Source organism: Amblyraja radiata, chromosome 20 (assembly GCF_010909765.2).
Source record: "Amblyraja radiata isolate CabotCenter1 chromosome 20, sAmbRad1.1.pri, whole genome shotgun sequence".
NCBI lineage: Eukaryota > Metazoa > Chordata > Chondrichthyes > Rajiformes > Rajidae > Amblyraja > Amblyraja radiata.
The window spans coordinates 40725181-40849352 of record NC_045975.1 but is presented as its reverse complement, the minus strand read 5'-3'; the positions used below and the strand labels follow the sequence as shown (position 1 = coordinate 40849352).

Below are 124172 nucleotides of genomic sequence, written 5' to 3'. Positions count from 1 at the left end.
CCTCTCTTCCCCCCCCCCTCTCTTCCCCCCCCCTCTCTTCCCTGATTTCTGATGAGGGTGAGGGCGTGAGAGTTTAATTGAGGGCGTGAGTCTCACTGTCAAAGCGTGAGAGTTGGCAGCCCTGGTACATGTGACAAAAAATCAACATTGAATTCCCCCAATTTGGCATCAACATTGAATTCCCCCAATTTGGCATCAACATTGAATTCCCCCAATTTGGCTAGCCTGTGCTGTCCCCTCCCCTTCCTTCACCCTCTAGCTGTCTCCTCCCACCCTCCCATCCGCCCGCCCTCGGGCTCCTCCTCCTCCCTTTTTCCTTCTTTCTTTCCCCACCCCCCATCAGTCTGAAGAAGGGTTTCGGCCCGAAACGTCGCCTATTTCCTTCGCTCCATAGATGCTGCTGCACCCGCTGAGTTCCTCCAGCAATTTTGTGTACCTTTAATATACCAGTCAGTCTACCCATGTCATTATGCACCACTTTACATGCAGTTCGGTTACAATAGATGGAGCAACCACTAGGTGGCAGCAATGGGCAGGGCCAATGCCATTCATTTATAAAGAATGATGTGCGAATACCGACACAAAGTGCTTGAGTGACTCAGTGGGTCCAATCACAGCATCTTGAGAGAAAAGGAGTAGATTACATTTTGGGTGGGAACCTTTCTTCGGACCAGCATCTGCAGTTCCTCCCTGCACAAGAATTATGTGTGTTACTTTCACTGTTTATAGGAACCTCTTTCCAAATACAGTGCAGTCCATGATGGACCAGGTGAAATACTGCAGGAAGCAGGCTTTATTATCCTGCTTTCAGTACCTATTTTATCTTTGATAAGTCATCGGAGCAGAATTAGGCCATTCGGCCCATCGAGTCTACTCCGCCATTCAATCATGGCTGATTTATCTCAACCCCATTCTCTCGCCTTCTCCCCATAACCCCTGACACCCGTACAAACTTGTCAATCTCTGCCTTTAAAAATAAACTCAATGACTTGGCCTCTACTGCTGTCTGTGCCAATGAATTCCACCGATTCACCACCCTCTGACTAGAAATTCCTCCTTATCTTTCTAAAATAACGTCCTTTTACTTAAGATATAACATTTAAAATATATGACCGAACATTCCCTGAGATAAACACAAAATGCTGGAGTAACTCAGCAGGTCAGGCGGATTCTCTGGAGAGAAGGAATGGGTGATGTTTCAAGTCAGACACATGCCCTTGCTGGGTTAGAGCAGATGTTAGGTACAAGCCAACACCAGTACTCCCCCCCCTCTCCTCCCATGGTCCGTTATAATGAGGGTTGTCTGTTTCAATCTGTGTACTGTACAGTTTCAGCTTTGGAATACATTGCTTCCTCTGTAAATCCAGGCGGGTGTGATGGGAGTTCTTGCATTCAGTACAGAGTAAGTTGACGTGATGTGTTTCCACCCCCCCCCCAAGGCCACCAGCGACCTGGAGAACTACGACAAGGAACGACATGAAGAATTTAAACAATACGAGATGCTGAAAGAACATGAGAGGAGGGAATACTTGAAGTCGCTGGATGAAGAAAAGAGAAAGGAAGAGGAGGCCAAGTTTGATGAATTGAGAAAGAAACACAAAGACCATCCAAAAATTAATCATCCGGTAAAAGCAAGGTCATTAATTCCCGCTGGTGGCAGGCAGGCAGGATCCAACGTATACCCCATGGTCATTGCACTGAACACTTGCCCTTGGTCCACCAAGACCTGCTGGATCTCCTTGTTACTAACCATTTTAACTCCCCTTCCCTTCCCCACACCGACCTTTCTGTCCTGGGCCTCCTCCCTTGCCAGACTGAGGCCGTTCGCAACCCGGAGGGACAGCATCCCATATTCCGCTTGGGTAGCTTACAACCTAACGGTATGAACATTGAATTCTCTGATATTTGGTTATTAACCAGACCTTTCTCCCCTGTGCCCTAACTGGACGGCCATCTATTTCTCCCCTTCCTCCAGCTTTACAATTCGCAGCTTTGAACAGCACTTGCTGATGGTTTGGGACAATGAACGTGGTTGCGCTTGGCGCAGTGTGCTGCAATGGGCAGCACGGTGGCGCAGTGGCAGAGTTGCTGCCTCACTGAGCCAAAGACGCGGGTTCAATCCTGACTGTGGGTGCTGTCTGTGCGGAGTTTGTACCTTCTCCCCATGACCTGCGTGGGTTTTCTCCGGTTTCCTCCCATGCTCCAAAGGTTAATTAGTAAATTGTCCCTAGTGTATATGGTTGTGTTAATATATGGGTGAGAAAGTGGGATAACATGGAACTAATGAGCCTAGAATGGGTGATTGATGGTCACCACAGTGTCGGTGAGCTAAAGGGCCTGTTCCATGCTGTACCTCTAAAGTTAAACCAAACTAATGTCAGCACCGAGTTTTAAACGTTTTGTTCCTAATCTCTCACAGGGCAGCAAGGATCAATTAAAAGAAGTTTGGGAGGAAACTGATGGGCTGGATCCTGAGGACTTTGATCCAAAGACGTTCTTTAAGCTACACGGTAAGACAGATCCAATCTAGCTAATTACATGGAGCATAACCCGCTGAGATACTCCTGCACATTGTGTCCAACATCTGCAGTTCCTCATTCCCACGTAGAACAGTGCAGCCCACAATGTTTGTGCCCAACATCATGCCCGGATAAACATAACTCCACATAACTCCGGCTAATCAATCTGAAGATGGACCCGACCCGATATGTTGTCTGTCCATTATCTCTGCAGATGTTGCCTGACCCGCTGAGTTCCTCCAGCACTTTGTGTTTTGCTTGAGATTGTGGCATCTGTAGTTCCTTGTGTCTCTGCCGAATGACTAAGTAATTTTCGATATTCTCCATCAACACACTTTCAGTGTGTAAGAAGGAACTGCAGATGCTGGTTTAAACTGAAGATAGACCCCCAAAAAGCTGGAATAACTCAGCGGGACAGGCAGCATCTCTGGAGAGAAGGAATGGGTAACCATAGATATTGTAACTGATAGGCCAATTGCCTGAATTTGTATTGTAAAATATCACTTGCACTGGGTTCAAGCTTTAAACTTTAATGTAGGAATATGTTATTGTAATGTAATTAATGTTTGATCTCATCAGCTACATTCCATTAGCTCTAAAGGAAGAGTGGATACAATACATTGCAGATGTTTTAATTGGATATACGTTAAGGAATTGATAAGATTTTACCCCCTCTCAGATACCAATGGTGATGGATTCTTGGATGAGCAAGAGATGGAAGCATTATTCACCAAAGAGGTATTAATCAATAATTTTTTTTGGAAAACATCAACAGTTTTTTGTACTTTAAACTTTGCGTCTCTCATCTTTAAGCGATGCCCTCTGGGCTTACCCTGGGCAAATGCTTCTGATGTTGACAAATCTGTGGCAATGCCATCTCTGATGTCAGTACTGAACTTTTCCATCTCGTGTTAAAGTTTAAACCTTCTCTGTATCTCTGGCCTTTGTTCCAACCATCTGCCTATCAAAACTCCGCTCTCCTGTGTTGCCATGCTTTGTCCTTTCATCTTTTGCTAGCTCCCTCCCCCCCCCCCCCCCCCCCCCCCCTCCCCCCCCACACACACAATCAGTCTGAAGAAGGGTCTCGACTGGAATCAAACCCTATCCGTGTTCACTATTGATGCTGCCTGACCCGCTGAGTTACTCCAGCACTTTGTGTCCTTCTATGTCCACCCTGAGCCAAAGGTTCTGATGTCTAAATACCTGAGGCAATGTACTCTCTGCTGTCAGTAGTGAACTTTTCTCACTTGTTATCCCATTTGTCGTAATGATTAGTCCATAGGACCCAGGAGCATAATTACACCGTTCGGCCCATCGAGCCTATTTCAGTTTACTTTACAGGCACAGCACGGAAACAGGCCCACAGTCAGCGCCGACCAGTACACGAGCTACGCACCGTTACACCCAGCTATTCCGCCATTTAATCTTGACATATATTTTTCCCCATTCTCTTGCCTTCTTACCTTTGATGTGACCTTACTAATCAAGAGCCTAACAATCTCTTCTGCCAAAGTACCCACTGACTTGGCCTCCACTGCCGTCTTTGGCAATGAATTCCACAGATTCACCACCCTCTGACTAAAGAAAATCCTCCTCATCTCCATTCTCCATAGTTTCATTAAGTTTGCCAGGTTCAAAACATTTGGCAATTGGGGAAATTCTCTTTGTTTTATGTGGTTTTAATGACTGAACGCTCTGCAACCAAAGGGCTAAACTTTCTCCACTGGCTTTCTAAATGATTCTGGAATGATAGTTCTGCTAAGAAATAAGGGGCATAATGAAATTGTCCATTCCTGCCAGGCACAAAGTGCTGAGGGAATTCAGTGGGTTGGGCAGCATCTGGGGAGGAAATGGACAGGCGACGTTTTGGGTCGGGAGCTTTGTTTTCCTCAATGTCCCAGCATTTACGGGTGTTGCCTGTACAGAGTTTGTACGTTCTCCCCGTAACCGTCAGGGTTTTCTGTGAGACATTTGGATTCCTCCCACACTCCAAAGACGTACAGGTTTGTAGGTTAATTGGCTTGGTATAAATGTAAAATTGTTCTGTAGAGTCGTGATAATGCATGGAGATTGCTGGTCGGTGCGGACTTGGTGGGCCGAAGGGCCAGTTTCCGTGCTCTATGTCTAAACTATAGCTAAACGTAACAAATTTACAATTTATTTTATCTCCATTTTAAGTTGCTGTTCTTTTTTTTTTTTCAAAACAAAATAAAGCTGGAGAAGATTTACGACCCAAACAATGCAGAAGATGATATGATGGAGATGGAGGAAGAACGACTGAGGATGAGAGAACATGTCATGAAAGAGGTAAAGCATGAAATGCTCAGCACATGAAAAGTGATGCGTGGTCCCTTTTAGAACTTAAAAGTAAAGAAACAATTCATTGTTCAGCATATCTAATTGTGAAACTTCATGAAGGTAAATGTGATTTATTTTCAAGATTATGAAATTGGTAAGTTGTGTTTGTCTTTGATCTTTGTCTTCACCCATATGGGGCAAAGATTTATGATGAATGAGTGTCATTTAAAGGCAAGTTGTTTTCATTGTTAAATGATATTGAAGACCGCTAATCAGTGTGGTTTTTTTATTGAGCAGTGTTGTTTCTTTTTATTGCTGTATGGAATATCTTGTGTGAGTTTGAATCTTTGTTTTCGACATAAGGGATGCAAGTTTAGACTTCCCTCGTATAGAATAATAATACTCTACACTATCCAGCTATCACTTTCCTTGATCCCGTGACCGTTTGTGAGTCCAGACAGATTTCTTTTTCGGTCCAAGGCCACAGCCCCCTGAAAGTGGCAACGCAAGTCAATAGAGTTAGTAAAGAAGGTCTGTGGTATGTTCGCTCTCATTGGTCTGGCATTGGGCAAAAGAGTCAAAGTCATGATGCAGCTCTTAGACTTTAGTTAGGCTACATTTGTGGTATTGTGTGCGTAGGAAGGAACAGCAGATGGTGGTTTAAACCAAAGATTTATTGTGGTATTGCATGCTGTTCTGGTCCCTCGTGTGTCGGGAGTAGATAAGAAACTGGGATAACTTAAAAACGAGTGTGAATGGGTGATCGATGATCAGCGTGGACTGGGCGGGCCAAAGGCCCTGTCTCCATGCTGTAACTTTCAATCAATCACTACAAAACTACACACAATCTTTTTCTCAGGGTGGAAATGTCAAAGATTAGCAGGTGTAGCTTTACGGTGAGAGGGGGCAAGTCTCAAGGAGAAATGCAGGGTGGTGGGTGCCTGGAACATGCTGCCAGGGGTGAGGTGGAGGCAGATACGAAAGTAACGTTTGAGAGGCTTTTGGAGAGGTACATGGATTTGCTGGGAATGGAGGGATATGGATCATGTGTAGTTTAACTTGACATTATGCTTAGAATGGAAATTGTGAGCTGAAGGGCCTATTCCTGAGCAGTACTGTTCTATGGAGAATGATAATGATCTAATCTGCCTGTTCTGCCAGTCCCCTTGACTTTGAGGCAGTGCATGTGCTAAAGGCGAAGTTAAACATGCCTCCAAATAGATATGCGGAAGAGGGACAATATCCGATGAAGGGTCCTGACCCAAAACGTCACCTATTCCTTTTCTCCAGAGATGCTGTCTACCCCGTTGAGTTCCTCCAGCTTTTTATATGTCTTCAGAGGGGAAATGTTGTTTTATCTTTGGTATAGACATTTAATTTTTCTATAACCAGATTTATTGATGCTTGTTTGACCCCAACTTGGGTACCATCTGCCTTTACCCAACATGTTTCAGTGTTTAGTTTAGAAATACAGCATGGAAACAGGACCTCTGACCCACCAAGTCCACACTGACCATTGATCATCCATTCACACTAGTTCTGTTTTCCCACTTTCTCACCCACTCCCTACACTCTGGGGGATATTCCAGAGAGCCAATTAACTTACAAACCCGTGCGTCTTTGGGATGTGTGAGGAAACCCATATGTTCACAGAGAGAACGTGCAAACTCCACGCAGACAGCGCCCAAGGTTAGGATGAAACCCGGATCTCTGTGCCTCTATGCCACGCGATGGCTCTATCTGTTTCATTATATATAAACCCATTCTCTGTACACATTGCAGTTTTCTAGTCCCAGGTGTTGCATTAAATGTGTTAAGCTCTACATTATGGTCACCAAACAATTTTATTTTTCAGGTTGATGTAAACAAGGACCGGTTGATTTCAGCAGAGGAGTTTCAAAGGGCTTCGGAAAAGAAGGAATTTGGAGAAACAGATCCTTGGGAGGTGAGTGGCTGTGTGCGGTAAATGCTAAAGATATCCTGTTGTAAAATCTGCCACTTGGTACCCCGAGCATCGTAGTTGTGACAACAACATGAAATACACCACAACTGTGGTGAGATCTGTTGTGTGGTGTGATTACAATATATTTGATCGTAGAACACAAAATAGTACAGCACAGGAACAGGCCCTTCAGCCCGCAATGTCTGTGCTAAATATGATGCCAAGTTAAACTCATCTCTGCTTGAACATGCTCCACATCCCTCTATTCCCTTCACGTCCATGTGCCTATCTAAAAGCCTCTTAAACGCCGCTATCATATCTATCTCTATTACCACCCCGTGCATCTCCTTTTAACTTTTCCCCTCACTTTAAATCTAGGCTCTCCAGTCTTTGACATTTGAGTCTGCTTTTAATTTTCTCCATGCGTTTTGCCAAAGAAGGGATATTGCTCTGATGGATAAGTTGAAGGTGTACAGCTTAATCTTCTGACTAAAAGTTTAGAGATGAATCGAGTCAGAATTAGGACTTTTTAAAAATTTAGTTCAGTGATACAGCGTGGAAACATGGAAACATAGAAAATAGGTGCAGGAGTAGGCCATTCGGCCCTTCGAGCCTGCACCGCCATTCAATATGATCATGGCTGATCATCCAACTCAGTATCCTGTACCTGCCTTCTCTCCATACCCCCTGATCCCTTTAGCCACAAGGGCCACATCTAACTCCCTCTTAAATATAGCCAATGAACTGGCCTCAACCACCTTCTGTGGCAGAGAATTCCACAGATTCACCGCTCTGTGTGAAAAATGTTTTCTCATCTCGGTCCTAAAAGACTTCCCCCTTATCCTTAAACTGTGACCCCTTGTTCTGGACTTCCCCAACATCGGGAACAATCTTCCTGCATCTAGCCTGTCCAACCCCTTAATAATTTTGTGAGTTTCTATAAGATCCCCCCTCAATCTTCTAAATTCTAGCGAGTACAAGCCGAGTCTATCCAGTCTTTCTTCATTTGAAAGTCCTGCCATCCCAGGAATCAGTCTGGTGAACCTTCTCTGTACTCCCTCTATGGCAAGAATGTCTTTCCTCAGATTAGGAGACCAAAACTGTACACAATACTCCAGGTGTGGTCTCACCAAGACCCTGTACAACTGCAGTCGAACCTCCCAGTAGAAACTGGCCCTTGAGCCCACTGAGTCCACACCAACCATCGATCACCCGTTCACACTAGTTCTACGTTATCCCACTTTCTCATCCACTCCCGAAACAACAGGAGCAATTTTACCGAGGCACAATTAACCCGCACATCTCTAGGATGTGGGAGAAAACCGGAGCACCCAGAGAAAATCCACGTGGGCACACGGAGTACAGGCAAACTCCATAGAGACAGCACCTGAGATTGGGATTGGACCTGGGTCTCGGGTAGTGTGAGGCAGCGGCTCTACCTGCTGCAACGCTGTGCCGCCCAGCCATCAACTGTGTTTACTGCCAATTATTAATCCATTCTTCCTTGTTGTGTTAAATTAACTCTACCAGTTATTAGGCATTATGTTTGGTTGTTGCTCTGTAATTCTGAACTACTAGTAAGTTAGGGATGTTTGCTGATTTGATTTCCTTGAGGTTTTTATTGCTTCTTGTACCGCAGACCCTGGATGAACAGGACCTTTATTCAGAAGGCGAGCTGCAGGATTTTGAGAAGCGACTGACAAACCAGGAGAATGAACTGAGGTTGAAATCGGATGATCTGCTGAAGCAGCGGGAAGAGCTGGAGCTTCAACAGGATCAGCTCCACGCTCAGAAGTTGGAATTCCACCAGGTACGAGCGTCTGACTGCACTTCCCTCCATTGCACACTTTCATTTAGTGACAGCTCCGAAAGTGACGTTAGCAGGGCCAATCCTGTCAGTGCCTTGACACGAGCACAAAGTGCTGGAGGAACTTAGTGGGTCAGGTAGCATCTGTGGAGGGAATGGACAGCAGATGCTTCAGGTCAGGACCCTTCCTCGGACTCCAAGGAACTGCAGATGCTTGAACATTGAGCAATGAGGAATTGCAGATGGTGGAACGTTGAGCAACAATCCGACGTCTCCAGTTCCTTGTGTCTCCCATCTGGGCTTTATTGGGAGCGGGAACGTTGGATACTGCATGACAAATGGATACATATTTCCCAAGAAAATGTCCACATTCATCTCTAGAACATAAAGTGCTTTGAGTAACCAGGCAGCTTCTCCAGAGGACATGGGCCGGCGACGTTTCACTTGCAGCCTGACTTTAGACTTCACTTGAGAGATAAAGCATCGGCCCACCAAGACCACACTGACCATTGATCCCCAGACACTAGTTCTGTTCTACTGACTAGGGACAGTTTATAGAAGCCAATTGACCTACAAACTTGCACGTCTTTGGGGTGTGGGAGGAAGCCAGAGCACCCAGAGAAAACTCACCCAGTCGCAAGGCGAACGCCCAAGTTCCACACACAAACAGCACCCGAGGTCAGAATTACACCAGGTTTCTGGTGCTGCAAGGCAGCAGATCAATAACACTGTGCCACACCCTTTTCTCTTGTTTTTAAAGTATTCTTATTCATCAGTAGTTTCTTTACCGTTTACAAAGGTGCCAACAAATCAAATTTTGTCATGAATCAAGCATTGATCCATTGCCTGACCTTTTGAGTTACTCCAGCTCTTTGTCGTCTACCCAAGGCTCTGGCATCTGCAGTTCCTTGTGGCTCCATGGTGCATTCATCTCTTCAATAAGCCAGAACAATTGACCTTGAATGAGTAACTGAGGGATGGTTTGCTAAGAGTTGATTGCGCTCACCATTACCTCAATGTACGGAAGTATCATAGTTTTCAGAATTCTATTTTCATTCTTCTCTTTTTAATCTCCAATTCCCAAGGCTGTGCAGCAACTGGAGCAGAAGAAGCAGGCACAACATGCCCCACTGCCGGAAGGACCAAATGGAGAACTTCGCTTTCAGCCTGGTTGGTGACTTGTGATTAACATTGTTGACTAATACCATGCATGATAACTCTGCTCAATTCATTTGCATAATTATTCGCACGTAGATCCTTCAGTTTCTCAGGTGGTGCATGATTTCCCTTTATCATATATGCAGAACAGCACGGCACAAGAACAGGCCCTGCGGCCCACAATGCCTGTGCCAAACATGATGTCAAGACCAAATCTTGCCTGTAGAAACAAGGAACTCTTAGTTTAGTTTAGAGTTGCAGCGTGGAAACGGGCCCTTTGGCCCACCGAGTCCGCACCGACCAGTGATCTCTCATATCCTACACTCAAGGGAAAATATACAGAAGCTAATTAACCTGCATGTCTTTGGCGTGTGGGGGGGTTACCAGACCATCTGTGTGGTCACAGAGAATGTGCAAACTCTGTACAGACAGCACCCATAGTTAGGATCAAACCTAGGTCTTTGGCGCTGTAAGGCAGCAACTCCACTGCTGTGCCCCCGGTTGCTTGCTTGTGTCGCCATTCTGCATCACTTCGATAAGACAGACCAATTGATTTCAAGTTAATAACTGAGAAAGTGGTTGCTAAAATTTAGTTACACTCTCTATTATCTTAATGTGCAAAAGGATCAATCTTCTATTTTTCTATTTCCTTTGTTAATATCAAATGTAAATGGCTATCCCTCCATATCCATGTGCCTATCCAAAAGCCCCTTGAACACTGCTGCGATATCTGCCTGCACCACCCCTGGCAGCGTGTTCCAGGCACCCACCAGGACTGAAGGTCATCAAATATCCTTTAGGAAGTTAGTTTTGATCCCCCCCCCCTTTCACATTAGTTCCATGTCATCCTACTTTCTCGTCCACTCCCGACAAGGCAGTGGCAATTTACGGAGGACCAATTAACCAACAAACTTGCACGTCTTTGGGATGTGGGAGGAAACCAGTGCACCTGGAGGAAACCCACGCAGTCACTGAATTTCACTGCAGTCACTCCCTCTTAGGCAAGAGGTACAGAAGTGTGAAAAAGGACACCTCCAGATTCAGGGATAGTTTCTTCCCAGCTGTTATAGGGCAACTGAACCGTCTATCACAACTAGAGTGCGGTCCTGACCTATCATCCACCTCATTGAAGACCATTGGACTATATTTAATCAGACTTTACTGGACTTTATCTTGCATTAAACGTTATTCCCTTTATACCGTAATGGCTTGATTGTAATCATGTCTAGTTTTTCTCCTGGCTGGTTAGCACACAACAAAAGCTTTTCACTACCTCAGTAGACGTGACAATAAACTAAACGTGAAACTCCACACAGACAGCACCCGCGGTCAGGATCAAACCTAGGTCTCTGGCACTGAGGCAGTAGTTTTACCTGCTGTGCCACTGTGCCACCCCTTAGAGCCTGTTGGCTTGCTGTTGTCTACCAAGTATAAACATGTTACAGAAAAGTTAGCTTGCTGTCTCGACTAAATCTGCGGACTCTTTTTCCCACAGGTATGAATCCAGCTGCTTCACCAGGTCACCACCAATCTCAAGAGCAGCCAGTTGCCGATGGACAGAGTCAACCTCCTCAGTAACCTCCTTGCTGCCAGTCTGTGTGCTAATACAGGTGTACCTTGGGATATATTACCTTGGGTCCAAACGATCACTAATCCAATCCAATATATCTTGCCACTCACGTTAACTGTTGAAAACCACTGTTTTGCAAACCTTTTCTTCAAGATTGTTGTTGAAAACAGTTGTGCAGATTTTTTTGGAGAAAGATGGTTTACTTCTGCAGGTGTTTATGCATCTCAAATGGAATTTCAGACAAACCCCTCTAACCAGCGATTCGGCAATTAATTGCATATTAAAATGGTAATTGAATTTCGCTCCCGTTAGCTGTGAGCAGCTGTAAGAGTGCTTTAATTGTGCTAACTTGTACTTATTTCTTTTGTTGGGGGAGTGGCAGAGAATTAAAGTTTATAGCATTTCTCTGGAGTTTAAGATGAGAAATTTGGGATATAGCAGAATTAGTCCATTCAGCCCATCGAGTCTGCTCTGCCATTCGATCATTGCTGATCTACTTTTCCCTCTCAACCCCATTCTCCTGCCTTCTCGTAACCTTTGACATGCTCACTAATCAAGAACCTGTCAATCTCCGCTTTAAAAATGCTCAATTTTAAAAACGTCCTCCACAACCCTGTGTGGCAATGAATTCTTCAGATTCTACATCCTCTGGCTAATTACATTTCTCCTTGTCCTTTTACATAAGCAATTGGATTGGAAATTTTGGAAAGCAATCACTTTGCCAAACCTTTCCTACTTTTTCAGCTGTGTGGCTGAAGTTGCCTCTCCCCAGTGCAATTCTTCCAACTGAGGGCCTTCAGTCCTGTACCTGTACAGGCCAAGGCTAGTGCATTAGTTATCACATTGGCTGCCACAACTGTTAACTATGAGAACTGTTGAATCCTAGCTCGTGGTTCATTAACATTTTGTGGCCAAAGTAGCAGCAAGTGCATGTCGTTTTCCACTTTATCATAAGTTGATTGTTTGTTAGTTTTTATTTAGTTCAGAGATACAGCATGGAAACAGGCCCTTTGGCCTACTGACTACACACCGACCAGCGATCACCCCTTCACACTATTTCTTTGTTGTCCCACATTCTCATCTATTCCCTACACACTTAGGGCAATTTACAGAGGGCCAATTAATGTACAAACCTGCACGTTTTTGGGTTGTGGGAGGAGACCAGAGCACCCGGGGGAAACTCAGAGGGAGAATATGCAAACTCAGTACAGACAGGACCCCTAGTCAGGATTGAATCTGGGTCTCTAGCACTGTGAGGCAGCAAATTTCCCACTGCGCCACTGTGCTACATTATGCATTACTGGGGAATAATGCATAAAATTGTGTTCCAGTAACTTAATATTTCAGCGTTTACTTTTCACCTTCAAGCTATAATTAAAGCCCATCAGTACCCTGCTAGTCGCTGAGACCTGCTTTAGGGATAGGATGCAAATTCATATTGTCACCAAGAATGACTTAATAATTCACCAACAATCCAACCATTTCAACAGACTGGAGACACAAGGGACTGCAGATGCTGGTTTGCCAAACAGGGGCACAATGCTGGAGTAACTCAGTGGTTCAGGCAGCATCTGTGGAGGACATCTCAGGTCAGGACCCCTCAAGTTCCCAAGTTCTAGGAGTAGAATTAGGCCATTTGGTCCATCAAGTCCACTCCGCCATTCAATCTTGGCTGATCTCTGCCACCTAATCCCATTTTCCTGCCTTCTCCCCATAACCCTTGACACCCGTTCTAATTAAGAATGTGTCTATCTCTGCCTTAAACATATCCACCAAAGGCTTCCACAGCCCTCTGTGGCAATGAATTCGACAGATTAACCACCCTTCCTCGGACTGATTGTAGTGGGAGGGGAAGGAAAGCTGGAAGAAAGGTGGGGGGAGGCGGGACAAGCCTGGCGAATGATAGGTGGATACAGGTGAGGGTGGGCTTGGTTTGTCGGACGGTTGGACAAAGGCCAGGGATGAAAGGACAGAGTGAGGTAAGGAGGTTTAGATGGAGGAGGCGCGAAATGTGAAGCCAAAGGAAAGTGTATCTGTGAAAGGGTGGAGGGGATGTGAGAGGAAGGAGCGAGCTGGTAGTGTACCCAAGAATAGGTAGTTCAATGACCGCCATGGAAATGTAACTTTCTAACAAACTAAATTTTAAAGTAATGATTTATCATTTTGTCACAAAGCATTTAATTATACTAAATGCTGAATGCAGATGTTTTAATGTTGGAATGCCTATACATATCAACTTGAAGCATTTTAAATTCTGGGCATTTCAGATCTGTCAAAGGTCACTAATATTTATTTGCCAATTGTGAGTTATCTTTGTTGATAACTGATTTAAATGTTTTAAAACTGACTTAAAACATTCAAATTGCTTTGAATGCTTTCACAAAGCTCTAAATATACGGTTATTTTTAAAAAGCTGCATTTGTAAGTGAAGCGCTAGTAAATATTTATCAAAACTAAATTGTTATGGTAATTATAATTTACTGTCATCTGTTTTTTCTCTTTCATTCCTCTTTTTTGGTTACAAATTTTTGCTTGTTTTTTCAAAAGTTTAAAAGCACTTTCAAGAATCACGACATGTATTGTATTAATGGTTTATCTGTAAGCTGGGCAAGGCCTGTGCTATTTGTCAGTTGGTGACAATTCTTACCCTTGAGTGTGTTTTCCTAAATACAGTGTACCCTCATTATAACGGACATGTTTATGCAGATTTTGGTTCTACCATATCTAGTGTCCCCACAGTATTCAGACACCACTGTCTCATTAAGAACACAGGCTGCTGGTTACAGTGTTGGAAGCCACTGACATTGACTAGTAATTGCTTTGGTCGACACTTGTGCAATGATACTCTAAACAATGTCACAAACAGACATCAGTATTAGTATCACAGTATTAAAAGTACATTTTTTGCTGTTGGAAAAGACCGTTGTTTCATTGAATGACCACTAGGTGGTTGGATTGAATCCCTTCCTCAGTTATAGCGGACAATGGGCAATAACGGACACCATTTCCCACCCCCCATGGTTCAATATAATGAGGGTTATCTGTACTTTTCTGCCGCTGAATGCACTCGTATACAAATATTAAGGGTAGTCACGGTGGGGCAGCGGTCGAGTTGCTGCCTCACAGCAAATGCAGCGCCGGAGACCCAGTTTCGATCCAGATTATGGGTGCTGTATGTACGGAGTTTGTACGTTCTCCCCGTGACCTGCGTGGGTTTTCCCCGAGATCATCGGTTTCATCCCACACAAGACGTACAGGTTTGTAGGTTAATTGGCTTGGTAAATGTCAAAATTGTCCCTAGTGGTTGTAGAATAGTGTTAATGTGCAGGGATCGCTGGTCGGCACGCACTCGGTGGGCCGAAGGGCCTGTTTCCATGCTGTATCTCTAAACTAAACTAAAATTAAGCACTCATTTTCTCATCTTTTGTTGCTTGTTCATAAGTTCTAGGAGCAGAATTAGGCCATTTCGTTCATCGAGTACACTCAATCATGGTGATCTATTTTTCCCTCTCAACCCCATTCTCCTGCCTTCTCCCCGTAACCCCTGAGACCCTTACCAATCAAGAATCTGTTAATCTCTGCCATAAAAATACCCAATTACTTGGCCTCCACTATGGCAATCAATTCCATAGATTCACCACCCTCTGACTGTAGAAATGCATCCTCATGTATTTTCTAAAGGTGCGTCCTTATATTCTGAGGTGGTGCCCTCTGGTCCTAAACTCTCCCACGAGTCGAAACATCCTTTCCGAACATTAAGCTCTGTTTCTTACCTTTTATTGCTTGTATACCATTGACTAGATGATGACAAAGGCATTAGAAACATAGAAACATAGAAAATAGGTGCAGGAGGAGGCCATTCGGCCCTTCGAGCCAACACCGCCATTCATTGTGATCATGGCTGATCGTCCCCAATCAATAACCCGCGCCTGCCTTCTCCCCATATCCTTTGATTCCACTAGCCCCTAGAGCTCTATATAACTCTCTTAAATCCATCCAGTGACTTGGCCTCCACTGCCCTCTGTGGCAGGGAATTCCACAAATTCACAACTCTCTGGGAGAAAAAGTTTTTTCTCACCTCAGTCTTAAATGGCTTCCCCTTTATTCTAAGACTGTGGCCCCTGATTCTGGACTCGCCCAACATTGGGACCATTTTTCCTGCATCTAGCTTGTCCAGTCCTTTTATAATTTTATATGTTACTATAAGAACATCCCCTCATCCTTCTAAACTCCAGTGAATACAAGCCTAGTCTTTTCAATCTTTCCTCATATGACAGTCCCGCCATCCCAGGGATCAATCTCGTGAACCTACGCTGTACTGCCTCAATCACAAGGATGTCCTTCCTCAAATTCGGAGACCAAAACTGGACACAATACTCCAGATGTGGTCTCACCAGAGCCCTGTATAACTGCAGAAGAACCTCTTTACTCCTATACTGAAATCCTCTTGTTATGAAAGCCAACATTCCATTAGCTTTCTTCACTCTCTGATTTACCTGCACACCAACTTTTAGTGACTGGTGTACAAGGACGCCCAGGTCTCGCTGCACCTCCCCCTTGCCTAACCTAACCCTATTGAGATGATTATCTGCCCACTTATTTTTGGCGCCAAAGTGGATAACCTCACATTTATCTATATTACACTGCATCTGCTACGCATCTGCCCACTCACTCAACCTGTCCAGGTCACCCTGCAACTTCCTAACATCCTCTTCACAGTTCACACTGCCACCCAGCTTTGTGTCATCCGCAAACTTGCTAGTGTTGCACCTAATTCCCTCTTCCAAATTATTAATATATATAGTAAACAGTTGCGACCCCAACACCGAGCCTTGCGGCACTCCACTCGCCACTGCCTGCCGTTCTGAAAAGGACCCGTTCACTCCTACTCTTTGCTTCCTGTCTGCCAACTAATTTTCTATCCATGTCAACACCTACCCCCAATACCATGTGCTCTAATTTTAGTCGCCAGTCTCCCGTACACTACATCCACTGGCTCCCCTTCATCCATTTTACTTGTCACATCCTCAAAAAATTCCAGATGATTAGTCAAGCATGATTTCCCTTTCATAAATCCATGTTGACTTGGACTAATCATTTTACTGCTATCCAAATGCCCCATTATTACCTCTTTAATAATTGACTCCAGCATCTTTCCCACCACTGAAGTCAGGCTAACTGGTCTGTAATTCCCCGTTTTCTCTCTCGCTCCTTCCTTGAAAAGTGGGATAACGTTAGCTATCCTCCAATCCACATGAACTGATCCTGAATCGATCGAACATTGGAAAATTATCACCAATGCGTCCACTATTTCTGGAGCCACCTCCCTGAGGACCCTGGGATGCAGACCATCAGGTCCAGGGGATTTATCATCCTTCAGTCCCATTAGCCTACCCAAACTATTTCTCGCCTAATGAAAATGTCTTTCAGTTCCTCTACCCCCTTAGATCCTCTGTCCTCCAGTAAATCTGGGAGATTGTTTATGTCTTCCTTAGTGAAGACAGATCCGAAGTACCTGTTTAACTCTTCTGTCATTTCCTTGTTACCCATAATAATTTCACCTGTGTCTGCCTTCAAGGGACCCACATTTGACTCTTTTTCCCTTAACATATCTAAAGAAGCTTTTCCTGTCCTTCTTTATATTCCTGGCCGGCTTCCCTTCGTACTTCATCTTTTCAGCCTGTATTGCCCATTTTGTTTCCTTCTGTTGTCCTATGAAAGTTTCCCAATCCTCTGGCTTCCGGCTACTCTTTGCTGTGTTATGCATCTTTTCTTTTAGTTTTATTCTATCCCTAACTTCTCTTGTCAGCCACGGTTGCCTCCTACTACCCTTAGAATCTTTCTTCTTTAGAAACTATTTTTTTACTGCAAAAATATTTGTAGCCTCCTCCAAACCAAGAAGGTGATGATGTTTGCATAGGCTGGTGCTGGTTGAGTCTATATTAGTTGTACAGTGAGGAGCTGAATTGCATTTGGATTTGCACTTCCACTTCATTCCTCTTGTCAATATGCTGGTTTAGCTGAGCTAATCTGAGGTGATATCAGATGGAGTACGGAAAGGAATTACAGTGACACTATCTTTCACTGGGCAAATTAGTTTAGGTTAGTTCCGAGTCCGCACCAACCAGCGATCCCCGCACGTTGTCACGACAGACAGACAGACCCAATTAACCTACAAACCTGTACGTCTTTGGAGAGTGGGAGGAAGCCGAAGATCTCGGAGAAAACACACACAGGTCATGGGGAGAATGTGCAAACACTATACAGAAAGCACCCATAGTCAGGATGGAACCCAGGTCTCTGGCGCTGTAAGGCAGCAACTCTACCGTTCCTCCACTGTGCCTCTCTTATGAAGTCGTTCACATATTAGTGGAAGCCTGGAATCCAAAATGCCTCAGCAGCATTACTACAAAGCCAAGAAAACTATTTTTATATTTCAAAATTACATACTATTTGTTATCAAACCATCTTGCATGGTTAGAACTAATTAGTGAAACGCCTGAAGTGCTGAGAACATTGTGGGGTGAGAATCTCCAAGTCTCCTTTTGACCAGATGCATCCATCAATGTTACCTGAAGGAATAATTAATTCTTGAGTAACTTCAATTGGATGCAATAACAAGGAACTGCAGATGCTGATTTATCAAAGAAAGTCACAAATGCTGGAGTAACTCAGCGCATCCGGCAGCATCCCTAGTGTAAGATGGATAGGTTATGTTATAGGAGCTGACCTGAAACATCATCTGTCCATGTCACTGCATAGATGCTGCCTGACGCACTGAGTTACTCTAGTAAGTTGTGTCTATCTTTACTTCTATTGAATAATTTTTGGCAGTGTTGTCTCTGGTACCAGAGCGATCCACTCCCCAATGTGTCCTTGGCTTAGAACGTAGAACAGCACAAGAACAGGCCCTTCAGCCCATGAGGTCAAGATAGACTAATGTCCTCGGCTTGTACATGATCCACATCGCTGCACGTGAAAGTGCCTGGAATGGAGGTGTGTTGATCCTGTGCAGCTTGGCCTTATTTCTTGCCAAACACTCATTGCCGTGAGAAATACAAAATGCCGTACCACTAGATCTATGAGTCGTCTTGGGTAACCATTGTGTTTAGGGGGTGGAAGGGGGTGGGTTCAGACGGGCTTTTCTGGTTTGCATCCTTGATTCAATGATGATTCAATGATGATTCAACGATACTTTAGATTCAACGATCGTCATGTGAAATGCTTTGTTTTGCATACAACTCGGTAAAATCATACAGCTGACCTCACCCCGGCAATACACAAGCGTTGCCATGTTTCTGGTGCTGACAAAGTTACAAAAGTTCACCAACAGTCCTATCTTCTGCCTGCCGCCGCACGTGGCAGCAGGCAGCCCCCCGCCGGCCCCCCCCACCCCCTCGTTCTCGGCAGCCATCCGCAACAAATCAGGAAAGCTTAAAGTAGAACATTGAACCTAGAGTGCATTAACTATCCTGGCATCCATATCTTTTGTCTTCATGAATGTCAATGGTTTCCTTTTATTGTAAGTCAATTGTGTGACCCAGGTTGGCAAGGAGGGCTGTGTATTGCTGATCTGTTGACTCTATTAGTGCAATGTTTTGTTGTTTGTGTCTTACCCCCGCTTGCCTTTCCCAACATCTACCACTGCCACATGGACAGGTATTCCACTGAATTCAAACCAACTTCATTGCCTTAGCCCTGATGAGAATAGTTCTGCGAATGGACTTAAAATATGCCATGGTTTTGTGTTTTTAGTTGATTATTGTACTGTTTTGCAATGTATTTTTTTGATGGAAAGAATTAGGTTCTCTGAATTTCTGAAATTTGGTTTATAAAAGAGATATGTTTCAACATAAAGTCAAATATTTAAATTATCGTTGTGCTTCCATTTTGTTTCTGAACCTACCCTATGAGGTAACGTCTTGAGTGTGTGGTCCCAGCATCACTTTCTTCAGGCTGTTAGATCGGCCAAGGTCTTGCCGGTGCAAAAACTAGAATCATCAGGCAAAGGTAAGTAGATCATGTGATAGGAGCAGAATTAGGCCATTTGCCCCGTCGAGTCTACTCTGCCATTCAATCATAGCTGATCTATCTTTCCCTCTCAACCCCATTCTCCTGCCTTCACCCCATAACCCCTGACACCCAAACTTATCAAGAATCTGTCAATCTCCACCTTAAAAATACCCAATGACTTGGCCTCCACAGTCGTCTTTGGCAATGAATTCCACAGATACACCACCCTCTGACTGAAGAAATTCCTCGTCATCTTCTTTCAAAAGGAACGTGCTTTTATTCTAAGGGTGTTCCCTCTGATTCTACACTCTCCCACTAGTGGAAACATCCCCTCCACATCGACTATCCAGGCATTCCACTGCAGTTTCAATAAGGTCACCCCCCTCATCCTCCTAAACTCCAGTGAGTAGAGGCGCTGTGCCATCAAACTCTAAGAACAATGGACAAGTGCTAGAGCATAACCACATCCAAATGACATTGATTAACTGGGAATCTGGGAGGAAACTCTCCTTAAAGACCTTTATCAACCATAGTAGACCTCAATACACAAGCTCTAGCATTGAGACTGAAGCTTTATCAAAAATTAGATGCAAGGAACTGCAGATATTGGTTTACAAAAAAAGACACCAAGTTCTGGAGTAACTCAGTGGGCCAGGCAGCATCTCTGGAGAACAAGGATAGGTGATGTTTCGGGGGTCGGGATCCTTCTTCAGACTGAAGAAGACTCCCGACCCAAAATGTGACCTAAGCCCGCCGAGTTATTCCAGAACTTGTTGTCATGGTTTGGTTTAGAGAAATAGCATGGAAGCAGCCCACTGTTTCCATGCCCATCATTGAGTGAGTGTGAATGGCTGGCATAGGCTCAGTGGGCTGCATCATAACTAAAACATTTAGATAGATACTAGACCAAGTGCAGACCCGTTGGGTCTGTTTCCCCAACGGCGTTTGGGGGGGGGGGGGGGGGGGGGGGGGCTGCGGCATCAAACTCACATTAACGACCCCCCAAACACACAGGTGGGGGGAGGGGGGATGTGAAGACGGGAGGGAGGGGAGAGGAGGTGGAGGAAACGGGACAGATTTGGGAGGGAAAGGAGAGCAGGGTAGGGGGTGAGAGAGGGGGATGGGGAGAGATATGTGGGGGAGGGGAAGGATGGGGAGGTAGGGGAGTAGGGGAGGAGGGAGGGAGGGGGAGAGGGGAAAGAGTGGGGAGGGAGAGTGGAAGGGGGAGAGGTGGAAGAGTGGGGAGGGAGGTGGAGAGGGGTAGGGGGAGTGATGGAAGAGGGGCAGAGGGGTAGGAGGAAGGGGGCGGGTGGAGAGAGGGAAGGGGGTGGCGTAGAGAGGGAAGGGGGGTGGGGGAGAGAGGGATGGGTGGGAGAGGGGTTGAGGAGAGGGAAACATAGAACCATTGGAATTAAGTGCAGGAGTAGGCCATTCGGCCCTTCGAGCCTGCACCACCATTCAATATGATGTGGCTGATCATCCAACTCGGTATCCTGTATCTGCCTTCTCTCCATACACCCTGATCCCTTTAGCCACAAGGGCCACATCTAACTCCCTCTTAAATACAGCCAATGAACAGGCCTTCAACTACCTTCTGTGCCAGTGAATTCCAGAGATTCACCACTCTCTGTGTGAAAAATGTTTTTCTCATCTCGGTCCTAAAAGATTTACCCCTTATCCTTAAACTGTGATTCCTTGTTCTGGACTTCCCCAACATCTGGAACAATTTTCCTGCATCTAGCCTGTCCAACCCCTTAAGAATTTTGTAAGTCTCTATAAGATCCCCCCTCAATCTTCTAAATTCTAGCGTGTACAAGTCGAGTCTATCCAGTCTTTCTTCATATGAAAGTCCTGACATCCCAGTAATCAGTCTGGTGAACCTTCTCTGTACTCCCTCTATGGCAACGATGTCTTTGAGCATTGGGCATTGTGACATCACACGATGGAACGTTCACCAAGTGCTTGTGCTCCTGCAAAGGCATATGTAAATGAATCCATTCCGATTGGACATCTGTGAGCATCGGGCATTGTGACATCACACGATGGAACATTCACCAGGGGCTGGGGCTGGTGCTGATTCTATGGGTGAGAAGCCAGTTTATTTATGAAATTTTCGGGGGGGGGGGGGGGGGGATGGATTTGATTAAAAACGTGCACTTAAAGACGACGAAATGTAATGAGGAGCGGATACCTAGAAAGAAAAGTGAAATCTCTACCGAAATGGAAAAGATATCGGCGATTCTGCTTTCCCCCTTATCCTTAAACTTTGACCCCTTGTTCTGGTCTTCCCCAACATCCGGAACAATCTTTCTGCATCTAGCCTGTCCAACCCCTTAAGAATTTTATACGTTTCTATAAGATACCCCCTTAATCTTCTAAAATCTAGCGAGTACAAGGCGAGTCTATCCAGTCTTTCTTCATATGAAAATCCTGACATCCCAGTAATCAGTCTGGTGAACCTTCTCTGTACTCCCTCTATGGCAACGATGTCTTTGAACATTGGGTATTGTGACATCACACAATGGAACGTTCACCATTGGCTGGGGCTCCTGCATAGGCATATGTAAATGTATCCATTCCGATTGGACATATGTGAACATTGGGCATTGTGACATCACACGATGGAACGTTCAGCAGGGGCTGGGGCTGGAGAAGCTTCTGTGGGTGAGAAGGGGGGGGGGGAAGGATTTGATTTAAAAACGTGTACTTAAACACGACGAAATGTAATGAGGAGCAGATACTTAGAAAGAAAAGTGAAATCTCTACCGAAATGGAAAAGATGTCGGCGAATCTGCGTCCGGTTTCGGAGTTGCAGGGAATCAAAGGAAGAAATGCGGCCGGAAGCCGTACATGTAAATGGATCCGTTCCGATTGGACGTCTGCGGGCGTCGGGCATCGCGATTGGACGTCTGCGAGCATCGGGCATTGTGACATAGCACGGCGGGAACGAATCGAAAGGCAGGAAGGGATCCGGACGCCAGCCGGACGGATGGGGCGAGAGTTTTATATAATAATTAGACCAAGTGCAGACCCGTTGGGTCTGTTTCCCCAACGGCTTTTGCAGGGGGGGGGGGGTGAGAAGAGGGGAGGGAGGGGAGAGGAGGAGGAGGAAACGGGATAGATTTGGGAGGGAAAGGAGAGCGGGGTAGGGGGTGAGAGATGGGGAGAGAGATGTGGGGGAGGGGGGATGGGGAGGGAGGGGAGGAGGGAGGGGTGGGGGGAGAGAGGGGAATGAGTGGAGAGTGAGAATGGAGGGGAAGGGGGAGAGAAGTGGCAGAGTGGGGAGGGAGGATAAGAGGGGTAGGGGGAGTGATCGAAGAGGGACAGAGGGATAAGGGGGTGGGGGGAGAGAGGGAAGGGGGTGGGTTAGAGAGGGAAGGGGGGTGGGGGAGAGAGGGATGGAAGAGGGGTGAGGAGAGGGGGAGGAGAGAGTGGGAGAGAAGTGGTAGAGTGGGGAGGGAGGGAGGGGTAGAGGGATAGCGGGAGTGGTAGAAGAGGGACGGGGGAGTGGTGGAAGAGGGACAGAGGGGAAGGGGTGGGGGAGCGAGGGGAAGGGAGGGGAAGAGAGAGGGGTGGGGGAGGGAGAGGGGTGGAGTAAGGGGATAGAAGTGGAAGAGTGGGGAGGGAGGGGTAGGGGGAGTGGTGAAAGGGACAGAGGGGTAGGGGTAAGGGGGTGGTGGTAGAGAGGGAAGGGGGGTGGGGGAGAGAGGGATGGGTGGGAGAGGGAGAGGGGTGAAGAGAGGGAAACATAGAAACATAGAAATTAAGTGCAGGAGTAGGCCATTCGGCCCTTCTAGCCTGCACCACCATTCAATATGATCATGGCTGATCATCCAACTCAGTATCCTGTACCTGCCTTTTCTCCATACCCTCTGATCCCTTTAGTCACAAGGGCCACATCTAACTCCCTCTTAAATACAGCCAATGAACTGGCCTCAACTACCTTCTGTGGCAGAGAATTCTAGAGATTCTAGGGGGTGGGGGTGGGCGAAATCCCCCTGTCGGTTTGCTCCTGGGCCTGGCCAAAATGTCCATTTGTGGGTCAACCTGCCTACCACCCCCACCCCCCCTCCCGCCTCCCCTCAGCCATACTAAAAAAAAAGCATCGAAAGGCAGGAAGGGATCCGGGCGCCAGCCGGACGGATGGGGCGAGAGTTTTATAAGATAGATAGATAGATAGATAGATAGATAGATAGATAGATAGATAGATAGATAGATAGATAGATAGATAGATAGATAGATAGATAGATAGATAGATAGATAGATAGATAGATAGATAGATAGATAGATAGATAGATAGATAGATAGATAGATAGATAGATAGATAGATAGATAGATAGATAGATAGATAGATAGATAGATAGATAGATAGATAGATAGATAGATAGATAGATAGATAGATAGATAGATAGATAGATAGATAGATAGATAGATAGATAGATAGATAGATAGATAGATAGATAGATAGATAGATAGATAGATAGATAGATAGATAGATAGATAGATAGATAGATAGATAGATAGATAGATAGATAGATAGATAGATAGATAGATAGATAGATAGATAGATAGATAGATAGATAGATAGATAGATAGATAGATAGATAGATAGATAGATAGATAGATAGATAGATAGATAGATAGATAGATAGATAGATAGATAGATAGATAGATAGATAGATAGATAGATAGATAGATAGATAGATAGATAGATAGATAGATGTGGGTAGGATGGGCTTACAGGGCTATGGACTAAATGCAAGTAAATGGAACCACCCCAGCATGCCAATTTGGTTGGCATGAGCAAGATGGGCCGAAGGGTCTTTTCCATGATGTACAGCTCTACCACTGTGGAAGTTGGCAAAGAAAGAGATAGAAGTGCAAACGCAGACACTGTTGCCCTCTTGTGTTGGAAAATGATTTTCAATAAACACTAATTGCTATGTCATTGTTTTATTTATCTTTACTGCAATTTCGAAAACCTTCTGGGCATCCACTTGTTGCTACCCTGATCAGGCCGTGGAAGGATAGGATTCCTTATAAAATATATCCTGGTGTTTATCCATGAGGTACTGGATGGAGGTGGTGGGGGGGTATTTGTCTAAACCATCACAACAGGCAATAGTGGCGTCATGATCAGGGTGGGCAAAGAAGCTCAGTGACTGTCGGCTCCTGTTCAAAGCATCTTCCGTCTGTGGGATTCGCACTCGGTGTTTCTGAGCAAAAGAAAGTACAAATTAAATCACTTGTACAAACGGCCTGTAATTGTAACCAACTGTAAACTTTTTTTTGTAATGAAGCGGTTTCAATAGTTAAGTCAAGAGTATTATTGTCATATGTCTCAGATAGGACTTGCTGCAGCACAACAGAATATGTAAACATAGTACATAATGGGAGGAAAGAAAAAGTTAATTGTGTGTTTAGCGTTGTAGTTTAGGGTTGTGGTTTGCTAGAGAGCTTTAGTTGCAGCAGACTGGAGTCAACCCTCAACGTCATGAAAGTGGGACAGATATGGAAAATGTCATTGATTTAAAGGCAGTGTAGAGCTGCTGCTTCACAGCGCCAGTCCCAGATTCAATCCTGGCATCAGGTGCTGTCTGTGTGGAGTTTGCACATTCTCCATATGATCGCGTGGGTTTCCACCGGGTGCTCCAGTTTCCTGCCACAGCCCTAAGTCGTGCGGTTTGAAAGTTAATTGGCTTATGTGTACATTGCCACTAGTGTGTCGGGAGTGGGTGAGAAAGTGGGATAACATATTACTGGTGTGAATGACTCGGTGGGCCGAATGGCCTGTTTCTGTGCAATCATTCAATAAAGTGATCATATTACTTACAGAATAATCAACAATGGAACAAGGTGCTTGAAACCAGAACATTGTAAGAATTTTAAAAGAATGAGGTAAAGAGCTGTTTATTGTGAAATAGTAGATGAAACATTTTATACCTTTCACAGGCGATACAGAGGAAGTTTACAAGGGTGGTGTCAAAGTTGTGCGACTAGACATACAGCATGGAAGCAGGCCGTTCGGCCCACGGAGTCTGCACCGACCATTGATCACCTGTTCACACTAGTTCTATGTTATCCCGCTTTCTCATCCACTCTCTACACACTAGGGGCAATTTACAAAGGGACTAATTAACCTACAAACCCACACATCTTTGGGAGGAAGCTGGAGCACCCTGGCGGAAACCCACATGGTCACAGAGAGAACGTGCAAACTCCACACAGCACCTGATGTGAGGATCAAACCAGGGTTTGTGGTGCAATAAGGCAGCTGATCCACCTGCTGTGCCACCGTTTACTCAAAGCTAACTCCATAACTGCACCTTCTCTGGTTGAACTTCATATGGTCATAAGTGCAAGGAGCAGAATTAGGCCATTCGGCCTATCAAGTCTACTCTGCCATTCAATAATGGCTGATCTATGTCTCCCTCCTAACTCCATTCTCCCCATAACCCCTGACAGCTGTATGAAATTTCCTTGATCCTAAAAATGCCCTGTCCCACTTAGGAAACCTGAACAGAAACCTCTGGAGACTTTGCGCCCCACCCAAGGTTTCCATGCGGTTCCCAGAGGTTTTTGTCAGTCTCCCTACCTGCTTCCACTACCTGCAACCTCCGGCAACCACTTGCAACCTCCAAGAACCGCACGGAAACCTTGGGTGGGGCGCAAAGTCTCCAAAGGTTTCCGTTCAGGCTTCCTAAGTGGGACAGGGGCATTAACACAGGTTCTCTTGAATGCAACTTAAGAAACTTGTACCTTCTATGGCTTGTGCATCATTATTGGCCCATTATTTTTGATAGCAAACTCACGTGACTATATTTTTTTCAAACTGAATACTAGCTTTCCATGGATGCATTTAAATGCTTAACTTCACGAAGAGAAGAAGAGTCCCGACCTGAAATGTCACCCATTCTTTTTCTCCGGTGATGCTGGCTGACCCGCTGAGTTACCCCAGCACTCTGCGTGTCTATTTATAATTTATGAAAAGTCTTGCTAAAATTATTGTAATTTTCTAATGCTTTTATCCAAATGATTGATGCCTCACTCACTGCGGCAATCCATCTGTCAGATGTCCACCTCTGCAGAAGATTGGCTCCGTTGAGAAGAACCGCATTTGGAATGTAGGGAGCGTCGATGTATTGACCAGACCTGGACATTACCTGAAACAGGTGTTCAAGTCAAGAGCATTCAATTGTCATGTGTACCAACAACAGAACAATGAAAATCTACCTGGCAGCAGCACAACAGGCCTGTAAGATAAATACAAGTTATATATAATAAACACAAATTCAATAAATGAATAACCCCCAAATTAGAGCAAAAAACCCAAAGTCCAAAGAGTTCATAGTTGAGATTAGTGTTGTGTAGTGAAGTTTAGAGTCATAGAATGGTACAGTATGGAAACAGGCCCAACTTGCCCACACTGGCCAACATGTCCCAGCTACACCAGTCCCACCTGCCTGCATTTGGTCCATATCCCTCCAAACCCGTCTTGCCCATGTATCCATTTTAGTTTAGAGATACAGCACAGAAACTGGCCCTTCGGCCCACCGAGCGATCCCCGCACATTAACACTCTCCGACACAAACTAAGAACAGATCACAATTTTTACCGAAGTCAATTAACCCACAAACCTGTATATCTTTGGAGTGTGGGAGGAAACCTGAGATCCTGGAGAAAACCCTTGCAGGTCACAGGGAGAACATACAAACTCTGTACAGACAGCATCCGTAGTCAGGATTGAACCCGAGTCTCTGGCGTTGTAAGGCAGCAACTCTGCCGCTGTGTCACTGCCGCCCTGTCCCTAGTGTCAGTTAAATGCCACACGCACACACGGAGGAAGCTGTTCTTGAACCTGGAGGTCACAATTTTCAGACTCCTCTACCTTCTTCTCGATAGTAGGAATGAAATGGTAGGTGTCCAGGGTGGTGTAGGTCTCTGATAATGCCGGCTGCCTTTGTGAAGCACCACCTCCTGTAGATCCCTTTGATTGTGGGGAGGTCAGTACCCGTGATGGAGCAGGCAGAGTGTGGTGGGGAGAAGTGAGCGCTTTGTTTTACTCTTCACAGACTTGGCCTCATCTGCTCAGGCTCTCCCAGATTTTGTGTTTTCATTGGATTTACCTGTTCCTGTTTATTTAATTGTATTTACTCCCAATTCTCTCCCAATCACCTAATCATATTTTATGGAGGGCATTCCAGCTAATTTTAATTCTTTACTCATCTGACACCCAGACTGTAACATAAACCAACCTCCATACCATTGACTCCATCTACACTTCACCTGTAGTGGCCATTTGGCCTGTTTTGCATGTCATTAGACTGCCCGTTATATTGTGGGTGGGATTTATGATGTGTTTCTGGGCGTGTTTGGAGATTAGATGCTTGCGCAGGAGTTTGGTTTTTAGATTAGTTTGGAGAGACCATGGGGAAGGTTAACCCTTCTACCATGTAAGAGCCATGTAAGAACATGTAAGAGCCATGTAAGAACATGTAAGATCATGCGGGCCATGCGGGGTCCATGGGAGATCTAAAGGAGATCATGCCAGATCTTGTCAGTGTTACGGAGACACGAGGAGTTTATTAATGTCTAAAGTAATAAGCTGGAGTTGGAAGAAGATTGTAGTAATGAGTCGGAAGAAACTTGGATGTATCTCATTGTTTTCAAGCAACAATAAAGCATTTATTCATCAAAAGACTGTGTTTTGAAGTCATATCTGAGAAGAAGCTCTGAATGTCTCTGTGAATGAGCTTGCATGCGTTTAGAAGACACCCCCTTCCACCATTCTCATCCAAATAGCGGCTAGGATGCTAATTACCTGAAAGATATGAAAATCTGCCGCTACACCTTGGCAAGGCCAGCACCATAATCAAGGACCAGTCTCACCCCGATCACTCCCACTTCTCTCTCCCATCAGGCAAGAGGTACAGTGTGAAAACACACACCTCCAGTTTCAGGGACAGTTTCTTCCCAGCTGTTATTAGGCAACTGAACCATTCTATCAACAACTGGAGAGCAGTCCTGAACTACCTCAGACTATCTTTAATCAGACTTTACTGGACTTTATTTTGCACCAAATGCTATTCCCTCTATTCTGTATCTACACTGAACGGCTCGATTGTAACCATGTATAGTCTTTCCGCTGACTGGACAGCATGCAACACAATGCTTTTCACTGTACCTTAGTGACAATAAACTAAACTAAACAAACGTCCAATGATTAATGTACTGCATTGAAATGTGCTTGGCAACACCTCAACTTCTCCATCCCTTGCCCCTCTTTAGATGACAGAATTAAAAGTAACATGAGCAAATTTGCAGATGAGACAAAGCTGGGTGGCAGTGTGAACTGTGAAGTGGATGCTTGAAGGTTGCAGGGTGACTTGGACAGGTTGAGTGAGTGGGCAGATGCATGGCAGATGCAGTATAATGTAGATAAATGTGAGGTTATCCACTTTGGAGGCAAGAATAAGGAGGCAGATTATTATCTCAATAGTGTCAGATTAGGAAAAAGGGAAGTGCAATGAGACCTGGATGTCCTTGTACACCAGTCATTGAAAGTAAACATGCAGGTACAGCAGGCAGTGAAGAAAGCTAATGAAGTCTGAAGAAGGGTTTTGGCCCGAAACGTTGCCTATTTCCTTCGCTCCATAGATGCTGCTGCACCCGCTGAGTTTCTCCAGCATTTTTGTGTAACTTCATTTTTCCAGCATCTGCAGTTCCTTCTTAAAAGCTAATGACATGTTGGCCTTCATAACGAGAGGATTTGAGTATAGGAGTAAAGAGGTCCTTCTGCAGTTGTACAGGGCCCTGGTGTGACCACATCTGGACTATTGGGTGTAGTTTTGGTCTCCTAATTTGAGGAAGGACATCCTTGCTATTGAGGCAGTGCAGCGTAGGTTCACGAGGTTAATCCCTGGGATGACGGGACTGTCATATAAGGAAAGATTGAAAAGACTGGGCTTGTATTTACTGGAATTTAGAAGGATGAGAGGATATCTAATAGAAATATATAAATGTATAGGACTAGACAAGCTAGATGCAGGAAAAATGTTTCCAATGTTGGGGGAGTCCAGAACCAGGGGGCCACAGTCCTAAGAATAAAGGGGAGGCCATATAAAACTGAGATGAGAAAAAACATTTTCACCCAAGAGAGTTGTGAATTTGTGAATTCTCTGTCACAGAATACAGTGGAGGCCAATTGACTGGATGAATTTAAAATAGAGCTCTAGGGGCTAGCGGAATCAAGGGGTATGGGGAGAAGGCAGGCACGGGTTACTAATTGTTAGTGATCAACCATAATCACAATGAATGGCTTGAAAGGTCAAATGGCCACCTCCTGCACCCATGCTTCGATGTTTCTATGTAACCTCCTGCACCCATGTTTCTATGTAAAGCTCTGCCCTCTCGTCTTTGCCATTTCCACTCTGGGGGAAGAGTTAACAATTACCTCCAGTCCTCCATTCTTGTCCTGAAAGAGTAAAGTGAACGTCCCGTAGTCAGAATGTTCCCCACATCGGGTTTGGTTTTCCATCAAAGAAGATTTTTCTACTGGTGGGTAGTAGGCAGCTCTGAGGGCTGACGGATTTAAAAGACCTTTAAGAAAATACACTAAAGAAATTAGTGATCATTTTCCGGAATGGCAAGATAATACTTCAATTGAACATAATCTTTATTAACGCCACCACCCACAACAATGGATATTGCTGCAGCTGTTTTATTTTTTGTTGACTTTAGCTTTGAGAGATACAGCCCACTTAGTCCACGCCGACCGGTGATCACCCCGTACACTAGCTCTATCCTACACACTGGTGACAATTTACAATTTACATCAGCTAATTAACCTACAAACCTGAACGTCTTTACAGTGTGGGAGGAAACCGGGGAAAACCCACGCGGTCACGGGAGAACGTACAAACTCCGCACCCGTAGTCAGGATCGAACCCGGGTCTTTGGTACTGTAAGGCAACAACTCTACTGCTGTGCCACTGTGCTGCCCCTGATTATTGATAATTGATATATTAACCAGCTACATAATCATATCATCCATTTTTCATTCTTTATTATGTTTTAGAGCTCTAGGGGCTAATGGAATCAAGGGATATGGGGAGAAGGCAGGCACGGGTTATTGATTGGGGACGATCAGCCATGATCGCAATGAATGGCGGTGCTGGCTCAAAGGGCTGAATGGCCTCCTCCTGCACCTATTTTCTATGTCACAGGAAGGATGTCGAGATTTTGAGCGGTTTCAGAAATGGTTTACTGGATGCTGCCTGCTTTAGAGGGTATTGGCCACAGCAAGAAGTTGGTCAAACTTGGGTTGCTTTCTCTGGATTTTATATACTTCCATCAGCTCTCCCCTCAGCCAGAGGTTTAGAAGGAAATAGAATTATGATAGAATTATGAGAGGCATAGATCGGATAGACAGTCAGAACCTTTTCCCCATGTCAAAGATTAAAGAGCATAGCTTTAAGGTGAGAGAAGCAAAGTTTAAAGGAGATGTGCGGGGCAAGTGTTTTTACACAGATAGAAGGCACCCACACGGGTGGTGGTGGAGGCAGATACGATAGTGATGTTTAAGAGGCTTTTAGATAGATACATGGATATGCAGGAAATGGAGGAATATGGTTCACGTGCAGGCAGAGGAGAGTAGTTTAACCTGACTGTGTACAGCATTGTCATTGTGGGCCAAAGGGCCTGTTCCTGTGCTGTACTGTTTGATGTTCTGTGTTAGTCAGGCTGTGAACTCCCACAAGGGGCACCAGGGTCATGGTTAGACCCATGGATGTGCTGAGAGTTTAGTCTTTACAAGTATGTGGTGGACCAGTGTCAGAGACAATGAAGGAAATTGTCGTACATTGAAATGGAGACTTACTGCCCATCCTTTGGTGCTTGCTGACAAAGAAATCAGTCTCAATCCCCAGACTCAGTTCAATGACCTTCATAACATGCATGGACAACTCCTGAAATGTTCTGAAGAATGACTCAATACAGCTTGTAAACTCAGGTAGCTCTTTCACAGGGTGTACCTGAATATATAACAAAATTATATGACTTAGAATTCATTCTTCTTTTTGTACTGAAATAAGCAAAGTAACTAAACATGTAAGCTGTATCTTAAGTTAGAAGTGTGGAGAATATTTTTCCAGTTAAGTGTCAGAGAGACTGGTACAAAGTGCTGGAGTAACTCAGCGGGTCAGGCAGCATCTCTGGAGAACATGGATCGGTGACATTTCGGATCAGATTGAAGAAGGGTCCCGACCCGATACCTCACCCATGCTTTTTCTCCACAGATGCTGCCTAACCTGCTGAGTTTCTCCAGAACTTTGTGCCTAACTTTGTGTAAACCAGCAAGTGCAGCTCTTTGTTTCTATATACTCAATCATAGGCAATGTAATATAGAAGAAAATAATATGACTTAAAATTCATTCTTATTTTATACTAAAGTAACTCAAAGTAATAATTGAGCAAATTTGAGAATTAAGAATAATTTGGCAGTGTTACAGATTATGTTTACATTTTAGGCTTCAAATATTTTACTTCATTGACTTTAATCATTTACTAAAAACATTATGTTCTCCAAACTTTATAGAGGATATATTACTGTTTAGTTTAGTTTTGAGTGGAAACAGGCCCTTCGGCCCACAGAGCACCCACTGACCAACAATCACCCGTTCATAGTTCTATCCTACACACCAGGGGCAATTTACTGAAACCAATTAACCTACGAACCTGCTCGTCTTTGGAGTGTTGGAGGAAACTGCAGCACCCGGAGAAAACCCAGGCGCTCACAGAGAGAATGTACAAACTCTGTACAGACAGCACCCGTAGTCAGGATCGAACCCACTTCCCTGGCGCTGAAAGGCAGGCACACTACCGATTGTGTTTTGGTTTGCCCACCGAGTTTGTGCCGACCATTGATCAGCCGTTCACACTCGTTGTATGTTATCCCGCATTCATCCACTCCCTACACATTAAGGCTAATTTACAGAGGCTGATTATCGTACAAACCCGCATGTCTTTGGGATGTGGGAGGAACCAAGGGGAGAACGTGCAAACTCCACACACAGCACCTGACGTCAGGGTCTCTGGTGCTGTGAGACAGCAGCTCTACCTCGAGGTCATGGGGAGAACGTGCAAACTCCACACACAGACAGCAGCTGAGGTCAGGATCGAACCTGTGTCTCTGGCGCTGTGAGGCAGCGCCTCTACCAGCTGCATTACTGTGCTACCAATACAATACAGATTTGTTTGCTTTGTTGAAATTGAAAGGTAGACAAAGCTGGGAGGTTTCCTTGGCGTGTCTGTACACGGTGTAAGTGAGTGACATTTCCCCTGGTGATACTGCAGGAAAGCGGCATCATTCCTGGCAAGGACATCGATTCCAAAAACCAATCTTAATCTGAATTCTTACGTCACTTGAAGAAAATGTTGAGTAATTAAAGACTTCTTTCAAATCACAAGCCAGTGGATCTAAACTGCAAAGAGAAGAATATTTACACTTGTTTATTTGAACAGTCACACTGAATTATTAACCAATCCATCTGCCCCCTTAATCTTGGATCATTATTATCTCTATACCTATAAAATTCTGATCTTGTGTGTGTGTGTGTGTGTGTGTGTGTGTGTGTGTGTGTGTGTGTGTGTGTGTGTGTGTGTGTGTGTGTGTGTGTGTGTGTGTGTGTGTGTGCCTGCCTGCCTGTATTCATTGTATCTTCCACAAAACGCTATGCGCTGACGCTTACATTTTTACATATTCTTACTCACATTTTTCCCCTCCACGACCTCATCAGGTTCACTTCAGATTTCATCCTCTATTCGAGATTATAGTAAAAAAAAAAAAGCTTCTCACAGAGAGCCTTTTCCAACAGCTTCAAGTGGTGATGTCATAATGCCAGAGAGAGAGAGGGAGTGAGAGAGAGAGAGAGAGAGAGATGGTGGAGGGGGAGGGAGGGGGGGGGGGGGGGGGTGGGGTGGGGGTGAGAGAGAGAGAAGGGGGATGGGGAGGGGGAAACATAGAAAATAGGTGCAGGAGTAGGCCATTCGGCCCTTCGAGCCTGCACCGCCATTCAATATGATCATGGCTGATCATCCAACTCAGTATCCTGTACCTGCCTTCTCTCCATACCCCCTGATCCATTTAGCCACAAGGGCCACACCTAACTCCCTCTTAAATATAGCCAATAAACTGGCCTCAACTACCTTCTGTGGCAGAAAATTCTAGAGATTCTAGGGGGTGGGGGTGGGCGAAATCCCCCTGTCGGTTTGCTCCTGGGCCTGGCCAAAATGTCCATTTGTGGGTCAACCTGCCTACCACCCCCACCCCCCCTCCCGCCTCCCCTCAGCCATACTAAAAAAAAAGCAACATCCACCACAGCGGATTCCCACATTCCTCACTGTGATGGATGGCAATACAGTTTAAATTTCTTCCTCTTTATTCTCCCGCGGTCGAGGAAGTGGAACCATCCTCAGTCGGGGTGATGGAAGCTTCCGCAGTCGGCGATCGAAGCCCCCGTGTTGGGCCGATTAAAGCTCCCGCATCGGCATGGTCAAAGCTCCAGCGGCTTGGAGCTCCCGAAGTTGGTCACTGACTAGAGACCATAAGGTCTAAAGTCCGCAGGCCCCCGCGGTTGGAGCTCCGAGGTCGATCCCTGGCAAAGTGATTGCGAGCTCCATGATGGTAAGCCCGCAGGCTCCCGCGTTTGGAGTTCCTGAAGTCGGTCACCAGCAGAGGCGATACGATACGGAAAGAAAATGCATCTCCGTCGAGGTAAAGGATTTTAAAAAAGTTTCCCCAATGCCACCCCCCACATAAAACAAGCTAAAGAACTCTAAAAACATACATTTAATACATACTATTAAAATAACAACAAAGAAAGGACAGACAGACTGTTGACGAGGCAGCCATTGCTGGCGTCATCCGGTGGTTCTCTATCATACCTCTCAGTCTGAAAATCAAACCAGCCATGGTATGGAACATCTGAGACCACGGAACGAGCATATTGCTGTTTAATGTCCTTGGGGAGTAGAAAGAACTTCCTGCAGATGTCCATTGCTCTAAACACCTGAGGAACAATATTCTTAAATGTTATTCTTCTCTATGTTGCACAGGTCAATCTCTAGAAGCCAATTAACCTACAAACCCACAAGTCACTGGGTCATAGAGTGATACATTGGGGGCCCTTCAACCCAACTTTCCCATACCGGCCAACGTGTGACATCTACATTAGTCCCACCTGCCTGCATTTGGTCCATATCCCTCTAAACCTGTCCTATCCATGAACCTGTCTAATTGTTTCCTAAATGCTGGGATAGTTCCTGCCTCAACCACCTTCTCTGACAGCTTGTTCCATACACCCACCATACTTTGTGTAAAAAGGTTACCCCTCAGGTTCTGATTAAATCTTTCCCCCCTCACCTTTAACCTATGTCCTCTGGCTCTGGATTCCACTACTCTGAGCAAGAGACTCGGTGCTCTGGCACTTAAGTCCTGACAACATTATTGTAAATCTTACCTGCACCTATAACATGGTGCCGAAAACTGAACGCAATACTCTAAATAAATGTAGTTGGGATGTAGGAGGAAGCTAAATTGTCCCTAGTGTGTAGGGAGTGGATGAGAAAGTGGGATAACATAGAACTAGTGTGAACATGGTTGGCATGGACTCGGTGGGCTGAAGGGTCTGTTTTTATGCTAAACCAAACCAAGCAAAATGTATATAACCGGATAGTAAAGTGCGTGCATACTTGCTCATCTTTGATGCCGGGATTTTTGAGGTACACAAATCCAAGTTCACTGAATGCCCGTCCGATCTCCGTGGATAATCGTTTCATTTCATGGGCTGAAGGTACAGCTTGACCCAAGGCAAATGAGCCAAAGTCAACCACAGGGACACTCATCTTCTTCCAACGATTCTGGCCTCGTAAGGAAGTCCTGTAACACAGGGCCGCGTGAATTATTCAACCTGATTCTAACTGGCACCAACATGGTTAAAGACCATGCCACATGCAAATTAGAGGAACAGCACCTCATATTTCTCTTGGGCAGCTTACAATCCAGTGGTATGAAAATTGATTTCTCTAATTTGAAGTAACCTTTGCATTTCCTCCCACTCTGTACGTCTCCCACACTAGTCACCTTGCTGTTCGTATCCCTTTCTTTATCATCTCCTCCACAACCAACAATGGACCATTGTGGGCTCCACCTTTCCTGAGTCATCAGTTCCGGCTGTTTGTTCTGTGCCTTTACATATCTCCAGTTTCCCTCTCCCCTGACTCTCATCTGAAGAAGTGTCTCGCCCCGAAATGTCACCTATTCCTTCTCTCCAGAGAATATGCTCGACCCACTGAATTACTCCAGCATTTTGTGTCTATCTATGGTCTTTATTTATTCACAGGAGGTCAATGTGCTCCAGGTTTAAGGGTAAATGAAGATAATAGCGGTATAAAGGGGAGGGTAGTGTCTTGTGTTCTGTGTCTTGTGTCTACTGTTTGTGGGTAAGTGTGTCTGTTTAGTGTTCAGCCATGAGCGAGTGGCGGTGCGGGCTCGACGGACCTGGTGGTCTACTCTCGCACCTACTTTCTATGTTTCTATGTTTCTATAATATTTTACACAGAGGATGGTGGGTGCCTGGAACACACTGCTAGTGGTGGTGGAGGCAGATACGATAGTGGTGTTAACAATCTTTTAGTTAGGCATATGGAAGCGCAGGGAATGGAGGGATATGGATCATGTGCAGCAGAGAGTAATTTAACCAGGCATCATATCCAGCACAGACATTGAGGGCCGAAGGGCCTGTCCTGTGCTCTTCTGTTCCGTCTTAGTCCATGTTTTGCATACAATATGAATAATTTACCATAGTGAATTAACCTTTCAGCACATCTTTGGTATAATGCGGCCCCTTGGCCCACAATGTCCGTGCCAAACACAATGTTAAATGAAACTAATCTCCACTGCCTACACGTGAACTATATCCCCCCCATTCCCTGCATATCCATGCGCCTATCTTGTAGCCTCCTAAATGCCACTATCGTATATCTGCCTCCACCACCACCCCTGGCAGCACGTTCTAGAATCCTTCACCCTCTGTGCAAAAAAAACCTTGTCCCACACATCTCCTTTAAACTTTGCCCCTCTCACCGTAAAGCTGTGCCCTCTAGTCTTTGACATTTCCACCCTGGGGAAACAGGTTCTGACTGTCCATTTAAAAAAATGTACTGACTTCTAGCAAAGAGTGGAAAAGCTGACTATTTCTCTCTCCGTTGATGTTGTCTCATCTATTTTCTGTATTTATATCTGTGGAGGCACATTTTACATTGAGAGGAAATTATTGGGAATGTATGAGTTATTTTCTAAACACCTTTCAATGAAACAGATTGTCGCTGGAGACGAAAGAAAAACTACAATTCTTTCAATTGAATCAGGAATTTCTCCAGCTGCTCTTTCTTTCTCTTCAATTCCTCACTTCCATTAGGTGAGAAAATCATTCAGGAATGTTTACATTGCTTCTGGCATCTTAAGAGGCATTGGACAGATGGTTTAAGGATCTTTCATTGGAAAGTGTAGGAAGGAACTGCAGATGCTGGTTTAAACCGAAGGTAGACACAGTGCTGGAGTAACTCAACGGGACTGGCAGCACCTCTGGAGACAAGGAATGGGACGGATCCATTTTTATTATGATAATCTCAAATCATTAGAAAAAAATGTACTCTTCAAATTAAAGACCAGTATAGAAGAGCACAGCACAGAAATGTAACCTGCAGCCCATGTGCATAGCGAACATGGAGTTAAACTGATGTTAACTGCCTGTACATGATCCACATCCCTCTATTGCCTGCACTTCCATGTGCCTGTCTAAAAGCCTCTTAAACACCACTATCATATTTGCCTCCACCACAACCCCAGCAATGCATCCCAGGGCCCGACCACTCTTTGTAAAAAATCTTGCCCTGCACATCTCCATTAAACTTTCCCCCTCTCACCTTATTGCTATATTCTCTACTGTTGGACATTTCCACCCTGGGAAAAAGGTTCTGACTGTCTACCCTATCAATGCCTCTTATTGTTCCCGTACCCAGAAAGGATCGATGGAATTTAATGCAGAGAAGTGTGAGGTATTGCATTTTGGGAAGTCTAACAAGGGCAGGACCTACACAGTGGATGGTTGGGCTCTGGGGAGTGTTGTAGAGCAGAGGGATCTAGGAGTTCAGGTGCTTGGTTCCTTGAAGGTGGAGTCGCAGGTAGATCGGCTGGTTAAAAAGGCTTTTGGCACATTGGCCTTCATCGGTCAGAGTATTGAGTATAGAAGTTGGGAGGTCATGTTGCAGTTGCATAAGACGTTGGTGAGACCGCATTTAGTGTATTGTTTTGTCCACCATGTTATAGGAAAGATGTTGTCAAGCTAGAAAGAATACAGAGAAGATTTACGAGGCTGTTGCCAGGACCATAGGGGCTTGTGGAATCAAGGGATATGGGGAGAAGGCAGGCACGGGTTATTGATTGTGGACGATCAGCCATGATCACAATGAATTGTGGTGCTGGCTTGAAGGGCCGAATGGCCTCCTCCTCCACCTATTTTCTATGTTTCTATGACTAGTGTCTGAGCTATTGGGGAAGGTGGAGTAGACTGGGTCTCCATTTCGTGGAGTGCAGGAGGATGAGGGATGATCTAATAGATTCTCGTGCCAAGAGTAAGTGAATCGAGGAGCAGAAGACATAGGTTTGAGGTGAAGGTGAAAAGATTTAATAGGAATTTGAGGGGTAACTTTTTGACATAAAGGATGGTGGGTGTATGGAACGAGCTGCTAGAGGAGGTAGTTGAGGCAGGGACGATCCCAACATTTAAGAATCAGCTGGACAGGTACATGGATAGGACAGGTTTAGAGGGATAAGGAGCAAACACGGCAGGTGAGACTAGTATAGCTGGGACATGTTGGCTGGTGTACAGCAAGTTCGGCTGAAGGTCCTGTTTCCACACTGTATCACACAAAACAAAATGATGGACTTTTATTCTGATTGCATAATTATATAGGTTATAGAAGAAATAGTGTGGAAAAGACAAGATGAGTGCAAGACATCGCCATCAACCTGGCACTACGTTCATCCCTGGAACACCTGGATAAGAGAGACAACCACGGCAGACTCCTATTCATAAACTACAGCTCTGCCTTTATCACCATTATGCCACCCAAGCTCATCACCAAACCCGCAGGATTTCAGCACTCATCTCTGCAACTGGATCCTTGACTTCCTAACCAACAGATCCAATCAGTGAGGATAACGGACAAATAATCCTCCACGATAACCCTCAACACTGGTGCTCTGCAAGAATGTGTTCTCAGCCCTTTCTTTACTCCTTGTACACCCACAACTGTGCAGCCATGTACAAACCTCATTCAATTTTCAAATTCGCAGACGATTCCACCATTGTGGGCCGGATAACAAATAATGATGAGATGGAGAACAGGAAGGAGATCGAGAACCTTGTGTCCTGGTATCAAGACACCAACCTTCAGGAAGTGAAGTGGTACACATACCCCAGTTTGCATTGATGGGGCTGAAGTAGAGATGGTTGAAAACTTCAAATTTCTAGGAGTCAATATCACCAACAACTTCTCCTGGACCACCCATATTAAAGCAATGACCAAGAAAGCACACTCTAATTTCTGAGAAGGCTTTGGAGGTTTGGCATGTCCCCTACAACTCTCACCAACTTCTACAGATGCACCATGGAAAGCATTTCATCAGAATGCTTCCTTCACAGCTTGGTTTGTGAATAGCTCCATCCAAGACCGCAAGAAATTACAGTGAATTATGGACACAGCCCAGACCATCACACAAACCAACCTCCCTTCTATTGACTCCATTTATACCTCACGCTGCCTCGGCAAGGCCAGCAGCATAATCAAGGACGAGTCACATCCTGCTCACTCCCTCTTCTCCTGTCTCCCATCAGTGGACGACAGATGGCACAATGGGCTAAGTGTTCGGCTGGCAACCGGAAGGTAGCTGGTTCGAATCCCGCTTGGAGTGCATACTGTCGTTGTGTCCTTGGGCAAGACACTTCACCCACCTTTGCCTGTGTATGTGAATGTAATTATGTGAAGCACTTTGGGGTCAATGCAAGTTGACTAAAAATGTGCTATATCAATAAAGAAACAAAAAACAGTCAAAAGGTACAGAAGTGTGAAAACGCACCCCTCCAGATTCAGGGACAGTTTCTTCCCAGCTGTTATCAGGCAACTGAACCATCCTATCACCAACTAGAGAGCAGTGCTGAACTATTCTCTACCTCGTTGGTTACCCTTGGCTTTATCTTGTACTAAATGCTATTCACTTATCATGTATCTATAAACTGCAAATGGCTTGATTGTAATTGTTGTTATAGTCTTTCTGCTAACTGGTTAGCATGCAACAAAAGTGTTTCACTGTACCTCGGTACATGTGATCATAAACTAAACTGTAAAGGTATGTTGCCTATTGACCCTACAAACTGTAAATGGGGGAACATGGAAAGAACAGTTTCCAAGTGGAGCAGCGATTATCAGGTGTGCTTTTAATCTGCATATTGATTGGATTAGTTCCTGTTTCCGTTCTGTATGATTTGATGAGTTTTTACCTCTCTGGATTCATACCTTTGTTCATTTTCTCTGTCACATCATTCCACCATGCTTTTCATTGGTATAGAAGATAGAAACAAAATGCTGGAGTAACTCAGCGGGACAGACAGCCTCTCTGGAGGGAAGGAATAAGTGACAATAGACAATAGGTGCAGGAGTAGGCCTTTTGGCCCTTCGAGCCAGCACCGCCATTCAATGTGATCATGGTTGATCATCCCCAATCAGTACACCGTTCCTGCCTTCTCCCCATATCCCCTGACTCCACCATCTTTAAGAGCCCTATCTAGATCACTCTTGAAAGTATCCAGAGAACCGGCCTCCACCGCCCTCTGACGTTACGGGTCGAGACCCTTCTTCACACTGAGAGTCAGGGGAAACGGGAATGAGAGATATAGACAGCAATATAGAGAGATATAGAAATGAAGGATATCCAAAAAAGTGACGATGATCAAGAAAGCTCCATTATAGACACAAACAGCGGGACCGGCAGCATCACTGGAGGGAAGGAACAGATGACTTTTCGGGTCAAGACTCTTCTTCAGACTCAGCAGTCCATTGTTAGCTGTAGTCGAGATGAAAATGAGTTAGACATCTAGGTAGACAGTGCAATTCTGGAGAAACTCAGTGGGTGAGGCAGCATCTATGGAGTGAAGGAAATAGGCGACGTTTCGGGTCGAGACCCTTCTTCAGACTGATGTGGGGGTGGGGGGCGGGAAGAAGAAAGGAAGAGGCAGAGAGTAGGAGAGCTGGGAAGGGGAGAGGAAAGAAGGAGAAAGCAGGGCGTACCTAAAATTGGAGAAGTCAAGGCCAGAAATGTTGGATTCGGAATTGGAGGGGGAGTTGAAGAGCTCAGCCACCGGGAGATCAGGCTGGTTATTGCAAACCGAGCGGAGGTGTTGAGAGATGCGATCGCCAAGCCTACGCTTGGTCTCACCGATGTAGAGCAGCTGACATCTAGAGCAGTGGATGCAATAAATTAGGTTGGAGGAGATGCAGGGGAACCTCTGTCGCACCTGGAAAGACTGCTTGGGTCCTTGGATGGAGTTAAGGGGGGGGGGGGTAAAGCGACAAGTGTAGCATTTCCTGTGGTTCCAAGCGAAAGTGCCAGGTGGTTTGGGTGGGAAGGGACGCATTGACCAGGGAGTTGCAGAGGGAGCAGTCTCTGCAGAAAGCCGAAAGCAGAGGAGATGGGAAGATGTGGCAAGTGGTGGGATCCCGTTGGAGGTGGTGAATATGTCAGAGGATTATTTGTTGTAAGTGACGGCTGGTAGGGTGGAAGGTGAGGACAAGGGGGATTCTGCCCTTGTTACGAGTGGGGGGATGGGTTGTGGGAGCAGAGTTACACAGAGTTTCCAGCATCTGCAGTTCCTTCTTAGACATCTAGGTATACGTGTTTTTACCTAGCCCACAGCTAACAATGTTTAGTTTTTTCTCCTGCCTTCCTCCTGCCTATTCTATCCACTAATCGTTGTCCCATCACCTTCCGTGCCAACATTCCACCTCATCACTAACCTGAAGTTCACTTGCTGCAATTAATCATGGGCTTGCTGCTCCAAGCTGCTGCTCCTGCTCCGACCTGCAATTCAATGGCTCACATCTGCCCGTGGACTGGCTTTATAAAGGCTCTGCTCCAGGACTGGCTGTAATTCACTTGCTGCTCTGTTGACAAACCAGAAACTTCATGTTCTTTTGGTTGTTATGTTCCAACACCTCCTATAATTTAGTGAAACTGAACCTTCACCTATATCTTAATCTTTACTGCAGGTAAATCTGTACAAAACAGGTAGGATTACACTATTATTATCCAACAAAGTCAAGACAGACAAGGGCATACACTGAGGCTTTAGACCCTTAAAGTTCACTTCCTGAATTACAAAGCAAATTTAGTTCAGATGTTTAACTCTTTTGGTTTTGAAAATCTACAGATATTCTCATCATAATTTTTTAACATTTCTGGTTTTATCTCATATTCGAATGCTTGGTGCCTTGTTACTCTTTTTTCAGATGTTCTCTGCTGTGACCCCCACCTTCAAAGGCATCTACAGGAGTCACTGCCTCAAAAAGGCAGCCAGCATCATCAGAGACCCACACACTAATTTCTCCCCTGTCTTCAGGAAGAAGGTACAGGAGCCTGAAACTGTAATGTCCAGGTTCAGGAACAGCTTCTTCCCAGCAACTGTGATGATGTGTGTTTACCCGTCTGAGAGCCCTAAACTTAAGACAAGACTTTAAGTCTCATCTGTTATAAGTATCTACAAGTACCCTCACTTTAGAGAGGTTATGCTGAATCACCCTATGTTTCAAAGACTAACTTACTTCACTATAGTCTCTGCTGAAGGGCTTTATCTGTCAATAATCACAATTTTGAGCTCTGGGTCCCTTCTCCCAAACAAGGAGGCATTACTTGATTGATTGATAGAATTTATTGCCACACAACCAGGGTCAGTGGTATTTGGGTTGTCAGCAGCGGTACAATAATAAAGAACACACAACCACAATAAAAAAATATAACACAAACATCCACCACAGCATTCATCACTGTGGTGGAAGGCACAGAGCTTGGCCAGACCTCCTCCATTTTCCCCCGTGGTCGGGACCTCCACCCTCTGCAGCCGTTGCTGCGGGCGTCCAGATGGTAAGGGACAAAGTCAAAGGCAAGGTAAGTCCAGGATCGGCTCTTCCCCACCGGAGACCGCGGCTTCAGGCTGGTGTAGGCCGCAGGCCGGCGGTCGAAGATTTAAGGTTCACGCCGCGCCGCAGCCAGAAGCACCGCAGACCGCAGGGCCGGTGGTCGAAGCTCCCCTCCAGGGATGATGGTAAGTCCATGCCGGCCCCGCGGTAGAAGTTGGCCGCGGGCCGGCAGTGATGGCTTCTTCTTCCCCCGGGTCCCCCACGAGGGATCCCGGGCTGTAAACGCCGCGCCAGCTGGAGCTGTGCAGACCGCGGCTTCAGGCTGTCGGCTGCCAGCGAAACGGAGCGCTTCCCTCCAGCGAGCCCCAGCGAGGGTTCACCCGCTCCACGCCGAGAGTCCACGCTGCGCCCGCCGCTGAAGCCCCGGGCGCGTCTCCGGGAAATGCCGCGCCGATCCTTGCTGTTAGGCCACGGGGGAGGCGACCTGGAAAAAGTCGCCTCTCCGTGGAGGAGGCGGCCGAAACGGTTTCCCCCACACAAAACACACCGAGAAACATCAAAAACATACTTTAAAACATACTAAAAAAATAAAAAAAGTTGAAAAAACTAACGCGCTGCTGACAGGCTGCTGCCACTGCAGCGCCCCCTACCTACCCATGTAGCAAAGCAGATTAGTTTAGTTTAGTTTGGTTTAGTTTAGAGATACAGCATGGAAACAGGTCCTTCGGCCCACCAGGTCTGCGCCGACCAGTGATCCCCGCAATATCCTACACCCACTAGGGACAATTTTTACACTTACCAATTAACCTACAAACCTGTACGTCTTTGGAGTGTTGGAGGAAGCCGAAGATCTCGGAGAAAATCCACGCGGTCTTGGGGAGAACGTACAAACTCCATACGGACAGCACCCTTAGTTGGGATTGAACCTGGGTCTCCGGCGCTGCATTCGCTGTAAGGCAGCAACTCTACCGCTGCACCACCGTGACCGTACTGTAAACACAATTATATTTTGAAATGAAGCACGTTTAATTCTGAAGAGTAATTTTAATAGAGATCATAGTTCACAAAGGAATTCTAAAAGTGCAATTCTTACAATTTGGAAAAACATACCAATGAGTTGCAGATGTAAAAGTCGCCCATCGCAGAGAGAAGGCTCTGGGAAGAGATCCGTCCTTATCAAGGCTAAAGAATGGATTTTAGGTCTTCTGTCCTGACTCCTATTCACTCAACTTCCATTTTAATGAACTCCTGCCGACCCTGACCTTCTTCTCACATGTACACTGTTTTATCTACTGGTTGACATCTTTGCATGCGATGTTTTCCAAATACATTGATGTGGTCAGGTGGATGAAGTGTTTGTTAGGCCAACATGGACCCATTGTTTATCTTGATTAAATAAAGAGGTTGAGCAAAGTGTGTTTTGGCCGATTAGATATTTAACAGTGAACAACAAACATCTTGAACCTTGGACAGTTGCTGTGCGAAAAAACTGTTTAGCAAAAGGTCTTTGGGCTTGTAAAGTGAATAAGCCTTCGGCCTGAGAAGTGAATACCCACCACACAACCATTAGGTTCTTGAATACTACAAACACCACTAAACTGTCATCTTTGTACGAGGAACTTCAGGCTTTTTTTTTCTAATATTGGGGCTTTTTTGTTGTCCTAAAGGAGAACTCAAAATAACAGCAGCATTAATAGGTTGCACAGCCCACCAGCCTGTCGCTCATTGTCTATGACCATGGCTCATCAATCCCAGGCCTCAATCCTCTTCTGTGCTAATTCCGAGGTACAGTGAAAAGCTTTGTTTTGAATCCTATCCAAACAGATCAGATAATACTACACATAAATCCAATCAAGTCAAACTCAAGTACAATTGGTAGAGCAAATGGGAAGAGCCATTCGGCCCTTCGAGCCTGCACCACCATTCAATATGATCATGGCTGAACATCCAACTCAGTATCCTGTACCTGCCTTCTCTCCATACCCCCTGGTCCATTTAGCCACAAGGGCCACACCTAACTCCCTCTTAAATATAGCCAATGAACTGGCCTCAACTACCTTCTGTGGCAGAAAATTCTAGAGATTCACCACTCTCTGTGTGAAAAATGTTTTTCTCATCTCGGTCCTAAAAGATTTCCCCCTTATCCTTAAACTGTGACCCTGTGGGAGGGGGGAGGGGCAACAGAGGTGATCGTGGGGGTGGGGGGCGGGGGAGGTGGGGGGGGCGAAATCCCCCTGTCGGTTTGCTCCTGGGCCTGGCCAAAATGTCCATTTGTGGGTCAACCTGCCTACCACCCCCACCCACCCTCCCGCCTCCCCTCAGCCATACTAAAAAAAAAGCAACATCCACCACAGCGGATTCCCACATTCCTCACTGTGATGGATGGCAATACAGTTTAAACTTCTTCCTCTTTATTCTCCCGCGGTCGAGGAAGTCGAACCATCCTCAGTCGGGGTGATGGAAGCTTCCGCAGTCGGCGATCGAAGCCCCCGTGTTGGGCCGATTAAAGCTCCCGCATCGGCATGGTCAAAGCTCCAGCGGCTTGGAGCTCCCGAAGTTGGTCACTGACTAGAGACCATAAGGTCTAAAGTCCACGGTTGGAGCTCCGAGGTCGATCCCTGGCAAAGTGATTGCGAGCTCCATGATGGTAAGCCCGCAGGCTCCCGCGTTTGGAGTTCCTGAAGTCGGTCACCAGCAGAGGCGATACGATACGGAAAGAAAATGCATCTCCGTCGAGGTAAAGGATTTAAAAAAAGTTTCCCCAATGCCACCCCCCACATAAAACAAGCTAAAGAACTCTAAAAACATACATTTAATACATACTATTAAAATAACAACGAAGAAAGGACAGACAGACTGTTGACGAGGCAGCCATTGCTGGCGTCATCTGGTGGTTCTCTATCATACCTCTCAGTCTGAAAATCAAACCAGCCATGGTATGGAACATCTGAGACCACGGAACGAGCATATTGCTGTTTAATGTCCTTGGGGAGTAGAAAGAACTTCCTGCAGATGTCCATTGCTCTAAACACCTGAGGAACAATATTCTTAAATGTTATTCTTCTCTATGTTGCACGGGTCAATCTCTAGAAGCCAATTAACCTACAAACCCACAAGTCACTGGGTCATAGAGTGATACATTGGGGGCCCTTCAACCCAACTTTCCCATACCGGCCAACGTGTGACATCTACACTAGTCCCACCTGCCTGCATTTGGTCCATATCCCTCTAAACCTGTCCTATCCATGAACCTGTCTAATTGTTTCCTAAATGCTGGGATAGTTCCTGCCTCAACCACCTCCTCTGACAGCTTGTTCCATACACCCACCATACTTTGTGTAAAAAGGTTACCCCTAGGTTCTGATTAAATCTTTTCCCCCTCACCTTTAACCTATGTCCTCTGGCTCTGGATTCCACTACTCTGAGCAAGAGACTCGGTGCTCTGGCACTCAAGTCCTGGCAACATTATTGTAAATCTTACCTGCACCTATAACATGGTGCCGAAAACTGAACGCAATACTCTAAATAAATGTCGTTGGGATGTGGGAGGAAGCTAAATTGTCCCTAGTGTGTAGGGAGTGGATGAGAAAGTGGGATAACATAGAACTAGTGTGAACAGGGTGATCAATGGTTGGCATGGACTTGATGGGCTGAAGGGTCTGTTTTTATGCTAAACCAAACCAAGCAAAATGTATATAACAGGATAGTAAAGTGCGTGCATACTTGCTCATCTTTGATGCCGGGGTTTTTGAGGTACACAAATCCAAGTTCACTGAATGCCCGTCCGATCTCCGTGGATAATCGTTTCATTTCATGGGCTGAAGGTACAGCTTGACCCAAGGCAAATGAGCCAAAGTCAACCACAGGGACACTCATCTTCTTCCAACGATTCTGGCCTCCTAAGGAAGTCCTGTAACACAGGGCCGTGTGAATTATTCAACCTGATTCTAACTGGCACCAACATGGTTAAAGACCATGCCACATGCAAATTAGAGGAACAGCACCTCATATTTCTCTTGGGCAGCTTACAATCCAGTGGTATGAAAATTGATTTCTCTAATTTGTAGTAACCTTTGCATTCCCTCCCACTCTGTACGACTCCCACACTAGTCACCTTGCTGTTCGTATCCCTTTCTTTATCATCTCCTCCACAACCAACAATGGACCATTGTGGGCTCCACCTTTCCTGAGTCATCAGTTCCGGCTGTTTGTTCTGTGCCTTTACATATCTCCAGTTTCCCTCTCCCCTGACTCTCATCTGAAGAAGTGTCTCGCCCCGAAATGTCGCCTATTCCTTCTCTCCAGAGAATATGTTCGACCCACTGAATTACTCCAGCATTTTGTGTCAATCTATGGTCTTTATTTATTCACAGGAGGTCAATGTGCTCCAGGTTTAAGGGTAAATGAAGATAATATTTTACACAGAGGATGGTGGGTGCCTGGAACACACTGCTAGTGGTGGTGGAGGCAGATACGATAGTGGTGTTAACAATCTTTTAGTTAGGCATATGGAAGTGCAGGGAATGGAGGGATATGGATCATGTGCAGCAGAGAGTAATTTAACCAGGCATCATATCCAGCACAGACATTGAGGGCCGAAGGGCCTGTCCTGTGCTCTTCTGTTCCGTCTTAGTCCATGTTTTGCATACAATATGAATAATTTACCATAGTGAATTAACCTTTCAGCACATCTTTGGTATAATGAGGCCCCTTGGCCCACAATGTCCGTGCCAAACACAATGTTAAATGAAACTAATCTCCACTGCCTGCATGTGATCTATATCCCCCCATTCCCTGTATATCCATGCGCCTATCTTGTAGCCTCCTAAATGCCACTATCGTATATCTGCCTCCACCACCACCCCTGGCAGCACGTTCTAGAATCCTTCACCCTCTGTGCAAAAAAAACCTTGTCCCACACATCTCCTTTAAACTTTGCCCCTCTCACCTTAAAGCTGTGCCCTCTAGTCTTTGACATTTCCACCCTGGGGAAACAGGTTCTGACTGTCCATTTAAAAAAATGTACTGACTTCTAGCAAAGAGTGGAAAAGCTGACTATTTCTCTCTCCATTGATGTTATCTCATCTATTTTCTGTTTTTATATCTGTGGAGGCACATTTTACATTGAGAGGAAATTATTGGGAATGTACGAGTTATTTTCTAAACACCTTTCAATAAAACAGATTGTCGCTGGAGACGAAAGAAAAACTACAATTCTTTCAATTGAATCAGGAATTTCTCCAGCTGCTCTTTCCTTCTCTTCAATTCCTCACTTCCATTAGGTGAGAAAATCATTCAGGAATGTTTACATTGCTTCTGGCATCTTAAGAGGCATTGGACAGATGGTTTAAGGATCTTTCATTGGAAAGTGTAGGAAGGAACTGCAGATGCTGGTTTAAACCGAAGGTAGACACAAAGTGCTGGAGTAACTCAACAGGACTGGCAGCACCTCTGGAGGCAAGGAATGGGACGGATCCATTTTTATTATGATAATCTCAAATCAGTAGAAAAAAATGTACTCTTCAAATTAAAGACCAGTATAGAAGAGCACAGCACAGAAATGTAACCTGCAGCCCATGTGCATAGCGAACATGGAGTTAAACTGATGTTAACTGCCTGTACATGATCCACATCCCTCTATTGCCTGCACTTCCATGTGCCTGTCTAAAAGCCTCTTAAACACCACTATCATATTTGCCTCCACCACAACCCCAGCAATGCATCCCAGGGCCCGACCACTCTTTGTAAAAAATCTTGCCCTGCACATCTCCATTAAACTTTCCCCCTCTCACCTTATTGCTATATTCTCTACTGTTGGACATTTCCACCCTGGGAAAAAGGTTCTGACTGTCTACCCTATCAATGCCTCTTATTGTTCCCGTACCCAGAAAGGATCGATGGAATTTAATGCAGAGAAGTGTGAGGTATTGCATTTTGGGAAGTCTAACAAGGGCAGGACCTACACAGTGGATGGTTGGGCTCTGGGGAGTGTTGTAGAGCAGAGGGATCTAGGAGTTCAGGTGCTTGGTTCCTTGAAGGTGGAGTCGCAGGTAGATCGGCTGGTTAAAAAGGCTTTTGGCACATTGGCCTTCATCGGTCAGAGTATTGAGTATAGAAGTTGGGAGGTCATGTTGCAGTTGCATAAGATGTTGGTGAGACCGCATTTAGTGTATTGTTTTGTCCACCATGTTATAGGAAAGATGTTGTCAAGCTAGAAAGAATACAGAGAAGATTTACGAGGCTGTTGCCAGGACCATAGGGGCTTGTGGAATCAAGGGATATGGGGAGAAGGCAGGCACGGGTTATTGATTGTGGACGATCAGCCATGATCACAATGAATTGTGGTGCTGGCTTGAAGGGCCGAATGGCCTCCTCCTCCACCTATTTTCTATGTTTCTATGACTAGTGTCTGAGCTATTGGGGAAGGTGGAGTAGACTGGGTCTCCATTTCGTGGAGTGCAGGAGGATGAGGGATGATCTAATAGATTCTCGTGCCAAGAGTAAGTGAATCGAGGAGCAGAAGACATAGGTTTAAGGTGAAGGTGAAAAGATTTAATAGGAATTTGAGGGGTAACTTTTTTACATAAAGGATGGTGGGTGTATGGAACGAGCTGCTAGAGGAGGTAGTTGAGGCAGGGACGATCCCAACATTTAAGAATCAGCTGGACAGGTACATGGATAGGACAGGTTTAGAGGGATAAGGAGCAAACACGGCAGGTGAGACTAGTATAGCTGGGACATGTTGGCTGGTGTACAGCAAGTTCGGCTGAAGGTCCTGTTTCCACACTGTATCACACAAAACAAAATGATGGACTTTTATTCTGATTGCATAATTATATAGGTTATAGAAGAAATAGTGTGGAAAAGAACACATGAGTGCAAGACATCGCCATCAACCTGGCACTACGTTCATCCCTGGAACACCTGGATAAGAGAGACAACCACGGCAGACTCCTATTCATAAACTACAGCTCTGCCTTTATCACCATTATGCCACCCAAGCTCATCACCAAACACGCAGGATTTCAGCACTCATCTCTGCAACTGGATCCTTGACTTCCTAACCAACAGATCCAATCAGTGAGGATAACGGACAAATAATCCTCCACGATAACCCTCAACACTGGTGCTCTGCAAGGATGTGTTCTCAGCCCTTTCTTTACTCCTTGTACACCCACAACTGTGCAGCCATGTGCAAACCTCATTCAATTTTCAAATTCGCAGACGATTCCACCATTGTGTGCTGGATAACAAATAATGATGAGATGGAGAGCAGGAAGGAGGTCGAGAACCTTGTGTCCTGGTATCAAGACACCAACCTTCAGGAAGTGAAGTGGTACACATACCCCAGTTTGCATTGATGGGGCTGAAGTAGAGATGGTTGAAAACTTCAAATTTCTAGGAGTCAATATCACCAACAACTTCTCCTGGACCACCCATATTAAAGCAATGACCAAGAAAGCACACTCTAATTTCTGAGAAGGCTTTGGAGGTTTGGCATGTCCCCTACAACTCTCACCAACTTCTACAGATGCACCATGGAAAGCATTTCATCAGAATGCTTCCTTCACAGCTTGGTTTGTGAATAGCTCCATCCAAGACCGCAAGAAATTACAGTGAATTATGGACACAGCCCAGACCATCACACAAACCAACCTCCCTTCTATTGACTCCATTTATACCTCACGCTGCCTCGGCAAGGCCAGCAGCATAATCAAGGACGAGTCACATCCTGCTCACTCCCTCTTCTCCTGTCTCCCATCAGTGGACGACAAATGGCACAATGGGCTAAGTGTTCGGCTGGCAACCGGAAGGTAGCTGGTTCGAATCCCGCTTGGAGTGCATACTGTCGTTGTGTCCTTGGGCAAGACACTTCACCCACCTTTGCCTGTGTATGTGAATGTAATTATGTGAAGCACTTTGGGGTCAATGCAAGTTGACTAAAAATGTGCTATATCAATAAAGAAACAAAAAACAGTCAAAAGGTACAGAAGTGTGAAAACGCACCCCTCCAGATTCAGGGACAGTTTCTTCCCAGCTGTTATCAGGCAACTGAACCATCCTATCACCAACTAGAGAGCAGTGCTGAACTATTCTCTACCTCGTTGGTTACCCTTGGCTTTATCTTGTACTAAATGCTATTCACTTATCATGTATCTATAAACTGCAAATGGCTTGATTGTAATTGTTGTTATAGTCTTTCTGCTAACTGGTTAGCATGCAACAAAAGTGTTTCACTGTACCTCGGTACATGTGATCATAAACTAAACTGTAAAGGTATGTTGCCTATTGACCCTACAAACTGTAAATGGGGGAACATGGAAAGAACAGTTTCCAAGTGGAGCAGCGATTATCAGGTGTGCTTTTAATCTGCATATTGATTGGATTAGTTCCTGTTTCCGTTCTGTATGATTTGATGAGTTTTTACCTCTCTGGATTCATACCTTTGTTCATTTTCTCTGTCACATCATTCCACCATGCTTTTCATTGGTATAGAAGATAGAAACAAAATGCTGGAGTAACTCAGCGGGACAGACAGCCTCTCTGGAGGGAAGGAATAAGTGACAATAGACAATAGGTGCAGGAGTAGGCCTTTTGGCCCTTCGAGCCAGCACCGCCATTCAATGTGATCATGGTTGATCATCCCCAATCAGTACACCGTTCCTGCCTTCTCCCCATATCCCCTGACTCCACCATCTTTAAGAGCCCTATCTAGATCACTCTTGAAAGTATCCAGAGAACCGGCCTCCACCGCCCTCTGACGTTACGGGTCGAGACCCTTCTTCACACTGAGAGTCAGGGGAAACGGGAATGAGAGATATAGACAGCAATATAGAGAGATATAGAAATGAAGGATATCCAAAAAAGTGACGATGATCAAGAAAGCTCCATTATAGACACAAACAGCGGGACCGGCAGCATCACTGGAGGGAAGGAACAGATGACTTTTCGGGTCAAGACTCTTCTTCAGACTCAGCAGTCCATTGTTAGCTGTAGTCGAGATGAAAATGAGTTAGACATCTAGGTGGACAGTGCAATTCTGGAGAAACTCAGTGGGTGAGGCAGCATCTATGGAGTGAAGGAAATAGGCGACGTTTCGGGTCGAGACCCTTCTTCAGACTGATGTGGGGGTGGGGGGCGGGAAGAAGAAAGGAAGAGGCAGAGAGTAGGAGAGCTGGGAAGGGGAGAGGAAAGAAGGAGAAAGCAGGGCGTACCTAAAATTGGAGAAGTCAAGGCCAGAAATGTTGGATTCGGAATTGGAGGGGGAGTTGAAGAGCTCAGCCACCGGGAGATCAGGCTGGTTATTGCAAACCGAGCGGAGGTGTTGAGAGATGCGATCGCCAAGCCTACGCTTGGTCTCACCGATGTAGAGCAGCTGACATCTAGAGCAGTGGATGCAATAAATTAGGTTGGAGGAGATGCAGGGGAACCTCTGTCGCACCTGGAAAGACTGCTTGGGTCCTTGGATGGAGTTAAGGGGGGGGGGGGGGTAAAGCGACAAGTGTAGCATTTCCTGTGGTTCCAAGCGAAAGTGCCAGGTGGTTTGGGTGGGAAGGGACGCATTGACCAGGGAGTTGCAGAGGGAGCAGTCTCTGCAGAAAGCCGAAAGCAGAGGAGATGGGAAGATGTGGCAAGTGGTGGGATCCCGTTGGAGGTGGTGAATATGTCAGAGGATTATTTGTTGTAAGTGACGGCTGGTAGGGTGGAAGGTGAGGACAAGGGGGATTCTGCCCTTGTTACGAGTGGGGGGATGGGTTGTGGGAGCAGAGTTACACAGAGTTTCCAGCATCTGCAGTTCCTTCTTAGACATCTAGGTATACGTGTTTTTACCTAGCCCACAGCTAACAATGTTTAGTTTTTTCTCCTGCCTTCCTCCTGCCTATTCTATCCACTAATCGTTGTCCCATCACCTTCCGTGCCAACATTCCACCTCATCACTAACCTGAAGTTCACTTGCTGCAATTAATCATGGGCTTGCTGCTCCAAGCTGCTGCTCCTGCTCCGACCTGCAATTCAATGGCTCACATCTGCCCGTGGACTGGCTTTGTAAAGGCTCTGCTCCAGGACTGGCTGTAATTCACTTGCTGCTCTGTTGACAAACCAGAAACTTCACGTTCTTTTGGTTGTTATGTTCCAACACCTCCTATAATTTAGTGAAACTGAACCTTCACCTATATCTTAATCTTTACTGCAGGTGCTTCTGTACAAAACAGGTAGGATTACACTATTATTATCCAACAAAGTCAAGACAGACAAGGGCATACACTGAGGCTTTAGACCCTTAAAGTTCACTTCCTGAATTACAAAGCAAATTTAGTTCAGATGTTTAACTCTTTTGGTTTTGAAAATCTACAGATATTCTCATCATAATTTTTTAACATTTCTGGTTTTATCTCATATTCGAATGCTTGGTGCCTTGTTACTCTTTTTTCAGATGTTCTCTGCTGTGACCCCCACCTTCAAAGGCATCTACAGGAGTCACTGCCTCAAAAAGGCAGCCAGCATCATCAGAGACCCACACACTAATTTCTCCCCTGTCTTCAGGAAGAAAGTACAGGAGCCTGAAACTGTAATGTCCAGGTTCAGGAACAGCTTCGTCCCAGCAACTGTGATGATGTGTGTTTACCCGTCTGAGAGCCCTAAACTTAAGACAAGACTTTAAGTCTCATCTGTTATAAGTATCTACAAGTACCCTCACTTTAGAGAGGTTATGCTGAATCACCCTATGTTTCAAAGACTAACTTACTTCACTATAGTCTCTGCTGAAGGGCTTTATCTGTCAATAATCACAATTTTGAGCTCTGGGTCCCTTCTCCCAAACAAGGAGGCATTACTTGATTGATTGATAGAATTTATTGCCACACAACCAGGGTCAGTGGTATTTGGGTTGTCAGCAGCGGTACAATAATAAAGAACACACAACCACAATAAAAAAATATAACACAAACATCCACCACAGCATTCATCACTGTGGTGGAAGGCACAGAACTTGGCCAGACCTCCTCCATTTCCCCCGTGGTCGGGACCTCCACCCTCTGCAGCCGTTGCTGCGGGCGTCCAGATGGTAAGGGACAAAGTCAAAGGCAAGGTAAGTCCAGGATCGGCTCTTCCCCACCGGAGACCGCGGCTTCAGGCTGGTGTAGGCCGCAGGCCGGCGGTCGAAGATTTAAGGTTCACGCCGCGCCGCAGCCAGAAGCACCGCAGACCGCAGGGCCGGTGGTCGAAGCTCCCCTCCAGGGATGATGGTAAGTCCATGCCGGCCCCGCGGTAGAAGTTGGCCGCGGGCCGGCAGTGATGGCTTCTTCTTCCCCCGGGTCCCCCACGAGGGATCCCGGGCTGTAAACGCCGCGCCAGCTGGAGCTGTGCAGACCGCGGCTTCAGGCTGTCGGCTGCCAGCGAAACGGAGCGCTTCCCTCCAGCGAGCCCCAGCGAGGGTTCACCCGCTCCACGCCGAGAGTCCACGCTGCGCCCGCCGCTGAAGCCCCGGGCGCGTCTCCGGGAAAGGCCGCGCCGATCCTTGCTGTTAGGCCACGGGGGAGGCGACCTGGAAAAAGTCGCCTCTCCGTGGAGGAGGCGGCCGAAACGGTTTCCCCCACACAAAACACACCGAGAAACATCAAAAACATACTTTAAAACATACTAAAAAAATAAAAAAAGTTGAAAAAACTAACGCGCTGCTGACAGGCTGCTGCCACTGCATCCGTGGATAACAAGGGAAATCAGGGATAGTATCAAAGCGAAGGATGATGCGTACAAATTAGCCAGAAAAAGCAGCATACCGAAGGACTGGGAGAAATTCAGAGACCAGCAGAGGAGGACAAAGGGCTTAATTAGGAAAGGAAAAATAGATTATGAAAGAAAACTGGCAGGGAACATAAAAACTGACTGCAAAAGTTTTTATAGATATGTGAAAAGAAAGAGATTAGTTAAAACAAATGTAGGTCCCTTGCAGTCAGAAACGGGTGAGTTGATCATGGGGAACAAGGATATGGCGGACCAATTGAATAACTACTTTGGTTCCGTCTTCACTAAGGAAGACAGAAATAATCTGCCGGAAATAGCAGGGGTCAAAGGAGTTGGAGGAATTGAGGGAAATCCAGATAGGCTGCATCCCAGAGTACTTAAGGAAGTAGCTCCAGAAATAGTGGATGCATTAGTAATAATCTTTCAAAACTCTTTAGATTCTGGAGTAGTTCCTGAGGATTGGCGGGTAGCAAACGTAACCCCACTTTTTAAGAAGGGAGGGAGAGAGAAAACGGGGAATTACAGACCAGTTAGTCTAACATCGGTAGTGGGGAAACTGCTAGAGTCAGTTATTAAAGATGGGATAGCAGCACATTTGGAAAGTGGTGAAATCATTGGACAAAGTCAGCATGGATTTACAAAAGGTAAATCATGTCTGACGAATCTTATAGAATTTTTCGAGGATGTAACTAGTAGCGTGGATAGGGGAGAACCAGTGGATTTGGTGTATCTGGACTTCCAGAAGGCTTTCGACAAGGTCCCACATAAGAGATTAGTTTACAAACTTAAAGCACACGGCATTGGGGGTTCAGTATTGATGTGGATAGAGAACTGGCTGGCAAACAGGAAGCAAAGAGTAGGAGTAAACGGGTCCTTTTCACAATGGCAGGCAGTGACTAGTGGGGTACCGCAAGGCTCAGTGCTGGGACCCCAGCTAATTACAATATATATTAATGATCTGGATGACGGAATTGAAGGCAATATCTCCAAGTTTGCGGATGACACTAAGCTGGGGGGCAGTGTTAGCTGTGAGGAGGATGCTAGGAGACTGCAAGGTGACTTGGATAGGCTGGGTGAGTGGGCAAATGTTTGGCAGATGCAGTATAATGTGAATAAATGTGAGGTTATCCATTTTGGTGGCAAAAACAGGAAAGCAGACTATTATCTAAATGGTGGCCGACTAGGAAAAGGGGAGATGCAGCGAGACCTGGGTGTCATGGTACACCAGTCATTGAAAGTGGGCATGCAGGTGCAGCAGGCAGTGAAGAAAGCGAATGGTATGTTAGCTTTCATAGCAAAAGGATTTGAGTATAGGAGCAGGGAGGTTCTACTGCAGTTGTACAGGGTCTTGGTGAGACCACACCTGGAGTATTGCGTACAGTTTTGGTCTCCAAATCTGAGGAAGGACATTATTGCCATAGAGGGAGTGCAGAGAAGGTTCACCAGACTGATTCCTGGGATGTCAGGACTGTCTTATGAAGAAAGACTGGATAGACTTGGTTTATACTCTCTAGAATTTAGGAGATTGAGAGGGGATCTTATAGAAACTTACAAAATTCTTAAGGGGTTGGACAGGCTAGACGCAGGAAGATTGCTCCCGATGTTGGGGAAGTCCAGGACAAGGGGTCACAGCTTAAGGATAAGGGGGAAATCCTTTAAAAGCGAGATGAGAAGAACTTTTTTCACACAGAGAGTGGTGAATCTCTGGAACTCCCTGCCACAGAGGGTAGTCGAGGCCAGTTCATTGGCTATATTTAAGAGGGAGTTAGATGTGGCCCTTGTGGCTAAGGGGATCAGAGGGTATGGAGAGAAGGCAGGTACGGGATACTGAGTTGGATGATCAGCCATGATCATATTGAATGGCGGTGCAGGCTCGAAGGGCCGAATGGCCTACTCCTGCACCTAATTTCTATGTTTCTATGTTTCTATGTCATGAAAGTGGGACAGATATGGAAAATGTCATTGATTTAAAGGCAGTGTAGAGCTGCTGCTTCACAGCGCCAGACCCAGATTCAATCCTGGCATCAGGTGCTGTCTGTGTGGAGTTTGCACATTCTCCATATGATCGCGTGGGTTTCCTCCGGGTGCTCCAGTTTCCTGCCACAGCCCTATGTTGTGCGGTATGAAAGTTAATTGGCTTATGTGTACATTGCCACTAGTGTGTCGGGAGTGGGTGAGAAAGTGGGATAACATAGTACTAGTGTGAATGACTCGGTGGGCCGAATGGCCTGTTTCTGTGCAATCATTCAATAAAGCGATCATTTTACTTACAGAATAATCAACAATGGAACAAGGTGCTTGAAACCAGAACATTGTAAGAATTTAAAAGAATGAGGTAAAGAGCTGTTTATTGTGAAATAGTAGATGAAACATTTTATACCTTTCACAGGCGATACAGAGGAAGTTTACAAGGGTGGTGTCAAAGTTGTGCGACTCGACAAACAGCATGGAAGCAGGCCGTTCGGCCCACGGAGTCTGCACCGACCATTGATCACCTGTTCACACTAGTTCTATGTTATCCCGCTTTCTCATCCACTCTCTACACACTAGGGGCAATTTACAAAGGGACTAATTAACCTACAAACCTACACATCTTTGGGAAGAAGCTGGAGCACCCTGGCGGAAACCCACATGGTCACAGAGAGAACGTGCAAACTCCACACAGCACCTGATGTGAGGATCAAACCAGGGTTTGTGGTGCAATGAGGCAGCTGATCCACCTGCTGTGCCACCGTTTACTCAAAGCTAACTCCATAACTGCACCTTCTCTGGTGGAACTTCATATGGTCATAAGTGCAAGGAGCAGAATTAGGCCATTCGGCCTATCAAGTCTACTCTGCCATTCAATAATGGCTGATCTATGTCTCCCTCCTAACTCCATTCTCCCCATAACCCCTGACAGCTGTATGAAATTTCCTTGATCCTAAAAATGCCCTGTCCCACTTAGGAAACCTGAACAGAAACCTCTGGAGACTTTGCGCCCCACCCAAGGTTTTCATGCGGTTCCCAGAGGTTTTTGTCAGTCTCCCTACCTGCTTCCACTACCTGCAACCTCCGGCAACCACTTGCAACCTCCAGGAACCGCACGGAAACCTTGGGTGGGGCGCAAAGTCTCCAGAGGTTTCCGTTCAGGTTTCCTAAGTGGGACAGGGGCATTAACACAGGTTCTCTTGAATGCAACTTAAGAAACTTGTACCTTCTATGGCTTGTGCATCATTATTGGCCCATTATTTTTGAGAGCAAACTCACGTGACTATATTTTTTTCAAACTGAATACTAGCTTTCCATGGATGCATTTAAATGCTTAACTTCACGAAGAGAAGAAGAGTCCCGACCTGAAATGTCACCCATTCTTTTTCTCCGGTGATGCTGGCTGACCCGCTGAGTTACCCCAGCACTCTGCGTGTCTATTTATAATTTATGAAAAGTCTTGCTAAAATTATTGTAATTTTCTAATGCTTTTATCCAAATGATTGATGCCTCACTCACTGCGGCAATCCATCTGTCAGATGTCCACCTCTGCAGAAGATTGGCTCCGTTGAGAAGAACCGCATTTGGAATGTAGGGAGCGTCGATGTATTGACCAGACCTGGGCATTACCTGAAACACAGGTGTTCAAGTCAAGAGCATTCAATTGTCATGTGTACCAACAACAGAACAATGAAAATCTACCTGGCAGCAGCACAACAGGCCTGTAAGATAAATACAAGTTATATATAATAAACACAAATTCAATAAATGAATAACCCCCAAATTAGAGCAAAAAACCCAAAGTCCAAAGAGTTCATAGTTGAGATTAGTGTTGTGTAGTGAAGTTTAGAGTCATAGAATGGTACAGTATGGAAACAGGCCCAACTTGCCCACACTGGCCAACATGTCCCAGCTACACCAGTCCCACCTGCCTGCATTTGGTCCATATCCCTCCAAACCCGTCTTGCCCATGTATCCATTTTAGTTTAGAGATACAGCACAGAAACTGGCCCTTCGGCCCACCGAGCGATCCCCGCACATTAACACTCTCCGACACAAACTAAGAACAGATCACAATTTTTACCGAAGTCAATTAACCCACAAACCTGTATATCTTTGGAGTGTGGGAGGAAACCTGAGATCCTGGAGAAAACCCTTGCAGGTCACAGGGAGAACATACAAACTCTGTACAGACAGCATCCGTAGTCAGGATTGAACCCGAGTCTCTGGCGTTGTAAGGCAGCAACTCTGCCGCTGTGTCACTGCCGCCCTGTCCCTAATGTCAGTTAAATGCCACACGCACACACGGAAGAAGCTGTTCTTGAACCTGGAGGTCACAATTTTCAGACTCCTCTACCTTCTTCTCGATAGTAGGAATGAAATGGTAGATGTCCAGGGTGGTGTAGGTCTCTGATAATGCCGGCTGCCTTTGTGAAGCACCACCTCCTGTAGATCCCTTTGATTGTGGGGAGGTCAGTACCCGTGATGGAGCAGGCAGAGTGTGGTGGGGAGAAGTGAGCGCTTTGTTTTACTCTTCACAGACTTGGCCTCATCTGCTCAGGCTCTCCCAGATTTTGTGTTTTCATTGGATTTACCTGTTCCTGTTTATTTAATTGTATTTACTCCCAATTCTCTCCCAATCACCTAATCATATTTTATGGAGGGCATTCCAGCTAATTTTAATTCTTTACTCATCTGACACCCAGACTGTAACATAAACCAACCTCCATACCATTGACTCCATCTACACTTCACCTGTAGTGGCCATTTGGCCTGTTTTGCATGTCATTAGACTGCCCGTTATATTGTGGGTGGGATTTATGATGTGTTTCTGGGCGTGTTTGGAGATTAGATGCTTGCGCAGGAGTTTGGTTTTTAGATTAGTTTGGAGAGACCATGGGGAAGGTTAACCCTTCTACCATGTAAGAGCCATGTAAGAACATGTAAGAGCCATGTAAGAACATGTAAGATCATGCGGGCCATGCGGGGTCCATGGGAGATCTAAAGGAGATCATGCCAGATCTTGTCAGTGTTACGGAGACACGAGGAGTTTATTAATGTCTAAAGTAATAAGCTGGAGTTGGAAGAAGATTGTAGTAATGAGTCGGAAGAAACTTGGATGTATCTCATTGTTTTCAAGCAACAATAAAGCATTTATTCATCAAAAGACTGTGTTTTGAAGTCATATCTGAGAAGAAGCTCTGAATGTCTCTGTGAATGAGCTTGCATGCGTTTAGAAGACACCCCCTTCCACCATTCTCATCCAAATAGCGGCTAGGATGCTAATTACCTGAAAGATATGAAAATCTGCCGCTACACCTTGGCAAGGCCAGCACCATAATCAAGGACCAGTCTCACCCCGATCACTCCCACTTCTCTCTCCCATCAGGCAAGAGGTACAGTGTGAAAACACACACCTCCAGTTTCAGGGACAGTTTCTTCCCAGCTGTTATTAGGCAACTGAACCATTCTATCAACAACTGGAGAGCAGTCCTGAACTACCTCAGACTATCTTTAATCAGACTTTACTGGACTTTATTTTGCACCAAATGCTATTCCCTCTATTCTGTATCTACACTGAACGGCTCGATTGTAACCATGTATAGTCTTTCCGCTGACTGGACAGCATGCAACACAATGCTTTTCACTGTACCTTAGTGACAATAAACTAAACTAAACAAACGTCCAATGATTAATGTACTGCATTGAAATGTGCTTGGCAACACCTCAACTTCTCCATCCCTTGCCCCTCTTTAGATGACAGAATTAAAAGTAACATGAGCAAATTTGCAGATGAGACAAAGCTGGGTGGCAGTGTGAACTGTGAAGTGGATGCTTGAAGGTTGCAGGGTGACTTGGACAGGTTGAGTGAGTGGGCAGATGCATGGCAGATGCAGTATAATGTAGATAAATGTGAGGTTATCCACTTTGGAGGCAAGAATAAGGAGGCAGATTATTATCTCAATAGTGTCAGATTAGGAAAAAGGGAAGTGCAATGAGACCTGGATGTCCTTGTACACCAGTCATTGAAAGTAAACATGCAGGTACAGCAGGCAGTGAAGAAAGCTAATGAAGTCTGAAGAAGGGTTTCGGCCCGAAACGTTGCCTATTTCCTTCGCTCCATAGATGCTGCTGCACCCGCTGAGTTTCTCCAGCATTTTTGTGTAACTTCATTTTTCCAGCATCTGCAGTTCCTTCTTAAAAGCTAATGACATGTTGGCCTTCATAACGAGAGGATTTGAGTATAGGAGTAAAGAGGTCCTTCTGCAGTTGTACAGGGCCCTGGTGTGACCACATCTGGACTATTGGGTGTAGTTTTGGTCTCCTAATTTGAGGAAGGACATCCTTGCTATTGAGGCAGTGCAGCGTAGGTTCACGAGGTTAATCCCTGGGATGACGGGACTGTCATATAAGGAAAGATTGAAAAGACTGGGCTTGTATTTACTGGAATTTAGAAGGATGAGAGGATATCTAATAGAAATATATAAATGTATAGGACTAGACAAGCTAGATGCAGGAAAAATGTTTCCAATGTTGGGGGAGTCCAGAACCAGGGGGCCACAGTCCTAAGAATAAAGGGGAGGCCATATAAAACTGAGATGAGAAAAAACATTTTCACCCAAGAGAGTTGTGAATTTGTGAATTCTCTGTCACAGAATACAGTGGAGGCCAATTGACTGGATGAATTTAAAATAGAGCTCTAGGGGCTAGCGGAATCAAGGGGTATGGGGAGAAGGCAGGCACGGGTTACTAATTGTTAGTGATCAACCATGATCACAATGAATGGCTTGAAAGGTCAAATGGCCACCTCCTGCACCCATGCTTCGATGTTTCTATGTAACCTCCTGCACCCATGTTTCTATGTAAAGCTCTGCCCTCTCGTCTTTGCCATTTCCACTCTGGGGGAAGAGTTAACAATTACCTCCAGTCCTCCATTCTTGTCCTGAAAGAGTAAAGTGAACGTCCCGTAGTCAGAATGTTCCCCACATCGGGTTTGGTTTTCCATCAAAGAAGATTTTTCTACTGGTGGGTAGTAGGCAGCTCTGAGGGCTGACGGATTTAAAAGACCTTTAAGAAAATACACTAAAGAAATTAGTGATCATTTTCCGGAAAGGCAAGATAATACTTCAATTGAACATAATCTTTATTAACGCCACCACCCACAACAATGGATATTGCTGCAGCTGTTTTATTTTTTGTTGACTTTAGCTTTGAGAGATACAGCCCACTTAGTCCACGCCGACCGGTGATCACCCCGTACACTAGCTCTATCCTACACACTAGTGACAATTTACAATTTACATCAGCTAATTAACCTACAAACCTGAACGTCTTTACAGTGTGGGAGGAAACCGGGGAAAACCCACGCGGTCACGGGGAGAACGTACAAACTCCGCACCCGTAGTCAGGATCGAACCCGGGTCTTTGGTACTGTAAGGCAACAACTCTACTGCTGTGCCACTGTGCTGCCCCTGATTATTGATAATTGATATATTAACCAGCTACATAATCATATCATCCATTTTTCATTCTTTATTATGTTTTAGAGCTCTAGGGGCTAATGGAATCAAGGGATATGGGGAGAAGGCAGGCACGGGTTATTGATTGGGGACGATCAGCCATGATCGCAATGAATGGCGGTGCTGGCTCAAAGGGCTGAATGGCCTCCTCCTGCACCTATTTTCTATGTCACAGGAAGGATGTCGAGATTTTGAGCGGTTTCAGAAATGGTTTACTGGATGCTGCCTGCTTTAGAGGGTATTGGCCACAGCAAGAAGTTGGTCAAACTTGGGTTGCTTTCTCTGGATTTTATATACTTCCATCAGCTCTCCCCTCAGCCAGAGGTTTAGAAGGAAATAGAATTATGATAGAATTATGAGAGGCATAGATCGGATAGACAGTCAGAACCTTTTCCCCATGTCAAAGATTAAAGAGCATAGCTTTAAGGTGAGAGAAGCAAAGTTTAAAGGAGATGTGCGGGGCAAGTGTTTTTACACAGATAGAAGGCACCCACACGGGTGGTGGTGGAGGCAGATACGATAGTGATGTTTAAGAGGCTTTTAGATAGATACATGGATATGCAGGAAATGGAGGAATATGGTTCACGTGCAGGCAGAGGAGAGTAGTTTAACCTGACTGTGTACAGCATTGTCATTGTGGGCCAAAGGGCCTGTTCCTGTGCTGTACTGTTTGATGTTCTGTGTTAGTCAGGCTGTGAACTCCCACAAGGGGCACCAGGGTCATGGTTAGACCCATGGATGTGCTGAGAGTTTAGTCTTTACAAGTATGTGGTGGACCAGTGTCAGAGACAATGAAGGAAATTGTCGTACATTGAAATGGAGACTTACTGCCCATCCTTTGGTGCTTGCTGACAAAGAAATCAGTCTCAATCCCCAGACTCAGTTCAATGACCTTCATAACATGCATGGACAACTCCTGAAATGTTCTGAAGAATGACTCAATACAGCTTGTAAACTCAGGTAGCTCTTTCACAGGGTGTACCTGAATATATAACAAAATTATATGACTTAGAATTCATTCTTCTTTTTGTACTGAAATAAGCAAAGTAACTAAACATGTAAGCTGTATCTTAAGTTAGAAGTGTGGAGAATATTTTTCCAGTTAAGTGTCAGAGAGACTGGTACAAAGTGCTGGAGTAACTCAGCGGGTCAGGCAGCATCTCTGGAGAACATGGATCGGTGACATTTCGGATCAGATTGAAGAAGGGTCCCGACCCGATACCTCACCCATGCTTTTTCTCCACAGATGCTGCCTAACCTGCTGAGTTTCTCCAGAACTTTGTGCCTAACTTTGTGTAAACCAGCAAGTGCAGCTCTTTGTTTCTATATACTCAATCATAGGCAATGTAATATAGAAGAAAATAATATGACTTAAAATTCATTCTTATTTTATACTAAAGTAACTCAAAGTAATAATTGAGCAAATTTGAGAATTAAGAATAATTTGGCAGTGTTACAGATTATGTTTACATTTTAGGCTTCAAATATTTTACTTCATTGACTTTAATCATTTACTAAAAACATTATGTTCTCCAAACTTTATAGAGGATATATTACTGTTTAGTTTAGTTTTGAGTGGAAACAGGCCCTTCGGCCCACAGAGCACCCACTGACCAACAATCACCCGTTCATAGTTCTATCCTACACACCAGGGGCAATTTACTGAAACCAATTAACCTACGAACCTGCTCGTCTTTGGAGTGTTGGAGGAAACTGCAGCACCCGGAGAAAACCCAGGCGCTCACAGAGAGAATGTACAAACTCTGTACAGACAGCACCCGTAGTCAGGATCGAACCTACTTCCCTGGCGCTGAAAGGCAGGCACACTACCGATTGTGTTTTGGTTTGCCCACCGAGTTTGTGCCGACCATTGATCAGCCGTTCACACTCGTTGTATGTTATCCCGCATTCATCCACTCCCTACACATTAAGGCTAATTTACAGAGGCTGATTATCGTACAAACCCGCATGTCTTTGGGATGTGGGAGGAACCAAGGGGAGAACGTGCAAACTCCACACACAGCACCTGACGTCAGGGTCTCTGGTGCTGTGAGACAGCAGCTCTACCTCGAGGTCACGGGGAGAACGTGCAAACTCCACACACAGACAGCAGCTGAGGTCAGGATCGAACCTGTGTCTCTGGCGCTGTGAGGCAGCGCCTCTACCAGCTGCATTACTGTGCTACCAATACAATACAGATTTGTTTGCTTTGTTGAAATTGAAAGGTAGACAAAGCTGGGAGGTTTCCTTGGCGTGTCTGTACACGGTGTAAGTGAGTGACATTTCCCCTGGTGATACTGCAGGAAGGCGGCCTCATTCCTGGCAAGGACATCGATTCCATAAACCAATCTTAATCTGAATTCTTACGTCACTTGAAGAAAATGTTGAGTAATTAAAGACTTCTTTCAGATCACAAGCCAGTGTTGGATCTAAACTGCAAAGAGAAGAATATTTACACTTGTTTATTTGAACAGTCACACTGAATTATTAACCAATCCATCTGCCCCCCTAATCTTGGATCATTATTATCTCTATACCTATAAAATTCTGATCTTGTGTGTGTGTGTGTGTGCCTGTCTGTATTCATTGTATCTTCCACAAAACGCTATGCGCTGACGCTTACATTTTTACATATTCTTACTGACATTTTCCCCCTCCACGACCTCATCAGATTCACTTCAGATTTCATCCTCTATTCGAGATTATAGTAAAAAAAAAGCTTCTCACAGAGAGCCTTTTCCAACAGCTTCAAGTGGTGATGTCATAATGCCAGAGAGAGAGAGGGAGTGAGAGAGAGAGAGAGAGAGATGGTGGAGGGGGAGGGGGAGGGGTGGGGGGGGGGAGAGAGAGAAGGGGGATGGGGGAGGGGGAAACATAGAAAATATGTGCAGGAGTAGGCCATTCGGCCCTTCGAGCCTGCACCGCCATTCAATATGATCATGGCTGATCATCCAACTCAGTATCCTGTACCTGCCTTCTCTCCATACCCACTGATCCATTTAGCCACAAGGGCCACACCTAACTTAAATATAGCCAATAAACTGGCCTCAACTACCTTCTGTGGCAGAAAATTCCAGAGATTCACCACTCTGTGTGTGAAAAATGTTTTTCTCATCTCGGTCCTAAAAGATTTCCCCCTTATCCTTAAACTGTGACCCTGTGGGAGGGGGGAGGGGCAACAGAGGTGATCGTGGGGGTGGGGGGTGGCGAAATCCCCCTGTCGGTTTGCTCCTGGGCCTGGCCAAAATGTCCATTTGTGGGTCAACCTGCCTACCACCCCCACCCCCCCTCCCGCCTCCCCTCAGCCATACTAAAAAAAAAGCAACATCCACCACAGCGGATTCCCACATTCCTCACTGTGATGGATGGCAATACAGTTTAATCTTCTTCCTCTTTATTCTCCCGCGGTCGAGGAAGTGGAACCATCCTCAGTCGGGGTGATGGAAGCTTCCGCAGTCGAAGATAGAAGCCCCCGTGTTGGGCCGATTAAAGCTCCCGCATCGGCATGGTCAAAGCTCCAGCGGCCTGGAGCTCCCGAAGTTGGTCACTGACTAGAGACCATGAGCTCTAAAGTCCGCAGGCCCCCGCGGTTGGAGCTCCGAGGTCGATCCCTGGCAAAGTGATTGCGAGCTCCATGATGGTAAGCCCGCAGGCTCCCGCGTTTGGAGCTCCTGAAGTCGGTCACCGGCAGAGGCGATACGATACGGAAAGAAAATGCATCTCCGTCGAGGTAAAGGATTTAAAAAAAGTTTCCCCAACGCCACCCCCCACATAAAACAAGCTAAAGAACTCTAAAAACATACATTTAATACATACTATTAAAATAACAACGAAGAAAGGACAGGCAGACTGTTGACGAGGCAGCCATTGCTGGCGTCATCCGGTGGTTCTCTATCATACCTCTCAGTCTGAAAATCAAACCAGCCATGGTATGGAACATCTGAGACCACGGAACGAGCATATTGCTGTTTAATGTCCTTGGGGAGTAGAAAGAACTTCCTGCAGATGTCCATCGCTCTAAACACCTGAGGAACAATATTCTTAAATGTTATTCTTCTCTATGTTGCACGGGTCAATCTCTAGAAGCCAATTAACCTACAAACCCACAAGTCACTGGGTCATAGAGTGATACATTGGGGGCCCTTCAACCCAACTTTCCCATACCGGCCAACGTGTGACATCTACACTAGTCCCACCTGCCTGCATTTGGTCCATATCCCTCTAAACCTGTCCTATCCATGAACCTGTCTAATTGTTTCCTAAATGCTGGGATAGTTCCTGCCTCAACCACCTCCTCTGACAGCTTGTTCCATACACCCACCATACTTTGTGTAAAAAGGTTACCCCTAGGTTCTGATTAAATCTTTTCCCCCTCACCTTTAACCTATGTCCTCTGGCTCTGGATTCCACTACTCTGAGCAAGAGACTCGGTGCTCTGGCACTCAAGTCCTGGCAACATTATTGTAAATCTTACCTGCACCTATAACATGGTGCCGAAAACTGAACGCAATACTCTAAATAAATGTCGTTGGGATGTGGGAGGAAGCTAAATTGTCCCTAGTGTGTAGGGAGTGGATGAGAAAGTGGGATAACATAGAACTAGTGTGAACAGGGTGATCAATGGTTGGCATGGACTTGATGGGCTGAAGGGTCTGTTTTTATGCTAAACCAAACCAAGCAAAATGTATATAACAGGATAGTAAAGTGCGTGCATACTTGCTCATCTTTGATGCCGGGGTTTTTGAGGTACACAAATCCAAGTTCACTGAATGCCCGTCCGATCTCCGTGGATAATCGTTTCATTTCATGGGCTGAAGGTACAGCTTGACCCAAGGCAAATGAGCCAAAGTCAACCACAGGGACACTCATCTTCTTCCAACGATTCTGGCCTCGTAAGGAAGTCCTGTAACACAGGGCCGCGTGAATTATTCAACCTGATTCTAACTGGCACCAACATGGTTAAAGACCATGCCACATGCAAATTAGAGGAACAGCACCTCATATTTCTCTTGGGCAGCTTACAATCCAGTGGTATGAAAATTGATTTCTCTAATTTGAAGTAACCTTTGCATTCCCTCCCACTCTGTACGTCTCCCACACTAGTCACCTTGCTGTTCGTATCCCTTTCTTTATCATCTCCTCCACAACCAACAATGGACCATTGTGCGCTCCACCTTTCCTGAGTCATCAGTTCTGGCTGTTTGTTCTGTGCCTTTACATATCTCCAGTTTCCCTCTCCCCTGACTCTCATCTGAAGAAGTGTCTCGCCCCGAAATGTCGCCTACTCCTTCTCTCCAGAGAATATGCTCGACCCACTGAATTACTCCAGCATTTTGTGTCTATCTATGGTCTTTATTTATTCACAGGTCAATGTGCTCCAGGTTTAAGGGTAAATGAAGATAATATTTTACACAGAGGATGGTGGGTGCCTGGAACACACTGCTAGTGGTGGTGGAGGCAGATACGATAGTGGTGTTAACAATCTTTTAGTTAGGCATATGGAAGTGCAGGGAATGGAGGGATATGGATCATGTGCAGCAGAGAGTAATTTAACCAGGCATCATATCCAGCACAGACATTGAGGGCCGAAGGGCCTGTCCTGTGCTCTTCTGTTCCGTCTTAGTCCATGTTTTGCATACAATATGAATAATTTACCATAGTGAATTAACCTTTCAGCACATCTTTGGTATAATGCGGCCCCTTGGCCCACAATGTCCGTGCCAAACACAATGTTAAATGAAACTAATCTCCACTGCCTGCATGTGATCTATATCCCCCCATTCCCTGTATATCCATGCGCCTATCTTGTAGCCTCCTAAATGCCACCATCATATCTGCCTCCACCACCACCCCTGGCAGCACGTTCTAGAATCCTTCACCCTCTGTGCAAAAAAAACCTTGTCCCACACATCTCCTTTAAACTTTACCCCTCTCACCGTAAAGCTGTGCCCTCTAGTCTTTGACATTTACACCCTGGGGAAACAGGTTCTGACTGTCTATTTAAAAAAATGTACTGACTTCTATCAAAGAGTGGAAAAGCTGACTATTTCTCTCTCCATTGATGTTATCTCATCTATTTTCTGTTTTTATTTCTGTGGAGGCACATTTTACATTGAGAGGAAATTATTGGGAATGTATGAGTTATTTTCTAAACACCTTTCAATAAAACTGATTGTAGCTGGAGACTAAAGAAAAACTACAATTCTATGAATTGAATCATTTCTCCCGCGCTCTTTCCTTCTCTTCAATTCCTCACTCCCATTAGGTGAGAAAATCATTCAGGAATGTTTACATTGCTTCTGGCATCTTAAGAGGCATTGGACAGATGGTTTAAGGATCTTTCATTGGAAAGTGTAGGAAGGAACTGCAGATGCTGGTTTAAACCGAAGGTAGACACAAAGTGCTGGAGTAACTCAACGGGACTGGCAGCACCTCTGGAGACAAGGAATGGGACGGATCCATTTTTATTATGATAATCTCAAATCATTAGAAAAAAATGTACTCTTCAAATTAAAGACCAGTATAGAAGAGCACAGCACAGAAATGTAACCTGCAGCCCATGTGCATAGCGAACATGGAGTTAAACTGATCTTAACTGCCTGTACATGATCCACATCCCTCTATTGCCTGCACTTCCATGTGCCTGTCTAAAAGCCTCTTAAACACCACTATCATATTTGCCTCCACCACAACCCCAGCAATGCATCCCAGGGCCCGACCACTCTTTGTAAAAAATCTTGCCCTGCACATCTCCATTAAACTTTCCCCCTCTCACCTTATTGCTATATTCTCTACTGTTGGACATTTCCACCCTGGGAAAAAGGTTCTGACTGTCTACCCTATCAATGCCTCTTATTGTTCCCGTACCCAGAAAGGATCGATGGAATTTAATGCAGAGAAGTGTGAGGTATTGCATTTTGGGAAGTCTAACAAGGGCAGGACCTACACAGTGGATGGTTGGGCTCTGGGGAGTGTTGTAGAGCAGAGGGATCTAGGAGTTCAGGTGCTTGGTTCCTTGAAGGTGGAGTCGCAGGTAGATCGGCTGGTTAAAAAGGCTTTTGGCACATTGGCCTTCATCGGTCAGAGTATTGAGTATAGAAGTTGGGAGGTCATGTTGCAGTTGCATAAGATGTTGGTGAGACCGCATTTAGTGTATTGTTTTGTCCACCATGTTATAGGAAAGATGTTGTCAAGCTAGAAAGAATACAGAGAAGATTTACGAGGCTGTTGCCAGGACCATAGGGGCTTGTGGAATCAAGGGATATGGGGAGAAGGCAGGCACGGGTTATTGATTGTGGACGATCAGCCATGATCACAATGAATTGTGGTGCTGGCTTGAAGGGCCGAATGGCCTCCTCCTCCACCTATTTTCTATGTTTCTATGACTAGTGTCTGAGCTATTGGGGAAGGTGGAGTAGACTGGGTCTCCATTTCGTGGAGTGCAGGAGGATGAGGGATGATCTAATAGATTCTCGTGCCAAGAGTAAGTGAATCGAGGAGCAGAAGACATAGGTTTAAGGTGAAGGTGAAAAGATTTAATAGGAATTTGAGGGGTAACTTTTTTACATAAAGGATGGTGGGTGTATGGAACGAGCTGCTAGAGGAGGTAGTTGAGGCAGGGACGATCCCAACATTTAAGAATCAGCTGGACAGGTACATGGATAGGACAGGTTTAGAGGGATAAGGAGCAAACACGGCAGGTGAGACTAGTATAGCTGGGACATGTTGGCTGGTGTACAGCAAGTTCGGCTGAAGGTCCTGTTTCCACACTGTATCACACAAAACAAAATGATGGACTTTTATTCTGATTGCATAATTATATAGGTTATAGAAGAAATAGTGTGGAAAAGAACACATGAGTGCAAGACATCGCCATCAACCTGGCACTACGTTCATCCCTGGAACACCTGGATAAGAGAGACAACCACGGCAGACTCCTATTCATAAACTACAGCTCTGCCTTTATCACCATTATGCCACCCAAGCTCATCACCAAACCCGCAGGATTTCAGCACTCATCTCTGCAACTGGATCCTTGACTTCCTAACCAACAGATCCAATCAGTGAGGATAACGGACAAATAATCCTCCACGATAACCCTCAACACTGGTGCTCTGCAAGGATGTGTTCTCAGCCCTTTCTTTACTCCTTGTACACCCACAACTGTGCAGCCATGTACAAACCTCATTCAATTTTCAAATTCGCAGACGATTCCACCATTGTGTGCTGGATAACAAATAATGATGAGATGGAGAGCAGGAAGCAGGTCGAGAACCTTGTGTCCTGGTATCAAGACACCAACCTTCAGGAAGTGAAGTGGTACACATACCCCAGTTTGCATTGATGGGGCTGAAGTAGAGATGGTTGAAAACTTCAAATTTCTAGGAGTCAATATCACCAACAACTTCTCCTGGACCACCCATATTAAAGCAATGACCAAGAAAGCACACTCTAATTTCTGAGAAGGCTTTGGAGGTTTGGCATGTCCCCTACAACTCTCACCAACTTCTACAGATGCACCATGGAAAGCATTTCATCAGAATGCTTCCTTCACAGCTTGGTTTGTGAATAGCTCCATCCAAGACCGCAAGAAATTACAGTGAATTATGGACACAGCCCAGACCATCACACAAACCAACCTCCCTTCTATTGACTCCATTTATACCTCACGCTGCCTCGGCAAGGCCAGCAGCATAATCAAGGACGAGTCACATCCTGCTCACTCCCTCTTCTCCTGTCTCCCATCAAGCAAAAGGTACAGAAGTGTGAAAACGCACCCCTCCAGATTCAGGGACAGTTTCTTCCCAGCTGTTATCAGGCAACTGAACCATCCTATCACCAACTAGAGAGCAGTGCTGAACTATTCTCTACCTCGTTGGTTACCCTTGGACTATGCTTGATCGGCTTTGCTGGCTTTATCTTGTACTAAATGTTATTCACTTATCATGTATCTATAAACTGCAAATGGCTTGATTGTAATCGTTGTTATAATCTTTCCGCTAACTGGTTAGCATGCAACAAAAGTTTTTCACTGTACCTTGGTACATGTGATCATAAACTAAACTGTAAAGGCATGTTGCCTATTGACCCTACAAACTGTAAATGGGGGAACATGGAAAGAACAGTTTCCAAGTGGAGCAGCAATTATCAGGTGTGCTTTTAATCTGCATATTGATTGGATTAGTTCCTGTTTCCGTTCTGTATGATTTGATGAGTTTTTACCTCTCTGGATTCATACCTTTGTTCATTTTCTCTGTCACATCATTCCACCATGCTTTTCATTGGTATAGAAGATAGAAACAAAATGCTGGAGTAACTCAGCGGGACAGACAGCCTCTCTGGAGGGAAGGAATAAGTGACAATAGACAATAGGTGCAGGAGTAGGCCTTTTGGCCCTTCGAGCCAGCACCGCCATTCAATGTGATCATGGCTGATCATCCCCAATCAGTACCCCGTTCCTGCCTTCTCCCCATATCCCCTGACTCTGCCATCTTTAAGAGCCCTATCTAGATCACTCTTGAAAGTATCCAGAGAACCGGCCTCCACCGCCCTCTGACGTTACGGGTCGAGACCCTTCTTCACACTGAGAGTCAGGGGAAACGGGAATGAGAGATATAGACAGCAATATAGAGAGATATAGAAATGAAAGATATCCAAAAAAGTAATGATGATCAAGGAAGCTCCATAATAGACACAAACAGCGGGACCGGCAGCATCACTGGAGGGAAGGAACAGATGACTTTTCGGGTCAAGACTCTTCTTCAGACTCAGCAGTCCATTGTTAGCTGTAGTCGAGATGAAAATGAGTTAGACATCTAGGTAGACAAAAATTCTGGAGAAACTCAGTGGGTGAGGCAGCATCTATGGAGTGAAGGAAATAGGCGACGTTTCGGGTCGAGACCCTTCTTCAGACTGATGTGGGGGTGGGGGGCGGGAAGAAGAAAGGAAGAGGCAGAGAGTAGGAGAGCTGGGAAGGGGAGAGGAAAGAAGGAGAAAGCAGGGCGTACCTAAAATTGGAGAAGTCAAGGCCAGAAATGTTGGATTCGGAATTGGAGGGGGAGTTGAAGTGCTCAGCCACCGGGAGATCAGGCTGGTTATTGCAAACCGAGCGGAGGTGTTGAGAGATGCGATCGCCAAGCCTACGCTTGGTCTCACCGATGTAGAGCAGCTGACATCTAGAGCAGTGGATGCAATAAATTAGGTTGGAGGAGATGCAGGTGAACCTCTGTCGTCGCACCTGGAAAGACTGCTTGGGTCCTTGGATGGAGTTAAGGGGGGGGGGGGGGGTAAAGCGACAAGTGTAGCATTTCCTGTGGTTGCAAGCGAAAGTGCCAGGTGGTTTGGGTGGGAAGGGACGCATTGACCAGGGAGTTGCAGAGGGAGCAGTCTCTGCAGAAAGCCGAAAGCAGAAGAGATGGGAAGATGTGGCAAGTGGTGGGATCCCGTTGGAGGCGGTGAAAATGTCAGAGGATTATTTGTTGTATGTGACGGCTGGTAGGGTGGAAGGTGAGGACAAGGGGGATTCTGCCCTTGTTACGAGTGGGGGGGATGGGTTGTGAGAGCAGAGTTACACGGTGTAGAAGCCTTTCCAGCATCTGCAGTTCCTTCTTAGACATCTAGGTATACGTGTTTTTACCTAGCCCACAGCTAACAATGTTTAGTTTTTTCTCCTGCCTTTCTCCTGCCTATTCTATCCACTAATCGTTGTCCCATCACCCTCCGTGCCAACATTCCACCTCATCACTAACCTGAAGTTCACTTGCTGCAATTAATCACGGGCTTGCTGCTCCAAGCTGCTGCTCCTGCTCCGACCTGCAATTCAATGGCTCACATCTGCCCGTGGACTGGCTTTGTAAAGGCTCTGCTCCAGGACTGGCTGTAATTCACTTGCTGCTCTGTTGACAAACCAGAAAGTTCACATTCTTTTGGTTGTTATGTTCCAACACCTCCTATAATTTAGTGAAACTGAACCTTCACCTATATCTTATTCTTTACTGCAGGTTCTTCTGTACGAAACAGGTAGGATTACACTATTATTATCCAACAAATTCAAGACAGACAAGGGCATACACTGAAGCTTTAGATCCTTAAAGTTCACTTCCTGAATTACAAAGCAAGTTTAGTTCAGATGTTTAACTCATTTGGTTTTGAAAATCTACAGATATTCTCATCATAATTTTTTAACATTTCTGGTTTTATCTCATATTCGAATGCTTGGTGCCTTGTTACTCTTTTTTCAGATGTTCTCTGCTGTGACCCCCACCTTCAAAGGCATCTACAGGAGTCACTGCCTCAAAAAGGCAGCCAGCATCATCAGAGACCCACACACTAATTTCTCCCCTGTCTTCAGGAAGAAGGTACAGGAGCCTGAAACTGTAATGTCCAGGTTCAGGAACAGCTTCGTCCCAGCAACTGTGATGATGTGTGTTTACCCGTCTGAGAGCCCTAAACTTAAGACAAGACTTTAAGTCTCATCTGTTATAAGTATCTACAAGTACCCTCACTTTAGAGAGGTTATGCTGAATCACCCTATGTTTCAAAGACTAACTTACTTCACTATAGTCTCTGCTGAAGGGCTTTATCTGTCAATAATCACAATTTTGAGCTCTGGGTCCCTTCTCCCAAACAAGGAGGCATTACTTGATTGATTGATAGAATTTATTGCCACACAACCAGGGTCAGTGGTATTTGGGTTGTCAGCAGCGGTACAATAATAAAGAACACACAACCACAATAAAAAAATATAACACAAACATCCACCACAGCATTCATCACTGTGGTGGAAGGCACAGAGCTTGGCCAGACCTCCTCCATTTTCCCCCGTGGTCGGGACCTCCACCCTCTGCAGCCGTTGCTGCGGGCGTCCAGATGGTAAGGGACAAAGTCAAAGGCAAGGTAAGTCCAGGATCGGCTCTTCCCCACCGGAGACCGCGGCTTCAGGCTGGTGTAGGCCGCAGGCCGGCGGTCGAAGATTTAAGGTTCACGCCGCGCCGCAGCCAGAAGCACCGCAGACCGCAGGGCCGGTGGTCGAAGCTCCCCTCCAGGGATGATGGTAAGTCCATGCCGGCCCCGCGGTAGAAGTTGGCCGCGGGCCGGCAGTGATGGCTTCTTCTTCCCCCGGGTCCCCCACGAGGGATCCCGGGCTGTAAACGCCGCGCCAGCTGGAGCTGTGCAGACCGCGGCTTCAGGCTGTCGGCTGCCAGCGAAACGGAGCGCTTCCCTCCAGCGAGCCCCAGCGAGGGTTCACCCGCTCCACGCCGAGAGTCCACGCTGCGCCCGCCGCTGAAGCCCCGGGCGCGTCTCCGGGAAAGGCCACGCCGATCCTTTCTGTTAGGCCACGGGGGAGGCGGCCTGGAAACAGTCGCCTCTCCGTGGAGGAGGCGGCCGAAACGGTTTCCCCCACACAAAACACACCGAGAAACATCAAAAACATACTTTAAAACATACTAAAGAAATTTTAAAAGTTGAAAAAACTAACGCGCTGCTGACAGGCTGATGCCACTGCAGCACCCCCTACCTACCTATGTAGCAAAGCAGATTAGTTTAGTTTAGTTTGGTTTAGTTTAGAGATACAGCGTGGAAACAGGTCCTTCGGCCCACCAGGTCTGCGCCGACCAGTGATCCCCGCAATATCCTACACCCACTAGGGACAATTTTTACACTTACCAATTAACCTACAAACCTGTACGTCTTTGGAGTGTTGGAGGAAACCGAAGATCTCGGAGAAAATCCACGCGGTCTTGGGGAGAACGTACAAACTCCATACGGACAGCACCCTTAGTTGGGATTGAACCTGGGTCTCTGGCGCTGCATTCGCTGTAAGGCAGCAACTCTACCGCTGCACCACCGTGACCGTACTGTAAACACAATTATATTTTGAAATGAAGCACGTTTAATTCTGAAGAGTAATTTTAACAGAGATCATATTTCACAAAGGAATTCTAAAAGTACAATTCTTACAATTTGGAAAAACATACCAATGAGTTGCAGATGTAAAAGTCGTCCATCGCAGAGAGAAGGCTCTGGGATGAGATCCGTCCTTATCAAGGCTGAAGAATGGATTCTAGGTCTTCTGTCCTGACTCCTATTCACTCAACTTTCATTTTAATGAACTCCTGCCGACCCTGACCTTCTTCTAACATGTACACTGTTTTATCTACTGGTTGGCATCTTTGCATGCGATGTTTTCCAAATACATTGATGTGGTCAGGTGGATGAAGTGTTTGTTAGGCCAACATGGACCCATTGTTTATCTTGATTAAATAAAGAGGTTGAGCAAAGTGTGTTTTGGCCGATTAGATATTTAACATAGTGAACAACAAATATCTTGAACCTTGGACAGTTGCTGTGCGAAAAAACTGTTTAGCAAAAGGTCTTTGGGCTTGTAAAGTGAATAAGCCTTCGGCCTGAGAAGTGAATACCCACCACACAACCATTAGGGCCTTGAATACTACAAACACCACTAAACTGTCATCTTTGTACGAGGAACTTCAGGCTTTTTATTTCTAATATTGGGGCTTTTTTGTTGTCCTAAAGGAGAACTCAAAATAACAGCAGCATTAATAGGTTGCACAGCCCACCAACCTGTCGCTCATTGTCTATGACCATGGCTCATCAATCCCAGGCCTCAATCCTCTTCTGTGCTAATTCCGAGGTACAGTGAAAAGCTTTGTTTTGAATCCTATCCAAACAGATCAGATAATACTACACATAAATCCAATCAAGTCCAATTGGTAGAGGAAATGGGAAGATACAGAGTGCAGGATATAGTTCTCAGCATGTTAGCGCCAGAGACAAAGTCCAAACCTCAGAACTCAGTCATGAGAGGATGAAAATGTCCACAAAAACTCCAGCCAGTTGACCTGCACAGTTTTTGAGAACTTGCCCGGCTATACCATCAGGTCCAGACGCTTTCTGAGGGTTCACCCCCCCTGAAGGATCTTTGGACGTTGGCCTCTGTGACTGTGACTGTAATACCATGGGGGCTTGGGAAGGCACATCAAGTATTCTCCCCATCAAAACATGTGAAGAAAGCATTGAGCTCGACAGGGGGTGATGCTTCGCTGTCACTTGAGCTGCCTCCTGGTTTTGCCTTGCAAGAGGTGATGGCATTCAAGCCCTGCCATAGTTGCCGAAAATCCGCCACATCCTCCAGCCCTTTTGGCCTTTTTGTGTAAAAAATTAACTTCATGTTACTCTTTAAACTTGTGCACATTGACCTCCAGTGGATAAGGGGCGGCACAGTGACACAGCAGCAGAGTTGCTGCCTTACAGTGCCAGAGACGCTGGTTCAATGCTGACTCTGAGTGCTGTCTGTACGGAGTTCGTATGTTCTCCCTGGCACTGCATTAGTTTTCTCCGGGTGCTCCGGTTTCCTCCCACACTCCAAAGACTTGCGAGTTTGTAGGTTACTTGGCTTTGGTAAGTTGTGAATTGTTCTTAATGTGTAGGATAATGTTACTATACTGTTGATCGCTGGTCAGCACGGATGGGGCAGGACGAAGGTCCTGTTTCCACTCTGTATCCCTCTAGTCTAAAGGTCTAATCTATAAAGATAAATAAAGAGAACTGTCTTTGACTATGTTGGTGCCAGTTAGAATCAGGTTGAATAATTCACGCGGCCCTGTGTTACAGGACGTCCTTACGAGGCCAGAATCGTTGGAAGAAGATGAGTGTCGCTGTGGTTGACTTTGGCTCATTTGCCTTGGGTGAAGCTGTACCTTCAGCCCATGAAATGAAACGATTATCCACAGAGATCGGACGGGCATTCAGTGAACTTGGATTTGTGTACCTCAAAAACACCGGCATCAAAGATGAGCAAGTATGCACGCACTTTAATATCCCGTTATATATATTTAGTTTTATATAGAAAAACAGTATAGAAACAGGCCCTTCAGCCCACCGAGTTCACAGCAATCATCGATCGCCCGTTCACACCAGCTCATGGGCCGCGGAACCGGGGGGCTGCAGCCCTCCACTTTTTTGGCGACACATGCTTCATAACCCGAAATACTTCCTAACCCGCTCTGCTCCCTCACCAGGTACCCCCGAGGCCGATGATCAGTGATCGCTCAGCCCCCCCACCTTCAAAAATGTTCCGCGGCCTCTGTAGCTCTATGCGTATCTCACTTTCTCATCCACTCCCTACACATTAGGGGTAATTTACAGATCAACCAACAAACCTACACGTCTTTGGGATGTGGGAGGAAACTGGAGCACCCAGAGGAAACCCACGCGGTCACAGGGCAAACGTGCAAACTCCACACAGACAGCACCCAATGTGAAGATGGAACGGCGGGTGTCTGGGGATGTGAGGCTGCCACTGTGACCTGCTGCTCCACTGTGCTGCCCCAATGCTAGTAATAGCTGCTGCAAACTAATATGTGATGTAATTTAAAGACATTTCCTGCCAGGGTCACTAAGGCCTGACACATGGACAGTCCGTACATGAGGGTCAGTGCATGGGGGAAGGGCAGGATGATGGGGGTGGGTTTGCTGGCAGCTCCCAGATGTGATGGGGAGTTTGTGTGTGCTTTCACTCCCCACGTTCCACTCCCTCCCCCAAGAGGCTGTGAGCACTGGACGTACTCCCCCGATCTCTCACGCTGTCAGTGTGGCCGGCTGCCAGACACTCTCCCCATGCCTTCGCACTCACCCCTGTCTATGTGACCTTGTCCCGCACACACTGTGTGGACGCTCATTTCCCACCGACAGACGGCCCACAGGATCTGAACTCTGTTCTAATCTGCGGACTGTCCATTCTGGGAGCAACCTGACTCTGCTAACTAGCATCTGCATTACAGGCACAATATTCATTTATACTATATTATATTCACATGAACTGTATTTGCGTACACATGGAACTGCAGATGTTGGTATTCTGAGCAAAAGACACAAAGTGCTGGAGTAACTGCAGGTCAGGCGGCATCCATGGAGAACATGGATAGGTGACAGATACTGTAGCACCCTAAACGTCACCTGTCCATGTTCATCAGAGATGCTGCCTGACCCGCTGAGTTACTCCAGCACTTAGTGTGAAAATGCATTTGCTTCCTATTCTGGGAAGATAACTCATTATTTATATAGAAAATGTCTTGCATATAACATCCTTAAAAATGTAACTGTTTAAAGTGCGAAGAAGTGCATATGGAGGGATATTGATCACATGCAGGCAGAGGCATTGCTTCTACACCTCAACATTTGTTTTCCTTAAATAGAAGCCCAAATTTCCTGGAATTTGATGGTATTTCCTGAAATTTTCAAAACTGCTTCCTGCGTGCTATTTGTTGTTGGGTTTTTTTCGCGGGAACACGTTAACAACACAAAGAAGAACAAGGCAAAACAGATCTATGTAACTACACCGTAGCTGCCTGCTTCTGTTACTTGCTTGCAGAGTGTTATGCAAGGCAGCTTTCCTTGCCTCCAACACCTTTTGTTGTCTTCGTTTTTACAACCTGCTCTCATGTGTCTCAGAATCTGCTCTCTCCCTCCCTCCCTCCCTCCCTCTCTCCCTCCCTCTTTCTCTCCCTCCCTCCTTCCCCCTTTCCCTCCCTCTCTCTTCCTCCCCTCTCTCTCCCTTCCTTTTTCCCCTCCCTCTTTCTCTCGCTCCCCCTCTCTCTCTCTCGCCTTCTCTCCCTCCCTCCTCCCTCTCTCCCTCCTTCTCCCTCTCTCCTACTCTCATTCCCCTCTCCCTCCTTTCCCCAGGGGCGGATTTAGAAGAAGTGAGGCCCTAAGCTGTTCCACGTGAGGTCCCTCCCAATCCCCCACCCCCACAACTAGAGGAAGATGGTCATACCAATTTTCAGCCGAGCGTGGCCAATGAGATAAGGCGCTGGAAAGCTGCACTTTTATTTTTTTTATTTTTTTTTAATTAATTTTTTTTATTTTTTATTGCCACTGCTAACGTCGAGTTATTGGCTTAAACACTATTATTCTGAAATGGAGAGCAAGGAAAATTACAGAAGGGTTGTTTAGAGACTACAGTGCATTGTGACAGCATATGTAAGAAAGGCCTATGACAGTGTCAAAAATATTATACACCTTGCAGGGTGTAAAGATGTGTTATCGACACACTGTGACTTTACTTCTTTTATTCATACTGTGGCATTACAGAGAGCACTGGGAGGTTGTAATTATACTTGTGATATGGGGAGTGGTTAGTAGTGATGAGGTAACTATATTAAGGGTCACATGCATATATCATCTACATCCTTCCCCTTGGAAATGAAAGACAAACAAAGTAGTGACAGGGTGACCACGTCTCATGCGCTAGAAATGGTTAAGCAAAATCGCCATAGCGGACAGGCGGCTTGACAACACGTCCCGACCGGGTTCGCATCTCGCCATCTTCCCTCCCTGCAGGAACAAGTGGAGGCAGTACGGCAACAGGTGCAGACGGCCGAACTGGAACAGGGGAGCCGGGAGGGGACGGAGAAGACAAGGGCAGAAGGGCAGGAGGGGATGCGGGGCTCGCAGTGGACTGCGCGCGGGCAGGCGAGGGAGGGAGAACCGGAGGAGGATCGGATGGATAGAGCTGTGAGGGTAGAGACCGTGGCATGCGAGGAGCGACGGGCCGAGCATCGCCTGGAAGCTGAAACTTCAGCAGGGGAGCAAAAGGATCTGCGGGTGGTGGTCGCGGCTCATTGACGAGCTGCAGATGTTGGCGGGACCGGCGGTAGATGGTTCCTGCATGGTCGACGAGATAGGACCGAGGCGACCCAGCAGAGGGGACTACGGTAGCGAGCCGGGAGTGACCGGTGGGGGTCTGAATGCGAACAACCTGACTGGGGTAAAGGCGCGGCAGGGGGCGGCAGGACTTGTCATGGGAGCGTTTCTGAACATCGCACTTAAAGGCAATGCGCTCCTGAACAGCAGCGGGCTTGAGGACAGAGGGGATGAGTGAGCGCTGGGCCACCGGGATCGGAGGTCTGGTAGTGCAAGACATGAGCCGCTGAGCAGGGGAGCCCATGGCAGGGTCACGGGATATGTTGCGAAGGTTGAGGAGGGCTAGAAAGAAGTCAGAGTTGGACAAACGACATTGTTCCAGTAAGTTCTTTGCACTGCAAACGGCGCGCTCGGCCAGACCGTTGCTTTGCGGGTACTCAGGGCTGCTGGTGAAGTGGCGGAAGTTCCAGCTGGTTGCGAAAGCCCGAAACTCGGAGCTAGTGAACTGGCTGCTGTTGTCCGACTGCAGGCTGGCCGGTGTGCCAAAGGTAGAGAAATGGCGGCGCAGCTTATCGACAATGGCCGAAGAGGTGAGGGAATGCAGCTGGTCGACCTCGAACCAGTTGGACTAGGAGTCGACAAGTACCAGGAAGTGTTTGCCTCGCCACTCGAAAATGTCAGTGGCAACCGCCATCCTGGGCAGTTCAGGTGCAGGCTGCTGCAGAAGCGGCTGTCGTTGCTGGTGGGGGGCGAGGCTGTTGCAGGTGGAACACGAGGAGACCCTCTCCCAGATGTATTGAGCCATACCAGGCCAGCAGAACTGGCTTTGGGCGTGAGACAAGGTGGCTTCGGCCCCAGGATGACCGTTATGAGCGGCCTGAAAATAGTGGTCGTGCAGAGCAGCAGGCACTACTACCTTGTGTCCTTTCACAACCACGCCGTCGTGGAGTACGAGCTCATCACGGACCAGGAAGTAGGGCACGGCACCAGCCGGCAGAGCGGAACGACGGTCGGGCCAGCCCCGCTGGATGATGGCAGCAAGCTGTTGCAGGGCAGGATCATCGGCAGTGTGCTCGACCAGGGACTTCATCTGCTGTGAAGGGACAATATTGACATTGAGCACCATCAGGTCAGACATTTCATAGGGGTGGCGATCGGTGGATGTTAGCGGGGCGCGGGATAGCGTGTCGGCCACGAACATGTCTTTGCCTTTTCGGAAAACGACGTTGAAAGTGAAACGCTGGAGCTGCAGCACATGCGCTGCAGTCGGGATGAGGCAACATGGATCGACTTGTTGAGGATGGTGACAAGTGGCTGGTGATCTGTTTCAATGGTGAAGGTGTTGCATAGTATATAGTCCTTGAATTTGGAGCAGGCAAACACCACGGCCAGTAGCTCCTTCTCGATCTGTGGAGACCCACTTGGTGGGTTCGCTGACCGCCTTTAGGATGCCCATTTTTACCATGCTGTGCAGCGTCGATTCTACTTTGTCCTTCATGGCGAAGGAGACACGGTGTGGCGCACGGACCACTGGCTCAAACTTGCGGTCGACGACAATCTTGTAGTTGTAGGGCAGCTTGCCCAGCTCATCATCAAAGCGGTCAGGATATTCAGTCAACGGGTCCATTAGGGCTTGCACCTTGTGGATATCACGGCGGAAGGAGACCAGGCCCAGGTCCTGGCATGCTTGGATGCCCAACAGGGTTATGCAGTTGGAATCGAGAAGATAGAAAGTGAGGGGCCGAGAGGTGTTCAGTATCTTGCAGCGCAGAGTTGCCTTTCCCACAGGAACAAGAACCCCTCCCCCATATGCATGCAAAGTGGAGCGATCAGAAGTAACTTGCTCATTAGTCCTTATCATTTTGAAGAGGTTTGTTGACATAACATTCGCAACAGCTCTGGTATCTAACTTAGCGGTGAAGGTCGAGTTGTTCACAGTTACACGAACTGAAGGGCCCGTTATCACTGCAGGTGCATCCAACACAGAAAAAATACTGGTCTCCCCCTGAGAGGACCCAGATTCAGATACAGGGAATTCGTTGAGATGGTACTGGGAACCGAGCTCGCTATCAGTTTGCTCCAAGTTGTTTAACATACGCCTTGGAGCAGCAGGAGGCTTCCCACGGGAACGACAGGCAGCAGAAAAATGGTTTAGTTTCTTGCAGTAATTGCACGTCTTGCCCAAAGCAGGGCATACATTGTACTGATGAGTGGCAAAGTTACAATTGGGGCACCTTTGCTGGGTACGTCCGGTGCAGTGCCGGACCTCGGGGGTCGTGGCGGGGTAGGGTTCTGCCGAGGGCGGGTAACGCTGGCAAAGTTAATGTCCTGATCAGCCGGTGACACTGCCGAAGTGACGGCTTCGGCTAAACGGCAGGCATGCATAGCCTCGTTAAAAGACAGGTCGGGCTTGCGCAAAAGTTCAGCCCTGAGCTTTTCATCGCGGAGACCGTAAACCAGAAGGTCCCTGGTCAGCTCCTTGGGGGTCAGCGTGTCAAGGCGGCACCGTCTGGTCAGGTGTCGCAGCGCAGCAACATAGTTCTCAGCAGATTCACCAGGGTGCTGACGCCACCCGAACAGTTTGAAACGTTCTAAAATGCAATTAGTCGGAATGTCGCAAATAGCGGTAAACGTAGCCAATAAACATACCGGGTCCCGAACAGATTCACCCGCAGCGTAGACGAAGAAGTCTGACTGAGCCAGGGCATCGGGACCAGCCAGGTTAAGTAGTAAAGAAGCTTGGACGGCTGGAGTAGCGGCAGGATGAGCGATTGTGACATAGTGGTCGAAGTCACGTCTAAAGACATCCCATCGATGGGCAATGTCCGCATCGAAAACGAGCACGTCGGGTTTGCAGCAAGAAGTGGCCATAACGAGGAAAAAAGAGGGGGTAACAGAAAACTGGGGCAAAATTAAACAAACAACCGATAAACATGAGGCGCAAGGGTAAGAGGTTTGACACCATGTAAAGATGTGTTGTCGACACACTGTGACTTTACTTCTTTTATTCATACTGTGGCATTACAGAGAGCACTAGCTGTACGTGGTCTGTCACGGAAACTAGAGAGCGATATGTGGGTGGGGAGGTTGTAATTATACTTGAGATATGGGGAGTGGTTAGTAGTGATGAGGTGACTATATTAAGGGTCACATGCATATATCATCTACACAGGGATCTCACTTAATTTTTCTTCTTTGGTGTCAGCTGGGCAACCTAGGCAGCTTTTGAAGTTGCCAAATGACAGTTTAGGTGGCCATTTAAGACGGCTTGCATTACGCGTGCAATAATGTGCTTGGACTAAGTGCGTAGTTACCAGTCGGAATTATGCTCAATGAAACATTCACATATTATTTCTGCTTCAAATAAAGTCACAAACTAAACATATTCACCAATCAAGACATGATATATCCCACAATAATAATAATAATAATGGATGGGATTTTTATAGCGCCTTTCTAATACTCAAGGCGCTTTACATCGCATTATTCATTCACTCCTCAGTCACACTCGGTGGTGGTAAGCTACTTCTGTAGCCACAGCTGCACTGGGGCAGACTGACGGAAGCGTGGCTGCCAATCTGCGCCTACGGCCCCTCCGACCACCACCAATTACTCACACACATTCACACACAGGCAAAGGTGGGTGAAGTGTCTTGCCCAAGGACACAACGACAGTATGCACTCCAAGCGGGATTCGAACCAGCTGCCTTCCGGTTGCCAGCCGAACACTTAGCCCATTGTGCCATCCGACATGCAGCAACATTTTAATACAGTATCTCAACTTTTTACACATTGTAATGAATGAAATTACTATTATTTCTTTACCCTTCCAAACAAAAATGTGGTTGGATTATTCAGCGTATGATCAACTTTGGTGAGACCAAGCGCAGGCTTGGCGATTGCTTCGCACAACACCTCCACTCAGTTCGCAATAACCAATCTGATCTCCCGGTGGCTCAACACTTCAACTCCCCTTCCCATTCTGAACTCGACCTTTCTGTCCTGGGCCTCCTCCATGGCCAGAGTGAGGCCCACCGTATATTGAAGGAGCAGCGCCTCATATTTGCTTGGGTAGTTTACACCCCAGCGGTATGAACATTGGCTTCTGTAATTTCAGGTAGTCCTTGCTTTCTCCCTCCTTCCCCTCCCAGTCTCAGTTCTTCCACAGCCTACTGTCTCTGCCTCTTCCTTTCTTGTGTCCTCCCACACCTAACATCTCTCTCTCACACACGCACGCACGCACGCATGCACGCACACACACATATATATATATTTATAGTTACTATATTAAGTGGGACCCGTTAGGTCCCAGCATCACACGGGAGGGCTGGTCACCCAACGCAATATTCCACCTCTCCACCAATTCCAATATTGCTGGCCAGTGGGGTGGGTGGGGGGGGGGGGGGGGGCTTTCTGTTGCACTAGTATGGGTGTTGTGGTCTGAAGGTACTGGTTTCCAGAGGGCTAGTATGGAGTAGTGGGTCGAATGAATTATTGGGCTGGCAGCTCAATCACTGAGGCCAGGCAGCTCAGTCACTGAGGCCTCGCAGTACAGTCACTCGGACTTGGCAGGCTGGCAGCTGAGAAACTGCCAGAAATTCTGTCCAAAACAGGTGACAGACTGTGAGAGAGAAGGGGGAGAGGGTGGACTGAATGGATTATTGGGCTGGCAGTTCAGTCACTTATGGCTGGTGGGCTGGCAGTTCACTTACTCATGGCTGGTGGGCTGGCAGTTCAATTACAGCTCGTGGGCTGGCAATGCAGTCACTCATGCCTGGTACGCTGGCAGTTCACTCAGTCACCCCTTCTCCCTTCACCCCCCCCCCCCCCACTCTGCTCCTTGCCATTCCCCTCCCCACCACACATTCAGTGCATCTCCCCACAACCTCCCCCCATGCACTCTTAGTGGCTCTCCCACAGAGCAGCCATTTCTGCCTATTAGGTTCCCATTGTGATGAAGAACACACAGGCATCAAAAGTGCAAAAAGGATTTATTAAAGTTTAAAATGTGAATGACTCTTAAAATATAAGAACAATTTAAATGTTAAAGATGACAATTATTAAGTTATTTCTTGTTATGTCTCTTGTTGTGTTCTGCTGCTCACTGCCTCTTGATGACTGTTTCCTGTTGATAAAAAGAGACAATTTTAATATAGAGAAATTCAGCGGTCAAATTTTAAGAAAGAAAATCTGAGAATTTATCTCAGAAGTCATCATTCAACGAAGCACACTTTTAATGACAACATTCTTGGTCGATGTTCCATCCTTCAGGAAAACTTTGACATTTCCCTTCATCTTTCCTCGGCTAAGAGCCACATATAGTTGTCCATGCTGAAATACCAGTTTGTCGAGGTAGATCAACACTTTCTGCATTGTTTGTCCTTGTGCTTTAGGGATCGTCATAGCAAAACTTGATTCAATGGGGAATAGCGTCAGTTGAAGGGGAATGTCTTCACCTTCTGTCAAAATGAGTGCTATCCTACGAATGAGAACAATGTCATCTTTGAAGGCTCCCATGTTGATTCTTGCAACGATCAGATTATTGTGTAGCTCTTCCACAACCATCCTCGTTCCATTGCATAGCTTTGGCTGTTCCAAGTTTCTCATTAATATGATTGGAGATCCTTTTTTCAACTCCAATTTGTGTGGTGGTAATCCAGAGAGCTCGAGTGAATCGAGGAATTCTGTTGGGAAGTGAGTATCATGAGTTCCGTCAGTGACAGCATTGAAAGAAAAGTACTCCTTAATGATTCCAGGGAAGCGCCTGATGCATGTAGAATTGATGCTTCTCATGGTATCGTTGTGAGGAACCAAGATACAATTGTTGGAGAATAATTCTGCAGGATTGTCAAATGTGGGATAGATGAAATCAATACAATCCTCCAGTGTTTCTGCTGATAGAAGCATGTCTTGTGGGATTTCAATTTCATAGTCTTCATTCTTTAAAATCTTGTCTTCTCCAACTTTCAACAAAAATTGAGAATAGTCACCTTCTCCCTCTGTCAATCACATATTTGTGTGCAATTGAAACTTGGTGAAAAGTCTCCACAAGTAGGATTTCTCGATGCAGGCATTTTCTCCATCAGCATCATTTCTCCTTTTCACCACAGCAAGTAGCTGTCAAAAATCGCCACAACAAACGATAAGAATGCTGCCAAAAGGCTTGGTGTTGCTGCAGACATTTTGAAGAGTTCTGTCCACCACTTCAAAGCTTTCTCGCCTAATTGGACATTGATCCCAAACAAAGACTTTCACTTGCCTCATGAAATGTGCCATCTTAGAGTTCTTCTCGATGTTTCAGAATGTATCCTCAGCCACTTGGATGGGTGTCTTGAATCAAGAATGTGCAGTTCTTCCACCAGGCATTAATGGAGCTGCTATCCCAGAGGATGCTACAGCAATAGCCACATCACCTTAACCTCTAACTTTGGAGAGGATCAAATTGGTGATAAATGTTTTTCCTGTTCTTCCTGGTGCATCAATGAAAAACATTCAAGGGAGATTCCTTTTCAAGGAGTTGCACACCTGGTCATACACTGCTCTCTGCTCATCATTCAGCAGAGGCTCATTCTGCTCAACAAACTGCTGTTGTTCATTTCTATCGTATTGCAATTCCTGCAGCAATTCTAGATTGTCACCATCAAGGTGCATCCTTCCATTTCTTGAGTGTGGCAAATTAAAGAATTCCATTGTTTTGTTGTAATTCTCAAGCTTGTCTTGAATATACAACAGAGCCTGATCATGATGCTTCTCTTCAATCACGATATTAGGATCATTCATTGTTATCTGTTCTCCTTCAAGATAATCTTCAGACATTGAATTTTTGAAGTGATCCCATAATTGTCGAGGATCGTTGATCTCAGTATTCTTAAGGAAAACAACAAACAAATCACACGCACACACGCACACACGCACACACGCACACACGCACACCCGCACACACGCACACCCGCACACACGCACACCCGCACACACGCACACCCGCACACACGCACACCCGCACACCCGCACACCCGCACACCCGCACACCCGCACACCCCCACACCCGCACACCCCCACACCCGCACACCCCCACCCCCACACCCACACACCCCCACACACACCCCCACACACACACACACACACACACACACACACACACACACACACACACACACACACACACACACACACACACACACACACACACACACACACACACACACACACACACTACTAAAATTCCAAGCAACTTCAGAACATGGTGAATATACAATGTGTAAAACGAATGTTTAAAGCCTCCTGTCAAGGCTCCTGCTGAAGCAAAAATGTGCTTTAAATAACATCCAAGAAACACACTCACCATAGACAGAGCAGTCAGCTCTCTTGAATTATTCAACGGCGCCTGCACTCAGCACCATCTTGACGTCACTCTCTCACTTCTTGCCACGAACCGAAAATGACGCACTCAGCGCCAGCATGCCACTAACCGGATCATCGGCGCCATCTTGCAACTAAGTGAAAATCACAGAATGAGCGCCAATTTTGAAATTAAACACAGTTCTGATCTAATAAAATGTTTATTCACGCTTTATCCATCCGATGGCAAGCAAGCCATTTAAAAGCCAAGCCAATAGGGCAAAAACACTTAGCAAGCTAACAAGGCACATTCGTTTGCTGAAAGCACTTTAAATAGCCAACTGGGCAAAAACACTTAGCAAGCCAACAAAATACATTCGTTTGCTGAAAGCACTTTAAAAAAGCCAATTGGGACAAAAACACTTAGCAAGCCAACAAATGACATTTGTTTGCTGAAAGCACTTTAAAAAGCCAATTAGGGCAAAAACACTTAGCAAGCCAACAAAAGACATTTGTTTGCTGAAAGCACTTCAAAGAGCCAATTGGAGCAAAAACACTTCGCAAGCCAACAAAAGACATTTGTTTGCTGAAAGCACTTTAAAAAGCCAATTAGGGCAAAAACACTTAGCAAGCCAACAAAAGACATTCATTTGCTGAAAGCAGTTTAAAAAGCCAATTAGGGCAAAAACACTTAGCAAGCCAACAAAAGACATTTGTTTGCTGAAAGCACTTTAAAAAGCCAATTAGGGCAAAAACACTTAGCAAGCCAACAAAAGACATTCGTTTGCTGAAAGCACTTCAAAGAGCCAATTGGAGCAAAAACACTTAGCAAGCCAACAAAAGACATTTGTTTGCTGAAAGCACTTTAAAAAACCAATTAGGGCAAAATCACTTAGCAAGCCAACAAAAGACATTCATTTGCTGAAAGCACTTTAAAAAGCCAACTAGGGAAAAAACACTTAGCAAGCCAACAAAAGACATTCGTTTGCTGAAAGCACTTTAAAAAGCCAAATGGGCAAAAAAACTTAGCAAGCCCACAAAACACATTTGCTGAAAACCCCATCCCGGGGACTCACTGTGGAGTAGTGTTTAGTGTTATTCGCAGCTCAGAGAGCTGTGACCCTCGCGCTTCCTCCGTCTGGCAGAGACTGAGTGAGGCACGATACTTCTGGGTTTTATAGTCCTTCCCCCCTGCCGCCAGCGGGAGCAGCAGAGAGAACGGTGAATTAAAAAAAACATTAATATATCTCTGATTTTACAGCCATAGGAAAAATCCTCCAGTCCAGTCTGGCAGAGGGGGGCTCTGAGCGAGGTGGCCAAAAATGACAGCCGTAGGTGGCGGCGTTCTCTCGGAAATCAAAGCACAGCGAGTCAAAAGCGGTCAGGATCTTACTTTTAGTAATATAGATTATAGTTATATATTCATTAATAAATATACACCATTTTGTTTTCTCGTTTATAACATTGTTTACAGTGTACTATGTTTACATATTCTATTGTGCTGCTGCAAGTAAGGATTTCATTGCTATAACTGGGACGTGAGGATAAAACTCTTGACTCTTGACTTACTCCGCTAATGTGTGGGATAGAACTAGTGTACGGGTGATTGGTGGTTGGCATGGGCCGAAGGGCCTGTTTCCATGCTGTATCTTTAAATTAAACTAAAAACACTAAAACCAGAGGGAGTTTAAAGAAGGGCCTCTACCCGAAACGTCACCCAATTTCTACTATCCAGAGTTGCTGGCTGCTCCATGGAGTTCCCCCGCACAATTAAAGCATGGAATAGTCTTCATCCTCCCATAGTTACCCAACCAGACGCAACTAAATTTAAGGTAGCTCCTTTTTCCCCAAGAACCATTTTTTGCTTAAGTCCAAGTCAAGAATCAAGAGACTTTTATTGTCATGTATCCCAGATAGGACAATTAAATTCTTGCTTGCTGCAGCACAACAGAATATGTAAACATAATACAATACAGGAGATAAAAGTTCAGTGTGTTTATATACCATAGACCATATATATACACAATAAATACACAGATAAAATGCAATAGGCTGTTATTGTTCAGCCCTCCATCACCTCCAGTTTAAATTCCATTTAGAATATTTTAGGAGGACCAGGAAACCAGAAGCAAGTGTTACTCCACTCCAACCCCAGGGTCAGGGAGTGATGCGTTGGTTTTCAGCGGTTGCGGCGATGCGGCAGCAATGGCGGCCAGATCTCCCACAATTCAAAGTGAGGGAGAAAGTGCCCAGCGCCGACCAGTTGCCGTGGCAGTGCGCATGTGCAGGGCGGCCGAAGATGTGCTGGCCGTGGTTGTGCGCATGTGTAGGGGGGGAGGATTTTCTGGCCGTAGCAGTGCAAGGCGGCCTGCCGTGCCAGCGGATGAGGAGCGAGTGGAGCACAGATACGGATGGCGGGCGGAGACGGAAAGTGACAGAGAGAGAGAGAGAGATAGAGAGGGGGGCCCGCCCAGAGTTGAACGGCAGTTGCCCTGCCTTGGCCGGAGGCCCCCTAGATTTCGAAGTCCTAGCCTTCAGCCTATGAAGCCTAGTGGTAAATCCGGCTCTGCGAGGCCCCCCTAGATCTTGAGGCCCCAGGCTTAAGACTATGAAGCCTATAGGGGGGTTGCACGGAAGGTCACTGGGTCATAGGGCTCGACGCACGGAGCCGCTAAATCCAACTGGAAGACATCCGTCACTTCCGGTATATGTTATTAATGCTAGGAACGCGTACTTTCCTACCTGTTAAAAACCGCCAAAATGTTGATTTGTTGCGCTGAAAAAAATTGTGGGAGTCGGGGTAAGTTTGCTCACTGCATCTCATCAAGGAAGGCATTATTTGTGTTTTTCTTGATTCCTTTGGTATCTAAAAATTCTCAGAAGTGATAGATCTGGCTGTAAATTTTTCTTTAGATGCATTTTCATTTTGATGTAAAAACCCACGAGAACCATGGGCGATTAAAAAAATTACAGCCAGATTTATCACTTCCGAAACTTTTTAGATGCCAAAGGAATCAAGAAAAAACACAAATAATGCCTTACTTGATGAAATGCAGTGAGCAAACGGCCAATGTTCGCCAAGCACTCTGGCTGTTGTTGTCCCTTCAGCTCTCGTTTCTATCTACCGTCATTTCTCCTCACTTTTGGAATTCTGAAGTAGGCTAAATGTCTCTCACGCTTATCCCGATTTCCATAATTATTTACAGCGCAAAAATTGACAATTTCAGCGGGTTTTAACGGGCCCGCTACGCTGGAAACAATGATAAGTGCCCTCCTGCAGTACCTCGTGTAATCCATTTGGAGTAGCGTAGCAACAGTACGGGTCATGGGTCGTGACCCGACTGCCATGAAACCTCCCTATACGTAAATCCTGCCCTGCTTCTCCATCTCTTCACCCCTCCCTCTCCTCTCTCTCCCTCTCAGCTCTTCGAATCGACCCACCGTTCTGTAACATCATGGCCAATCCCACTGGTAACTTTTCACCACTAGGCTTATCCAGAATTCTACCACTGCCTGAAAAATAATCAAAAACTCAACTTCCACTTAGAAAGAGAATTCCAAAGACTCATTGTTGTACGAGAATTTTCCCGAACAGTCTGTGACCCATAGCGCTGTGGCCATAGCGCTATTTTCCAAATAAATCCCTAAAATTTCCCGAAGACAACCAGAATTTCAAGAATTTCATGTAATTTCCTTTAAAGTGGAAATTCTGGGCAGATGAGATTAATGGCCCTGTCTCACGGTGCGAGTTGACCCACGAGTGACCCCGAGTGAAAGACTCCTGGTTGTGTATGAAATTCCAAGTTTATGATCAAGAGTTTAACCGAGTTCCCATGGGTATGACTAAGTTTGCCGTTTACTTGTCATTTCTGCAATGTTCCAAGTTCGTCTCCCGAGTTACTCTTGTACCAACAACATCTACCGACGTGTTGAAAAATCATCACATGGTAAAAATGACTTTGTTTTATTTAACTTTGTGTGGATTTCTTTTTTATTTTAGTGTAAGTAATTTCATTGCATCTGTCTTTTCTTTAAAAAGTGGTTATCATGCATCTGCTATCTGATGGTTAATCTCAAAACTTGCCATTGAGTGCTTTACATTGCCTCTTTTATTGCCTGAATTTAGGCTTGTGCTTAATTTCTCAGCTGAATGAGAGTATATACTGGAAATACTTATTTGTGCTTCATTTGTTGATTTGCATGTTTGAGAAGCCCTTTTATCAGACCACTGTGTTGTTTGCTGTGGTGCTCCTTTTCTCAATATGTGCAAAAAAGCATTTTTTATATTGAACAAGATGAATAAAGACTTTGTTTCACATTCACCGTGCTGTTTGTCTTATTTTCTGATCTACACAGCATATGAGGCACCTGAGTTATGCCCCTTTCCCACTTAAGAAATCTGAACGGAAACCTCTGGAGACTTTGCGTCCCACCCAAGGTTTCCGTGCGGTTTCCGGAGGTTGCAGGTGGTTGCCGGAGGTTGCAGGTAGTGGAAGCAGGTAGGGAGACTGACAAAAACCTCCGGGAACCGCACGGAAGCCTTGGGTGGAGCGCAAAGTCTCCAGAGGTTTCCGTTCAGGTTTCCTAAGTGGGACAGGGGCATTACTCTAACAAATGATTGTGAGAATCAAGATGTGCCACTTCATCAAATTTGTGTTGTATGATGAAAGGAATATTACATTCAAGTGTAACTTAGAGGAAAAATCACCTTTTTTTGACTCACCTTTTTTTTCTCTGTCCAGCTGCCGACTTCAGAGTGCCCACGAGTTAACACGGTAGACGCAAGAGTCACTAAGTTTAACTCACGTGCCACCAAGTTATTACAACGAGTTTAAATGTTTCAATTTTTAACTTCAACAGTAAATTTGACTTGTGGAAAACTTTTAACATGTTTGAAAATGTTCAAGAGTTATCAAGTTTCACGTGTACCTGCCGTTAGCGTCACGGGTCGCTAAATTGCGTCCACGAGTTCCGACGTTCCCGCTACGTTAATCGTAGTTGATTACCACAAGTTTAATTTGTTTTAAACTCGGGGTCACTCGTGGGTCAACTCGCACCGTGAGACAGGGGTTTAACTGTGAGACACAACAAAGTAACCATTAGCTCATTCATAGGCAAGAACAATATGAATGAATATTTCACGGACTCAGTTATACCACATATATAATTTGAAACACTTTCTCCTCAGGTGTTTAGAGCGATGGACATCTGCAGGAGATTCTTTCTACTTCCCAAGGACATTAAACAACAATATGCTCGCTCAAAGGACTCTGATTTTCCAAACCATGGGTGGATTGCTTTTGAGACTGAGAGGTAAGCTCTCCCCCCTTCCATGCATCTCTTCCAATGCTGAAAATCAATTATATGCAGAAGATGCCAGGAAGATTATTTGGTGTAGGGACAACAAGGTTTGACATCACGTCTCAGTAACGCAGCAGGTAGACCTGCTGTCTCACATCACCAGATACCCGGGTGCTGTCTGTGTGGAGTTTGCAAGTTTTCCTTGTGACCGCGTGGTTTCCTCTGGGTGCTCCGTCTTCCTCCCACATCCCAATGAAGTGCAAGTTTGTAACCAGAAAGCTCTCTCCACATCAACATGTCCTGGACATCCCTCAACAATGTCCTCTCTTCTTTCCACTCCTCCCTTGACCTCAGTAATGACAAACTAACTTCATTCTGCACTTCCTACTTCTGTAGAAGTATCTTACATCTAATCTATAACTCTGTATCTCTTACCATAGACACTGCCTGACCTGCTGTGCCTTTCCAGCATTTTGTGTTGAAAATATTACATATATAACCTAGATCTGAAATGTCACTTATCCATCTCCAGTCTGAAGAAAGGTCTCAACCTGAAAGATCACCAATTCCTCCTCTCCAGAGATGCTGACTGTCCCATTGAGTAACTCCAGCATTTTGTGTCTCTCCAGTGATACTACCTGGCCCGCTGAGTAACTCCAGTATTTTATGTTAATCTCCAGTGATGCTACCTGGCCCGCTGAGTTACGTGTGATCATTGACAGTGATTGTGCTATATTGTCAGTGGCAGTCCCAGAGGAAGTGATGGAGCAACATTTAAGCATGGATCTTTAAATAAACAAATGTAAATATTCTTCTCTTCACAGATTAAACCCAATGGAATTGAATGACCTGAAAGAAGCCTTTAATGTGACATCGTTGTCTTCCACTGACGTAAGATCTCAGAATTCACTTTGAGATTGGTTTGCAATCCATGTCAATAGATAATAGACAGTAGACAACAGGTGCAGGAGTAGGCCATACGGCCCTACTAGCCAGCACCTCTATTCAATGTGATCATGGCTGATCATCCACAATCAGTACCCCATTCCTGCCTTCTCCCCAAATCCGCCAACTTCAAGAGCCCTATCTAGCTCTCTCTTGAAAGTTTCCAGAGAACCGGCCTCCATCGCCCTCCACACTCACAACTATCTGTGTGAAAAAGTGTTTCCTCATCTCCGTTCTAAATGGCTTACTCCTTATTCTTAAACTGTGGCCCCTGGTTCTGGACACCCCAACATTGTCATTGTCCACATTGCAGGAAATATTGTCCCTCTTACCTTAAAGCTGTGCCCTCTAGTCTTTGATATTCCCACACTGGGATGGTTGTTATGGCGCTATATCCTCTCTACACCTCTCATCATTTTATAGATGTCTGTCAGGTCTCCCCTCAACCTCCAAAGTTCCAAACGAGAATAATCCAAGGTTGTCACAACCTCTCCTTATAGCTGACACTCTCTAATCCATGCAGCCTTCTCATCTGCACCCTCCAAAGCTTCCACACCCTTCCTGTATCTGGGCAACCAGAACTCCATGCAATAGTGCAATGCGGCCTATAAAACTGCAACATGACTTCTGACTTTTATATTTCACTAGACCAAGTGCAGACCCGTTGGGTCTGTTTCCCCAACGGCGTTTGCGGGGGGGGGGGGGGGGGGTGAGAAGAGGGGAGGGAGGGGAGAGGGGGAGGAGGAAACGGGATAGATTTGGGAGGGAAAGGAGAGCGGGGTAGGGGGTGAGAGATGGGGAGAGAGATGTTGGGGAGGGGGGATGGGGAAGATTAGGAGGAGGGAGGGAGGGGGAGAGGGGTGGGGGAGAGAGGGGAAAGAGTGGGGAGGGTGGAGGGGAAGGGGGAGAGAAGTGGAAGAGTGGGGAGGGAGGAGGAGAGGGGTAGTGGGAGTGATGGAAGAGGGACAGAGGGATAGGGGGAAGGGAGGGGAAGAGAGAGGGGTGAGGAGAGGGAGAGGGGGAGGAGAGAAGGGGGAGAGGAGTGGGGAGGGAGGGAGGGAGGGGTAGAGGGGTAGCGGGAGTGGAGAAAGAGAGACGGGGGAGTGGTGGAAGAGGGACAGAGGGGTAGGGGAAGGGGTGGGGGAGAGAGGGGAAGGGAGGGGAAGAGAGAGGGGTGGGGGTGGGAGAGGCGTGGGTTAAGGGGATAAAAGTGGAAGAGTGGGGAGGGAGGGGTAGGGGGAGTGGTGAAAGAGGGACAGAGGGGTAGGGGGAAGGGGGTGGTGGTAGAGAGGGAAGGGGGGTGGGGGAGAGAGGGATGGGTGGGAGAGGGAGAGGGTGACGAGAGGGAAACATAGAAGCATAGCAATTAAGTGCAGGAGTAGGCCATTCGGCCCTTCGAGCCTGCTGATCATGGCTGATCATCCAACTCAGTATCCTGTACCTGCCTTCTCTCCGTACCCCCTGATCCCTTTAGCCACAAGGGCCACATCTAACTCCCTCTTAAATATAGCCAATGAACTGGCCTCAACTACCTTCTGTGGCAGAGAGTTCCAGAGACTCACCACTATCTGTGTGAAAAATGTTTTCCTCATCTCAGTACTAAAGGATTTCCCCTTTATCCTTAAACTGTGACCCGCTTGTCCTGGACTTCCCCAACATCGGGAACAATCATCCTGCATCAGACAAATGAAATTCAGGACTTTTCTCTTCACAAGCAAAGTCAGAATGACGGTTAGTGAAGAATTCGAATATTTGCTGAGCGTTCAGATGCTGCGCGCGTCTCCTGCACCAAAGGGGGGGGGGGGGCGGGGAGCGTGTGTCGTCACACACAAAGATCTTGTAGCGGAGAGCTCCGCTATAAGATCTTTGGTCACATACTAAGCACGCGCCTCCACAAACAGATGAGCGTCTTCTTGAATGGAGAGCGCGTGGCTGCCTCCACAAACAGTCACACACACTGAGGACCCGCCACCACAAAAAATATTTTGTGAGGAAGGGGAGGAGGAGGGTGGAGAGGGGGAGGGGGAGAGGGTGGGGGAAGAGGATGGGGAGAGAGGTGAAGGGGGGGGGGGGAGAGGTTGGAGCGGGCGTGCATGAGTCGAGAGAAGAGAAAAGGGCAGAGAGAGAGAGAGAGGCTGGTACAACAACAAAAATGCTGGATAAACTCAGCGGGTGCAGCAGCATCTATGGACCGAAGGAAAAGGGCAACATTTTTGGCCGAAACCCTTCTTCCGGGTTTCGGCCAAAAACGTTGACCATTCAATTCGCTCCATAGATGCTGCCGCACCCGCTGAGTTTATCCAGCTTTTTTTTATGTCTACCTTCGATTTTCCAGCATCTGTAGTTCCTTGTTAAAGACAGAGACTGTGCACGGTAAGGGAATGAGGAGGGAGAGGGGGAAGAGTGTGGAGGGAGGGGGAGAGTGGGATGGGAGGGGGAGAGGGGTGGGGGGAGAGAGGGGAAAGAGTGTGGGGGGGGGGGGAGGGGGGGAGAGAAGTGGAAGAGTAGGGAGGGAGGGAGGGGGAGAGGGGTAGCAGTAGTGGTGGAAGAGGGACAGTGGGAGTGGTGGAAGAGGGACAGAGGGGTAGGGGAAGGGGTGGGGGAGAGAGGGGAAGGGAGGGGGAGACGGGTGGCGGAGGGAGAGGGGTGGGGTAAGGGGAGAGAAGTCGGAGAGGGAGGGGTAGGGGGAGTGGTGGAAGAGGGACAGAGGGGAAGGGGGCGGGGAGAGTGGGAAGGGGGTGGGGTAGAGAGGGAAGGGGGTGGGGTAGAGAGGGAAGGGGTGGGGGAGAGGGATGGAAAAGGGGTGAGGAGAGGGAGATGGGGAGGAGAGAAGGGGGGGAGAAGTGGTAGAGTGGGGAGGGAGGGAGGGGTAGTGGGAGTGGTGGAAGAGGGACGGGGGAGTGGTGGAAGAGGGACAGAGGGGTAGGGGAAGGGGTGGGACAGGGAGGGGAAGAGAGAGGGGTGAAGGAGGGAGAGGGGTGGGGTAAGGGGAGAGAAGTGGTGGTGTGGGGAGGGAGGGGTAGAGGGACTGGTGGAAGAGGGACAGAGGGGTAGGGGAAGGAGGCGGGGGGAGAGAGGGAAGGGGGTGGGGGAGAGAGTGATGGGTGGGAGAGGGAGAGGGGTGACGAGAGGGAAACAGAAACATAGAAATTAAGTGCAGGAGTAGGCTATTTGTCCCTTCGAGCCTGCACCACCATTCAATATGATCATGGCTGATCATCCAACTCAGTATCATGTACCTGCCTTCACTCCATACCCCCTGATCCCTTTAGCCACAGGGGCCACATTTAACTCCCTCTTAAATACAGCCAATGAACTGGCCTCAACTACCTTCTGTGCCAGTGAATTCCAGAGATTCACCACTCTCTGTGTGAAAAATGTTTTTCTCATCTCGGTCGTAAAAGATTTACCTCTTATCCTTAAACTGTGACCCCTTGTTCTGGACTTCCCCAACATCTGGAACAATCTTCCTGCATCTAGCCTGACCAACCCCTTAAGAATTTTGTAAGCTTCTATAAGATACCCCATCAATCTTCTAAAATCTTGCGAGTACAAACCGAGTCTGGGGCTGATTCTATGGGTGAGATGCCAGTTTAAAAAAATATATTAGGTGGGGGGGGGACGATTTGATTAAAAATGTGTACATAAACACGACAAAATGTAATCAGGAGTTTCTATAAGATCCCCCCCCCAATCTTCCAAAATCTAGCGAGTATAAGCCGAGTCTATCCAGTCTTTATTCATATGAAAGTCCTGACATCCCAGTAATCAGTCTGGTGAACCTTCTCTGTACTCCCTCTATGGCAACAATGTATTTGAGCATTGGGCATTGTGACATCACACGATGGAACGTTCACCATTGGCTCGGGCTCCTGCAAAGGCATATGTAAATGGATCCATTCCGATTGGACATATGTGAGCATCGGGCATTGTGACATCACACGATGGAACGTTCACCAGGGGCTGGGGCTGGTGCTGATTCTATGGGTGAGAAGCCAGTTTATTTTTGAAATATTGGGGGGGGGAGAAGGATTTGATTAAAAACGTGTACTTAAACACGACGAAATGTAATGAGGTGCGGATACTTAGAAAGAAAAGTGAAATCTCTACCAAAATGGAAAAGATGTCGGCGATTCTGCGTCTGGTTTCGGAGTTGCAGTGAATCAAAGGAAGAAATGCAGCCGGCAGCCATCCATGTAAATGGATCCATTCCGATTGGACATCTGCGAGCATTGGGCATTGTGATTGGGCATCTGCGAGCATTGGGCATTGTGACATCACACGATGGGAACGAATCAAAAGGAAGAAAGGCAGCCGGACGGATGGCAGGCGACAGCCACAGACTTTTATATAATAGATAGAAGATGTAGAAACAAGTACATAACTGCGAAAACTGGTTACAAAATAAGTCACAAAGTTCTGGAGCAACTTAGCAGGTTAGGCAGCATCCCTGGAGAATATGGATAGGTGACATTTTGGGTTGTGACCCTCAGTCTGTAAAAGGGTCCAAACACGAAATGTACCTATTCATGTTCTCCAGAGATGCTGCCTGACCCACTGAGTTACTCCATACCTTTGTGTCTTCTTTTATACTCAATATCTCGTCCAGTGAAGGCAAGCATACGAAACAACATGGGCAAACACACAAAAGCTGGAGAAGGTTTCTCACTTTTATAACAGTTCCTCCAATGCAAAAGCAAATCATTGGCAGCCCAAAATAAAATGTAGGAAGGAACTTCAGATGCTGGTTTAAAGATAAACACAAAGTGCTGGAGTAATTCAGCGGCTCAGGCAGCACCTCTGGATAAAAGGAATGGGTGATGTTTCGGGTCGAGACCCTTCTTCAGAATCGAGGTGTTAGTATTAATGAGGTGGCAAAAAACATTTGTGAAGAATGAAATGTAGCTAAATTCTCAGATCAAATTTGTATTCCAGCATTTCATTACGTCCTTCCCTCAGCCTCATAAACCTTCAGTCTTAGATTAAATGAGCCCAGAATTTATTGCTATTGGCAAAGCATCACAGTGGCACAGCTGGTTGAGCCTCTGCCTCACTTCGCCAGAATCCAGGGTTCGATCCTAGTCTCCGGTGCCGTGTGTGTGGAGTTTGCACGTTCTCAGTGTGACTGCGTGGGTTTCCTCCGGTTGTTCCGCTTTCCTCCCACATCCCAAAGACGTGCGGGTTTGTAGGGTAATCAGCCCTCTGTAAATTGCCCCCTGGTTGGAGGGAGTGGATGCAAAAGAGGAATAACATGGAGCTTTCTGTGAATAGATGATCAATGGTTGGCGTAGACTCAGAGGGCCAAATGTTCTGTTTCCGTGCTGTGTCTCTAAACTCTAAACATCAATGTTTAGTTTTCACTGGAAAAACATTTTCCTGAACATCTAAGTTAATGCATAGCTTGCACGTTTAGTTGTGTGGGAAGGAACTAATCTTGTCATCTGTATCAATGATTTGGATGATAACATACAGGGCAAGATTAGCAAGTTTGCTGATGATATACAAGTTAGTGGTTTTGTAGATAGTGAATATGGTTGTGAACGATTGCAGCAGGATCTAGATCGATTGGCCAGGTGGGCTGATGGAATTTAATACAGAAAAGTGTGACGTGTTGCATTTTGGGACATCGAACAAGGGCAGGACCTACACAGTAAATGGTAGGCCTCAGGGTAGTGTTGTAGAGCAGAGGGATCTAGGAGTGCAGGTGTATGGTTCCTTGAAGATTGAGTCACAGGTAGACAAGGTGGTCTAAAAGGCTTTTGGCACTTTAACCTTCATCAGTCAGAGTATTGAGTATAGAAGTTGGGAGATCATGTTGCAGTGGTATAAGACGTTGGTGAGACCGCATTTAGAATATTGTATTCAGTTCTGGGCACCATGTTATAGGAAATATATTATCAAGCTTGAAAGGGATCAGAAAAGATTTACGAGGATGTTGCCAGGACTAGAGGGTGTGAGCAATAGGGAGAGGTTGAGTAGGTTGGGTCTCTATTCCATGGAGCGCAGGAGGACGAGGGGAGGTCTTATAGAGGTATATAAAAATGTGAGAGGAATAGATCGGGTTGATGCACACAGTCTTTTGCCAAGAGTAGGGGAATCGAGGGCCAGAGGACATTGGTTGAGGGTGAAGGGGAAAAAATTTAATAGAAATCTGAAGGATAATGTTTTCACTGAAATGGTGGTGGGTGTATGGAATAAGCTGCCAGAGGACGTAGGTGACGCTGGGACTATCCCATTGTTTAAGAAACAATTAGATAGGGACATGGATAGGACAAGTTTGGAGGGATATGGACCAAGTGCAGGCAAATGGGACTAGTGTAGCTGGGACATTGTTGACCGGTGTGGGCGAGTTTGGCTGAAGGGCCTGTTTCCACACTGTATCACTCTATAAGGCTCTATGACCCTAACTGCAGATGATGGCTTACACCGACGATAGACACAAAATGCTGAAGTAACTCTTGGATGTTTAATTTATATGCGTATTTCAGTACAAAATTAAGTGACTTCAAAGTAAATTTATTTTATTTTCCATGAGACATGGCCTACCAAAGACCTACCTGAGTTTTCAAGTTGCCTGGAGTCATTCGTTGGAACGTTTAAGGACCTTTCGTTGCGGATTTTGAAAGTCATTGAACTGAGTCTGGGAGTTGAGACTGATTTCTTTGTCAGCAAGCATCAAGAGATCGTCAGTAAGTCTCCATTTCAATGTCATTTAGTTTAGTTTAACTTAGAGATACAGAGTGGAAACAGGCCCATCGGCCCAGGCATGGAAATCGCAATCAAAACATGCGGAGGATACAATTTCCTGGTGGCCTCGTGCGCGCATGCGCACACACGCAAGGCTTCAGCCGTGGGCCCTGTGGACGGTAACATTGGGAGCTGACCTGGTTGGTGACCGACTCCGAACTCCAGCAACAGCAGCTTCATCCGCCCCAAATCGTGGGGGTTAAACCGGCCCATTCACAGGGTCTTTCATTGGCCGGCGGGGGCTTCAACATCGGGAGCCTCGATCACCTCGATGCAACAGTTTGATTTTAAACCTCACTGGGCGCTGAAAGGCCCCACGAATGGGCCAATTTAGCCTGTAGAAAGCGTCTGATAAAGTCCAGATTACAAAACATGGGGGGGGGGGGGGGGAGATTGTCCCCCACCTCTCAAAGCAGGGGGAGGGGGAGGAGTCGTGTGTCCCGATGTCCCCACCCCAGTATTTCCACCCCTGCATCGGCCCACCAAGTCCGCTCCAACCAGCGATCACCCATACACTAGTTCTATCTGAAGATAGACACAAAATGTTGGAGTAACTCAGCAGGAGAGGCAGCACTCCGGAGAGAAGGAATGGGTGACGTTTCGGGTCGAGACCCTTTGAAGAAACACAGAGAAGTTGTGGTGAAAGGTCTGTTTCTATGATGTATGCCTCCATGACCCCGTAGACAAGGCACAAAGAATTGCAGATGCTGGAATATTGAATAAAGACAAAGTGCTCTCAACTTTTTGGACAGAATCTGTGGTGAATGGACAGCAGCATTTTCTGATCAGGACCTTTATTCAGAAAGATGGAAAGGGGGGGAGGGGGGAGTGAGGGAGGGGGAAGTTGGAGAATAGAGACTTGGGTGGCACAAACACATGCGAGTGACAGGTAGATACAAATGGGGAGGGGTATGATTGGCAGATTGCAGGAGGCAGGAAAGGTTAGAGGTGAACGGGAGACATAAGGTCATCCGATAAGGAGCAAGGAGGAGGAGTGAAATGTAAAGCCAGAAGGAGGGATGTGGGTGGAAGAGGTTATTATCATCTGTTTTGCAGATTTGTTAAAAGATATAACATACGGTGACGCAGCAGTAGAGTTGCTGCCTCACAGTGCCAGAGACCTGGGTTCGACCCTGCCAATGGGTGCTGTCTGTATGGAGTTTGTACGTTCTCCCTGTGACAGCATGGGTTTCCTCTGGGTGCTCTGGTTTCCTCCCACACTCCAAAGATGTACAGGTTTGAAGGTTAATTGTCCCTCCACCAGGGGGCGCTGCACAACGGATGACTCACCAAGTCTTTGTCCTTTGCATTCTTTGTGTTTTTAGTTTGTTGAAAGATGTATAGAACCACAGAACATAGAAAATAGGTGCAGGAGTAGGCCATTCGGCCCTTCGAGCCTGCACCACCATTCAATAAGATCATGGCTGATCATCCAACTCAGTATCCTGTACCTGCCTTCTCTCCATACCCCCTGATCCCTTTAGCCACAAGGGCCACATCTAACTCCCTCTTAAATATAGCCAATGAACTGGCCTCAACTACCTTCTGTGGCAGAGAATTCCAGAGATTCACCACTCTTTGTGTGAAAAATGTTTTTCTCATCTCGGTCCTAAAAGATTTCCCCCTTATCCTTAAACTGTGACCTCTTGTTCTGGACTTCCCCAACATCGGGAACAATCTTCCTGCATCTAGCCTGTCCAACCCCTTAAGAATTTTGTAAGTTTCTATAAGATCCCCCCTCAATCTTCTGAATTCTAGCGAGTATGTTTTAGCTTACCTTTATTTTTTGAATTTGTGGTTGGTGGTGGGGGTGAAACTTTTTCATCTCTTTCCTCGATGGAGATGTGACTTTTTCTGTGTTGTATCTCCGTCCGCACTGCGGCCTAACATCGTGGAGTTGGTGGCCTCTTGTTTAGAACTTCTAGAGCTCCAAAACTGTGGAGACTGTGGATTTTAACATCTTGGAGCGGGTGATCCCTTTGCCAGGTGTCGGCCTTTGGTGCTCCCACCTGCAGGAGCTCGCGGTTCCTGGTGAACGGCCGACTTCGGGGACTCCAAGCTGCAGGAGTTTCGACCGCCCCGATGCGGGAGCTTAGACTGCCCCGATGTGAGAGCTTCGATCACCGGCTACAGATGGTTCGGAGATGGTGGGAGATTGCAACCTTCACATGGTCCACCCTGTTTCCACTAGTGCAATCAACTGGACGTGCACAAACAGATAGATCAAACAGAACAAGTTGATCTACAACTTTAGGCAGTGCACGCCATACACAAGAAGAAGACAGTGGGGAATGTGGGGGAGCCGCTGTGGTGGATGTTTATGTTAAATTTTTATGTAGTGTTGTGTCTTGTTGCTTTTTTGGTATGACTGTATGGCAAACCAAATTCCTCGTACGTTGCAAAACTTACTTGGCTAATAAATTAGGATATGATTATCTCTAAACTAAAACTAAATTGCATTTCAGAGAAATTACTAATTTCTATTGTATAATCTTTTCAAGGTAGTGGCAACTTATCAACCCTCAGAGCTGCGTATTACCCAGCGGTACAGAAATCCTGTGTGAAGGAAAAGCAGAACCGGTGTGGGGAACATTCTGACTACGGGACATTCACTTTCGTGTTCCAGGACAGGAACGCAGGACTGGAGGTGATTCTCATCCTCATCACAGAGTGGGAATGTCAAAGACCAGAGGGCACAGCTTTAAGCTGAGGGGTGAGGGCATGAGGGGGGGGGGGGGCAAAGATTATGTAGAAGAAGATGATTCTCATCCTTCAGTTTCCATTGTCCCTATATTCACAATGAATTACGAGGTTACACAACATCTTTTAAAACTTCCATCAAAATCTTCCTGTCCCTCCTTCTCACATGGCGTAAACCAAGTGGCAGGTAGAGCTGTTGCCTCTCAAAGCCAGAGATCCTGGTTCGATCCTGAACTCCAATGCTGTCTGTGTGTGGAGTTTGCACGTTCTCCCTGTGACTGCATGGGTTTCCTCCGGGTGCTCTGGTTTCCTCCCACATCCCAAAGACGCACAGGTTTGTAGGTCAATTAGCTTCTGTAAATCACCCCTAGTGTGTTGGGTGTGGATGGGAAAGTGGGATAACATAGAACTAGTGTGAACGGGAGATCGATGGTTGGCATGGACTCAGTGAGCAGAAGGACCTGTTTCCATGCTGTATCACTAAACTGACTTTAAAAGTTACTCGGCTAAGTGGGACCCTTTGGGTCCCTGTCACATGGGAGAACAGGTTCCCCCAACGTAACCCGTTCCACGAACGCAATATTCCACCACTCACCCATAGCCTCCAACTGCGCAGGCGCGGCTCGTCACCTCTCATCCCCAACACTCTCTCCCCTTCCTCTTCACCCTCCCTCTTAACCATATAACCATATAACAATTACAGCACGGAAACAGGAACAACTCGGCCCTTCTAGTCCGTGCCGAACACTTATTCTCCCCTAGTCCCATGTACCTGCACTCAGACCATAACCCTCCATTCCTTTCCCATCCATATACCTATCCAATTTATTTTTAAATGATAAAATCGAACCTGCCTCTACCACTTCCACTGGAAGCTCATTCCACACAGCTACCACTCTCTGAGTAAATAAGTTCCCCCTCATGTTACCCTTAAACTTCTGTACCTTAATTCTCAAGTCATGTCCTCTTGTTTGAATCTTCCCTACTCTCAATGGGAAAAGCTTATCCATGTCAACTATGTCTATCCCTCTCACCATTTTAAAGACCTCTATCAAGTCCCCCCTTAACCTTCTGCGCTTCAAAGAATAAAGACCTAACTTGTTCAACCTTTCTCTGTAACTTAGTTGCTGAAACCCAGGCAACATTCTAGTAAATCTCCTCTGTACTCTCTCTATTTTGTTGACATCCTTCCTATAATGAGGCGACCAAAACTGTACACCATACTCCAGAATTGGCCTCACCAATGCCTTGTACAATTTTAACATTACATCCCAACTTCTATACTCAATGCTCTGATTTATAAAGGCCAGCACACCAAAAGCTTTCTTTACCACCCTATCTACATGAGATTCCACCTTCAGGGAACTGTGCACAGTTATTCCTAGATCCCTCTGTTCAACTGCATTCCACAATTCACTACCATTTACCATGTACGTCCTATTTTGATTTGTCCTGCCAAGATGTAGCACCTCACACTTATCAGCATTAAACGTCATCTGCCATCTTTCAGCCCACTCTTCCAAATGGCCTAAATCTCTCTGTAGACTTTGAAAATCTACTTCATTATCCACAACACCACCTATCTTCGTATCATCTAAATACTTACTAATCCAATTTACCACACCATCATCCAGCTCATTGATGTACATGACAAACAACAGTGGACCCACACAGATCCCTGTGGCACCCCACTAGTCACCGGCCTCCAACTCTTCTTTCCCCTCTCCTCCTCCCCTCCCTCAATCCTTCCCTCACCTCCTCCTGCCTCTCCTTTCCCCTACCCTCAGTCACCCCCTCCCTCACTCCATAACTCCTCTCCCCTCCCTATCCCCATCTTAGCCTTCTATCCCTCACCTTCCCACTCCTCACCTCCCCCTAACCCACCACTATCCCTCACCTCCCTCACTGCCCTCCACTCCCTCTATTCCCCATTCTCCACCTACCTGCTCCCCCTACTGTCCCTCTATCCCTCCTCCTCCCCCACTCCCTCCTCACCTCCCCCACATTCCCCTCCATTTCCCTCCCTAACCCTCCACCCTCAATCCCCCCAGACTCCCTCCTCACCTCGCCAGGATCTCGAGGTTGCCGCTCCTCTCCCTTCTTGCATGTCCCAGAAGAGCATCACCCGCTGGTGCCCTCAGCCGCTCAGCACCCAGGCCTTGGATCCTCAGCACAGCCCCGGGACACCAGCAACTACGGCCGCGCTAGCAGAGGCGGGCGGGCGGGCGTCAAGTGAATGACGGACGATGCGCCCAATCAGTGTGGCGATGGTGCAGGAAGGGGCATCGCCGTTCCGGCGGTGACTGACAGGAGAGGGGACCAATCTGCACGGTGCGGTTTATAAGATTTTTAATCCTTTATAACTTTTAAAATATACCACCGATTGGAACATAATTTGTTGCACTTGCAGCACAGGATAATGGTGAGTAAGGTGGAGAAAATTTGTAGTGCCCTCAAGTACCGTTTTTGCGCAAATGTAAGAAAACTGCAAACCGGAAGATAACAAGATGAGAGTTTTAGTTAACAGGGGGGAGGGGGTTAGTTGGGGGGTTAGGTGGGGGAAGGAGGACATGGGGTGGGGAGAGGGGAGGGAGGGAAGAAGATGAGGGGGAGAGATGAGGGGAGAGAGGGGGGGAGGTGGAGAGTGGGTGGGAGGTGGGGAGAGGGCGGGGAGGGGGGAGAGAGGGGAGGGGGGAGAGAGGGGAGGGGGAGAAGGGAGGGGGAGAGGGGTTGGGCCGCTCCCTCTATTCCCCACTCCATATCTCCTCTCCCTATATTCCCCTCTTCCCCACTCTCCCTCCTCACCTCCCCTATTTCCTCCCCTCTCTCTCCCTACCCCCTCCTCTCCCTCAATCCCGCCACTCTCCCTCTTCACCTCCCCAGGATCTCCCTGCCCCCGGGAGCCTGCCACCAGGTCCTGAGCAGCAGCCGTCGGCCTTAGTGTCAGCCTCAGCTCCTAGGCCTCGCATCCTTGGCGCGTCCTCTCTCTACCCCCGGAGCCAGCTGGTGCACGCCGGTGATTTCCGGGTCGTCACAGAGGACTGATTCCCGAACGCTTCAGACCCCAAGTACGGGGTGGGGGGAGGGGTTGGAGTGGGCGGGCGTGGGCCTGAGTGAGGCCGCGGGTTGATGCCGCCGCCGCAATGTTCTAGAAGCTGAGCCAAAGCGCGAGCGACTTCTTTTGTGGGAGTCCAGTTGCGGGAGGCGTGGCACAAGCGTACTTTGTGTTGAGCCACTTGGGTTGGGTGCTGGGTGCAGGGTGCGGGGAGGAGCGTGACTTCACAAAGGAAAGCAGGTGTCCTCGGGATCTGACGAACCTGCTCGTTCTTTCTGTGCCTATTAAAGAACGGGGGGGGGGGGGGGGGGGGGGTGACTTAAATCGTGCAAAACACCAGATGTTTAATCCAGAGCCGGGGAAGGACACAGAAAGGGACACAGAGACACAGAGAAACAATAAAATTCAATGCTATGCAAAAAATAAATAAACAATGCTTTAATCCACAGCAGGGGGGAGGCGGGGCCAGGAGGCAGGTGGGGTGGCGGGGCCAGGAGGCAGTTGGGCCTCTATTGGTGGGCATGTGGGCATTGTGATGTCAGCAACTGGCAAGCGGCGATTATTTTTTTTAAAGTGAGTTTCGTGAGCAATTATATTCAAAATCTAGGGAAATAATTGACCACATTTAGAGAGGTGTGGATTTCTGAAATCATAAGGTAAATCCCTACCGAAATATGTAAAAATCTCTGAAGAAGGGTTTCGGCCCGAAACGTCGCCTATTTCCTTCGCTCCATAGATGCTGCTGCACCCGCTGCGTTTCCCCAGCAATTTTGTGTACCTTATGTAAAAATCTCCCCGTTTTTGCATCTGGTTTTCAAGGAGATATGTTTCAAAGGCAAAATGACAAACACACACGCGCGCACACACACACACACACACACACACACACAGAGTTTTAAAAGTATATAGATGTACATTCTTCATGCTGCGTGCGATGCCCTCCGGTGACTGCGGCTGTGGCTATGGATGCGACCATGCAACGCCGGGCAACAGCCGGCGAGGTGGGCGCCGCCGGTGGCTAACAGCGGACGCAGCCAATCTGTGCAGCGATGGTGCAGGAAGGGCGTCGCCGTCCCAGCTGTGGTAGTGACTGACAGGAGAGGAGACCAATCTGCATGGCGGTGACTGACAGGAGAGGAGACGAATCTGCACATGCACGGTTTTTAAGATTTTAAACCTTAATAGCTTTTAAAATACACCACCGATTGGAACAAAACTTGTTGCACTTACAGCACAGGAGAAGGTTAAGTAAGGTTGCAGAAAATCGTAGCGCTATCGTGAACCGTTTTTGCGCAATAGAAAAACCACACAAACCGGAAGATAACAAGATCAGAGTTTTACTTATATATACTAGACCAAGTGCAGCCCCATTTGGTTTGTTCCCCAAATGCACTCGTTTCCGACCCGCAGCCCCCACGGGAAGCGTGGTCCTCCAAAGCCATTCCCGAAAGTAAGATTCCAGCACTCCCCTTGCCTCCCTCAGCAGCGCTCTTAAAAAACATTCCAATTGCACGTCCTATGTGTTGCAATAGCAATTCGTCCTCCCCCTGCTAGTCGAGCCATTGTGATTTAATCAGTTGAAGCTGGTCGGTTTGAAATTCAAGGTATTTTGATTTTTTTAAACTTTAATCAGTAATGTTGAGAAATAAAACATAAAATGTTCAGTGAGTGTGATTTCTGCCTATAGGGGGAAAATGTGAATCAGAATATGTAAACATCGTGTGAAAGTTGGCATTTTTAAAGCTTTAATCGCAAATAACATGTTAAATATAGAGAGAGAGGAGTGCAACATGGCGGCAGGTCGCGGAGGCCCGAACGAGGCACGGAGCGATCCGAGGAGCAAAGATCCTATTGTGCGCTATAGGCTTTTTGCAGAGCTGGCAAAAGCAGTGGATGACCAGCCGATCGTGGCTTCCGCCAGCGTTCCAGACGTTCGCACCGCGGACACGGAGAGGAGGTGGTCCCCTGTGACGGGTAGAGGAGAGAGGAGAGAGGGAGGGATGAGAGGAGAGGGGTGAGAAGAGGAGGGGGGGGGGGGGGGGGGGGGGGGGTGGAGTAGAGCCGGGCGAGTGAGTGGGCTGCGAAAAGCTGGAAACCTGCGGCTGAGTGAGCGGGCGGGCGGGGGAGGAGAGGGGCATAGTTTCACCAGCTGCTTATTGACGAACCTCATTCAGCGAGTGAGCGATGCTCACCTCAGGATCTGCAGAACAAAGATCCTATAGCGGAGCGCAGCTCTAGGATCTTTGCTGCAGAACATTCTCGTTCTTTCTGCGCCTTTTGAAGAACAGGGGGGGGGGGGGGTGCGTGGAGTAACGTAGCTCATGCAAAACTGCGCAAGCTCATTGACAGCAGCTGCATTAACCCAAACCGGCGCGGGGCGGGGCCAGGAGGCAGGTGGGCCTCGATTGGTGGGCATGTGGGCATTGTGACGTCAGCAGCTGGCAAGCGGTGATTTTTTTTTTTTTAAGTGGGTTTTGTGAACAATTTATTTCAAAATCTGGGGGAATAATTGACCAGATTTAGAGAGAAGTGGAATTCTGAAATCATAAGTTAAATCCCTACCGAAATATGTAAAAATCTCTGTGTTTTGCATGTGGTTTTCGAGGAGATACGTTTCAATGGCAAAATGACACCACCCCTGCCCCCCCCCCCCCCCCCCCACACACACACAGTTTTAAAAGTATATAGATAGATATATGATTTGATATAGATAAATATATATAGACTGTGGGACCTGTTGGGTCCCTGTCACACGGGAGGCCTGGCCCCCAATGCAACCCTTTCCTCAATGCAATATTCCACCACTCACCCATTCCCCCAATGCAACCCGTCCCCCCAATGCAACATTGCACCCTCACGCATAGCCCCCAACTGCGCAGGCATGGCTCATTTCCTCTCAACCCCCAGCCCTCTCTCCTCCCCCTCTTCTTTCCCCTCTCCTCCTCCCCTCCCAAATCCCTCCCTCACCTCTCCCTCCCTCTCCTTTCCAATATCCTCAGTCACACCCTCCCTCCCTCCCTCCCTCTATAACTTCTCTCCCCTCCCTGCCCCCTCCTATCGCTCTATCCCCCACTCCTTGCCTCCCCTATACCCCCACTCTCCCTCCTGACCTCCCCCATTGCCTTCCTCTCCCTCTTTTCCCCACTCCCTACCTCCTCCACTCCATCTTCCTCTCCCTCTATTCCCCCTCCTCCCCAACTCTCCTCACCTCCCCTACTATCGGGGACAGCCCGCGCCGGTGGGGCAGGAAGGGGCATCCCCATCCCGGCTGTGGCATTGACAGACAGGAAAAGAGACCAATCTGAGTGGCGCTGACTGAAGGAATCTGCGCATGCGCGGTTTTAAAGATTTTTAAACCTCAATAGCATTTACAATATATCACCGATCAGAACGAAACTTGTTGCACTTGCAGCACAGGAGAACGGCGAGTAACCTGGCAAATTTCTAGTGCTATCGCGTACCATTTTTGCGCAAATAGAAAAACCCCGCACCTGTCGCACTCAGCAGCCCTCGTCCGCGAACACAGCAGCCCCCGCCCGCAAACACAGCAGCCCCCGTCCGCGAATACAGCAGCGCACGAACACAGCAGCCCTCGAACACAGCAGCCCCCTCTGTTGAAAACAGCAGCCCGCAAACACAGGGGGAGGGGGAGGGGGTAGTCGCAGCAGGCGCAGCTCACCCCGCACCTTCAGCTTTCGGCCGCACTCACAGCTCCCGGTCCCACTCCGACTTCACTCAGAGGCCTCCGATTCAATTTGCTCTCTGCCTGCATGCAACTCACAGACTCAGCCTCGCCTCTGGAGCTTTATTCGCCGTGGGTGCCAGAAGGGGCGTTACCTTCATGGTGACTGACAGGCGGGAAGACCAATCTGCTGATCTCACGATTTAAAAAAAACATTCATAACTTTTATTATCATTTCACCGATCGGAAAAAACTTTGGGGCGGTTGGAGGAGAGGAGGACGGTGAGTAAGATGGCAAAAAAATCATAGCGATATAGGGTAGCTTTTCTCTAAAAGTCATTTACCACGTAGACAGGAAGTGGTCAGGATGAGACTTTTAGTAATAGTATAGATATGATATATAGTATATATGTATATAATATATATATATATATAGATAGATAGATAGATAGATAGATAGATAGATAGATAGATAGATAGATAGATAGATAGATAGATAGATAGATAGATAGATAGATAGATAGATAGATTATAGATAGATAGATAGATAGATAGATAGATAGATAGATAGATAGATAGATAGATAGATAGATAGATAGATAGATAGATAGATAGATAGATAGATATACAGACAATTTTCATAGAACAGCTCTTTCACTAATCTAAACTAAAACTAAAGAAAATTTGGATATTTCATTTATGGAGCAGCTATAACTAATTTCCCCTAAATTCGTGTTGTCCATGAGAGACACATAGCATGACTTCTGTGTACGAAGGAACTGCAAGTGCAGGTTTACACTAAAGATAGATACAGAGTGCTGGAGTAAAACAACGGGTCAGGCAGCATCTCTGGAGAGAAGGAATGGAGGCATGACTTCTGATTTCCACTGACTTCAATCGTTATTTACAGACTGTTTGCATCGAACATGATAAATAGAACAGTACAAGATGTACATAACCTTGTTCAATTAGGTCCTCTGCCTGCACATAATGCACCAAAGAGCATGTTTCCATGATTCATCTTTTGATCAGAAAAGATGTAAACACACCAGTATCAATAAAAATAATTACATCTCCGCCGAGGTAAGAGATTAAAAAAAGTTTTCCCCAAACCCCCCCCCACATGAAATCAAGCTAAAGAACACTAAAACATACATTTAACACATTCTAAAAAACACCAAAGAAAGAAGGGACTGCTGGCAAGGCAGCCATTGCTGGCACCACATGGTGCTTTCTTGGTGTCTACATTGAGGCGTTGGACTCATAGCACAAGGTGGACATCAAGTGTTCCTGGTGAAGGCCTGTCATTGTATCACACAGACCAGACTCCACACCATTGATGCTGTCTACACCTCACGCTGCCTTGGAAAAGCTGCCAACATCATCATAGACTCGTCCCTTGATGTCCTTGATCACCTTTAGAAAGTTTCAAAAGATGAGACTCACACAAGTTGAGTTTGGCCGGGATGATCTCGGTAGGGGATATGGCGGAAATTGGGAGAAGACGATGAATTAAGTCGGAACAGGTAAAGGTGATAAAAGTGTAAAATACTGGAGCTACAGCAGGTGTGGAGAGAGGAGCAGAGTTATGCCCCTGTCCCACTTAGGAAACCTGAACGGAAACCTCTGGAGACTTTGCGCCCCACCCAAGGTTTCCGTGTGGTTCCCGGAGGTTGCAGGTGGTTGCCGGAGGTTGCAGGTAGTGGAAACAGGTGGGAGACTGACAAAAACCTCCGGGAACCTCCGGGAAACGCACGGAAACCTTGGGTGGGGCGCAAAGTCTCCAGGGGTTTCCGTTCAGGTTTCCTAAGTGGGTCAGGGGCATAAGTATTTGTAGTTGTCACCAGAACTGGAGCAGGTCAATGCTGCTGCTGCTGCTGTTTAACCACTTGCAGCTGGGTTTACAGTTGCACCGGGGAATTTCGGACATGTCCGCAATGCGAATCTGTACTTTCCCAACCGGCTTGTTTGCTTTAATGAATCTATATGCAGGTGGCTTTCTTTCATTGCGTTCATTTTCTAGTGCTTCCTTGCACTCCTTCAGTGCTTTCAGCTCTTGGAATCGTTTAGCTGTTTAACCACTTTAACTTCTGTGTTTCAGGTAATGTCCAGGTCTGGTCAGTACATCGCTGCCCCCTACCTTCCAAATGCGGTTCTTCTCAACATAGGTGACCTTCTGCAGAGGTGGACATCTGACAGATGGATTTCCGCAGTGAGTGAGGCAATAATTAGTTTGATAACAATTTGTAGGAAAATTATAATAAACTTATTTTAGCATTATTGACAGACTGCGTCAAACACGATGCCTAGTTCAACTGATCTCATCTGTCTCTACATGATTCACATCCCTCCATTCCCTGTACTTCCACGTGCCTATCTAAAAGCGTCTTAAAAGCCAGCATCACTGACCCTGGCATGCCATCCTGTGAAAAAATTTCTGACTGTCTACCGTATCTATGCTTTTCATAATTGTGTATACTTCTATCATCAGGAGGGGGGCGCTGCTCTGGCAGCAGCCATGTCATGCAGCTCGTCAGTTTTTCAACTTTTTTTTTAGTATGTTTTAAAGTATGTATTTAATGTTTCTTTGTGTGTTTTGCGTGGGGGGTGGTGTGGGGGGGGGGGGGGGGGGAGGGGGGGGGGGGGGGGTAAGGGGGAACCGCTTAGGTCGCCTCCTCCACGGAGAGGCGAGTTATTCCAGGTCGCCTCCCCCGTGGCCTAACATCAAGGATCGACGCGGCCTTTCCTGGAGACGCGCCCGGGGCTTCAGCGGCGGGCGCAGCGTGGACTCTCGGCGTGGAGCGGGTGAGCCCTCGCTGGAGGGGAGCGCTCCGTTTCGCTGGCCCGGGGCAGCCGGCAGCCTGAAGTCGCAGCCTGAAGTCGCGGTCTGCAGAGCTCCAGCTGGTGCGGCGTATACAACCCGGGATCTCACGTTGGGGACCCGGGGGAAGAAGAAGCCATCACTGCCGGCCCGCGGCCAACTTCTACCGCGGGGCCGGCATGGACTTACCATCACCCCTGGAGGGGAGCTTCGACCGCCGGCCCTGCAGTCTACGGTGCTTCTGGCTGCGGCGGGGACTTAAATCTTGACCGCCGGTCTGCGGCCTACACCAACTTAAAGACGCGGTCTCCGGTGAGGAAGAGCCGATCCTGGACTGACTCTGGACTCTGGTCCTGACCACGGGGGGGAAATGGAGGAGGACTGGCCAATTTTTGTGCCTTCCACCACAGTGATGAATGCTGTGGTGGATGTTTGTGTTACAGTTTTATTGTGGTTGTGTGTTCTTTATTATTGTATCGCTGCAGACAACCCAAATTTCCACCAGCCTGGCTGTGTGGCAATAAATTATATCTAAATTATATCTAATCTAATCTAATGTCTCTCCTCAACCTCCGTTATTCCGGAGAAAACAATCCAAGACTGTGCGTCCTCTCCCTCCAGCTGAAACCCTCTAATCTAGGCAACATTCTGGCAAAACTCCTCTGCACCATCTCCAAAGCCTCCACATTTCCTGTAATGGGGCGATCATCACTGCACATAATAACTCCAAGAGAAGTCTAACCAAAGTCCTATAGAGCAGCATCATGACTTTGTGACTCTTACATACAATGTCCCAAGCAATGAAGGTAAGCATACCATACACCTTCTTTACCAGCCTAGCCACCTGTGCTGCCATCTTCAGAGAGCTATGAACTCACTCCCTCTGCACATCATTGCTGTAAAGGGTCTCGCCATTAACTGTATACTCTCTCCTAACATTCAACCTCCCAAAGTGCAACACCTTGCACTTGCTCGGGTTAAACTCCATCTGCCATTTCTCTGCCCATTTCTTTAGCTGATCTATATCCCACTGTATCTTCTGACAGCCTTCCTCACAGTCTACAACTTCTCCAATTTTAGACAATAGACAATAGACAATAGGTGCAGTAGTGGGCCATTCGGCCCTTCGAGCCAGCAAACTTACTCACCACCCGTCTACATTTACGTCCAGGTCATTTCTATATATCACAAACAGCACAGATCCCTGCGGAACTCCACTGGTCACAAACCTCCAGCCTGAATATCCACCTTCCACCACAACGCTCTGTCTTCTACGAACAAGCCAGTTCTGAATTCATACGACCAAGTCATTGTGAATCCAGTACTTTGGCATTTTAAGCAATTAAAGTTCCCCTTGGTTGACAAAGTGATGTTCGTTTAGTTACAATAACAGTTGGAATTTACAAACCATGTCAATTGTTCTCTCTTTCCCACAGAAACACCGAGTGCGAATCCCGCAGACAGAAGATGCTTTGAACAGGAGCCGACAGTCACTAATTTTCTTCACCCACCCAGATAACGGTGCAATGATTGCCTGTTGTGATGGTTTGGACAAACACCCACCTATCACCTGCACCCAGTACTTTAAGGATAAACACCCTGATTTAGTGAATGTTTCTCTCTATCCGTAAAGTGATGGAGCAGGAAGGAGACAGCTGGAGAATCGTGAGGCTTTAGACATTATGGTGAAGTAAATAAAACTGTTTCTTACCGAACATCAATTAACATCAGACAGGGGATCACATTTAGTGTAGGAAGGAGCTGCAGATGCTGGTTTACACCAAAGATAGACACAAAATGCTGGAGTAACTCAGCGGCTTTGACAGCATCTCTGGTGAAATGGAATAGGTGACGTTTCGAGTTGGAGTCTGACGAAAGGTTCCGACTCGAAACGTCACCTATACTTTTTCTCCAGAGATGCCGCCTGACCTCCTGAGTTTCTCCAGCATTTTTTGCCTATCTGTGGGAACAAATTTGCTCTTAAGTATATCCACAATATATCCACAGTATATCCACAGTATATCCACAGTATATCCACAGTATATCCACAATATATCCACAGTATATCCACAATATATCCACAGTATATCCACAGTATATCCACAGTATATCCACAGTATATCCACAATATATCCACAGTATATCCACGGTATATCCACAGTATATCCACAGTATATCCACAATATATCCACAGTATATCCACAATATATCCACAGTATATCCACAGTATATCCACAGTATATCCACAGTATACCACAGCCTAATAACAGCTTCAGTCTGAAGAAGGGTTTCGGCCCGAAACGTCGCCTATTTCCTTCGCTCCATAGCTGCTGCTGCACCCGCTGAGTTTCTCCAGCAATTTTGTGTACCTTCGATCTGCCAGCATCTGCAGTTCCTTCTTGAACATTCTGCCTCCATTTATCTGTTTTCCCCAAAGTATCTCAGCCTTGTTTGCTGGTATTTGAAGCAAAGAATGCCGTGGACAATGATCAATAAATCATCCACTCAAGCCCACTTTAGACACAAGACTGAGCTGGTGCCTCCTGGTGAGACCTGAATTTCTCACAGTTTGAGGCATCTCCCATTGAGTCAAGAGGTTCCTGCAACATCCCCACTGGGAGATTCCACCTCCCTGAAGCACAGCGAGAGATCGACTTTGTTAGTGATGGTGCAGTGGGAACATCGCTGACTCAGCACAGGGCGGCACAGTGGCACAGCGCTGCCTCACGGCACAAGGGACCCGGGTTTGATCCTTGCCTTGGGTGCTGTTCTCCCTGTGACTGCGTGGGTTTCCTCTGGATGCTAGGGTATCCTCTCTCATCACAAATATGTGCAGGGTTGAAGGGTAATTGGCCTATTAACGACATGTGAACAGCTTCCCCTCTGTTATCAGGCTACTGGATGGTCCTTCCATAAGCTAGGGCACTACCCAATTCACTTCTACAAAATTGCGGACATTGGACATTGTCTCTGGAACTGGTGCGCTACAATGCTGAGAACTAAATTCTGCACTCTTTATCTCCACCTTTGCTCTGCTCTTTGTACCTGAAGGACCATTCAAAGCTGAATCACAGAGGGGAAGAAGCTGTTCCTGAGAATGGTGGTGTGCACTTTCAAGCTTCTTTATCTTCAGCCTGACAAGAGCCAGGAGATGAAGAAATGACCGGGATGGGACAAGTCTTTGATTATGTTGACTGTATTTCTGAGGCAGCATGAAGTGTAGATGGAGTCAATGTTGAGGAGTCTAATCTGTGTGATGGACTGGGCTACATCCACAACTCTACAATTTCTTGCGATCTTGGGTAAAACAGTTCCCAAACCAAGCTGTGATGCTACCCAACAGTTTGTATCTGTGACGTTTGTAAGAGCCATTGGAGACATGCTGCATTTACTCAGTCTCCTGTGAATGTACAGCCTTCTTGGCTGTCACTTTATTGTGGTTAATCCACGACAGATCATTGGTAATATTAATGCCAAGGAAGCTGAAGCTCTCAACTTTGGCATCATTGATGGGGGCATGTACTCCACTGTGCTTCCTGAAGTCAATCATTAGTTCCTTAGTCTAGCTGACATTGAGGGAGAGGTTGCTGTCTGTCTCGGCAAAGCTGCAAATGGTCCCGATCTCTACCTGTCCTAGTATGGGGACAGAACCTGGTTGTCACACTTGGACAGCCCTGCCCTGGGCAGGCCCTCACCAAGCACATGGGAAGCAATGTCCCTGTTGTGCTCTATTCCTGAGGCCCAACTCCAAGGAAGAATAGCCTGCAGTGGCAGGCAGCTGGTAGTTCAGGCAGCTCACCTGTATAGATATGAACCATAGAATCTAATGAGGAATCAAGTGGTGAGTGGAGATGGAAATGAGAGGGGAGGGTGAGGGAACGAAATCCAGCAAACAAGATTAGTGAGCAAAACTCCAGGTGTTGCAGTAACTCAGCGGGCCAGGCAGCATCTGAGGAGAACATGATCCATTCTACAGTTTTCTTGAACTTCATCTCTTTTGATCTCTTACACTTTCTTATCTCTGTAACTCACTCTCCCCTGATGCTCAGCTTGAAGAAAGGTCTCGATCTGAATCTTCATCTATTCCTTCTATCCAGAGATGCTGCCTGTCCTGATTTTGTGTATATCTGATCTGTTTGGAGAGCATGTAATACAAAACTATTCACTATACTTTGGTACAGGTGTCAATAATAAACATAATAGTAAACCTATATGCAAGTCCACCACCAATTTTTAAGCAACTGGTGGTCCGGCACCTCCTTTAATCCGGATAAATTTACAAGAACACACCTAAAACCCCCCCCCCCCCCGAAGTTCCTCTGGAAAATGTGGCACCTAGGCCAGATGATGCGGGTGTTCTCGACCTCATCGGGACTTCCATGCCGATTGGTGGGTCGAATTTACCCTCTGTGGCCAGAGCTCTGGAACTCCGGCCTGTTCCCATAGCTGGCATCTGAGGCCGACGCCCGCCCCGCTGCCTGCTCCTGCTGCTGCCTGTTGTTTTGGCAAAACGGACAATACGGCAAGGCTGTGGACCCCAACAAAGTAGTCATACAATTCTGAACAAAACTATAAATAGCTGAACCAGAAAATAACACTGATCTCAGATCACTGGGTTAATTTGTTTTGGGATTAATTGTGAGATATATTTGAATGCATTTATTATTTGAGCCATTGCAGTATAGAATAAAACCAATCTGTGATAGGAACAATACATAATTAATACTGCAAGAATATATCGAGGGTACCAATAAAATTATTTTATAAAATTATGTTAATGAAATAAAAGTACGGTTGTTAGATTGATTCAAAATGTTTTGTTCTAAATTTGTGCAATTCAGATGTTGGTGAAATATAATTTTAGTTGAAATGTTGGAAGATTAGGCCATTCACTTTGTCTCATTTGTAGAACTTATTAACCACTCCCCCCTGTACTCGGGCTCTGGAGCCTGGAGACTGCAGCAGGGAGCCAGGAGCCGCCAGCCAGGAGCGAGGGAGTATTGCGTTCGGGAAGCAGCCCGCCCCTGTGACGACCCCTCCCCACGGGCTCTGGATTGAAGCCGCTGAACTCATAGAAACATAGAAACATAGAAAATAGGTGCAGGAGTAGGCCATTCGGCCCTTCGAGCCTGCACCGCCATTCAATATGGGCCACATCTAACTCCCTCTTAAATAACTCGCAGTCTTTCGCTTGATGCCCGCCCCGCTGGCCTGCCCACGTGCCGCTCCTTTCCCGTGCCCCCGCCGAAAAGAAAGAAGAGCGCCCAGAGAGAGAAAAACGAGGATTCAAAAGAAGGACTCCAAGGGAAGAGGAGATTTAGAGAGATAGAGGAAAGACTCGAGAACCCCCGCGCCCTCCTCAAAAACTCCCAGTCCTAAAAAGCCCACTCAGGACCCACCCTGTCTCGACCCCCCGTAAACGTAAACAAGCCCCAACCCCTCTCCACTACGTCTCTCACACCTCTTTTTTCCTCCCTCTTCCCCCCCCCCTCTCTCTCCGCCCCCTCTCTCACCCCTCCTCTCTCTCCTCCCCCCTCAACCCCCTTCTCTCCAATATCAAGGGGGTGGTTAGTGTGTGCATGTGGGGGGTGGTTAGTGTGTGTGTGTGTGAGGGGGGTGGTTAGTGTGTGTGTGTGTGACGCCACAGCCCCCCCCCCCCCACCGCAACCGCGTGTTGAGGGGACGGGACCCAACGGGTCCCCCTTGGTCTAGTTACTATTAAAAGTTATTGCAAGATGAATGGAATCAAAGCTGTTTGCTGCAAATAGGCTAACTTGGCATTTCCAAAGCAGTAGTTATTTTTCATACTGCGGCTAGTAAATAGTGAATATTAATAACGTGTCGTAAATTAACTTCCTTCATGTAGTTCATGATGCTGCGTCGCTTGGCATATTTTATTTGATTGGAGCATCTAGCTCTGAAAGGTTATTGCCAGATGAATGGAAATGACTGCTGTTTGCTGCCAACGGTCTTTCCAAAGTAGGAGAGTTCTTTTTAATCTAACGGCTATTAAGTAAAATGTAATTAGTAATAACGTATTGTAAATGGTTTTTTATGATGTATTTCATGGCGCTGTATCGATGGGGGTCATTTATTTGATTGTTGTGCCTTACTCATTGCATGATGAATGGAAATAAATTCTGCTTGCTACAAACAGATTAATTTGGTGTTTCCAAAGTTATAGACTTATTTTTCATACAACAGCTGTTAAGTAAAATTTGGTTTGTAATAAAGCATTGCAATCAACCATTTCTGCTGTATTTGACATTGCATCGATCGGACTCGGTTGATTGATTGAAGCACATGGTGCTTGAAAGATATTGCGAAATGAATGGAAGTGAATGTTGCTTACTGTAAACTGGCTAATTCAGAATATCCAAAGCAGTAGAGTTATTTTTCATACAAAGGCATTAACTAAAAGTAGTTAGACAGAACGAGTTTCTGATGTTTTTCACGACGCTGCATCATTTCGAGCCATGTATTGTATTCGATTGTAGCACCGTGCTCTTAAACGTTATTGCAAGATGAGTGGAGATGAAAGCTACTTGCTACAAACAGGCTAATGCAGTGTTTCGAAAGCCGAAGGACTAATGTTCATACAACAGCCATGAACCAAAAAATAGACAGCAATAATGTGTTGTAAACTGTTTTTTCTGGTGCATTTCATTATGCTGCATCAACTGGAGTGATTCCTTTTATTTTGTAGCGACTTACACTGAAAAAATATTACAAGATGATTGGAAATTAATGCTGCTTATTGCAAACTGACTAATTCGGTGTTTCCAAATCAGCCGTTATTTTTCATACAACGGCGATTAACTAAAAGGTAGTTAGTAAAAACTTGGGGTAATATCACTTACCTGATGTTTTTCATGACACTGCATCAATTAGAGTCATTTATTTGATTGTAGCACCTTGGTCTTAAAAGTTATTGCAAGATGAATGGAAATGAATCCTGCTTGCTTTAAACAGGCTAATTCAATGTTTGCGAAGCAGCAGTTATTTTTTCATAAAATAGCCATTATCTAAAGAAAAACAGTAATAGTAATAACTAATGTTCCTAATGTATTTCATGACAGTGCATCACTTGGAGTTAATTATTTGATTGTAGCACCTTGCTCTGCAAGGCTATTGCACGATGAATAGAAATTGATGTTGTCTGCTGCAAACAGGCTAGTTCAGTGTCTCCAAAGCAGTAGATAGACACGAAGACATGCTTTGTGTCTATCTGCAAACTGGCTAATTCGATGTGTCCAAAGTAGTAGAATTATTCATAATACAACGGCCATTGTCTAAAAATTAATTACCAGTGATGTGTTGCGAACAAACATTACCGATGTATTTGACGATGCATATATTGGGCTCTGTTGAATGATTGTAACAAATTTCCCTGCAAGGTTATTGCACTGGAAAGGAATACTGTGGGTACAAAAAGCCTAGTGTTTCTAAACAGAAGAGCTATATTTTATACGACTAACAGTAATTTATTATAACGTTTTGTAAACGAACTTTTCTAATGTTTCATGACATTGCATTGATTTGAGTCATTTATTTGATTGTAGCAGCTTCCACTGTGAAGTTATTGCAATAAAAGGTGAATGCTGTATGCTTCAAATTGGGTAATTCCGTGTTTCTAAACGGAGTAGAGATATTTTTCATACAACAGCGATTCACTAAAACGTAGTTACAGTATAACGTGTTGTAAATGAACTTTTCTGATGTATTTCATGACGCTGAATCGATTGGATGCATTTATTTGATTGGAGCATCTTGCTTAGAAAAGTCATTCCACGATGAATTTATTTGATTGTAGCATCTTGCCCAGAAAAGTCATTCCACGATGAATGGAAATGTTGCTTGCAACAAACAGGCTATTTCAGTGTTTCCGAGGCAGCAGAGTTATTTTTATACAATGGAGATGAATTAAAAGGTAGTTATTTATAACGTGTTGTAACCTACCTTTTCTGATATAATGAATGCCACTGTTGGAGTCATTGATCTGATTGTAGCACCGTTCTCTGAAAAGTTGCAAACATACATTTCTGATGTATTTGATGATGTGGCATCAATCACTTACATCGATGGAGATCGCGTATCGTGCCTCCATCCGCACTGCGGAGACCGACGGGCGCTCCAAGCTGCGGATGCTGCGGGACTTTATCATTGTGGAATCCACTGTGATGCATGTTTATGTTAACTTTTATGTGGTTGTGTGTCTTGTTGCTTTTCACTTAGTATGGCTGTATGGTAACTCAACTTTCACTGTACCTTAATTGTTACACGTGACAATAAACTGACCTTGAAACCTTGGTTTTGTCATGGTTACCGATACTCAAAATTAAGTCAGGCGACGCGGAGAATTCTTCAAGAAATTCAAACCTTTATTTGCAAATCAAGCCTGGGACAATCAAAGAGTCAATAGGGTGATTTCACGAAAGGTCACTGGATCATAGATCCTCACCCACGTGGACGCAAAATTTAACTGTGGTACAAACGTCACTTCCGGTACATGTTATTGATGCTAGAAACGCGCACTTTCAAACCCGTTAAAAACCGCGAAAACGGCCCGTTTTGAAATGAATTTTACTCAGATGCAAGCTAAGGAATGGGATAATTGTCAGCTGTTAATTGGATAATAATAATAAAATGTCCTGATTTTGTCCAATAAACAGCTGACAATTATCCCATTCCTTAGCTTGCATCTAAGTAAAATTCATTTCAAAACGCATTTATGGTTTACGATTATTTAAATGGTAAATGTAGCTTCAGAAGCATTTTCTTTTTGCATGTTAAAACCCACCTGAGAACCATGGAAGATTTTGCAATTTTAAAACTTTTCACTTTTAAAACTTTTTATATAACAAATGAATAAAGATAAAACATAATGCCTTACTTTTGATGAAATGCAGTGAGCAAACGCGATAATTCCCGATATTTTCTATCTTTATATCTCCACGGCCAATGTTTGCTAAGCACTTCCGTTGTTGTTGCCCCTTCAGCTCCCTCTTATCTTTACCTTCGTTTTTCTGGAGCTTCTGGACTCTAAAGTAAGATAACTGTGCCTCACGGTCACCCCGACTGGCACAGTTATTTACAGCTCAAAAACGGGCCGTTTTCGCGGTTTTTAACGGGTGTGAAAGTGCGCGTTTCGAGCATCAATAACATGTACCGGAAGTGACGTTTGTACCCCAGATAAATTTTGCGTCCACGTGGGTGAGGATCTATGATCCAGTGACCTTTCGTGAAATCACCCTATAGCATGACTGCCCACTTTTAGACAAAGCTGCTTCTTTTTATGGCATGTTTAACTCTGTATGTCCCACCCCTGGTACATTTCCATACACAATCACTTGCAGACATTCCTTTATTGATAACCAATTACCTGCATCCAGTTTCCCCCCTCCTTCCCAGTTATTTGCATTCCATAATCCCTATTTAAACCACATGACTGCCCCTTTCTTGGGCCCCCTTATTTCTCTTAATGCATTATACAGAGTTACAAAGGTCATATGTCTGTCACAAATGATTTACGCTAATTGCTGCAAGAGAAAAACCCAAAGCTTACGCACCTATCTTAAGCCTCATAGAGCACAAACATGCAGAGTTTCCAAAGTTTTAAAATACAAAGAATAATAGTTAAGTATCTCAAGTATTACAAGCGCCAAGGATATATAAAAAATATAAAGATACAATACTGATATAAACTTCCATATAATTCCCCCCTTTGAGACCTAATTGTCTCACAGAAAAAGAAAACCACAAGCTGCACATATCGGCGCCGAATCAAACTACAACCAGCCCCCAAAATCAGGGTCCTCATATTTGTAATGTTCAGCCTCACGGTGTTCTTTCTCTGGGATCCTGCGTAACTGAGCCAAAACCCCACTGGAATAAAGACCCAGCTATCCTTACAGACTATTGTTCAATATTCCTCTGGTGTGTTTTACACATCATCATAGTATTCTATCAGCGGGTTCTGCTTCTCTATCGAGCCCAGATTCACCTTCTTCCTGGAGCAACTGAAGCTGCTTTGCAGTGGTATGAGTGTTGTGGGCCAAAGGTACTGATTTCCAGAGGGCTAGTATGGAATTTGTGGTCCAAATGGATTTTTGGGCTGGCAGCTGGCAGCTCAGTCACTGAGGCCTGGCAGTACAATCACTCGGACCTGGCAGGCTGGCGCCTGAGAAACTGCCAGAAATTCTGCCCAAAAGAGGTGACAGACTGTAAGATAGAAGGGGGGAAGAGGGTGGACTGAATGGATTATTGGGCTGGCAGTTCAGTCACTTACAGCTGGTGGGCTGGCAGTTCACTAACTCACGGCTCGTGGGCTGGCAGTGCAGTCACTCACGCCTGGTACGCTGGCAGTTCACTCAGTCACCCCACCTACCTTCACCCTCCACCCCCCCACTCTGCTCCTTGCCATTCCCCTCCCACCCACACATTCAGTGCATCTCCCCACAACCTCCCCCCCATGCACTCTTAGTGGCTCTCCCACAGAGCAGCCATTCCTGCCTATTAGGTGCTATTGTGATGAAGAACATACAGCATTAAAAGTGCAGAAAGGTTTTATTAAAGTTTAAAATGTGAATGACTCTTAAAATATAAGAACAATTTAAATTTTAAAGATGAGATTTATTAAGTTTTTACTTGTCGTGTCTCTTGTTGTGTCTCTTGTTGTGTTCTGCTGCTCACTGCCTCTTGATGACTATTTCCTGTTGATAAAAAGAGACAATTTTAATATAGAGAAAGTCAGCAGTCAAATTTTAAGAAGGAAAATCTGAGAATTTATCTCAGAAGTCATCATTCAACGAAGCATGCTTTTAATGACAACATTCTTGGTCATTGTTCCATCCTTCAGGAAACCTTTGACATTTCCCTTCATATTTTTGTTGAGCTAGTATGTTGGGCCGTAGGTACTGATTTCCAGAGGGCTAATATGGAGATTGTGGGCGGAATGGATTTTTGGGCTGGCAGCTCAGTCACTGAGGGTTGGCAGCTCAGTCACTGAGGCCTGTACTGGCAGAGGGGCACCACAATGCTTAGTGTTGCTGAAGACATCTTGAAGGGTTCTGTCCACAACTTCAAAGCGTTCTCTCCTAATCATTGGACATTCATCCCAAACAATGACTTTCACTTGTGTTCAAGAAGGAACTGCAGATGCTGGAAAATCGAGGGTACACAAAAATGCTGGAGAAACTCAGCGGGTGCAGCAGCATCTATGAAGCGAATCTCCTTCGCTCCATATATGTTGCTGCACCCGCTGAGTTTCTCCAGCATTTTTGTGTACCTAATGACTTTCACTTGCCCCGTGAAATGTGCCGTCTTAGAGTCCTTCTTGATGTTGCACAAGGTATCCTCGGCCGCTTGGATGGGTATCTTGAATCGAGAATGTGTAGTTCTTCCACCAGGCAGAAACATAGCTGCTATCCCAGAGGATACTGCAGCAATAGCTACATCACCTTGACCTATAACGTTTCCTGACATGATGTTGAAAAAGTAGCCTAAAGACAATTTCAGTTGTTAATGAACACTGAAGATTTTGTGCAAAACATTTTTTTGAGGTGGGGGTTGTCAGGGTGAGGTGGAGGGGGGGGGTGGTAAACATCGTGCAGCCAAGGGAGGGGCACAGCTTCAGGCGGGGGTTCTCGTGAGCTGATGAGAAGGGGGGGGGGGGGGTGTCCTCATGCAGGGGATGTGGGCGGCTTCAGTAGGGGGTGCATCCTATAGCCAGGCGGTGAGCAGCATCTTGAGGTGGGGGATGTCAGTGGAGGAGAGGGGGAAGTGAGCAATTTACTCATGACATGTGGACTCACTGCCTTGGGATGAACTCATGGCCTTTGGACTGACTGACTCTCACGGCTGAAAACTGTAACATCTACATTGAGGACCAGTTTCTTCCTGACAGCCATCACGCTATTAAACATAACAAATAAGCTCTGAACTACGAAAGACAATATTATTTGTACTATTTGTTAATCATACACACACTCCACCTCACACAGACTCACGCATACACAAACACAGACTCACACACACAGACTCATTCACACACATACACAGACTCATTCACACACACACACACACACACACACACACACACACACACACACACACACACACACGC

At 46.2% G+C, this 124172-nt stretch overlaps 4 protein-coding genes and 1 long non-coding RNA gene across 6 annotated transcripts; 2 read left to right on the top strand and 3 right to left on the bottom strand.

Moving 5' to 3' along the window:
• The first annotated feature begins 1400 nt into the window (after window positions 1–1400).
• nucb2 (nucleobindin 2) lies at window positions 1401–11689 on the top strand. The gene is made up of 8 exons (XM_033038474.1): window positions 1401–1625; window positions 2420–2510; window positions 3199–3257; window positions 4734–4826; window positions 6673–6762; window positions 8399–8569; window positions 9652–9736; window positions 11220–11689. The coding sequence occupies exons 1-8, from the start codon at window positions 1416–1418 to the stop codon at window positions 11300–11302; spliced, it is 882 nt and encodes a 293-aa protein (XP_032894365.1). The 5' UTR covers window positions 1401–1415; the 3' UTR covers window positions 11303–11689.
• Window positions 11690–24244: 12555 nt separating this feature from the next.
• On the bottom strand, window positions 24245–34363 carry LOC116984424 (2-oxoglutarate-dependent dioxygenase htyE-like). Its single transcript, XM_033038577.1, has 6 exons — window positions 34251–34363; window positions 32725–32788; window positions 31186–31339; window positions 29761–29906; window positions 26360–26470; window positions 24245–24523 (listed from the first exon to the last, which is right to left on the bottom strand). Exons 1-6 carry the CDS (start codon window positions 34361–34363, stop codon window positions 24320–24322), a joined length of 792 nt encoding a protein of 263 aa, XP_032894468.1. The 3' UTR covers window positions 24245–24319.
• Window positions 34364–57701: 23338 nt separating this feature from the next.
• On the bottom strand, window positions 57702–74537 carry LOC116984337 (2-oxoglutarate-dependent dioxygenase htyE-like). Its single transcript, XM_033038473.1, has 8 exons — window positions 74478–74537; window positions 72544–72690; window positions 66512–66698; window positions 65696–65820; window positions 64163–64229; window positions 62624–62777; window positions 61198–61343; window positions 57702–57905 (listed from the first exon to the last, which is right to left on the bottom strand). The coding sequence occupies exons 3-8, from the start codon at window positions 66662–66664 to the stop codon at window positions 57717–57719; spliced, it is 834 nt and encodes a 277-aa protein (XP_032894364.1). The 5' UTR covers window positions 66665–66698; window positions 72544–72690; window positions 74478–74537; the 3' UTR covers window positions 57702–57716.
• A 1549-nt stretch (window positions 74538–76086) lies between these two features.
• LOC116984335 (2-oxoglutarate-dependent dioxygenase htyE-like) lies at window positions 76087–113918 on the top strand. Of its 2 annotated transcripts, none has more exons than XM_033038472.1 (8): window positions 76087–76216; window positions 76430–76616; window positions 91986–92110; window positions 92923–92989; window positions 99579–99732; window positions 102292–102437; window positions 111329–111439; window positions 113485–113918. In XM_033038472.1, exons 2-8 carry the CDS (start codon window positions 76464–76466, stop codon window positions 113677–113679), a joined length of 951 nt encoding a protein of 316 aa, XP_032894363.1. In that variant the 5' UTR covers window positions 76087–76216; window positions 76430–76463; the 3' UTR covers window positions 113680–113918. The 2 variants fall into 2 exon arrangements, with proteins under 2 accessions (XP_032894363.1, XP_032894362.1); XM_033038471.1 differs by having other exon boundaries at window positions 76088–76216; window positions 99579–99736; window positions 102296–102437; window positions 113485–113916.
• On the bottom strand, window positions 77804–91768 carry LOC116984336. The gene is made up of 3 exons (XR_004414991.1): window positions 91562–91768; window positions 86039–86041; window positions 77804–77815 (listed from the first exon to the last, which is right to left on the bottom strand). It is a non-coding gene; the product is annotated as an uncharacterized LOC116984336 (long non-coding RNA).
• Window positions 113919–124172: the final 10254 nt, after the last annotated feature.

Coding starts and splice junctions, on each gene's coding strand:
- nucb2 (XM_033038474.1), top strand. CDS start 1,416: ATGTGTTTCCACCCCCCCCCCAAGGCCACCAGCGACCTGGAGAACTAC. Junction 3,258..4,733: donor AAGCATTATTCACCAAAGAG/GTATTAATCAAT, acceptor AACAAAATAAAG/CTGGAGAAGATTTACGACCC. Junction 8,570..9,651: donor AGAAGTTGGAATTCCACCAG/GTACGAGCGTCT, acceptor CCAATTCCCAAG/GCTGTGCAGCAACTGGAGCA.
- LOC116984335 (XM_033038472.1), top strand. CDS start 76,464: ATGAGTGTCGCTGTGGTTGACTTTGGCTCATTTGCCTTGGGTGAAGCT. Junction 92,990..99,578: donor CATCGTTGTCTTCCACTGAC/GTAAGATCTCAG, acceptor ATTTTCCATGAG/ACATGGCCTACCAAAGACCT. Junction 99,733..102,291: donor CAAGCATCAAGAGATCGTCA/GTAAGTCTCCAT, acceptor AATCTTTTCAAG/GTAGTGGCAACTTATCAACC.
- LOC116984337 (XM_033038473.1), bottom strand. CDS start 66,664: ATGAGTGTCCCTGTGGTTGACTTTGGCTCATTTGCCTTGGGTCAAGCT. Junction 62,778..64,162: donor CAACATTTTCTTCAAGTGAC/GTAAGAATTCAG, acceptor TTATATATTCAG/GTACACCCTGTGAAAGAGCT. Junction 61,344..62,623: donor CAAGCACCAAAGGATGGGCA/GTAAGTCTCCAT, acceptor ATTTTCTTAAAG/GTCTTTTAAATCCGTCAGCC.
- LOC116984424 (XM_033038577.1), bottom strand. CDS start 34,363: ATGGACATCTGCAGGAAGTTCTTTCTACTCCCCAAGGACATTAAACAG. Junction 32,789..34,250: donor TTTGATTTTCAGACTGAGAG/GTATGATAGAGA, acceptor TTCTCTTTGCAG/TTTAGATCCACTGGCTTGTG. Junction 24,524..26,359: donor CTGACAGATGGATTGCCGCA/GTGAGTGAGGCA, acceptor TCTTTTGCTCAG/AAACACCGAGTGCGAATCCC.